Source organism: Rhineura floridana, chromosome 6, assembly GCF_030035675.1.
Source record: "Rhineura floridana isolate rRhiFlo1 chromosome 6, rRhiFlo1.hap2, whole genome shotgun sequence".
Taxonomy (NCBI): Eukaryota; Metazoa; Chordata; class Lepidosauria; order Squamata; family Rhineuridae; genus Rhineura; species Rhineura floridana.
The window spans coordinates 53,234,262-53,378,440 of NC_084485.1; the positions used below are offsets into that span (position 1 = coordinate 53,234,262).

General features: G+C 41.8%; 2 protein-coding genes across 7 annotated transcripts in view; both read right to left on the reverse strand.

Moving 5' to 3' along the window:
- Nucleotides 1–15,901: 15,901 nt before the first annotated feature.
- On the reverse strand, nucleotides 15,902–84,211 carry IGFN1 (immunoglobulin like and fibronectin type III domain containing 1). Of its 4 annotated transcripts, XM_061631888.1 has the most exons (24): nucleotides 84,089–84,211; nucleotides 67,946–68,012; nucleotides 63,236–63,358; nucleotides 62,217–62,356; nucleotides 61,421–61,520; nucleotides 53,970–54,017; nucleotides 53,793–53,838; nucleotides 52,788–52,965; nucleotides 51,568–51,684; nucleotides 50,462–50,633; nucleotides 48,527–48,799; nucleotides 43,679–47,596; nucleotides 43,430–43,554; nucleotides 39,821–39,962; nucleotides 38,442–38,738; nucleotides 37,124–37,423; nucleotides 35,401–35,574; nucleotides 31,222–31,350; nucleotides 29,943–30,245; nucleotides 26,998–27,086; nucleotides 25,184–25,379; nucleotides 21,593–21,892; nucleotides 18,660–18,986; nucleotides 15,902–17,518 (listed from the first exon to the last, which is right to left on the reverse strand). In XM_061631888.1, exons 2-24 carry the CDS (start codon nucleotides 67,962–67,964, stop codon nucleotides 17,505–17,507), a joined length of 7,530 nt encoding a protein of 2,509 aa, XP_061487872.1. In that variant the 5' UTR covers nucleotides 67,965–68,012; nucleotides 84,089–84,211; the 3' UTR covers nucleotides 15,902–17,504. The 4 variants fall into 4 exon arrangements, with proteins under 4 accessions (XP_061487872.1, XP_061487874.1, XP_061487873.1 ...); XM_061631890.1 differs by lacking the exon at nucleotides 48,527–48,799; XM_061631889.1 differs by lacking the exon at nucleotides 31,222–31,350.
- A 7,869-nt stretch (nucleotides 84,212–92,080) lies between these two features.
- Nucleotides 92,081–144,179, reverse strand: part of LOC133387331 (uncharacterized) — a 57,486-nt gene continuing 5,387 nt past the window's right edge. For 2 of the 3 annotated variants that reach the window (XM_061631892.1, XM_061631894.1), the window contains exons 2-6: nucleotides 106,459–106,576; nucleotides 101,796–101,855; nucleotides 99,757–99,918; nucleotides 96,916–97,000; nucleotides 92,081–95,865 (exon numbers count right to left, since the gene is read on the reverse strand). In XM_061631892.1, the coding sequence (XP_061487876.1) occupies nucleotides 95,609–95,865; nucleotides 96,916–97,000; nucleotides 99,757–99,918; nucleotides 101,796–101,855; nucleotides 106,459–106,576 (682 nt within the window). In that variant the 3' untranslated portion in view covers nucleotides 92,081–95,608. Of the gene's footprint in view, nucleotides 95,866–96,915; nucleotides 97,001–99,756; nucleotides 99,919–101,795; nucleotides 101,856–106,458; nucleotides 106,577–134,704; nucleotides 134,750–144,179 lie in introns of those variants that run through there. The other variant, XM_061631893.1, reaches the window with a different exon arrangement.

The window sequence follows — 144,179 nt, forward strand, 5'->3', positions numbered from 1 at the left end:
GACAAAAAGGAGGTTGACCTGTGGCTGCAGTTTATGTCACAGTCCAAACCTGTGGCCGGCGACAAGACAGACAGTGGCCACCTCTTAGCTCAGCAGGTAGCAGCAGCTCCTTCCCGCAGGTCAGTGGGGCAGGGGGTTCAACCCTGCCTTCTTTGCTGGGAGTTCAGCTCCCGGGGATCCTGTGGTCGGAGCCTCTGCAGATTCCGTCATGAGTGCGCGATATGCGGGGGGGGGGCATGCCTGCACAGGCTGCCCCAGGGGCCGGCCCTTCAGGGGTTGGAGCAAGGACACCACCGGCCCAAGAAAGCCAGGGGCTGTTGGTGCAGCTCAAGGTAAAGGGCCCCAGCCCAGTTAAGCTTGCAGAGCTCTAACACCTGCTCAGTCATTACCCACTAGTCCAAGATGCACAATTTTTGCGGGAAGGCTTCTCAATGGGTTTTAGGATACCCTACGAGGGTCCCAGGCGGGCCTTTATGTCCCGCAAACTTAAGTCATTGGGGGGTATGGAATTGGTTGTGCAGGAAAAAATAGACAAGGAAATTAAGTCAGGCAGAGTGTTGGGCCCCTTCCCGAGGCCACCCATCCCCTCCCTGAGAGTTTCTCCGCTGGGCCTCGTCCCCAAGAAGGTGCCAGGTGAATTCCGCCTCATACACCACCTGTCTCCCTCGTGGCGAGTCGGTCAATGACTTCATCCCACCAGACCTATGTTCTGTCTGCTACACATCATTTGACTCTGAGGTGCAGATGGTTAGGGACTGTGGGATAGGGCCCTCATGGGAAAGTGCAACATCAAGTCAGCCTTCTGTCTCCTCCCTGTTCACCCATGGTACTTTGAACTGTTGGGTTTTACTTTCGTGGGCTAATATTATGTGGATCAGGCATTGCCTATGGGCTGCTCAATTTCATGTTCGGTCTTTGAATGCTTCAGTTCTTTCCTGGAGTGGGCGGTCAGGGAACGGGCAAGCCTGCAATCAGTGGTGCACTATTTGGATGACTTCCTGTTTGCGGGCCCAGCAGGCACTGGTGCATGTAGGGCCTTTATGGCCCATTTTGCAGTGCTGGCGAATGAGCTCAGGGTCCCCCCTGCAGCCGAGAAAACCGAGGGCCCATCCACTGCTCTCACTTTTCTGGGCATCGAGATTGACACTGTCGCCCAGTGCTGTAGACTCTTGCAGGACAAACTGGTGGCCCTTAGGAAAAAAATCTCTGAAGTCATCGGGTCCAAGAAGGTGACGTTGTACACTCTTCAGGTGCTGACTGGCCATATGAACTTTATGTGTAGGGTAGTAGTGCCCAGGCGCGCATTTCTGTGATGCATATATGACACCATGTCAGGCTTATCCCGACCACAACACCACACGCAGGTCACAGCTGCTCTTAGAGCCAACCTGGCAGTGTGGTCTACCTTTTTGCGGGACTTTAATGGGGTATACCTATGGAGGAGGGACCGCCTGTTGGAGGCCGAGCTGCAGGTGCACTCTGATGCCTCAGGTGCCTGTGATTTTGGGGTTATCTTCCATGACACATGATGCCATGGCAGCTGGCCACAACACTGGGCACAGGCTGGTTTAACCCGGGACCTTACATTCCTAGAGTTCTTTCCCATTGTTGTAGCCATGCACCTCTGGCCTGACAGGCTGTGTAATTCCACAGTCCACTTTTGGTGCGACAACCTCCCTACAGTGCATGTCATCAACACCCTGTCTTCAAAAAACCCAACGTTATGTGCCTGGTACGAGCATTTGAGCTCCAGTGCCTGCGCTACAACATCCTGTTCCTGGCGCGCCATGTACCGGGTATTGATATCAGTATTGCGGATGCTTTGTCATGGAACCAGATGGAGAGGTTTAGCCAGCTGGCACCGTGGGCAAGGGATCAACTGGATGTGGTCCCCCCAGTGCTTTGGGAGATTGGAGGAGCGAAGCAGGAAGGACCACAAGCCTGTCCATGGCACCCAGCACCATGGCCAGCTACCAGGGAGCAGGTAGGGAGCTGTCATATTTCAGGGAGGCCAGAGGCTATGCACAGGAGTGGCCCATCCCAGTGGAGCATCTCATGGAGTTCAGCATGGAGGGAAAATGGAGGGGCCTCTCAGTTAGGACCATCAGAGGTAAGCTCTCCGGGCTTTCTTTCCTGGCAAAGGCCTGGGGCTATCAGGACCACACCGGCAACTTTAGGGTCCATCGCATGCTAGAGGGCTGGTCCCAAGATGGATGCCCGCCTCCCCCTTTCCCCAGAGCTACTGTTTGGCCTACAGGGGCAATGGAGGGATCTATGCTCTTCCCCTTTTGAGGCGCTGCTATTTCATGCAGCCGCCCTCACCCTATTTTTGGGGGCCTTTAGAATTGGAGAGGTGGTGGTGAGCTCTAAGACGGATGACTCCCGGCGGGCCTTCTTGGTTTCAGACCTCAGTTGGAAGGCGGAGGGTGCCCTCCTGCGCCTCAGATGGTCTAAGACTGACCAACGTGGTAAGGGATGCCTGATTGTGTTAGCCCCCTGTCGGCAGGAGGAGCTCTGCCCAGTAACGGCCCTGCGGCGCTTCGTGGAGGTTCATGGGCTGCAGTCTGGGTATCTATTCACACACGGGGATGCTCACCCTCTCACCAAGTATCAGTTCTGGACAGTGGCCAAGGCCGCACTGCACAACTTAGGTGTGGACGCTTGTAAGTTCGGGACACACTCCTTCAGGATAGGAGCAGCCTCCACCACTGCTCACCTGGGTTTCTCAAAAGAAAGGCTACAGGCAATGGGCAGGTGGCGTTCAGACGTATATGAGACCTATGTTAGGCCACTGGCAGAGTCACAGAAGGTGGCTGTTAATTGTCACCCTTCCTCCTAACATTGGTTGTTGTTATTTTGACAGGCCGCGGGAAGGGAATGGAGCAGGCGCGCATCCTACTCTGTGGCCACAGCATAGTTTTCTGGGTGGGCCGCAGGGTGGTGAGCTCTTGCTTTGGGATGCAGCTGGGGCTCAGTCAATGGGCCTCAGTACAGTGGCTCGGCTGCTGAGGGATGCATTGGGACGGGCTCCTTCCCACTTTGTTCCAGGCGGCTGTGGAGTGGGCGGTACCCCAGTTGCTGGGCATCCACCTGGGGAGTAACGACTTGGGCCTGTTGAGGGGCAAGACCTTGATTGAGCAGGCATGTGGTGACCTCCAGCCATTGCACATCGTTGGCTGGGGGTGCACGTGGTATGGTCTGACATCCTGCTGTGCAGAAGATGGAACTGCACTGGTGACCCATGGGGCATGCACAGGGCCCGCAAAAAGGTGAACAGGCAAATCCAGAGGGCCCTGATGGACTCTGGGGGTTCAGTCATTCACCACCCAGAGATTAGACATGGCAGGGTGGAGCTGTTTCGGCCAGATGGCGTGCATATGATGGACGCGGGCAACGATATCCTTCTGATTGACCTGCAGAGGGGCCTGCGCAAGCTTCTTATTGGGTGTGGGTTGAAGGGAGACTAAGCAGAGGCTTGTCCCCCTTCTGTGGCGAAGTAGTGCGGGAAAAGGTTAAAAGGGAAGGGCAGCTAAGTGACACCTTTAGGCACCTTTGGGGGTGATAGGCGGCCTGGAGGCCTGCAGCTCAGGGCTATACGGCCCAGAGGCAGAATACGGGCCGCCTTTGGGGACAACGTGCCTCATCCGCTCGGGGTTTCAGGGCCCCAAGGGGTGGTGATGTGGGTTGGACCCTCTACACATCTTCAGGGTGTGGCCTGAGCTGGGGCCTGGCACAGGGCAGCCCCTGGCTCAGGCAGGGTTTGGTCGCCCTATAGCTGCAAGCAGGCCTTACCTGGATCATCAGGATGCTCCTGCACTTAATTTCCCTCTGCAGTTTCATTATTCTAATTGGATTCTGTTAATTGCAGATCCTGGGGGGGGGGGGTTAAATGTTCAAGCTTTTAATTTTTAATCTCTAATTTTTAGGATTTTGATTATGTCTATATGGAATGTACTTGTGTTTGGTTGTAAGTCGTCCAGAGTGGCAGATTAACCTCTGCCAGATAGGCGTCTAACAAATCTCATAAATAAATAAATAAAGTGGCCCATGATTCAATCCAACGAATGGTGTTTGTGCTTTATTTTCGGCAGTAGGCCGCAATCTTGTTTTGATTCCACTGGTTTGTTTTGATTAGCAGTTCATACTAATCATAAAGGGAAGTTGATTTCCCAAATCTTTCCTCTTAAATGTTTCTAATAAAGTGTTTTAGCTGAGATTCTGGGAGGCTTATTTAACTGATAAAGTTCATAACAATCTTCTATAATTGATTTAAGGCTTCTGGAAGTGTTTGATCTATTTTGTGGGGTACCTGGAAGTTGTAGTATTGACATTCTACATATATATTATCCCCTTGATGCAGGTATGATACCTATTACTATGTGACTGTTTTCTCCTTTGGTTATAACTTAGTTGGTCTGCAAGTGTGTGCATGTCTGGTGGTGTCTTGCAAAGTTACATAATCTAACAACAGTATGGGCATCAGTAGTTGTCATACATCATGCTCCATACTGGAATTCTTGCAGCAGGCCCACTTGATACATTCCCCAGGGAATCCCAGGTCTTGCTCACTCACGTCCTTTGTTCCACTGGAACCATGGTGCTCAGGTCTGTTATGTGCTTGTTTTATGTCCATTTATAGGGAATATCCTCACTTCCTTGCCCACAGCATTTTGTTCTTGAATGAAAGGCAGCCTGTCCTCTGCTGCTGTGATTGAGCAACAGAGACCTGCTGGGAAATCTCTGTGGCTTTCAGATATTATTAGACAAGTCATGTGAAAGCAGCTCCTTAGGCATTGCCACATCTGTGCTGGCATGTTATATTCTGCCCAGTCCATGTTCTGAGCTCAACTGCCTGTAAATCAGGCCTCACTAATGGCTTTGTTCTCTTTGCCATGCAGTCAATGACAGCAAAAGCCACTCACTGCCACTCTAAGAAACATGAGAGAAGAACTTTAGTAAGGCCTAGGTGTGGCTGTGACATGTCATGCAGCTATCTTGTGTCCATTCATCCACCCAACTTATGATGAGTTTGGTAGTAGGAGCAGAGGGTAAGAAAATGGAGCAGCTGGGGAAGGGAAATATGGTGCTTTTGTTCAGGTTGGTTCCACACCTGTTCACAGCTTTGTTATTCACAGATTTCAGCCAAGACAAGGGATACCAAAAAGCAACTGAAATCATTTATCTTTCCCAACATACAATTGTGTCATTGTCACCTCTCCACTCACATCCTGCCAGATCAGAGCTGCAATAGAAGTAGCTATATCCAGTGCCTTTTTGTGTGGCAGTACTCAATGGTTGTGAGTACTGGCACGTCTTTCTTGCTGCCCATGGTAACCATTTTGTGTTGCTGGCATTCACAGCTCTTTTATCAAGGGATGAGTAGCGGCACCTCAGTTTTTACCAAAAAGAAAAGGAAAGGAAAAAAAGCACTGGCTGTATCAATATAACAGAAACAGGAGAAAGAATAAAACAATATAGGGAAGGAGGGAACTGTAAACATGGATCTGAAGAGAGTTGTGAAGTAAAAACAAGAAGAAGAACAAGGGGAGATGATCTATCTGGGATTTGCAATGTTTCTTTACTCTTGCCTTTGGCTTGGAGCTGACAATATTTTGGGGCTCAAACCATTTTGTCCAAACCGACTCAGTTGTAGGATTTCTTTAATTTCTAATGATGTGTAAATTAAGAAAAGGTATACCCCTTTCTCTTAGCTTGTGGAAGACAACAGACTTATATTCATGGCTACTTAGAGCAATATCAGTGTTCTAGTTGTTGTTTACATGGTAGATTTTGCTGTTTGGCACTATCACTCTGCCTACATTATATGCTCAATGCTTAAACTGGAACTGTGAAATGAGCAAGGTAGGTTTTTTTGTTTTTGTTTTTTAAATGCTTCATCTTAAAGCAGTGGGTCAATTCTGAGTAGGTCTTAGTTTATTACAACCCCATAGTCCTCGCCAGTGTCCCACATATCAGGCCTAACAAAGGACTAGTAGTTGGAGTGAATTTTGCTATTGATGTAGGTTACCATCACCATACTCTTGGTATTGATGTTGACATTCTTCTTTAATTGTGAGGGCATTGCACCAACCTCTTTCTTGGAACTCACATTCCTTTCTCAGGAACAAAGAACAAGAACAGCATGAGAAGAATGACTTTTAGGGAGCCTTGTGCCAACCTGTAATTAAGGATAGAACTCCTTTCTCTAGGACAAGGCAAAAGTGAAACCAGAGGTTCTGAAGAGTGTCTTCTGATACAAGCAAACAGTGACAGAGAAGAAATTGTACCAGACTAGACTCTTAGTGGAGAGCGGGCATGTGAAAATGTTCACAGTAGGAGGCAACAAAACAAGGCTTTGGCTGTCCACCTGTAGAAACTCCCAATGCAAAGCAGCAAGGAATGTATGAGATGCCCCCCCACCCTATCACCATAATTCATGTTCTTCAGGAAGAGTATCAGGCATGGAATGAATTACTACTTTTAACATTATATTGATAATAACAATATATCATATCATATATGATTACAGCAAATAATATCACTGAGAGTTGTAAATATTTTAACAATGAACAAGCAAACAGAATGGGCCTAAACTTTGATCCCAAAATGAAAACTTTGCAAAAGAAGTTAAGTTCACCATTTAATGCCCCAGGGAGGGATGGGGGAGAAATTCAATTCAGTTCACATATAAAGCCAAATCTGTCAAATTCACACTTTCTGAAACAATATGAGGACTGAAACTCGGCCATTCCTTGAAATTTGCACTTATCTGAATGTCATGGTGCAGTTCTTCAACCAACCAAAGTTTACAAAAATGCATATATGTAGGGAAAGTGTGCATAAAAATGAATATAGTAGTGAAAATGACATACAAAAATGTGTATATTAGCAAAAACGAAATACAAAAATGTGTTTATTGTTAAAACGGAAGCCTAGCACCATGGCAGTTCAGCATGTAAGCATAGGAGCACCTGGACAGCCAGACCATTGACTCCTGGCAGGAACATGCAAGGAAATTGCCCACTACTGTCACTATAAATCCCTATTTAATATTCAGGGTTCGTGCACCAATGTCTGGATTTTAGTGCTGAGAAATTGACAGAATGATATAGAGCACTCTAGGGAGCAAAATGAAAGTGCACGTTTGGAAGGACTTGGAATCCCTTTGTTCTATATGTTGTCAGACAAAGTGGGTCCATTTTCTAGCCTAATTCCCAGAAGTCCTTGGGGTTTGATTCAATACCAAAGCATTATTGGTCCTCAGTTCAAATATTCTTTATTGTGAACCCCAAAGATGAATCCTTAATGAGCTTTGACTTCCCAACAGTTCTACTCTGACTTTGCAATCAAACAAGCAAACTATGACCCAATGGTTTGTTAAATGTTTTCTTCTTCTTTTCTGTAAGGTTTTTTTTGTGTGTGTAATGCCTTGCCTTGGCAGTTTAGCACCAAGCAGCTGACTCTCTCTGTAGGTTTACACGGACACACTGTAGTTTAGGATAGATAGATCAGACTGTTTGTGTTCCAATGTCATTTTTGCATATCCTCAATCATAGGTCTATCCCATCTTGGTTTTTTTTAGATTTAAAAATAAACAAATGAAAATAATAAAAAAAAACACCAAGAAGTCATAAGCAAAAGGTGAGAACTGGTAGATAGAACCATGGAGGGTGTGACATTCCTGTCTGGGAGCATGAAGAATGTCTGGATGTGGCAGGTAGATTGCTAGGAAATGGAGAAGCTACACAGGGTTGCTTTTTTTAAGAGAGAGAGACAGGTGCTTTGTTCTCAGCCACTTCTCCATGATAGTCTCTCAAGTCAAGGTAGTAACAGACTGAAAGTTGTGGGGAGGGGCAGAGAAACAAGGCTGGGTTTGCAATAATGAGAGCCAACACCCAGCTTCTGAGCTGGAATGCTGGCATGCATGCCAACAGAGCAATATTTCCTCCTCTCCCACAGGAATACCACATGGGCCTTGCTTGGGGCTGTTCTGCTTTTAAAAAGGAACTGGGGAAACTCCCAGATAGTGCTCATCTTCTTTCTGGAACAGGCCTAGGAGACACAACAGCTATCAGACTTGGCTTTGGGTGGCAGCTAAGCGAGACAATTGCCCTGAGAACTGCGGTGAGGATTGCTTTTCCCTCCACCCAAGCCCAAGTCTCTTCAAGGGAGGGTTACACGTCTCCTGTCACTGTGATTGGCTTCCTGTTGCCTGGTGGAACGTGTCCTGAGTCAGGGTGAAGGAACTCACGTGGCTGCCAGGAGGGAGCTTTATGATGAAACCTCTTGCCGATTTTATAGGATTGGCATTAGAGGTTTAATTAGCTGTTTGCAAAGTTCTTGGGAATGGCCAGATGAAAAGGCAGTGCTCTATACCCATCAAGCAGAGCACTTTGGTTGATGAGATCAAAGATGGGAAGGAAAGTGGAGTCAGAGAAGGGAGTTGCTCCTGAAGTGGCTGTTGTCTAGCACAGTGGCAATGTTGCACACATGGAAGAAACAAAAGGACACATTAGAAGTATGTTGGGTGTAGGATTAATTAGGAAGAATGGGGAAATTAAGCAGCACAAAGTGGCTGCACTGGAGCCCTAGCCAGCAACTGCCTGGTTCTACCTCGAAATTTATTGAAAATCCTCTCCTTTCTCAATTAGCCCCAAGTCCAGCCTTCTACAAGCTGGTGCCTTCCAGACTACAGTTCGCACAGTCCAGGACAGCATATCCAAAAGTCAAGGATGGTAGGAGTTGTACTCCAAAACAGTTGGGAGGCACTAAGCTGAGGAAGGCTGCCCTAATCAAAACACCCATTTTGCACTCCAGTTCCAACTGCTGGCAGCCTGCACTTAGCCTTCACCATTGGAGAGATGAAAACTAAATGTGAATAAGAGATTTAAAATAGAACAGAAAGCAAACTGACTTTGTTATTCGCTTGCAGGAGATGTGGTGGTATATTCCTAATTAAGGCTTTTGGAAATATTGGATTGTATCCATCTAACTTTTATTCAGAGTAAACCCACTGAAATAAATAGGCCTAAATTAGTCATACCCATTAATTTCAATGGGTCTACTCTGAGTGGAACTAACATTGGATACATGAAGATGTAGGCGGCACCAGACTGAAGCAGTTGGTGTCATGGCCCCGTCAGAGGACTCCTCAGATGAGGACGACTCGGGAGTAACAGCAGCAGACCCAGGAGCAGCAGGAGACACGGAGGAGCCTCCTGAGAATCCAGCTCCTTCTGCCCCTCAGCTGCAGAGCACCCCAGGGACAGCAGAGGCCCTGCAGCCAGACACAGACAGTGAACAGGATACTCCCCCCTCACCTGCAGAACGTAGACAGCAGAAGGTCAGGCAGAAGAGAGGCAGGCCTGTCTCCTTAAGGCCCAAACGCTGAGGGCTCACACCTGCTGTCCATCCTGCTCTTTATAAGGCACACCTTGGCTGCAGCTTGTTGCTGACTGCAATGTCAGGCGTGGCTTTGTGTAGACCTAGTTTCCCTGCAGCATCTCTTTGACTGACCTTCTTGGCAATTGATCCCGGACCTCCACTGACCTTGCTTCTGGACTTCTGATTTGGCAAGTACACTTCGGATAGGCCTGGCAGATTTACAACTTGACTGCTGGCTAAGGACTTTCCTTCCCTGCCAAAGACCCAGGAATTTCCAGCCCCCCCTGACACTGCTGATGCAGTGTAGAGCTGACAGTTGGTACCTTACATGGGTAAAACCTTTAAGATGCTGAAATGGTCATATGGGTAGGTTCTGAATAATATTGGGTGTGTGTGTGTGTGTCTCCACTGTAAAGAGAAATGACCTAATGTAAATCTGGAGCAGGCACTTTCTCTCTTTAAACAATATGTTTACAGATTTGCAAATAGGACTATTGAGGTCACCTTATGGAAATCCTGGATAACAAAGCAAAGATCACATTTGTCTCAGCTCCTTGATTAGTGATGTGCATAAAATATGTTTGCAAAAATGCATTTGCTGCTGTTTTCATTGATTAGATTTTTACCATGTATATGTAAAATACTTTACAGCTACCACCTTAAAAATGTATTGTATGGAAGGCCAAGAATAAAGGTATGTATAAATGGAAGCAGAAATAAGCTAGGTCTTCTGTACATACACACACATCTCCAAAAGACAGAGAGGCTTTTATCTTCCAGGCTATTTTGTTTCATAATCATCCTTCTGAAGAGAACTGAATGCATCTGCTGAACTGAAATCCTGTTGCCTATAATCACTATGGAACACAATGATATAAAAAAAAGGCAAAGGTGTTCTATTACTTTTAAACACTACCTTAGCTCCTGGGGGCATCAGCAGCTCTTCACCTGCTGGGTAGTCTACTTAATTATGCCTTTTGCTATTTGTGTTACCAGTCCTTGAAGGGGTTGCGAGATAAACCCAGAGCAAGCTATCCTTTCAGTGAACTGCTCCAGCCCACAGAAGCAGCATAGCACACCCCTGTGGCGAAGATATATTGATTTCCAATTTAGTTGGTTATACAGCATATGGAATTTTAGCTTATTATAACAATTTTCATATTACAAACATTACTGCTTCTGTGCATTTCCAATGTCTGAATCATCTCAATGTGGGGGATGAAATAACAGAGAAGCAGGAGAAATAAGCTATCTCCATTTTGAGGCATGATGCTGATGGAAGAGGATGTTAGAGGAGGCTAGCTGAGGCAAGTGGAGGAGATAGAACTGGTACAAGAATGTAGCCATCGAAGGTAGTCTGTTTTTCCTTCACTGATCAACCAAATTCAGTGGTGTTACTGGAGGAAAATGTAGGGGAGCACAGCCCCAGAACTTTTTCAGAGCTGGAGCAATGGCATAATCCCTGCTCTTGCAAATGAATGAGGTGATAACAAGGATTCAAGTTTGCTTCTGACAGATTAGCATAAAGAAAGTCAGAGAATGAGGAAAATAATCAAGCAGAGGCTAGATACTACTTTCCATTTCTTCGACTGGGTTTCTACTTCATACCAGTAGTTTAAATGGCAACACTTTTTTACAAGGCTGCTTGCATTTCTAATTAAAAGCTAATTGTCCAACTGGCTGAAGATCTTTTGTTAAAATTCAATGTATTTTACAAGTTAAACCAATACAGTCAGAAGTAAGTAACACTGAGTTTAATGGAGCTTACTCTCAGGAAACATTGCTTAGGATTGCAGTTGTGCTGATCCTAATACATTGGATATTATGCTGTGTACTGCTGCTTGCGGGGGGGTATATATAGGCTCCACAAAGCTGCCTGCATTTTAGGCTCTTCTTGGGTGTGTGGCTGGGGGGGCTGTCATAACAAGTTTTTGCACTTCCAAATGTATCACTACACCACTGGCCAAACTGGATGAGTGATAACAAGGGGAGCCTTTCAATTCTTCCTTGAAAGATCAGAAGGACAAACCAAGGTCTGCCAGGTTAGGGTAAGTAATGAGCACAACTACATTTTTATCTCACAGTTGATTCTTGTTTGTTTTATTGCTCTGTTTCATTGCTAGTCAAGTTAAAACTGGTAAATTGTCATTTAATGAAATGCACTGACTTGCAAATAATAGGCAATGAGGTAGCGAATAAGCAATGGCTAAGGTATTTTAATTTTTTGCCTCTGGGAAAAACAGTAGTCCTAGTATGTAGCCACCTTACTGTCAGCAAAAATGGCTGCTTCCTGAGGAAGTGTGAGGATGTCAATGCCAGCAATTTGACCAATTTGCACATGCTTCTGCTACACCAAATCCCAGTTTTACACATGCACAGTAGATGCATACATGGTAAATGCAAGTATACCTGAAAAGAGATACTAATTTCTGAGCATGCATACCTGTACTATCCCATCAAAAGGCCCATTTGCAGCTCTTCCAGAAGCATGATTTTGGTATGTTTGTTGTCCAAAATGACCACTATACTGATGAACAGGCAACTTTGTGGATCCTACATATGTTATAGAAACACCAAACATGAAAAGCTACAGGCTTTTATGCAGTACATTTATGTGCAGATCTACCATGGGGGTCCATCCTTTTCTATTTCTCCACTGCCATTGATTCTTTCTCACCCACACCTCTTTTGTTAATAATTTAAAGATAATAAATGCTCAATATGGACATTAAAAGAGGGCATTTGTTTATTATTTCAACCACGGGTTTTTTTCCACGCTGAGTTTATTGAAGTCAGTTTTGGCATTCTAAATGTTGATCCCAGTCTTACAACAAACTTTATTAGGACCATCTAAAATTTATTAATAAATTATTTGATTTATATCCCGCCCTTCCTCCCAGCAGGAGCCCAGAGCGGCAAACAAAAGCACTAAAAACACTTTAAAATATCACAAAAACAGACTTTAAAATACATTGAAACATCTTTAAAAACATTATTTAAAAAGCTTTCAAGACATCTTTTTAAAAAGGTTAAAAACATTTTTTTTTAAATTAAAAACATATTAAAAAGCAATTCCAACACAGACGCAGACTGGGATAAGGTCTCAACTTAAAAGGCTTGTTGAAAGAGGAAGGTCTTCAATAGGTGCCGAAAAGATAACAGGGATGGCGCCTGTCTAATATTTAAGCGGAGGGAATTCCACAGGGGAGGTGCCGCCACACTAAAGGTCCGTTTCCTATATTGTGCAGAACGAACTTCCTGATAAGATGGTATCTGCAGGAGGCCCTCACCTGGCAGAGTGCAGTCATAGACTGGGTATATAAGGGATAAGACTGTCTTTCAGGTATCCTGGTCCCGAGCTGTATAAGGCTTTCTACACCAAGACTAGAACCTTGAATTTGGCCTGGTAGCAAATGGGCAGCCAGTGCAATTCTTTCAGCAGCAGGTTGACATGTTGGTGATACTCTGCCCCAGTGAGCAGTGTCGCCACCGCATTTTGCATCACCTGCAGCTTCCGGACCAACCTCAAGGACAGCCCCACATAGAGTGCATTACAATAATTGAGTCTAGAGGTTACCAGTGCATGGACAACAGTGGTCAGGCCATCCCGGTCCAGAAACAGCTGCAGCTGTCTTTCCAGCTGAAGCCGGTAAAAGGCACTCCTAGCCATGGAGGTCACCTGGGCCTCTAGCGACAAAGATGGATCCAGAAGCATCCCCAGACTATGGACTTGCTCTTTCAGAGGGAATACAACTCCATCCAAAGCAGGCAACTGACCAAGAAACACCAGCCCAAGGCGCCTCCATCTTGCTAGGATTCAGACTCAGTTTATTGGCCCTCATTCAGCCCACCACCAAGTCCAGGCAGTGGTCCAGGGCTTGCATGGCCTGTCCCGATTCAGATGTTACAGAGAGATAGAGCTGGGTATCATCAGCATACTGCTGGCACCTTGCCCCAAATCTCCTGGGGGTTGCTCTCCCCCTCTCCTTCTCCCGATAAAGATCATCCATCAGGGCAACCAAGACTCATTCAATCCCATAACCAGTCCTGAACCCAGGCTGGAATGGATCAAGACAATCTGTTTCATCCAAGAGTATTTGCAATTGCTGTGCCACAACCCTTTCAATCACCTTCCCTAAGAAGGGGGTATTTGCGACCGGTCAGTAATTGTCGCAGACCAATAGGTCCAGGGTGGGCTTTTTCAGGAGAGGTCGGATCACCGCCTCTTTCAAGGTGGCTGCAACCACTCCCTCCCGCAATGATGCATTGACCACACTCTGGATCCATTCGGTCCAACCCCCTCAGCAAGCTTTAATAAGCCGAGAAGGGCAAGGGTCAAGAGGACACATTGCTGGCCGCACCATCGCAAGCACTTTGTCTACGTCATCAGGCTTCATCAACTGAAACTGTTCCCAGTAAGTTGCAGCAGATGTTGAACTGGACACCTCACATTGGGGACTACAGTAGATGTGGATGGGGCATCAAGACTGCTACGGAGACTAACAACTTTACCCTCAAAGTGCCTTGCAAACAATTCACAGGGGCCTTTGAAGGGCATGAATGCCAACAGAGGAATAGACAGACCCTGGACAATACAGAAAAGCTCCACTGGACAGCTACCTGAGGATGTGATGGAGGTAAAGAAGTGGGCCTTCTTCACCACCCTCACTGCCACACAGTAGCACAGCTATGATGTTTTACTCGTGCCTGATCAGCCTCACAGCACATCTTTTGCCACTTGAGCTCTAGCCATAGTCCAGCCTGTTTCATTGCCCTTAACTCACTGGTGTACCAAGGTGCAAACCAGGCTCCACAATGCCGGAGAGGGAGCTCAGGGGCAACCGTGTCAAGAGCCCAATGCACCTCGTTGTTCTACAGCGTGACAAGGGCTTTGACAGGGTCACTCTATCTACTGGGAACTCCCCCAGGGCATTCAGGAATCCTGTGGATTCCATTAGTCTCTGGGGGTGGACCATCTTAATCTGTCCATCACCTATGCAGGGAAGGATCAGAGCCATAAGTCTAAACTTCACCAGGAAGTGATCTGACCATGACAATGGGGTGACATCCACCCCCCTATTTCCAGACCACCCCGTCCTCCATCTGGAGCAAAAACCAAGTCAAAGGTGTGCCCTGCCCTATGCGTGAGGCCGATGACAACTTGAGACAGCCCCATGGTTGTCATGGAGGCCATGAAGTCCTGAGCCAGAGCACTAGAGGCAGCCTCAGCGTGGACTTTGAAATCACGCAGGACTATCGTTCTGGGCTCCTTCAATACCACAGCTGAGATGGCCTCCGCCAGCTCAGTCAGAGAAGCTGCCGGGCATCAGAGTGGACAGTACACCAGCAGCAACCCTAGTTTATTGTCTCCTTGACCTGACACCAGGTGCAGGCCCTCACAGCCAGCTCCAAGACAGAGTGGTTTTCTGGTGACAATGGAAGTTCTGTAGACCACAGCCCCTCCCCCGTCCCTGCAGCTTGTGCTGGTGTTGTACTGGGAATCCAGGTGGGCAAAGTTGGGTCAAATCAACTCCTCCAAGCTCACCCACCCAGGTCTCGGAAATGCACACCAAATTGGCACCATCAACCACAATCACATCATGGATGAGAGTGTTCTTATTGTGTACCTATCTTTGTAAGATTAGTTACAGCACACTTCTAATTTTTATTTTTTTGTCCCTTTGCTGACATTTTTCATCAGAAGCTAACAATTTTTCCCTTATTCATTTTTCCCCATCAGAGAAACAACTAGTATGAGAACTCCAGCTTCTGACTGCTGCAGGCAGCCAGTATTACTGTGCTTAGAAAGAGCCCCCCCTCGTGGAGAAACTGGGTTTCTTTTTCTTCTTGGTTTCTTCTCAGCCAATGATGTGAGAGGTTGGATGTTTAAGTTTTTTGATATATGACTGTCTTTTAGTTGGTTTGAATTGCATTGTATGTATTTTGTATACTTCTGTTGCATTCATATGTCACCTTGACACGCTTGTGGTATAATAAAGCCACCCTGGGCTCCTACTAGAGGAAGGATGGGATATAAATCTAGATGATGATGATGATTGTATTACATCTTGAAAAGGGAGGGTTTATATTCAATTTTACATCTTCCAAATACGATTTTTTGCCGAATCTCCATGTTGTTCTGCCAGTGAACCTCAGGTGCTCAGATATAACAATGATGAGTTGATAAACTAATGTATTGATTACAACCTGAACAGTATGGTGGACAGAGAAGCAGCACTGACACGCACATGCCAGGCTTCTGTGCAATAACTATTATTCAAGAGAGACCAAGGGTCAGTGATGGAGCATATGTGTTGCATCTACAAGGTCCGAAGTTCAGTGCTTGGCATTTCCAGTTATAGGGTTTCAGGTAGATGTAGGTCCGTCTCTATGTGAGGGATACTGCCAGTCTGAATACTCAGTACAGGGCTAGAAAAAGTGTACCTCAGACTAATTCAGCTCCAGATGTTCATGACTGTGCTAGTAATTTATTTAGGTCTTGTTTATTCAGGTTTAATATTAAGTTTTCACTTGTCTAGCCCATAAAATGCAATACATTGTTAAGAAAAATGCTGAAACAACAACAAAAACTTTATTGGTAACATCAGCCTCTTGTTACCAGCAGTAGGTGAAGGCCACAATAGCCCCCATGCTCTCCTCTTTCCCCCGGACAATTTGATATTATTACTTAGTAACAAAATTAGCATTAAGGTTCTAATGTGATATTTGTGTGTATTCATCATCTCATATCTGCTTTTCAAACATCATTCATTCAGTGTACTTTCACTTTTTTGGATTCTTACATCTCAGATAAAATCCACTAAAATATGACAATTCTGTCTTAGAAGATGAATAGAAATTCAGGAGCAGATACCCTCCTGTTAATTCTGAGTGCAGTCAAAGATACGGATATTATTTACTAGAGATGTATCATGAAATGTCAGGTCTATCACTACAGCATTTTTGCAGTACAGGTTCTGGACTTGCATTTGATAGTCACAGTGCATATTTATATTACCTAATATGCATCTTTTGCTGTTCTAGATTAGGAAATTGTCAACTGACTAATTAATAAAAAACCTAGCAAGCTATTTTTCATGGCATAAGTGGAAAACACACAGGGCCTAATTTCATTTGGAAAAGAATCAGGCTTCAATTCATTGTTGAGCAAACACACAAAAACATAGTCTTGCTTTGATTCCTGTTGATGAGGAATGGCTATTGGCTCACCAAAAAAATACCCTTTTGAAAAATCATTTCTGTTTTAAGGTTAAACTAACCTTGCTTAGGCATCCATCTTCAGTCCCACAAATATTGGGTGTTATTCTCCCACTTCTATGCTTGTTAACCTTTCTCAAATTAAATATAGAGTTTAGTGAAATGAAAGTGATGCTTGAAACACGTGAGGCATCTGTTTCTTGTTTGCCACCTTGGGCTCCTTCTGGAAGGAAGGGCGGGATATAAATTCTTAGACTGAAGGATCCTGACTAGTTAGAATCTACTCCCAACACATCCATAATCCACATGTTATCCTAACAGAGCCACTGCAGCTAGGGCCAAATCATCTCAAATCCAGTTCCCACAGGATTGGTTCCAAGTATTTGCTCACATAATATATTTTTCCTGCAAACAAGCCATCTCATCTACAACCAAGTGGATATACATAAGTAATATAAGTACATAAGTAATCCATTATTCTTGCAGGCCTATCTCTCCTTGCCATGATTTCCAGAGGGGTAGCCAGCAGAAACAACAAAAAGTCCTGTGGCATCTTAAAGACTACTAAACTTGCTGTAACACACCAAAGTCGTCATCCTCCAGTTGTAGTTCTGTCTTTCCATTAAAGTTATATTTCCATAAAAGTCTCAGATAAGTATACAGGGATTCTGTTCTTTGAAAGACAATTAGGCAGAATTGCATGCATGTTTTCATAGGGATTTCCCGTCATGGAAAATTGTAAAGAAAAGAGAACTGCTGTTTTGATCACACTTGCCACACCAGCAAGAATCTCCAGTCTGTTGATGTAATAGTAAATATGCATCTTTCAGTAAGGGTGTCAATCCTATAGGAAAACACTGTCACACCGCAGGCTGTGCAAAGCTGATACCATGTAGCCCATTCTAAAAAGTAGGTTCTTCCACACATGCACACACAAAGGAGAGAGAAAGAGAAATATCACTTGAAAAATCCAGGTTTTATATAAATAAAAGGGAAAGGTGCACAGAGAAGGATTGCATATATCAGTTAAATTAGATTAGGTGATAGGTGATAGATAGGATTATGATGTAGTATGCCATTTGCCAAGTATAGTAGATACTCTGATCATTTTAAGGAATTAGACCACCTGGCAAATAAGTCTGGTGTGTATGGGGAGGGGGAGAGTAATAAAGGTAGGATGAAACATTCCATTACTTATTGCAGGTGTGTGTACTTTCCCCCTATCCATTGCAGCTATCAGCAAACAAAGGAACAGTCTACATTATTTAGGGAATCAAAAGGGACTATAAGGCCCAGAATGGAGAAAGAAACACTGGGTTGAATCCAACAAAATCACTTCCCCCTCTCTCCTCCTCCCAATGTTCCCCCACCTCAAATCTGCTCTGGAGGGTTGGGGTAAGCCCTAGAGCAGATTTGGGAGGAGTGTGGGGGTGCACAGAGGGAAGAGAGAGAGGGGGGACGTTCTCTTGCATAGGCAGAAGTCATTCTGCTCATGCAGTGACTTTGTTGATTACAAAACCCACTGTGACTCTCATGATTGAAAAATCCTGTAGTCTATCCCCCATTTCCCATTTATTCTCTAGTCTCAGAAGAAATTCTCAACTGCTCTCTATCTCAGAAGAAACTATCTCAACTGCTCTAATTTCTGCAGGACCATGGCATGATTCTCTGAAAGTATCATGATCAGGGAAAGTCATACAGGCACTCGTCCAAGGATCTTTTGTCTTACATAAAGTTTCACTGTGAGGTAATCAACCTAGTAGACAGTGATCAGCAACAGAACAAAAGTACTTGCTGAAGCTGGACAGATTCCTGCTGTTGGGCCAGGATTTTCTTTCCCATGATGCTTTTAAACACCCTGTCCATACCTTAAAAAGTATTGTCATCCTAGATTTACAGGTAAAATCAGGGAAGGGCTCTAGTTTGGAAGAAGAACATACAGTACCATTGTATCCAGTGGCAAAATACCCTTAAGGCCAGGTATCTGATACAAATTTGCTTCCTAGAAGCGTACAGGGGTTAAAAATGTCAGACCTCAGTCACTCTTTAGTCTTTACCTTTTATGGTGACTTCAGCTTTGCTGACTGCTTGGCCTAGTTCGTTGATGGCCACCACCTCATACTGGCCTCCATCTGTTGGTGTGACTCCTAGGATCACAAGAGAGCAGACCCCAAAGTCATTTTTGCAGAAGAAGGTAGGATCCTGAGAGAGATTCTTGCCATCTTTGTACCAGGTTACTTGAGGAACTGGATATCCAGTCACAGCACAACTCATGTGACAATCAAATCCTAAAGTCACCACATGAGGTTTCAGTGGGACAAGGAATCTTGGAGGCTGAGTTTCGTTGATCCCCTTGTATTTTGGAAGGCTGACTTCAAATTTACCTGTGAAATGCACAAAGGATTCAGTTAAGAGAATGTCCATCACACAGTGGACTTAACATTCATGTCAGGTACACAACTGGCAATATTGGCTAAATAGGATGAAGTTGCTGTTTCTTGACATTTCTGGTTCCATTTTTCTGAAGTTCCTTCCATTAGTAAGAAGTCAACAAGGTAGTTAATACTTTCTGCATGGTACACAGAATACAATGATCAGAGACTCCCTTGAATAACCTCATACACTTGGAGATGCCATTCTTTGGCCATGCTTACACTTCAAGTCTGAACATTCCTATTTGGCATGGGATTGGTTTAGTGCATGGGAACATAGGAAGCTGCCTAATACTGAGACTGACCATTGGTCCATCAAGCTCAGTATTGTCTCCACTGATTAGGGGTAGCTCACTAGGGCAGTGATAGCCAACATGGTGCCTTCCAGATGTTTGGACTACAGCTCTCATCATCCTTGACCTTTGGTACCAGCCTGGGGCTGATGGGAATTGGTGCCCAAAACATCTGGAGGGCACCACGCTGGCTACCCCATTCTATGGTTTCAGACAAGAGCTTTGCCGAGTCCTCCTTGGATAAATCAGGGATTAAACATGAGACCTTCTGCCTACAAAGCATGTGCTTTACTGTTGAGCAATGGCCTTTCCCCCTATTTGAACTGATGTTGAGACCTTCCTAGCCACTTCTGTCTTACCCATCTGCATGTGCTCTATTAGTGTTATTTAAAACCCAAACCTCTGGGAAGAATTGTGTGTTTGCACTTGCCTTCCAGCCTTCATGAATGATATTGTTGCCACATGGGAAAAGGAAAGAAACACTTCTGTGTCTCCTTTGATTTTTTTTAACATTATAGTTGCTTACAGTAGTAGCTAGTGTGGTGGGCCAGAGCTGCCAAGCCACCCTCCCAACACTGGTGTTACCACAACTTACCTGGATGTGATTAGGGTAGGATGGTGGCAAGGTTGGGGCTGTGCAGGTGCATTCGTGGAGCCACTCCAGAGCTCCCATCAGTGCATCCGCACAGTTCCAACTACACCACTGTCCCAGCCCAATCAGGTAAACGATAGCAATCACGGTGTCAAGAGGGCAATGCCACCCCACAGGCCACTACTGATTACTTAATTCAACTGGGTGGGGAGTCAAAGGATGAGGTTGGACTTGTATAACTAACTTCCATATTTTTGCAATCAGAGTAGACGTTTGTGCATGTGTGTTGCAGGGAGGGAGTTGTTCCTTTCCACCTCAGTGTATTATAAATAATCACAAGAGCAGTTGTCACAGCACCTAAACCATTCCCAATTGTTTTCAGTTTAGATTAAGCCAAGATGACACAGATTGTAGGGAGACCTAGAATCAGTATTACAATGGGAACCCGAGTTAATGCAGATATGCCTTTATAGCTTATGATGCTCTGGTTGGTATGGCGTCTAGCTAGTTGACAAAAGAGTTTCTTTCCCTCATTCCCACAATAGGCCATACAATGAAATTGATTAGCAGTAGATTCAAGACAGACAATAGGAAGTGCTTCTTCACCCTCAACAAATAATGTATGGAATTCATGGCAATAAGGCATGATTGTGAACCATTAGTTCAGGTGATTGGAAAAACTGATGGAGTAGGGGTTGATTAATGGCTATTAGACACAATCATCATCTGGAACCTCTATTTTCAGAGATAATATGTCACTGAATGCCAGCTGTTGGGGAAGCCATTGCCTTCATGCCCTGCTTATGACTGCTCCAGATGAGGCTGAACAAAAATGACCTCTCAAAATTCTCCACAATGGGCAGCATAATAGTGAGGAAGGGAGGTGTCACTTCTTATTCCTGAGTATGGAGGTGAAATTCTTCAACAGTTTGGGTGGGGGACAAAAAAGAAAACCCTTGGAAAACTCTCTCTCGAGAAATTTTGGAACACTAAATGTTGACTGAAACTCTACTCTCAGATCATTTAAGTGGAAGAAGGAAGCAATGGGCTAAGACTAGAAGCAGAAGTCAAGCCTCCTGCTTCTGTCAACAATAGTAAAAATAGATCCACAGTTTCATCCATTTCATAGACGGCAAAATTGAGAAAACTATTTTGACAAATATTCTAAAGGTAAAGACTGAAATTCAACCATTTAGGAGAAGCTCAAAAAGGGGGGGGGGAATCAAAATATCAGAAAACTCTTTTCTGAAAAATTTCAGCTCATTCCTTATTCCAGAAGTATCTGGTTGGCCATTGTGAGAGATAAGATGTTGGACTGATCTAGCCAGGCTCTTCTTATATTCCTACCTTTGATGGTTCTCACTGTTCAAGTTGTCTTTTTGACTTCTGTACAGCTTAATATTCCATTATGGTATGAGTGGTAATCAATTCTAATCTGATGCCTCCTGTGTCCTATGTGAAATAGCAAGGATGGAAAAACCTTCACTTCACTACCGCTACCATATTTTTTGTAGACATACTCACCCAACTACAAGCATCTCCCTTTGCTCAAAATAATTCCTTAAGGATACCTCAGTCTATATAATGCAGATTGCATAGGATTTTACTTATTATATAGTGAATGCACAGAGAGTCAATGAATGGCTACTGGTTTACCCTTAAAGCCTATTTACCCTTGTCCCTGTGAATGCTCCAGGGTTGCACTGTTTCAGAGGGTTCACTGATTCCCATACAATTTTTTGCCAGGACTCTGAAGAAATATTCCCGGCCTGGGACAAAATTTGAGACTGTGTACTTGTTGGTGTAAATCAGGTCAGCCACCAGTTCCCACAATCCTTTGTTGGAGTCACGTCTCATGACCATATAGTTCAGGTTGCCCTCTCTCTTCTCTGTTGGTGAAGGTTCCCACATCAGAGTCACTGTATCTGGGACTTTCTCAATCAGCTGTATAGGACCAGGAGATTCTGGGATGTCTGCAAAGTGAAAATAAATAAAACCAAAATATTAATATGGAACAATATAACAACGCCCGGACTTCCGGGAAGGGTGACTTCGCTTGTGCCTGCTTTTGAGACGGGCTCCCGCCGCAGAAGAAGCTTATTCAGATATAAATCAGTCAGAACATTTTTTTTTTGACTGATGAAATTTCTCCCGGGCAGGGAGAAACGTAGAGATCAACCTCAAAAGCCTGTTTTTGTTGGGAGGACTGGATTTCATTAATTTATGAGAAAAGGTCCAGCCAGCAATGCCGGATGGACTTCCAAACAAGCTCTATCTGATTAATGCGATACGTTTATCTTTTCTTCAAAGAGAAAACGGACTAACAGGCAAGCACCCTTCTTTCTATTATTTTTTTTACTTGGTTTAAATTGTTGCAGCAAAAAGAGATTTGTCAAATGAATCAGCTTTAAAGAATTTCTGGGTGAGCTATAACTCTTCTCTGTTATTCACGAAATTAACAGCTTATCTCTGTTTCTATTGCAAAAAGCTGTCCTGGAAGTGCATTCTAAAGATATAAACAGAAGAGGGATTTCTATTCCGAGGAACATTATATTGTCTGGGACTATTCTCTTTTTGGTCTATTTTATTTTGACAAATCTGCTTCTTCACGACGCCACTAACTGTTTTGATGCTGGGAACTAAATTTGTTTTGTATTCTTGAACATAGAGAGATAAGGCAGGCTGCTCTGTTTATACTGTGATGTCATCAAGCCTGGAATATTAACCCAATTGTTGCTGAAATAAGAAGTGGTTCTTCTTTATTTTTGTTTTGTTTTGTTTTCGTGGTTTTAAAAATGGCAATCAAGAAAGTGGCTGAGAATCTGGAAGTAATTATGTTTCAGAAAATAATGGATGAGATTGAGATAACGAAACAAACCCTGCGACAGGGCAGTAAGGAGCTGAAAATGGAACTGAGCAAAATGACGCAGGAGCTTAAAGAAATAGGGGATCCTGTGAGAGAGGAGAATGAGATCAGAGATGAGAAAAGAAAAAATAAAGGGAAGATACAAGCCCTGGAGATTGGAACAAATGTGGAATTGGAAAAAGATCTGGAGTTTATGGATATTAGAAATAAAATCTACTGTTTGGAATTTAACGTTATCTCTGAAGAAATTAATGAAGATATTAGAGATAAAGTTATCAATGGCTTGGATAATCTTCTGGACTGGAATGATGTGATGGAGCTTGATATAGAGAAAATCTATGGAATTAACTGCAGCCATGTGACAATGGAAAAACTCTCAAGAGATGAGCCAGTGCATTCTGTAAAAAAGAAGAACAGAGATATGACTTTACAACAATATTTCAGCAACTTATTCAGAATTGATGGCAAGAAAATATTTGGGATAGAGGAAATTCCCATCAGACTCTTATTATATGACTATGGCTATGACAGCAAGATTATTATGGAATACTGATAATGGAAGATTGGACACTGAAATTACTGGACTTAACAGGACTATTGAAGATGGAAGATGGAATTAATATGGATAATGGGATAATGGCTATTGAAATTATTGGACCTAACAGATTTTGATGAGATGGATTAATCGATATGTTTATTTGGACTATGGTTATGACAATAAGATTATTATTATTATTAACGAGATGGATTAATCGACATGTTTATTTGGAGAAAAATTGATAGATATATTTCTTAAAGAATTGAAACCTCTCTTTGACTTTTTGTGGAAAGAATAAAGTAATGTTTATGAGATTTGATGATTAATTAAGATAACTACTGGAGGAAAGTGATTTTATAATATAATTTAAGAGACAGGATTGTTATATATTGTAGACCTATAACTGATTTGATCTGTGACAAATGGGAAGTCAACATTTTATTTTTTTGTTTAATCATTTTTGTTTTGTTTTGTTTTTTGTCTTTGAATGTTTTATGATTTTGTTTTGTATGTTTTATGAAAATTTGAATAAAAATTATTGTAAAAAAAAAAAGGAACAATATAACAAGGCCCAAGTATATTAAAAAGTGGAAATCATGTCCATAGAATTCAGTAACTTATGTTGAAGGCCATCCCTGACACAGTTAACTGAAAAAATGTCTGTTGTGAACCTGATTTTAAGACTTGATACTTGCTGTAATTTAAAGAGTGTTTGATAGTGATAGAATTCTTGTTGTTATTTAGCATTACTACTAGTCTACTACTACTACTACTACTACAACTACCACCACCACCACTACCACTACCACTACTACCACCACCACCAGCACTACACTGCTGTGTTCCTACAGAAGGTGGGAAGAAAGTACATCAGGATCTATTGGTAGATCTCTGGGTGATTTAAAGTAGATTAGTAAGGATTTCTGATGCACAATGACAACAACAAAATGACTCTCCCTCCCCTCATATCATACTGCTGAAATTGAGAAAACAAGTTGGCGTACATGTAGCAGCAGTTCATTTTTGTGTGGAAGAACTGTGAACTCCATTTAGTTCTGGTGCTCAAAATAAATTTCTGGGCTTAAAATTATTGAGCTGACGTAGTGTATGACTTTTACATCAGGCTCCAGTTGGTGGAACCTGGGATTCTAGTAAAAAACCCAAAGTAGATCCCAAAAAAGTAGTCCCCCACAAAACAAAGTAGAAGCCTGAAATTTGCCCACTCCTGCCCTGGATTTTTCCAAACAAAACTTGAGTTTGCCAGCATAGTCTGGCTTCCAAACTACTTTCAGATGACCTACAATGGGTTGCTGTAATCTTTATTTTGGATAGTAAATTGTCTGCTTTGTTAAAAGTGAGGCAGATAATTTTCTCAAAGTCTTCACAATGCTATTGTTAGTTTTAAATTGCAACTCCACCTGAACTGCAGGGATGAGGACGGCTCTGCATTTCTTTTGAAAGGCATAAGAGCCAGGCAACACTAGCTTAGAGCTTGCATATGGAAGGAAGCCAGTTTTCACACTCTTTGTCTCCCAGAAAGAAATGCTTGTTGACGGTACAGTTTGCAAACTGTAAATGAAGGGGCTGACAGACTGTGATGCTTGCAACTGGTGTCTTATTCCATTGCTGTTAATTGCCCATAAAGAGCTCCCATGGCATGTGCTCCCTCTTTTTGGCAGTGCTAAATATGCTTACTTGTGTGACCTCTAAATGCCCCCAAAGGCTACATTCTGTCTATGGACAACAGACAACTGCCTAGCTAAGGGATTGCTCTTTAAATAGGAATGTGGTATGAAACTAATTTTCCAGAAGAGGGAATGAGATCGTAGATTGTGTGCAGACTCCTTGCATTGCCTTTACCTAGAACTTGGACTAGGATGCTGAATGTCTCTTTATTTCCTCCCTCAGTTTGGAGGATGATGGCATAATGCCCACTGTCAGAAAAGTTAGCTCCTGGGATGATGAGTTGACTCAGGCCTTCTCTGGTGGCAATTGTAGCCTTGGCGGGAAGAGAAAGCCCATCCTTCAGCCAAAGCACTTCAGGAGTTGGGAAAGCCTGTTGATTGGAAAAGAGATATTAAACTTAGGCTCTTTGCCATCAGAGTTGTGTCGAGGAATTCAGTTTTTGCCAATTCTCGTATGGACCGGCCAGGTTCATATCTCCTGGACTGATAAATGGATAAGAATTTAGTTAAATGTGCTGTGGGCAGCAAACAAGGAAGTGCTGGTATTCCATACTGGTGAGTACCCCCCCTCAAAAAACAACAACACTGTTCTTAAGACTTTGTGCTTTTCTTAATTTTGAAATGCAGGTTTTGGCACAGAAACCATATCAAAATGTATATTTTGAGATAAAATAATTTAGACATGTGTGCTTTGTGAGAAAGTATATTCAAATATACATATTTAAATATGTATTTAAAACATGAATTTCCATGTGGTTAATATGCAAAAGTGTCATGGACCAGAAACATATTGATCCAGCCAGCCCTATTTATTTTTAGTAACAGCATACTATTTCCATAGGCTAGGGATGGACAGCTGCTATATTTCCAGAGGCCACTCTATTTGCCATAGAATGATCTGAGGTCAGCAAGCATATTTTGATGCACAAAGCCATAATCTCATCAGTGGTCAGGCCTGATAATGAAAGTGCCATCTACCAGTAAGGGCTTCAAAGTGATGGGGCACATGCTCTCCATTAATGGGGGATAGGTGAAGAGTGACTGAGGGAGTAACAACAAAAACAACAGGGATACAGTCCATCAAGCTCCACCCTCTGGTGCAGATGGCAAATGGCAGAATAGCCATATATCTATGACGGGGGGGGAGTTGTGGAAGCAAATGTTTTATTGAATTTTAGGAGGAATTTGAAAACATTCCTGTTTACCCAGGCATTTGATGGCTGAAGGAGACTATTCCTGGCAATCTGGAGATTGTTGGATGAAATAATGTTTTTAACTGTTGTGAATAACAACAACAATAAAAACAGTAACAATAATAATAATAATAATAATAAATGTGCCAGTCACAGACACACAAAAATGAGATCTGAATGATCTGCTTGCAGTATAAAGCCCCCGTTTGGAAGCACCCTAAGAGGGAATAGCAATAGCTGATGGATAGACAAAGCGAACAAACTAGCTGAAATTAAGAATTTAATTTACTTAACATTCATCCATTCAAATCAATGGGAACTTAAAGCATGCTTAAATTTGGCTGGATGGTGCAGAAGGTTTTCTATTTACTTCTATCAGTAAAAGGATGTTTCAAATATATCCTGAATCCCCATGGATGTGTAAAGTTTTCCTTTCACAGAAAAGAACTGGATGGTACACACAAATTTTGAATGCTAGATTTAGGAATCACTGCAAGGTCATTGGCTGATCAGTCATAAGGTTTTTAGCTGGAAGTAAATTCAATTGTGATAAATGGAACTTACTTTCTAGTATATGGATCTGGTTGCATTTTCAGCATGAGAAGTGGTTCTAAACATTGTAGTTGCATGGGGATCATTCACATCATGATAAATATAAGGTGACACAAAAGGATTTTTTAAAACAGTCAATGTCTGTTCAGCAAAATCAGGTCCGCAACGTGTGCTGTTAGGTTTCTAACACAAGCATGGAAATGGATTTCATGCACAATGCACTTCCCATAAGGGCTATACTTACTTCAAAGGGAATGCGCAAACGAATGGTATTCCCTGCTTTCACAATCATGAAGCTTTTGATGATGTCCTTTACTAAGAGTTTGGGATGAACTAGAATGAAAAAATGCATAATCAAGTTACAGATGTCACTGTAGATTATATAATATGCTTGGCACCTTGCAAAAATATTGAATGCCAAAAAACACCAATACTTCCAAGACTCACTACCCATTCTGAGATTTTTATTTTTATTTGTACAACAGCAGGATCATTTTCTGCAAGTGATTTAACAATTGATTCTTGATTATTATTATTATTTTAAAAAGATAGGATTTATTACAGGGGAAACTACAACTAAATAGATGGTACTACCAATACTGCTAAATATTAGGGGGAAATGTGTCAGTTTGATGAAGTCATCTCCAGTGGCCTTAGGTATGAAGCTTGATCCACGTTGGCTCAAGTCCTCTTCTTCTGTGTAATGAGGGAAGGGTTATAGCCCTGTATAGGGATAGAGCATCTGCTTTGCATGGAGAAGATCCCAGGTTCAATCCCCAGCATCTAGAGCTGATAGGTAGGACTGGGAGAGACCTCTGCCTGAAACTCCAGAGAGATGCTTCCAGTCAGTGCAGGCAATACTGAGACAGATGTGCCAACGGTCTGAGTATAAGGCAGCTTCCTGTCTTCCTATGACCTATTATTCCCCAGTCCCCACCACATTGTGTTGGATGCAGTAACATTGTCTGGTGCTTAGTTTTCCTTATTCCTTCTCTTCTCCTAAAGGATTTCAGTGTTCACGTTGATAATGTCTCTGGTTCCTCAGCATGTTGCCTCCCCTCTCCCATCCCTGCCCCATGATGGCTTTCAGTCTTATAGTATGATGGCTTACAGTATTCCCTCTCAAGTTGCTGCTATGGCCATTTCCTCAACTTCATATTGTCTGCGAACATACAGAGATAAGGCAACCAGCAAGCATAGTAGCAGTAGTTGCGGCTGTACGTGTGTTTAGAAGTGCATGTCTATGCCCTTATTTGTGCATTTATTTATTTCTAAGATTTCTTATCTGCCCTTCACCATAAGGTCCCAGGGCAGGTTAGGGTTGCCAGGTTCTTGGCCTGAGAAAGTCAGCCAAGTGCAGGTGTTCTTGCAACCCTGTAATGAGAAAAACCACAAGGTGGAATTCTTTCTTCCCCCTACACAACTTTTAAAGATACAGAAGACCTCTTGGTTGTCTTGCCCAGCCTCCAAGAGGTCTTCTGTATCTTTACAAGTTGTGCAGGGGAAAGGGAGAATTCCACCTTGTGGTTTTTCTCATTACAGCATTGCAAGAACACCTGCACTTGGCTGACTTTCTCTTATCCTAAAGATACAGGATCAGTCTCAGGCCAAGAACCTGGCAACCCTAGGGCAGGTTAGAACAACAATTATAAAAACAAACAAACAGATAAAACCATTACAATTATACAACAAGTAAAATTGTTTTTTAAAAAATTTAACTGTCAAAGGCCAGGGACATAATAATAATAATAATAATAATTTAATTTTTAGGCTGCCTATCTGGCCGAAGCCACTCTTCATATCTTCAGCATATGGCAAAAGCTGTACAATGAAGATCCTAGATGCACCCAATAGCAGCCAGTGAGGCAGCACGGGTGTGACACCATTGCTTTCCTGGTTTCTGAACATGGTGGGCCGCTGCTCCTGACTGGGTGTGTGTGTGAATGAGGCACATGGAACTTGGTGCATGGTGGAGCCCAGCAGCAGGTTGGCTCTGCTGCCACATCACACTAAGCTCCTGCACCTCCTCCTCTTGGTCAGTGGCAGTGACCCGCCATATTTGTAACCCAGGAGAGCAACAGTGCCTTACTAGCCGCTTCTGGATGCACCTCTTGGGGAGGGACTACCACACAGAAAGCCCTCTCTTGGGCCTGTCATTCCTTGCACTTTTGTGCAGGGCAGAACAACCAAGAACACTCCCTCTGCAGATCTTAACGCCTGAGAAGGCTGGTAGGGACGGAGATGGCCCTTCAGATATTTGGGGCCTAAGTCACTTAGGGCTTATAAATATTAATGTAAGCACCCTGGAAGCAAACTGGCAACCAGTGCAGCTGTTTTAAAACAATGGTTATATGAGTTCCAAATGGAACCCCAGCCAGTAATCTGGCTGCTGCATTTTGGACCAGTGGTTTCTGAATAGTCTTCAAGGGCAACCCCTCATAGAGTGCATTGCAATAGTCCAATCTGGAGGTTACCAGAGCTTGGAGTACAGTGGCCAAGTCCTCTCTGACCTTGAGCCTTGCAGTAAAAGCCCATTATGCATAGCTCACTTCCCTAGATTCCTGAATGGTTGCAAGAGGCAATAATGCTGGCCTTACCACATTGATGGAGGCTACTGGTGTGGCGTAGTGGTTAGAGTGTTGGACTATGACCTGGGAGACCAGGGTTCGAATCCCCACACAGCCATGAAGCTCACTGGGTGACCTTGGGCCAGTCACTGCCTCTCAGTCTCAGAGGAAGGCAATGGTAAACTACCTCTGAATTCCACTTACAGTGAAAACCCTATCCATAGGGTTGCCGTATGTCGGGATCGACTTGAAGGCAGTCCATTCTCCCTCTCACTGATAATTACTTCTCCATTTTGTAATAGCTACTACATAGTAGGTTTTTAAACAGCTTCTTTGTAGCTACTAATGGTCATCTGTTTTCAGCCTAAGGTGTTTTTCTCATCCCCCACCCCCCTTTAATTGTTTCTGAATTTCCATCTCCAGTCATCACTTTTTATTGCTTTGCTGGTCATCTCCCAAGTAATCCACCATACAACCCTTCCTTGATCTGCCATCTGTTCACTATGGCTAGTCCTCTAGTGCTTTCCCCTGTTCCTTGTCTTTCACTCCCTGGAGAGGCCCTGCTATATTAGTCTCTGTATACCATCCGTTCCCAAAGCAGAAGCTGCACTTTTTGACTCACCAGTGGCAGGTACAGCTTGGACGCAAGTATCCAGTTCAACATGCTCACCAAAACCGCCGTTGTTGATTGCTCTCACCCTCAGGAAGTACATCTCCCTGGCTTTTAGCCCTCTAACAGTGTATGTAGTCTTTGGTATTGGGAGGGCATTATACTGGGTCCACTTCAGAGTGTCAGTGTGTCGCATCTCTATAACATAGCCCTTGGCATGACTTTCTTCCTCTGCTTCTGGTTTCATCCATGACAAGGAGATGCTGCAGTAGTCAGTACTGACCACTTTAAGATCTCTCACTGGACCTGGTGGTTCTGGAAAGGGGAAGATAAACTGGCATTTTGAAAATTTTTGTTGTTGTTGTTAAATTATGCCTCCCCTTGCTTATCTTTGCTCCATTACTCTTTGCAGTGTATTAGTTTAGATGCATACTATAATGAAAAATCCTGTCCCTCATTCTTCCTGTAACTCTGGCAATCATTCTCTCTCCCCCCACCCACCCACTCAACTGCAGTACATTTTCCTTATCACAATTCACTGGAAATTCTATACCATGCACTCTGTAACAGACAGGAGAATTTGTGTATGTTTCTTTTTGGCATCAGGAGCGGTTGGCCTTCCAGCAGCAGTGTTGCTGCTGCTTATTATGATAGTACATGGAAAGGGCAGGGTCATGGTGAAGTCAGGGTAGGTGCACTAGCAAAAGTGCCAGATTGGCTGCACTGAACTCACTGCCACCCTGCCCCGCCCTAACCTGGTGAGCAGCAGTGACATCACTGTCAGGAGGCTACCCAACCCATTAAGCTGAATGGTACCCATGATGTTTTTATAATGTAGAAATGTCGTTATGTGGCATGTTGTGATTCCCCTTCAATGTATCTTCTCATGACCATTTCTTAGTGTGTGTGGCTAGTGACTATTCCTCTCATTTGAGTTTTCCTCAATCAAAAGGGCATGTCTGACAGTACTGAGAGGGTGCCACTACCTGAAACTCATTTCCCAATTTAATCATGAATTATGGCAGCCATCAAGTGATCTGTTGATTTGATTGATTGATTGATTGATTACATTCATATACCGCTCCATAGTCGAAGCTCTCTGGGCGGTTTACAGCAATTAAAAACAATAAAAACAAATATACAAATTTTAAAACACATGTTAAAATGCCTGGGAGAACAGGAAAGAGGAAAGAGTTGATGAATGACTGAAATCATTGTGTGTGACCCATCTCTCTCTCTCTCTCATTTTCCTGTGCCATGCCCAGTAGGATAGATAGACTAAACCACTTACTCATGGGATCCCGAGCAAAAACAGCTTCTGAAGGTGCGCTGACCTCACCCACCCCTGTAGTATTAATGGCAGCCACACGGAATTCATACAGCAACCCCTCCTTCAGATCAGTCACTGTGTACTTCCTGTCTGTGGAATGAAATAACCTAATGTGAAATAGTTATTCTCTAAACAAGATGGGGCTTGGGGGGGGGGGAAGGTTGCAATTTACTATCTTAAATGTGTCCTGCTTTGAGGCCTATAGTCAACAGCTACAGGAGAATATCTGTGAAATAATAATACGAGTCCTACTCAAAGTAGATGGGTATGACTAACTGTGAGTAAAACTTAACTGGATGCAACCCAGTGTCTTCTTTTGTCATAAGGATGGGCACATGCCCTGCTTAAAAGAGGACAGTTCTGTTTTTAAAAGGCTGTCTGGTTTAAGTCCCATTTAAGATAACGAAGGGAGAACTGGAGAGGCCTTAAAGTCGCCCATCAACAGTTAGCACCAGGCAGTAGACTGAGGGGTTACACATGTCACCTGGTCACTGTCTTTCCCACCATGGTGAGAGGTAATGTGCTTCCATGTTTAAACTGTAGCAATTATTTCTAAATTTGCATCTATTCATATATAAATAAGCATATACAAATGCTATTCTGTGTCCTCATTTTTGGTGATGTTTAAGTGGCCATCCTATTTGCATTTAAACTGGCAAGTTTCCTGACAAGAGGATAACAATAATATTCTCTGCTCTTTGCACCAGATTCTTATGGGTCATTCTGACCACATTCTCATCAAGTTAAAAGTCTGGGAATGACAAAGAAGAGTTGCTGTATTGGTAACACTTTGAGAGTGGCATCAGAACTATTACAGAAGAGAAGGGACTGGGATTAAATGATGAAGAAGATCATTCAAATAGGATTTCCAAATTGAATGTGGAGGCTATACAAATAAGGGGCCTGCACTAGGGCTCAAGCATACAATTGTCTCTGTATCTATTTGTGCATTTGTGAGCAGGAGCAATAAGATGGAAAGGGGCAGAAGAGGTGAAAGGCTGGCTGGGGAGGGTGCCAACACTGAAAGAGAGGGGACAGAGAGTGGGAGTGGGGACTGAGCCTAATAACAGCCTATGATTAGTCCCTTGAATAAAGGAAGTCCTTAAGGAGCTTTTGCCCAAGGAAAGAAAAAGAAGTGCAACATAGTCTTTTAATGAGATTTGCTTTTTCAGTGGGAAATGTAGGCTTTTGCAGGGTGTAAAAAGCTCCTGGGCAAATCTCCAAACACTTTTGAGTGTGTGCATGTCTTTAAAGGACCTTGCTGGATCAGACCAAATGCCCATCTCATCCACCATTCTCATACCCACAGTGACCAGCTATTACCACATGTCTCTGGGAAGCCCACAAGCCCTCTCCTGCTATTGTTCTTCAGAGACTGATGTTCAGAAGCATGGTTCCTCAGATCCTGGATGTGAACTACAGCTCCCATTAGCCCCAGCCACTATGGCTGTGGTGGCTGAGGAGGATGAGAGTTGTAGGCCAAACATCTGGAGGGCACCAGGTTGGCAAAGGCTGGCATATATTGCTACCATGACAGGGAACCATATTATTGTTTCAGCATCACTTCCTTCTTTTTCACTACATGATCCCACAGCCAATCAAGAGATCATATACTGAACATGATGATGTCACAACACATGTGGCCAATCAGTCTTGGTTTTGTGACAACATTACTGAGAGCAAGGCTGAGAGTGGGGGTAAAAAGACCTAAACCCATCGTAGATTCTTCTAACTAGTTTTTCTAATTATGTCCCCTACCAGTAAGGAGTGAACATAAGAACATAAGAAGAGCCTGCTGGATCAGGCCAGTGGCCCATCTAATCCAGCATCCTGTTCTCACAGTGGCCAACCAGGTGCCTGGGGGAAGCCCGCAAGCAGGACCCGAGTGCAAGAACACTCTCCCCTCCTGAGGCTTCCGGCAACTGGTTTTCAGAAGCATACTGCCTCTGACTAGGGTGGCAGAGCACAGCCATCACAGCTAGTAGCCATTGATAGCCCTGTCCTCCATGAATTTGTCTAATCTTCTTTTAAAGCCATCCAAGCTGGTGGCCATTACTGCATCTTGTGGGAGCAAATTCCATAGTTTGACTATGCGCTGAGTAAAGAAGTACTTCCTTTTGTCTGTCCTGAATCTTCCAACATTCAGCTTCTTTGAATGTCCACGAGTTCTATTATTATGAGAGAGGGAGAAGAACTTTTCTCTATCCACTTTCTCAATGCCATGCATAATTTTATACACTTCTATCATGTCTCCTCTGACCCGCCTTTTCTCTAAACTAAAAACCCCCAAATGCTGCAACCTTTCCTCGTAAGGGAGTCGCTCCATCCCCTTGATCATTCTGGTTGCCCTCTTCTGAACCTTTTCCAACTCTATAATATCCTTTTTGAGATGAGGCGACCAGAACTGTACACAGTATTCCAAATGCGGCCGCACCATAGATTTATACAATGGCATTATGATATCGGCTGTTTTATTTTCAATACCTTTCCTAATTATCGCTAGCATGGAATTTGCCTTTTTCACAGCTGCCGCACACTGGGTCGACATTTTCATCGTGCTGTCCACTACAACCCCGAGGTCTCTCTCCTGGTCGGTCACCGCCAGTTCAGACCCCATGAGCGTATATGTGAAATTAAGATTCTTTGCTCCAATATGCATAATTTTACACTTGTTTATATTGAATTGCATTTGCCATTTTTCCGCCCATTCACTCAGTTTGGAGAGGTCTTTTTGGAGCTCTTCGCAATCCCTTTTTGTTTTAACAACCCTGAACAATTTAGTGTCGTCAGCAAACTTGGCCACTTCACTGCTCACTCCTAATTCTAGGTCATTAATGAACAAGTTGAAAAGTACAGGTCCCAATACCGATCCTTGAGGGACTCCACTTTCTACAGCCCTCCATTGGGAGAACTGTCCGTTTATTCCTACTCTCTGCTTTCTGCTTCTTAACCAATTCCTTATCCACAAGAGGATCTCTCCTCTTATTCCATGACTGCTAAGCTTCCTCAGAAAGTCTAAGTACACTATGTCCACTGGATCACCTCTATCTCAGAGCTTGGAAAAGTTACTTTTTTGAACTACAACTCCCATCAGCCCCAGCCAGCACGGCCACTGGATTGGGCTGATGGGAGTTGTAGTTCAAAAAAGTAACTTTTCCAAGCTCTGCTCTATCTATATGCTTGTTGACACTCTCAAAGAATTCTAATAGGTTACTGAGACAGGACTTTCCCTTGCAGAAGCCATGCTGGCTCTGCTTCAGCAAAGCTTGTTCTTCTATGTGCTTAGTTAATTTAGCTTTAATAATACTTTCTACCAGTTTTCCAGGGACAGAAGTTAAACTAACTGGCCTGTAATTTCAGGGATCACCTCTGGATCCCTTTTTGAATATTGGTGTTACATTTGCCACTTTCCAGTCCTCAGGCACGGAGGAGGACCCGAGGGACAAGTTACATATTTTAGTTAGCAGATCAGCAATTTCACATTTGAGTTCTTTGAGAACTCTCGGGTGGATGCCATCCGGGCCTGGTGATTTGTCAGTTTTTATATTGTCCATTAAGCCTAGAACTTCCTCTCTCGTTACCACTATTTGTCTCAGTTCCTCAGAATCCCTTCCCGCAAATGTTAGTTCAGGTTCAGGGATCTGCCCTATATCTTCCACTGTGAAGACAGAATGGTAAGAGCATTTGTGATTAAGTTCAGTAGGAAATTCTAAACAACTACACTATCAGATGAGCAAGTTTATTTTAATGTATTTAATTAAATTATTTAATTTAATTTAACATTTTAGGACAGTTTTAAGGTTAAAATCCTTCACAAGGTGGCTTACAATACATACAATACAATACAAAACAATTCACAAAAACAAATAGAATAAAACCGAGCAGCTATTTGAGACACCACATATTGACAGCAGATATAAGCTTATTATATAATCCAGCAAACAAAATTAAAAATAGTTTCCACAGCATTATCCTAGGATTATCTAGACCAGTACTTTGTTTTCCATATCATATATATTAGTCACTATTATAAATTATTGCTATAATCTCCCAGAGCTAAACTGGTAATCTAATGTGCCTGGATATTCCACTTCCAATTATTAATCCCTTTAGCCAACTTGCTCTGCTGTTACCATTTACCTGGAATGGGCAGGTCAGTGATAGGTGTCCAGGTGTTGCTGCCTTTTTTGCATTTTTCAACACTGTAGCCCAATATCTGGGAGTTGCCTATTTTATGTGGTGCTGTCCATGAGAGTGTGATGGCATCCTTGTTGGCACTGACAATTTTGGGAGGAGCAGGACGACCAGGAAATGCTAGAAAAAATGCAGCCATTCATTATTAAAATATTCATGCTGCCTCTTAAGACAAGAATAATTTGTAGGAAATTGCCTTTCTTGAAATGGATATTCGGATAGACTATATATTCAAATTAGAAAGGAATGTCATTATGAGAACTATACAAGACATTCTCAGATTAACCTGAGTTAGATTTTATTCTTTTCTAGGCCCTGTGTCAGGAAGATGTTAGAATATTGCTGAAAGGTTGGAACTGGAAAGTGGGGTGCTTATTCACCTGCTGTAGCACAAATGCATGAACATGTAGGCTCCTGGAGAAGAGCTCATAGCCACCTTGCTCTTCCCAGTTCTTTTTGCAGCTGCACCATGTTGAACTAAGCCAAGGTTGTGCTTAGGCCATTACGTTATGCTTCATTTATGCTACTCTGCAATACATTTTTTATATTCTGTAATGCTTATTTTAAAAATTATTTTCTTTAAAAATTGAGATGTGCAAGTTTTGCCCATCACTTGGGTTTTAAGGGCTTTTTCAGGGGGTGACCTACCCCAGGGGTTGGCTTTAATGAGATATGAGAATTGATCCCGGAGAACATTGGACACATAATGAGAAGACATGATTCATTAGAAAATATAATAATGCTGGGAAAAACAGAAGGGAGTAGAAAAAGAGGAAGGCTAAACAAGAGATGGATTGATTCCATAAAGGAAGCCACAGACCTGAACAGGGTGGTTCATGACAGATGCTCTTGGAGGTCAGTAATTCATAGGGTCGCCATAAGTCGTAGTCAACTTGGAGGCACATAACAACAACAACAACATTCAGTATAAACCTCTAAGACAGGGATGTGGAACCTGTGGCCCTCCAGATGTTGTTGAACTACAGCTTCCATCATCAGCTGTTGGGAGTTAGAATCCACCAACATCTGGAGGGCCATAAGTACCCCACTCCTGCTCTAAGAGCATGAGCCTAGAAGTCAGTGGTTCAAATCCCACCTTAACAACCCACTAGAGCAAATGGGCTACTGCTCAACCAATATCAATCTGACTTCAGCCAGCCCCCACCTGCCTGGTAATCAGTCCAGCAGGTTGCAATGGCTGTCACCTTCTTCCTTGTTAGTATCAGTCCTGTTGCTCTTGTACAATGTGCCAGGAAGGAGGATGGGGGCACAACTAGAATGAGTTGGCTTTGCCTGTCATTGGCTCTGGCTCTACCTACTGTTGGTCTACCTGCCTTCTGCCCCACCAATCCAACTGGGCACCAGCCACCACTGTTAGCTATGCACTCATTGCGTGACTAGGCAAAGTTTGCCTTCCCTGTCAAATATAAACATTTGCAATATATGGGTAAATACTATTGGCCCATCTTAAGAGTTTTTAATATCGCTATGTGAAATGCTTGCAATGCTCAAAGTGATGTATAAATGCTGATACTGAGATGGAATGGGAATGTTCAGATTCAATCGTGGTCTCCATTTCATATTAGTGACAAATCCTTGTAAATTTGATGTGATGTTAGATATTGTCATGACAAGCTGACAAACAAACACACAGAGGAGTCCCCGTTACCTTTGGTAGCAGCCATCACTTCATCAGACTCGAGGGCCTCACTGGTACCCTCAGTATTCACTGCTTTCACCTTGAAGTAATAACTTTTGTCAGCTTCCACTTTATTGGTGGTGAAAATAGTGCTGCTTCCACCGGTTCGTCCCAAGGTCACCCAGGTCGTTCTGCCAACCTGCTGCTTCTCAATAATGTAACTCTGGACTGGTTTACCACCATCATCTTTTGGGGGCTTCCACTGGATTGTTATGCCACTTCTAGAGCTGTCCATGACTTCTACGGGTCCCATTGGTGGCTGCGGCTTAGCTGAATGGAGGAACACAACAGAGCTTATGGAAAAGGTCTTTTGTCTCTGCTCGGCATTGGAATTTGTTGCCGTATCTCTTGAGCTGAGCGGGTCAGATCAATGCGAGGATTTGCACATTGTGAACAGGCATCTTTGGCTCATCTTTTTTAGGTAATCTAAAAGGAGAGCTCACAATGACTTCTAGTCATGATGGCTATATAGCACCTCCAGGCTCAGAGGCAACATGCCTCCGAATACCAGTAGCTGGGGAACAATAGCAGGAGAGGGTTATTGCCCTCATGTTGTTTCTTTTTAAAGACACTGTCTTTTCAAGATTTTTAAAAAGATGCTTGCAATGTTTGCTCCCCTGGGCTCCCTTTGGGAGGAAGGGTGGGATATAAATTTAAAAACAAACAAACAACCTGCTTGTGAGTGTCCCAGAGGCATCTGGTACTGGCTGGCTACTGTGGGAAGAATGATCTGTCAGCACTTCCTCTTATGTTGGTATGTGTTGCTAGCATGCTAAGGCTGATATGTCATTCTTGCCCCTGTCCACACACTCAGCTGTCTGGTTGTTCCTCCATTCACACTTCCTGCTCTACCTGGGAAACAAAGTGAATAGGAAGATGCTGGGGTGCTTCCACCTCAGGCACCCAGCGGTAGACACTATGTTTTCCCACAGGAGGCGGAGGCAACAGTAGCGATGAAACAGGTCAGCAAACAGGGAGGGGCAAAAATGTTCTTTTTGTTGGTATGCTAGAGACAGATATAAATATAAAAAAAGCACTGATAGCATATTCACCATGCTATGAACAACCATATTATATTATATTATGTTGTGTCTGTCTTCAATCACAGTCAGAAGTGTTGCATGCTGTACTTTGCAGCTGCCTACTAATAAGCAGCTTGCCACACAATGCCGATAAACATGCTCTTTATGCTTCTACCTCCAAATGGGCTACAGCACATATAGGTCTTAAAGCCCCCTATAAACTTGCTTAATCCTTAATCCTTGCTTGAATACTAGGGGTCTCTCACCTGTTACTACCAGCTTGAAAGTTGCTTCAGCGCTTCCACACTTGTTCTTCAGCTTTACTTTATATTCACCACAATCCATCCGGTGGGTGCTGGATATAGAGAGCCGGGTGAAGTTGTCTGAATAGTCAATGCTAATCCTGGCATCATCCAGAAGTTCATCTTCATCCTTTAGCCAAGTTGCTCTGATTGGCTTCCGGCCTTCAAATGGGATTTTGACTATGGCATTCTTTCCTGCCTTTACCACTATAGGTTCCTTCTGCAGTTTTTCCAGAAGAGCAGAGTCAACATTTGGAGGGTCTGAGCATAGAAAAACAGAACATAGTGAATTAGCCCATGACAGATATTCCTTGCTTATTATTCTTGACCATTTTATATAGTCCATGACCCCACAGGAGATGGTGGTTTTGGAAGTGGTTGCCAGAACCTCAGAATCCACATAATTCTTAAACTCTTTCACAATTAGTCCTCTGCCACTAATCCAAGTATTTGATGTTATTTTACTGTTGATCATGTGCTTGGAGTTTTATACGAGTGAAACAGTTCTCCCCCAGATGACAGATATACCATCTGCATTAGATGGAACAAGATCAGGATGGGGAAGAGGGTCAGAGGCTGACTAGTAAACAACAGGAAGATCTGCAGAGATAGGATGGGAGGAAATAAAATGACAGAGAAATAGCAAGAGATGAGCCTAGGTTAATTTTTTTAAGTGTTAAAAAAAGTGGATTCTCAGAAGGGCTCTGAGAGTCAACATCATGGAGCTGTTGCAAACACAGGCAACATTGTAGAACAAGGTACAGAGGTTGAAGAGGAATAGAGAAACAAAAAAAGGAGGGGAAAATAAACCTTTGTACCATAGATGGTGTGAGAATAGGTGCCACAGCAATGATAGAAAAGTCATGGGCAGAGGGAGCCAACTTTAAGGGTAACAACTTGAGTGTTTGACCTGAATGCAAACTGGATAGAGAGCCAATTTATAGCCCTCCCTTCCTCCTAGAAGGAGCACAGGGCAGCAAACAAAAGCACTAAAAACATCTTAAAAACAAAACATGGCTAAAACATCTTTGCATTGACCAAGGATCTCCAGACACCACTGTTTTGTTAGTCTCTGATCTAGAATTGTAGTTTTAGTCACATGCATATTATATGCATCAGTTTATAAAATGCTACATTAATTAATATCCACTAATGAATTGTCTCCTAGGTGATTCCTGCTATCTGCTTTTGGAATACCGAGATCTGGCTTATGTGGATTATTAATTCAATGTCTCATCATCCCTTCCTGCATTACAATCCCACAAAATCATACTGTACTAAGAGCATAATTCAACTAGTGGCATTTTAGCACCATTTTATTTACTTGGCTTGACTAGACTTGCCTTCAGCAAAAATAGACGCCTCTGTTCGGACTCCTTCAGCCTCAAATTGGTATTTTCCAGCATGACTGTCTTGTACTTCATCTATTATCAGTTTGTGGACTGGGCCATCTTTCTCAATGGAGACTCCATCCAGGCCTATTATCTTGCGGGAAAGTAGACAGAAGCAGAGAAATATTGTATCTCAGAAAGTACATGCAATGTTGCAGTTGCTAGAGATTACAGTGTATTCCACTGCAGAGACAGCCTTAAATTCAGCCATTTTTCCTGCAATGTTTTAGACACTAAAACTGCAATCCTAAACCTACTTACCTGGGAGTAAGCCCCACTGAATTCAATAGGACTTACTTTTGAATAGACATGGTTAGGATTGTGCTGTAACTCTCTGAAGGGTCTGCTCATCTTCCAGGGGTTCACATACAGCTTTGGGGTAGTAGGAATGGGTAAGAATTTCACCAAAAGTTAAGTTGGCACTGGACTCCTCGATAGCTCTCACGTTTGCTATATTTGAGGGCTGATCCTGAATGCTGTGAGCTTCCACAACTTTTCCCAAGACCAGATTTTTGCATCTTTGCTTTACTAACATGAAACTGATCAAAATGCTCTTTGCTTTGCTAACATAAAACTGTTTAGTCTGCTGTTTGCTTTGCTAATGTGAAACTGACCAGCCTGCTCTTTGCTTTGCTAAGGAGAAATGACCAGCCTGCATTTTTGCTTTGCTAATGTGAACCTGACCAGCCTGCTCTTTGCAAAACAATAAAAACAGAAGATAGCGTAAAACAAACATGGAACTTAACTACCTGTCAGTTTGACAGAATGCAATCAAATCAGCACCAGTAAGTGGACCCCATCCCTGGGGGGGGGGGAGTAAAAAGAATGAATAGTAGCCAAAAGAAATTAACTGGTGCGTGTAACCACTTCCTCCTGTGGAGACTCTCAGTGGAACATGTTTTTGGTACAGCTGTGTAAATTCATACTACAGGTGATTTACTTCAGCTTTAAAAATAAATTCCCAGTACTCAGGAGAGATTTCATGCAAGTTAGTATCTGCCCTGGAGGGACTGTGCTCTCGTTGGATGGATTTCACCTGGAGGCAAAGGATGGGTAGTGGAATGTCTCATGCCAGCAAATGATGAGAATCAGACTGTAAGAGTCTGTGAGTAAAGCATCTGCAATTATGCTAATACTAACACCTTATGACATGTGTTTTAGAACTATGAAGTAGCAAATAGCTGAGCAAGCTGCTGAAACATTTCCACTTGAAAAGTTTCAGGTACAACCTTAGATTGCTTATGGACTTTGTTGACTTCTCTTTGCAATCAGTTGGTCCAATAATATAAATTATTGGCCCTTTGAGTAAGGTGCTTTGCATTTCATAATGCTCTAGTATGTCCATGCCACTCTTCACTTTAAAAAATTGTTATGCTGCTATCTATCTCCTTTGTGGAAGTCCTTCAAGCTTCTTAAGACATTCTGTCAAAATATATATCTATAAGATATAACATATCTATCAATCTATATTTCTGGCACTGATTCAGCCATTAAAACCTAGACATCCAAATTCTTGTAGTAGTTAGTGAGACTTCTCCAGCTGTTTTACTGTTACACAAGAGCAAAAGGACTGCATCCATAACCAATGAGGTTCATTGGCCCTTTTTCTTTTCATTAGGGATTTTCACCAGACATTATCACCTGAAGAGGGAACATGGGCAAAGTGAGGCTGCAGGGATGCAAGTTACCATTTGTTTTAAATGTTTTATTATTTGTAACTTTAATTATTATGGTTTTAGATATATTTGTTTGTAATTGGTTGGCAGATTTTAGCTGTGTTTTATTTACAATTTTATTTGTACATCACTTCGAGACCTCTTTGATCAACCGGTTTGTAAATCTTGTAAATAAATTAATAATCACAGTAACAACAACAGCAGCAACAATAAATAAGTTTAGAGCCTGGCTGGGAGTCCAGAGTCTGTGAGTTCAAATCCCTGCTCGTATCTCCTGGGTGCAAAGGGCCAGCTAAAGATCACCCCCACAGAGAGTGGCTCAGGGGTTACGTGCCCTGCTACCTGTGCAGCTGTGGGCAAGCTGCATAGTCCCAAGGAGCCCAGTTGACCCTCAGCTGGCAGCTGTGGACAAGGAAGGGGCAGGCTTGTGCAGCTGTGGCAAGGTGAACAGGCCCTAGCCAGCTGGGGAGGACTAGCCCCAGAGGGAGACAATGGTAAACCCCCCTCTGAATACTGCTTTCCATGAAAACCCTATTCATAGGGTAGCCATAAGTCGGGATCAACTTGAAGGCAGTTCATTTCCATTTTTCTCCTCCATAACTACACAACTCCTGGCTTCTTCATGTGTGAACAGTGAACTTCTGCAGTGGAGAGTCTTGTGTATCCATGGAGGCTCCTCACATGACTGAGAACCCTGGAAAATTAGAGTTCCCATTTGTGTGGGGAGCCTCCACAGAAACACAAGAAAACACTAAAATTTTGGGGAAAATATGCAATACTCCCTTTTTAGCCCCTTTTACAGATTGAAAGTCACTTTTTTACTTTAGGGACATAAATTAAATTATGTATAATTTGGTTTACCATTAAATTATCATGTTTGGTATATTAAAAGTACAATTTATTTAGACAATAATTGCAATTTGAATTTTTTTAACAATTTTAATTTTTTGTTACAAATGGAGCTGTAAGCTGTTGAACTGTAAGGAACCTAGCATCTCTTTCAGTTTACCAACTTATAGGTATGAGGAAGTATAAAAAAAGGAGAAACCATCAACATTATACTAAAACAAGGAAATTATTATGCATTCTGAAAATTATTATGTCTCCTCCAATCCCCCACAGGGTTAATGAGGCATAAAGCACTTGTTTCCACAGAAAGAGCTGAGAAGAAGGGGGATGGGACAAGGCTCAATGAATACTACATGAATTTAATCAGTTCTATGTCCTGAGCTATCCCTATCAGCTTCTGATTCTTTATATTTGTCATTATATTTATCATTGATTTCAAAAAATGGTAGATTTGCCCAGACTGAAACAAGCTTCTATATCCTTTTTCATGTCATAAACTGGTTCCCCCCCCAACTTTTAAGAAAAGACAAAAAAAAAAAAAAGCTTTGGAAAAAATTGAGAAGTCCCCCCCCCCAAAAAAAGTTTCCATTTTTTCCAGGCCTTCGCATCTCTACTCCCTATATACACATTTTTGTATGCAATTTTGCCTTTCATTTTTTAAGGCAGTTTCCACAAATATAATGCATTTTATGCTATTTTCACTAATATAGATCTTTATATGCACATTTTACCCTATGATATGCATTTTTGTAGACATTGCTTGGCAGGAAAACTGCACTGGAAAATTTAGAGAAATGTTCATTTTGAAGGCTGGCTGTTTTGGCTTGCATGTTGTTTCAAAAAGTGGAAATTAGCTAGGTTTTGCTTCAGTTCATATTTGAAGGCAATTTTTCACGCCTAATATTGTCTCTTGTTATATCATGTTCTTCCTTTTGTTGCTTGTATTATATAAATTTTATTTCATGTGTAAAAGATGAGTGTAAGATTAAGAGGCATTTTTGTAATGATTACAGCCTTCAAGTTACTGAAGACATACCTTGAACCCATCTTTAAACCAGGTTCCCTCAAGCTTATCATTGTTGAGGCTGCATGTTAACGCAGCTGGTTTTCCTTTCAGAGCATGGAGGTCAAACAAACCTTGATTGAAACAGCAATGTGGTTCTGCATAGGCAAAAAGAGACAGAAGATCCCATTTTGAGAAAGCAATTTAAAAAACATAACAGATGTTACAAACATAAATCAAAAAAGTCGTGACACAGTAAATTATCCTTAAATATATAAATACCTCTCACATCCCCTTCAAGAAGACTTCCTCCTCTCCCTTTCCTATCCTTGGTCCTTGAAATATCAGATGAAGGATGTCCACTGGCATCTAAGTTGGATAGCTGTCTTCTTCTGTTACCAGCATGAGTTCCAGCATCAAAAAGGCCAGAAGACTGGCCGTAGCCTAGGAACTCTTCACCAGGAATATTTGACATTTTCTCATACTGTGATCCATCAACACCTCTATTTCCTGGACCAACCCCAACCCCACCTAGCCTAATATCCCTATCACAGAGATTGCCCAGCCATCCTTCACCACTAAGTCCACCGGCACCAGTTCCACAAAGCCTACAATCCTTACCACAGAGACTACCTGTTCCTCCTTCATCATAACCTGCACCTCGTACATCATCTTTGGTGCCATCTCCTCCAGTTCCATCCATCATGATCCCCTGACTGTGCAGCTCTTGGGTTTTCCCTACACCTCCTAATGGAGCACTAGCACTACCAGCACTACTTCCATGTAAAGTACAAGCCTGGTCATAAAGATCACCTGTGCCCCCTAGACCTGTTAAACCAGCACCTCCAGCTCCAGGAAACACACCTTCCTTACCATGGTGACCTCTCATGTTTTCTGCACTGGAAAGACCAGCACTACCAGCTCCACCTTGCATGTCAGATGCTGCCCCTGTTCCATCGAGGCCATATCCAGGAATGCTGTCTCCTTCGTACATAGGGGCTTTGCCAGAATTTTCCCCTGTACTCCCTCCATTTCCTAACCCAGCTCCACCAAGGATGCTGTCCTGGCCATGAAGACCACCTCTGCCTCCTGTGCTCCTTAACTCAGCACCAGCTCCAACAAGCAAGCTATTTTTGCCATGGGTTCCACACATGCCCCCAGCACCACCAACACCTGTACCACCTGGCATTCCATCCTTGCAACAGAATCCATCAATGCCTCCAGCACTACCAGTTCCACCAGCACCACCTAGAATACAATCTTTGCCACAGAGTGCCCCAGTGCCCCAAGTACCAGCAGTCCCTGTCCCTCCTGGCATTCCATCTTTGTCATAGAGTCCACCTATGCCCCCAGCACTACCAGATCCACCAGCTGCTAGCATAGCATCCTTACTGTAGAGACCACCTACTCCCCTAGCACCACCAGCACCAGGTCCACCTGGCATACCATCCCTGCCATAGAGACCACCAGTGTCTGTAGCACCACGAAGCCCTGCTCCACCTAGTGTGATATCCTGGCCATAGAGTCCAGCTACTCCAGCAGCATCACCAGGTCTGCCAGCACCAGCTCCACCTAGTACCCCATCCTTGCCATGGAGCCCACCAACTCTGTCAGCACTGCCAGGTCCACCATCTCCATCTCCATCTAATATACCATCCTTCCCATAATATCCACCAACTCTACCAGCGCCACCAACTTCAGCTCCATCTATCATATAAGCCTTACCATAGAGTCCACCTACTTCCCCAGCACCACCAGGTCCACCATTGCCTCTGCCAACTGGTAAACCATCCTTACCATAGAGTCCACCTACTTCCCCAGCACCACCAGGTCCACCATTGCCTTTGCCAACTGGTAAACCATCCTTACCATAGAGTCCACCAATATCTCCAGTGCTACTAGATCCATTAGTGCTTCCATTAACTGGCATTCCATCCTTACCATAGAGTCTACCAATGACTCCAGTACTGCCAGGTCCACCAGCTCCAGCTCCACCCACCATACCATACTTGCCATAGAGTCCCCATACTCCCCCAGCACCACTGAGTCCACCAGCTCCCGCTAGCATACCATCCTTATCATAAAGGCCACCTGTTCCCCCTGCACCACCTGGTCCACCAATGTCTCCACCAACTGACAAACCATCCTTACCATAGAGGCCACCTCCAGCAGCACCAGCTCCCGCTAGCATACCATCCTTGCCATAGAGTCCACCTACTCCCCTAGCATCACCAGGTCCATCATTGCCTCTGCTAACTGGTAAATCATCCTTACCATAGAGTCCACCAATATCTCCAGTGCTACCAGGTCCACCAGTGCCTCCACTAACTGGCATTCCATCCTTACCATAGAGTCCACCAATGCCTCCAGTGCCACCAAGTCCACCAGCTCCAGCTCCACTTAGCATACCATTCTTACCATAGAGTCCACCTACTCCCCCAGTATCACTAGGCTCACCAGTGCCTCCGCCAACTGGCAAACCTTCCTTACTGTAGAGTCCACTGATGCCCACAGCACCACCAGGTCCACTAGTGGTTCCACTAACTAGCATTCCATCCTTCCCATAGAGTCCACCAAAGCCTCCAGCACCACCAGGTCCACCAGGTCCAGCTCCACATAGCATAGCATTCTTACCACAGAGTCCACCATTGCCTCCAGCACCACCAGCTCTAGCACTACCTAGCATACCATCCTTGCCATAGAGTCCCCCTACTCCCATAGCACCACCAGTTCCAGCTTGCATGCCATCCTTGCCATAGAGTCCACCTGCTCCCCCAGCAGCACTGGGCCCATTTGCACCTCCACCAAATGGGATGCCGTCCTTACCATGGAGCCCACCAATGCCCCCAGCAGCACTAGGTCCTGCTCCACCTAGCATGCCATCCTGGTCATAGAATCCACCTATTCCCCCAGCACCACCAGGTCCACCAGCACTTGCTCCACCTCCATCTAACATATCTTTGTCATACAGTCCATCTGTTCCCCCAGCGCCACCAGGTGCACCAATGCCTGCTTCAGTCGTCATTCCATCTTTGCCATAGAGTCCCCCAGCACTGCCAGGTCCCATGCCATCCTTGCCATAGAATCCACCGCTAGCACCAGTACCAGATCTAGGCAGCACATCATCTTTGCCATAGAGCCCACCTACTCCCCCAGGACCACCAGAGCCTGCTCCACCTGGCATACCATCTTTGCCATAGTGTTCTCCTACGCCCACTGCACCTCCTGGTCCATCAGCACCTGCTCTACCATCCTTGCCATAAAGTCCAACTATGCCATCAAGCCCAGCTCCATGACTATTAGCACTACCATAGATTCTTCCTTCACCCCTTGCACCAGCTCCAATGATGCCAACTCCATCTAGCTTACCATCCTCACCAACTCCACCCCTTCCTCCTGCACTACTCATGCCAACTCTCTCTAGCATACCATCCTTGCTATAGAGCCCACCTGCAGGTCCACCACCAAACCCAGCTCCTGGCCCACCTGCACCATCTAGTCCATCATCCTTGCTTGAGAGACCTCCAGCACTATCAAGCCTGGCTCCAACACCACCAGCACTGCGTAGTCCACCCTTCTTGCCATAAAACCCTTCTGCCTTTCCTGGTACACCAAGTCCAGCTCCAGCACCATCAACACCTCCTACACCACATCTGTCACTGGCTACATCTGCACTGCCTAACATGGAATCTTGGGATCCCATGCTATGTGCTCTGCTAAATCTGTCACTAGGACCTGCCCCATTAAGTGTGGAACTATCTGAAGTTTGCAGTCCACCTGCACCTCCAGATCTAGTGCCAGCACCTGTGCCATCTGACATAGAATCTTTACCATACAGTGAGCCTATGCCAGCCAAGTTACCCATTCCTTCACTAACAGCATTTCCAGTGAGCATAGCAAGCCCCATGCTACTACCCGCAAATCCAGAAAACTGATTCCCCTCTGCCATGTCTATCCCCACTCCAGAAAACTGTCCCATCTTCCCATCTCTGTCAGCTCGTCCTCTTCCCAAAGATCCATCTTTTCCCAAGGAGCCATAAGATTCTCCATTGGCATCTTGACCATTCCTGTACTGGCCATCTTGATCGTCATGCCCTTTTCCTTGGTGAAGTTTCTTAGCATGGTCTTCATCTAACTGTTTGTTCTGCCATCCAGTTTTATCATCACTGTTTCCTTCAATCTGTTTTCTCTTTCCTTTAGCTGCATTATAAACATATTGGTAGTTAACAAAATGGCAAGGCCATTTGCAAGAGATAAATGGGAAAATGAGAAGGAAACTGGAATGTAGTGCAAACCAATTCTGTTGTAATCAGAACCACATTAGTGAAATAAACATGATGCCACCAATGAAGCCATTTTACATTATGATACTGGGTGGGGCATTTTATTCTGTATCATGACCAATATTATACAGGAATTGAGGGGGGAGTTGTGTGAAGGAAATTGCAACCTGTCTCTCATTCTCAAATAGTTAATGATATTAACAAAAATGAGCAAAATGCCATTGTAACACATAGACCCACAAATCAAAGTGATGCCCGCTAAATCGACCCATATCTTTAACAATGGTTAGACAAATGAAGGTGAGGGTTTGTCAATGGCCATTAGCTAAAATGCATCCTCCATATTCAAACATTGCTAAGATTTTTATTTATTTATTAAATTTATTAATCGCCCATCTGGCTGGCAATCCAGCCACTCTGGGCGACGTACAAAATTAAAACATATAGTTACATTAAAATATTAAGATCAAATAACTCTGTGTCTGCTAGTGTTGGAGATATTGTGGTGTACTAGATGAACTCCTGATGTTTTTACAATTTAATGAAGTGTTCCATAGAACTCCTTTTCTTTAAAACAAAGACATGTCTGTTATGTGTTAAGCATGCTAGGTAGGAAAGCAAAAGCAAAATTAATTGCAGTTTAAAGTTACTGGTGTGAGAAATAATGTCAAGAAGCCTTAAGGATTCTTCCAACATCTCTCCCATTTAAATCAGCTTGTACTCCACAGTTAAATGCTTAGCAATCAGTCCTTGGATGTAGTACCACTAAGTGCTGCTAGGAGGGAAAGGGGTACACCACTTCACAATGGATTATAGTGTGAGAAATCAAGATTAGACCACCACTCACATTCAACCTCAAGCCAGGCACTTGAAGAGCGGCTTCCAATATCAATGGTGTAAGTCCCTTTGTCAGAGGCCTGAGCGTTTTTGATGACCAGACGGTGAATTAGGCCATCATCTGAGACCAAGATATCATACTTGTCATTTGCCTCTAGATGATGGGTTTTGTGCAGCCACACAGAATCGAAGCAGGCTTCATAGAGGGTGCACTGAAAGGCAGCATTTCCTTGCTCGTGGCATCTCACCTCACCAAGTGGATAGCGAAAGCTTACTGGAATGGCTGCAATACCAAATTGATGTTAAATAGACATGCAACAGATTCTGGCTGCAGGGCAGCTTTGGAAGTTCAAAAGAGATGTAAGGAACTTAGACAAGTCCAGTTCCATTTAGTAGTAAGCGAGAGCTTAATAATTGCCTTCCAAAGATACCCAAACAAATGCTAAAACATGAACAAAACTTCTGATCTTGATTTGGCAGTTCAGCACTGATATGTGAAAACCTAGGAGAAATTAAGCTACCTTTATTTATGTCTCATTTTTAAGTCTTAGGAACATTTTTTTTATCTCACAGAGTTTACACTGAAGCTTGTGAGAGGATCTAGTGTCAGCTGAAGACCATGTGAGAAAGCTAGACTGTAGCTAGATGCTATCATGATTTCTGTAAAATGAATCCCCAAAGCTATGAGCTAATATGCTTGGTAAAATATCCACAATTACCCAATTAGAAAGTGTCTGAAACCAGCTCCTTTTGTCCTCTAATTAACTACCAACTTTACTCAGCATTGTTCTATTATGAACTCAGTTATGAGAATGAGGGCTGCTTCACACCTTATGAGGCATGTGTACAAATCCCTGGCATGTGTGCCCATGTACTACATTGAAAATATATGTTTGATGCATGTACATATTCTTTGTTTTGGATGTACATGTAAAACATTTTACAGGTATACCCTAAAAAATGTGAAGAAGCCCTAAGACCTCAGTTTGAACATTGGTTTTCATTGTTAATTTTTAACTCTGCAATCCTGGGAGTAAGCCCCAAGTAGGATTTACTTCTGAGGAACATGCATAGGGTTGAGCTGTAAGCTTAAGATTTGAATAAAGCTGAAACTAGGGGTGTGCAAGATTTCTTTTCTCATTTGTTTTTGTTATTAACACCTCACTCATTTAGTTATTCGTTCATTAAAAATCACACTCATTTTCATTATTATTTCGTTCATTATCATTATCCCAATTTTGTTTCCCTCTGCTTTCTGTGGGACACCCAGCAGCACTTCTTGTGCTTGTAACTGTGTTTACAACTGGCACAAAATCAGACAGATAGGAAAAAGGGTCCCTGTTTCATAGATAAAAAAAAAGACACAGAGAGACTAAAAGAGATCAGAAACTAAGTACCAACTAATATATCTCTAAACTACAAAATAAACATAATCAGTTAATGGAATGAGCAAGTCAGGAAACAGTGCACGGGTCAAGGAACTCTTAGAGGGAACTGTTTCTGTACAAAGACAAAGAACAGGCCAACAGAGAATGTGCAAATGTGAAGTCTTCAAGAAGAAACAGAAATAAGTCCTTCCCCTTTTCACTGGGAATTGGAGAATTATTTATGGCATATCAGAATATTGGGCACTTTTGATTAAAAAAACTTGAGTTGAAGATGGGTGGGCTTACACCATCAGTCTCTCTTTCCTCACTCTTTCTCCCCCCACCCCAACCTGCAAGCTACATCTGATCTATTCTTGCTGCTAGGAGAAAATGAATGGGTCCAAATAAGAACAAATACATGAGATTCAGAACACATCTATAACTCAACCATTCGTTTCTTTATTGATAACAAATGAAATGAATGCCCTCTCCCCATTCGTTTCAGTTTTCCATCTGTTATGAAACAAATGGACACCCCTATAGGTTCTGTACACAGCCCCGTGGGCATGAAGCCTTACATTCTGCTTCCAGCTCAGTTGAGAAAATGTCTACATCTTCTACTTTGATCTGGTACATGCCAGCATCTTCTGGCTGCAGATCGTTGATGATAAAATTGTACTTTTTGCCAATGTTCTGCAGGCAGTGCTTTACATTGTCACTGTCAAATCCAAAATTGATCACCTGGCCATCCTAAAGGGAGGGAGAAAGAAGAAATTCACAGGAAGAACAGTGTATCATTGTAAGAAACAATCTCAGTCAAACAGTATAAAAGTAAGGCCCAGATAATCCTTGCAAATGTGCACCATGCAACCAGCCAGGTAACTGTATATCACTTGCAACAGATCCACAGATAACCAAGATTAACCTTCTTTAATTAGGGATCATTGGTGACCCCACTGACAATTTTGACCAAAACAAAATAAGCTAATCAGGGGTTTAAAATGAACACTAACATGTAAATATAGGATTTTGAAGATTTGGCAGTCTGCATTAGGGATGAATGTTCACTTCTGATTCAGATTTTCATTTCTAAATATTGTTAATCCTGTTAAAGAGGAAGAGTTTAGATGCCCTGCTTTCATTTTAACGCCTCCCTTTGTGTTTGTGTTGCATACGCTATATAATAGGACTATATATACTATAGGATTGAAGGATCTGTCAGTTTTGGTTCTCTCCATTCCTCATTTTTCTAGTCTTAAATTTGGTTCTCCACATTTCTGCATCAAAATTTTTACATGTAGTTTTGACTAATGTACACATTTTTGCAAGCAGTTTTTCCTAATATGATGCGTTTTTCCTAATATGATGCATTTTTCACTAATATATTAATTTTTATGCACACTTTCCCCTGATATATGCATGTTTGGTTGGAGAACTGAATTGCAACATTTGGATAAGTGTGAATTTTGAAGGATGGTTGTGTTTCGGTTCTCATATTGTTTCAGAAAATGCAAATCTGATAGATCCAGCTTTATACGCAAAATGAATCTAATTTATCCCCCATCCCTAGCTGTTGTACATTTGTGTGTTTTTGTCTTCAGCTACTTAGCTCCAGTTCATCCCAGCTGTGTGATCTGCTAAGGCACTGTGATTTGACCTAGCCATCCACTTGATACGTCCTTACCTTGTACAGGTAAATTCTACTTTCGGGATGTTTCAGTTCCATCTCTAGGTCAAACGAAGCATTTCCTTGATCCTCATTGACTCTGACATGCCTCAGGTTTGTGAGAGTGAGTACATACTGTAAAGAGAAAAAAGAGATGAAAACGTGGATATAATAGGGGATTTCCAGGACTGTTACACTGCCTAAAATGGGGTATGGCCTGTTTTGAGGACAGCCAAGTAAATTATTGCAAAAACAATAAGCAAGATCACTACTTTTGATGTTTTTCAGACAAACTTGAATGTTCCTTTTAAGTAAAATGTACAGAAGAAAGCAAGCCCAAGTCTTTTGGCAGGTTCACTATAACAGAGTCTTGGCAATAAAGTTTCAAATTCCACTACTAGAGCTGTGACTGGATCATTTAATCAGCTGTGGGACTTTTAACAAAATGTTATTCCATCCCTGTTCACATTTGTGATTCAGATATGTTGTAGAGCATCTCCTTTGCATGCAAAATGTTATGTTATGTTACAGTTATGTTACAGTTTATTTCTATGCTGCCTTTTGGCCAAAAAGGCCCTCAAGGTGGCTAACAAAAAATAAACACAAACAAAACACACACATCAGAAAAGAACAATACAGTTTCCAAAAGTTAAATAAAAATATTAATATTGTTAAAAAAGCAAAAGCAACATCTTTCAATAACAATACAATAACAAATGTCATATTGTCTCAGACACAATGCTTCTTAATGGAGTTAGTTTGTATGTTCAGCTCCAAGTCATCCAGAGATGGACATGTATGTGTGAAACAGCCCCATGTGCCTTTGCTGGATCTCTTTGCAGGCGTGTAGCTCCTCTCCTTGAGTGGCAGTGCTTGCCCAAAGCAGCAATAACAGAGAAAGCAAGAGAAGTGGCAGGTTTCTCTGCCCGAGCTCAGCAGCACCGAGATACCAGCAGCACCCAGCTGTATCCGGAGGAGGAGGATGGAGCCTATCAGTCCCAGCCATAGTGGCGTAGAAGCAGCAATGAGTACTGGCGGCAGCCGCTGCCGCTTCTCTGTGCGCCTGTGAGGCAGCCACTGACTTCAATCCCTGCCTGAAATCCTGGACAGCTGCTGCCAGTCAGTGTAGACAATACTGATCCAGTGGCCTCACTATAATGCAGCTTCCTGTTTTCCTATGATATGCAACAAGATGAGGATTTGCCTGCTAGACTCTGGTGTTAAAGAGATGGTCTTACCTGTGCCTGCTCGTCCTCTCTCTCCTTCTTCATCTCCTGAAGCCTCCTCAGCATCCCACGGAAGTCAACAATGCCATACTTCAGGCAGATTTTTTCATAATCTTTCCTATCTGCATTCAGCAATAACTGCCAGACCTGTTCCATATCAATTTCCTTCTTTGGAGTAGTTGAAGGAGCACTGAGAGTTAAGCCCCGGAAGAGAAACCCAGATTGTATGAGAAAAGCAGGAGACATCTTTCCTTCTACGTATTTGTGGTGCGGTGGGGTTTTGGGTGTGTGTTTGTGCTTTTCATTCCAGCTCCTATTTGGAATCTCAGGCAATTCCAGCAACCTACTAGTAAGACTTTATTTATGTATTTATTTATTGAAATGACACCCTGTAATTCTTTAATTGCTCAAAGAACCCACTGTATTTCAGAAACATGACACACTTCAAATGGGGCTGTTACTTTTGCAGCTAAAGGCAGAATTGCCCTTAGTGCATGGGATATTTAAATACAAGACCGTATTTATACAAGCAAAAATAACTCAGTATCAGAACTTCTTACCTGGGGAGATGTTGGACTTTCTGTCATTTGAAATCATTAAACAATGATTACATATTTATCAAAGTTTTTTTAAGTCTATCTGTACATCTGGTTTTCTAGAAGTTATTTAAACAGACTGTAAAACTCAGACGGCCACATTGTTTTTTTGGTGCATATTATTTCCTTAAGCAAAAGAGCTTAAACCTTCAGGAAAAAGGGGTACTACAAAAACTGCAAAGCAAAAGCCCATTGTGTAAGGAATCATACTATTGATGGCAACCTCCATTGGCAACTGATCCCCATTACTATCTTACCTGCTTATTATATATTTAGGTCCATTTACATTTTCTGCAGAGCTTCTGTTTATATAAAACCCCTGGAAGTGGAAGTCGGAACATTTGTCTGCCATGTCCTATTGTCAGCACACAGGGATTCGCCCCCCCCCCCATTTAAACAGTCTATTCTTGGAAACACTCACCGTTTCTTTAATGTTTTTCTGAAATCCTGTATCTCCTTCTTCAGGTCTATAAGACATTTTAAAAAATTTGTACACAATGAAAATGGGGCTTTCATAACAGAGCTTAAAAAGAGTTTTAATGTGGTCAGTGACAGTGCACTACCTTGGCTCGTGGACCTCCAGACCAATGTAGCTTACCTGCCTGTGGTACAGAAGGGATCTCCTTTGGTTTCTTCTTGAAGCCAACTGATCGTTTATGACAAGAGAAGAAAGGAAAGGAGGGAGAGAAAGTGAGAGGGGAGAATTCCTTAATTAGCAATGTAGTTGTAGGAATGCCTTCTCTAAGCATTGACAGTTGTTACAATTTAGAAGTTAAGCACACTCAAGCCCCACAGAAATCTAAGGGCTTAAGTGTACAGTTCATGCTTATGCCGACTTCAGTGAGACAAGCATATTTCATTTTGTGTTAGATAACATTTGTGTGAGTTCCGGTTCCGGCGAAGGGTGAGTTGCCTTTTCTCATCTGTGTTCCCTCTTCTACCAGCAAAACTAACAAAACTAAGCTATAATAATATAAACTTCAAAGACCAAACTCCCTCAAAGCTAGCTGTACAGAAGGAATGCTATCAGTAAAGGGAGGTTAACAGCTAAACAGCTAAACGGCAGATAACAGCAAGCAGGAAAACTGATTAAGCCCCTGGCTGCCGATATTTCGTTTGAAAGCAGTAGAAACAAACGAAGTAGAGCCCAGGAAATTCCTTTATCAGAGCAAAGGGAACACCTCATACTCCTGAAGAGTTACTTATTTATCTACCTAATAAACCTGAAATGGTATTTACAAGGAGGGCACGAAAAGTGCTTGAAGCAAGCTCACCATTTAAAGCAGCACAAACATCTCAAAATGGTCAGGGAACAGAACAGCCACAGCCCTCTACAATAACTCTTGTTGTTAAGGATAATAAAGAGGATGGGAGTCAGCAAAAAATAACCCAATTCTTCCAGCCAACTCTAAACATCCAAAAGGAACACTCAGAGAGGTGGAGCCCCCTATGCCCAAATGAATGGTCAATAGATACTAAAAATCTAATTGAATGGGAAGATGCCTCTCCAACAACCCCTAACCTGGCGTTAGAGCTGGAGATGGCCGAACAAAAGGATCGGGACAATACCAAATTATCTGCTCAAGGTAATAAATTCCTCGAGGGGGACACTCCCACTGAAAAGACTGCTAATGCATTACCCTCAGTCGAAGACTATGGCAACATGACCTTCATAGAACACACAGCACAAAGACTCGATCAACAGTACTTACACCCCTCAAGCCTGTCTAAGTTAAATGTCGAGTTAGGACAGATAAGAGTATTCCTTACTGAATGTAATCGCCTATTAACAGATCTAGTGGAATTTCATTTAAAACTTCTGGCTCCTCATCAGCAAAAACCAGTAATTAGCTCAAAGAACGTTCATCTTCCCGAAGACAAAGTACTAGTTCCCAAAAAACAACTGAAAGGAAAAAAGATGAAAACAAAAATCCCACCAAAAAGAAAAAAAACAAAGAACATAAAAAACATAAAATCAGTGAAAGGGAACAAAATAAATTTTCACATGTTATTCAAGAGACTGGATCAGAATACATCACATACGAAAGGAAAAACAGGCAAGAGAAAGAAAGCCACTCTAACAAAGGGCAACATGGACATTCAGGAGACGAATACATCACATACGAAAGGAAAAACAGGCAAGAGAAAGAAAGCCACTCTAACAAAGGGCAACATGGACATTCAGGAGACGAATACATCACATACGAAAGGAAAAACAGGCAAGAGAAAGAAAGCCACTCTAACAAAGGGCAACATGGACATTCAGGAGACGAATACATCACATACGAAAGGAAAAACAGGCAAGAGAAAGAAAGCCACTCTAACAAAGGGCAACATGGACATTCAGGAGACGAATACATCACATACGAAAGGAAAAACAGGCAAGAGAAAGAAAGCCACTCTAACAAAGGGCAACATGGACATTCAGGAGACGAATAATCTAAGAGCAAGCCCGCAGACCTCAAATGACCACCCAATTGATGACCATGACCATGCATACCAACAAGAATCATGGAACCTGAGATGGATTCAACATAAAATAGTCCTTGTCAACTATCCCAAACCAACTGGTTTGCAATTTCAAATGGCAAGGAAACAACACCTCCTAATGTTTTTACAACAATGTTCCCAATTTGATTTCCACATGAAAGATATAAAAAGGGTCGAATACCTATATTACAATGGAATTAATGCCAGGGCAGTGATTTCGTTTGCTACACTGTGGAAGGCAAAAAATTTCTGGCAAGAAAGATTCTCACTTGCTCGACAGGGGGTTTATGCTCAACGTTACTTTGAAAATAAGGCAACTCCTCAACCTCTGTTTGTCAAAAAGACTTTTAATTCTTTACCATCCCCGACATACAACATGAGATCCAAAACACCAGAGAATTCAACTTTCTTGGACCATGCAGAGCAATCCACGGTTCCAAAAACAATTACATCAGATTCGGATACCTCGAGGACTTCACCCGCACAAGAGTTGAACCAAACTCTATACTGGTCACAGGAACCTCTCGATGAGGATGAAATATCACTCCTGGAAGCTTTTGCTGCACTTCCGTTCAATGAAAGAATTGCAATTCTCGCCAGACTGGACCTCATGAAATTTCGCCTGGTGAATGCACATATCCAGCTCCCAATGCCAAATGTTCCCTCTCCGTTATCCAGTACCACTGGAGCCAGAAATGAGTGGAACTTAGTCCAATCAGAGAGGATATCTCCACCGACATCCAACTATGTGCATAAAGAGATAACAAATTTGCCGAAACAGAAAGAGTGTTCAAATATTAGTTTTGATAGTACCTCTGGAACAAATAGCAATTGACCCTTTCAGATTCTTTCATGGAATATCATGGGATGGAACAACAAATCCCATGACGCTGAATGGTCATTATACCTACAAAAATTTAAGATCATATGTTTACAAGAAACATGGCTTCCTGCAGAAGATGCACCATTTCTCCGAGGCTACCGAGTTTTTAATATACCGGCAACAAAAATCAAAAACAAAGGGAGAGCAAGCGGGGGCCTTACTACATTAATCTCGGTGGATTTACTGCTGGAGTCTGAGATACTACCCTGCGGTGATTCACAATATGCCTTACCTGTAAGACTATTTGATGAGAAGTTTGGTTCACTTATATGCATAAACATCTACTTCCCACCTAAAATAGCTCGAATGGAAGCAGCGTGGGAACACCTTTCAGACATAATGAGCGAAATAAGGAAACAACATCCACAATCCCATTTCATTCTTTGTGGGGACTTTAACGCCAGACTAGGCCAAATAAGTACATGGATGGAAGTCACTTCGAACTTTGATCCTTTCCCATCCCCAGTCATAGAAAACAGGTCATCGCAAGACATATTCACCAACAAGCAAGGACGTTGGCTAGCAGAGTTCTTGAAACTGTCATCCCTCCATAGTCCACATGGCTCTGAAAAGGACTCTTCTAATGGAACACACACATATATGACCAGTAGAGGGGCAAGCATAATCGATTACATGTTTATTTCGATGCCCCTTTACTCAGAGGTCACTGGGTTCAAAGTAGACAACAGGCCAGAGAGTGATCACTTTCCCCTATTGCTGTCTTTAAAAACGCCCCCTCCCAGCCTTCCTCCTAAAAAGCTCGTGAGGGATGGGTGCTTACTAACAGAACGGAGAAAGCCCTGGTCTCAAGAGGTACATACGGCCATATTGACCATCTCCTGACAAGTTCCCAACTTCAAGTCCTCAAACAAAATCTTATAAATGATTTTGGTGAAGCCTTGGCCCACTATCAAAACATAACTCAAGCCCTAAGACCAAAATTAAGATACACTTACAGAAGCCACATAGATATTGGGCCAAGTCATGGTTTGACAGAGATTGCAAAAAGGCCAGGAAACAGTTAATGAAATATGCAAGGAGGTTTTTACGAGATCCGACAAACTTTACTCAAATAACTTTAGTGTCACTCAGATCAAGTTATAAGCAGTTGTTAACACAGAAAAAGAACTCATTTGCCAGAACCGGCTGGCTCTCTCTTGCACAAGCGGTGAAGGACAGAAACGAGAGTAAGTTCTGGGATTTGATATCTAGAGGGACAAACCGACCCCGAGAGCCTTGTCAGATTACAGCAATACAATGGCTCGATTACTATGTCAGTCATAATAATCAACAAATTACACCACACCCCCTGCCCCTCCCACTGCAGGAGACATTAATGCCTCACTGGCCAACAGTCTCACCACTTTTAATTAAGGACTTAATCTCTTCTCTCAAACAAGGGAAGGCCCCTGGTGAGGACATGATACCCCCAGAAACTTATAAAAACTTCCCAGACTGGTGGGCTCCTGTCTTGCCCAAGCTTTTCACACAAATAAACATCTCAGGCATTCTTCCAGTTGGTTGGAATACAAGTATAATCATCCCAATATACAAAAAAGGTGATCGCTCAGACCCGAATAACTATCGACCCATAAGCCTGATAGATATTGGAGCTAAACTGTACGCAAAATTTCTTATGATGAAACTAGAGGAGTGGGAGGAGGAAAATCAGATAATCTGCCCCGAACAAGCAGGATTTAGGAAAGGCTGTAGCACTATAGATCACTGTGCTACTCTTTCCTTCCTAGCAAAAAAATCAATACAAGGCCCGACAAAACGTTTATACGTAGCCTTTGTAGATCTAGCGGCTGCGTTTGATTCAATAGATAGACCAAGACTATGGGAGAAACTTAAAAATTCCAAAATAGATAGTCGTCTTCTATTCTTAATAAAATCATTATACTCTAACACCAGCTCCAGAGTCAGAGTGGGCCCAACAGGCTCCCTGACAGACCCTTTTTTAATAACTAAAGGAGTTAAACAGGGATGTCCCTTGGCCCCATTCTTATTTAACTTCTATTTAAACGATATTGTATCGGCAGTCTCGGGAATGGACCTTTCCCCCCCTTCTTTGGGTCAAAGGAAAGTTTTCCTCATGTTATACGCAGACGATATGGTTTTACTGTCAATAACCCGCAACGGACTCAGAAGGGCTCTAGTAAAGCTATCATCATATTGTGTTACCGAAAAACTACAGATTAACAGCTCCAAAACAAAAATCATGGTATTTGGCAAAAGGTCACCAATGCACAAATGGTCAATCAACGGCCACCCAATCGAGCAATGTCGAACTTTTAAATATCTTGGTGTCCATTTCTCCAATTCCCTTTCTTGGAGAAAGCATATAGAGTGCACTAAACTGGCCGCACTTAGAGCTAGTGGAACTATCCTGAATTTCTATCGCTCAGTAGGTGGCAACCTAGTCTCCCCAGCTCTAAAAATATTTCAAGCCAAAGTTGTTCCTATGATGCAATATGGAGCACCTATTTGGGGATGGGAAAACCCTCTACTTGACCAATTAGAGATAGTTCAAAACAAATTTCTAAAAAAACTTCTGCTTCTACCATCAGCGACCCCAGCGGCGCTAATTCGGGCCGAGACAGGGATTTCATCAGTTAGGGCAAAAATTCATTCAACCCTGGTAAATTACTGGAAGGCGAATAAGCAATCTTCCCCAAGGCAAATTTTGAAAATCAGCTCAATAAGTGCATGGTTGGACAAATTTTGGTCTGCCCAACTAACAAAAATTTGCCAACTTTACCTCATAGACCCTAAAGCCCTACAAGACCCTTCTAACAAAACCAGCTTCACGGAGGTTCTTCTCCGGCATACTGCTTGGATGGATAGGCTAACTATAATAAATTCTAATTTCACATGATGGTATAGTCTTTTCAAATCAGATCAAACCAAAGCGAACTATTTAGATTTTCTTACAGCAGTAAATCTTCGTCACGCCTTCACAGCTTTGAGATTCCAATCAATGCCTTCGGCATACTTGACTGGCAGATATAACGGGACCCCCCGTGCCCAAAGACTGTGCATCTGTGACACTCCCGAGGTGGAAGATCTTCCACACTACTTGCTAGAATGCTCCCTATACAAACACCCCCGGTCAAAATTCCTGGACGAGGCGCTGACACATGCGCCCGTAGACCTACTCTCGCGTATTTCCTTCCTTCTCTCAGACAGGGACCCAGGCATTACATACAGGGTAGCTTTATTTGCCCTAGCAGCGCAGAAATTACGGAAGAAACGTATAGAGGAACTAGGACTTACTGTCTAGATAATATATGTTGCTATACTGATAGTTATAACAACAATGATTTTAATTGTATTTTAAAAATGTTTACCTGATAGAAAATGTACCATCTATTTTATAGTAATTGATTCACCTCACTAAGTGTATGACCTGTTTGAGGCCTATGGCCAGACAGTAATAAATGATGATTTTGTGTTAGTCCAATTGGAAATGCATAATCTATGTATTTCATTGAAAGATTATTTTAAAATATGGCATTCAAAAATGTATAATGGGAAATTACTGGGTTGTATTCAACATAGCGCTAAGCAGATCATTTGATCAGCACATGGATTTTCCTTGCACAATGGAACAATCTCTCCCACTCCTCCCCTCATGTGCCCCTTAAATGTGTTCTAAAGTTTCCCCCAATCCTTCAGAGCAGATTTGGGGATGGTACAAGGGGAGTGGGGGGGAATTCAGTGGTGCAAGCGCTTGTGCTAGTACAACTTTTTAGTTGACATATGGATTTTAACGGGTAGTTTTTGTGGATAAGGATATAGGAAGCTGCCTTATACATACCAGATTGGGTCATCAGTTTAATTTAATTTAATTTATTGGATTTCTTAGTCACCCATCTGGCTGGCCATCCAGCCACTCTGGGCGACGTACAAAATGAACAAAATGACACAAAATGACACAAAATGACACAAAATGACACACCAATACAATAACATTAAAATCTAAAAGTGATAATGGTAAAATCTAGCCCACCCCAAAGGCCTACCTGAAGAGCCAGGTCTTCACAGCCCGGTGGAAACTCAATGTAGAGGGGGCCTGGCAGAGATCATTTGGAAGGGAGTTCCATAGGGTGGGGGCCACAATTGAAAAAGCCCTCTCTCTGGTCCTCACCAGTCTAGCTGTTTTGACTAGTGGGATAGAGAGAAGGTCTTTTGAGGCCTATCTTGTTAGGCGGCATAGCTGATGATGCTGGAGGCGCTCCTTCAGATAGACTGGGCCAAAACCGTGTAGGGATTCAAAGGTCAAAACCAACACCTTGAATTGGGCCCGGCAAGCAATCAGTTCTCCAGCATCTCAAGCAAAAGTCAGCCACATCACCTGCTACCTGATCCTTGAACTGCAAATGCCAGAGGCTGCAACTCAGAACTTCTACATGCAAAGTATGTGCTCTGTGACTAAGCTATAATCCCTCCTGTAGTTACTATTTGCATTACCAAAACACAACAACAGTATACGATGTAAAGGAAAAATATTTTCAGATGTATGTAAGTGATTAATGACTCAAATCCTATGCATGGTTACTCAGAAAAGTATCTTTGTGTTCATTGAGGCTTACTCCTTAGCAAATGTGTTTAGGATTGCAACCAAAAGCATTAATGATCTAGCTCATAAAAGGATGCTAGATTGGCTAACCTACCCTGTATAATCTTGAGACCAGCCGTGCATGTGGCTTCGCCATACTCGTTCACAGCAGTACAACGGTACAAGTCAGCATCCTCAGAGGTGATTTTGTTTACCTTTAGAAAGAAAATGAAAATAAAGTTCAGGGCAGTGAGTTGATTGGGGATCATATTGTTGCTTGGATAGGCATAACACACCTCTCATTCTCCTGCCTGTGTAAAAGGGTTAGGACATTAACAACACAGAAATTTCGTTTGAATCATGTGTGTGTGTAAAAGGATGAACCCATGCTCTTTATACGTACTTCCAGCCTTAAAACCCTGAAGCTGCTGGGCACCTTTGATACAATTCACACTGCAAGGTCAGAAATCCTATATCTAGATCCAAGACAGTTCAGTCCTGATCACCTGTACTAAGTCCTGGACTCCTTATGTATTACAACCCTGACTTTCAGCAGCAACCTGGACATGAACACAGAGGTCAAAGGGGCAGCAGTTCAGACTGAGGAGATACTGGGCCCAAGCCACTGAACCTGAACATGAGCCCATGCATAGCAGGGAGAAGACAAACAGCCCAGAAAAGCACTTCCACAGGAAGCCAATAACTGTGGCTTATCATGATGCGTGATGTTAACAAGCCAGTGTGCAACATCTCTTCCAAACTAAAACAGCAAATGTAATGCTTCTTGTAACAAGATCAAACAAGCCCTTACAAGATCTTCTGTTTTTGAGGTACAAGAGGACCTTGACATTTCACTGTGCTGAAGATTAAACAGTGAATATATTCACATATAGATCATAGTTAATCCTCACCTGCAGGATAAACTCATTTGCGCCAGGACTGAATGATATTTGGTATTTCTGAGGATCATCCATTTCCTTACTGTTGCGTTTCCACAATACCTCTGGCTGTGGTTCGCCCTTAACCACAGCTCTGAAAATGGCATTTTTACCTTAGGGGGGAAAAACAACCAATAAATGTTTCAGTAGGAAGCAGAAAACGAGGGGAAAACAAAGGGGACCAAGTAATAGAATTTCTTCTTGAAATACCCAGTTCCCTCCCAATAAGAAAAAAACCCAATTCAAACAGATGCCTTAAAAATGCCTAAAATATTTGGTTATTTGGTTCAGTTGTATTTTACTTTCATTTGCATTTGGCTACATAAAAATCAATAAAAATGATACTGGGGGGGGAAATCATAGCACAAAGGACAAGAAAAAAAGAGCAAAGCATTGACTCTTGAGGGGACTCCCACAGTTCCCCATATCGGCTGCCAGAGGAGTCACACAGGAAGGGAAAAAGCATATTGGGGCAACTGCAATTTTACAGATGCAGGTTTATGTGCATGCTATTTCCCAAAGGTTGGTGGAGAATATTTGGGTTGTATTGAATACTAATCCTACTCAGAGTAGACCCATTGAAGTTAATGGATATGTCTAACATAGGTTTATTAATTTCAGTGGGCCTACTCTGAGTAGGATTAGTATTCAAGTCAGCCCTTCATTTATTTAATTTTATTTTACAAATTTATAAACTGCTTAAGAGCCTGAGGTCATCAAAACAGTGTACTAGTTAAAACCCAAAAAATACAATTTCTAAAAATGAAAAAACAACAACATTCCTACAGATGTACAATTAAAATTTCATACATGACTGAGTCATACCTCAGGGAAAGCCTTTTTGAACAAGAAAAAGAAATGCTTGCCAGTAGAACAAGCCATTAAAAAAATGACTTTCTAAAATAAATTGGTTAAAAGAGGTGCTATTCCCTCAACTATTCAATGATCACAAACAAAGGATGGAGGTCATGAATACTTAGGGGAAGTTTCACCTTCCTGTAATGTTACGGTAATTGGTTTCCGCTCAAAGTCAGGAGTGCTGCACCCTTCAGGAATATTCTCCACACACTGTGTGATGGTAACCCCAGGGATGGCAGATCTCTTCAGAGTTTTAACTGCAAGGTAATAATATAGTGTGTGAGAGACAGAAGAAAATTCATTAACTGAAACTTAATAGCTCAAATCCTATTATGTTCATTTCCACAAGGCAAAAAGTTTCAAAGATAATTAGACTGCAACTTCCGCCCCCACCCCAGTATTTGTTTATTTTGGTTCTGAACCCTTTTTGAGAAAATGTGTTTGGGAATTGTTAGCACAGACAAATAAAAATCTAATCAACCTAAGGTGCTTCCAGACTAGCATTGGGGGAGAAATTTGATTCGCTTTGCATTTAAAGCTGAATTTATCAAATTTGGACTTTCTGAAAAATTATGAGAACTGAATTTTGCAATGCAGTCCCAAAACAATGTTAACAAAAATGCTTGTGTTAAAGGAAAATGTGGATAGATTGAAAATATTAGTGAAAATAACATACAAAAATGCATTATTTATTTATTTATTTTATTTTATTTATATACCGCCCTAAGCCCAAGGGCTCTCTGGGCGGTGTACATAATAATAAAACAATCAGAGAATATATAAATACAATAATACAATGGAATCAAACAAAAATAATCAAAATAGCAGCAAAATACAACAATAAATATTAATAGTACACATTAAAATGCCTTTGAATATAAAAAGGTTTTCACCTGGCGCTGAAAAGATTGCAGCGTCGGCGCCAGGCACACCTCATCGGGAAAACCATTCCACAGTTTGGGGGCCACAACCGAAAAGGCCCTATTTCTAGTCACCACCTTCCGAGCTTCTCGATGGGATGGTACTCGGAGGAGGGCCTTAGATGTTGAGCGCAGTGTACGGGTAGTTTCATATTGGGAGAGGCGCTCCACCAGGTATTGCGGTCCCATGCCGTGTAAGGCTTTATAGGTCAAAACCAGCACTCTGAATTTAGCCCAGAAACAAATAGGAAGCCAGTGCAGACGGGCCAGAACAGGTGTTATATGAGCGGACCTTCTGGTCCGTGTCAACAATCTGGCCGCTGCATTCTGGACTAACTGTAGTTTCCGAACTGTCTTCAAGGGCAGCCCAACGTAGAGCGCATTGCAGTAGTCCAATCTAGAAGTTACCAGAGCATGAACGACTGAGGCGAGGTCGTCACTGTCCAGATAGGGACGTAGCTGGGCTACCAATCGAAGATGGTAAAAAGCATTCCGTGCCACTGAGGCTACCTGACCCTCAAGAGACAGGGAAGAGTCAAAAAGAACTCCCAAGCTACGAACCTGTTCTTTCAAGGGGAGTGTAACCCCATCCAGAACAGGATGAACATCCACCATCTGGGCAGAGAAGGCACTCACTAACAGCGTCTCGGTCTTGTCTGGATTAAGCTTCAGTCTGTTAGCTCCCATCCAATCCATTATCGCGGCCAGGCAACGGTTTAGTACGTTAACAGCCTCACCTGAGGAAGATGAAAAGGAGAAATAAAGTTGCGTGTCATCAGCGTACTGGTGACAACGCACTCCAAAACTCCTGATGACCGCACCCAGCGGCTTCATATAGATGTTAAAAAGCATGGGGGACAGTACCGATCCCTGTGGGACTCCACAATGGAGAGTCCAGGGTGTCGAGCAGTGTTCCCCAAGCACTATCTTCTGTTGACGACCCACCAAGTAGGAGCGGAGCCAGTGCCAAGCACTACCCTCAACTCCCAACTCCGTGAGCCTTCCCAGAAGGATACCATGGTCGATGGTATCAAAAGCAGCTGAGAGATCAAGGAGAATCAACAGGGTCACACTCCCCCTGTCCCTCTCCCTACAAAGGTCATCATACAGGGCGACCAAGGCTGTTTCGGTACCAAACCCAGGCCTAAAACCGGATTGAAACGGATCGAGATAATCAGTGTCATCCAAGAGCCCCTGGAGCTGGCCGGCCACCACCCGTTCCAGAACCTTGCCCAGGAATGGAACATTCGCCACAGGTCTATAGTTGTTCAAGTTATCTGGGTCCAAGGAGGGTTTCTTCAGGAGCGGTCTCACTACCGCTGCTTTTAGGCAGTCAGGGACCACTCCCTCTCGCAAAGAGGCATTGATTACCTCCTTGGCCCAGCCGGCGGTTCCGGTCCTGCCAGCTTTCACCAGCCAGGAGGGGCAAGGATCCAGCACAGACGTGGTCGCCCGCACCAGTCCAAGGATCTTGTCAACATCCTCAAGCTGTACCAACTGAAACTCATCCAATAAATGAGGACAAGACCATGATCTGGATGCTTCATTGAATCCAACTGCTATAATATTGGAGTCTAAGTTCCGACGAATGCAAGCGATCTTATCTTGGAAGCGTCCAGCGAACTCTTCACAGCGGGCTACAGATGAATCTATAGTATTCCGAGGGCCAAGATGTAAAAGCCCTCATACAGTTTTAAAAAGCTCCGCTGGGCGGGAGAGTGATGCCTTAATACTGGCAGCAAAATATCTCTTTTTTGCTGCCCTCACCGCTGCTATATATCGCTTAGAGCAGGCACTTACCAAGGCATAATTGCATTCGTCAGGAGTCCGCCTCCATCTGCACTCAAGCCTCCTCCTCTCTTGCTTCATCGCTCTCAGCTCCGGGGTATACCATGGAGCTGTACAAGCTCTACATAGGAGGAGGCGCATGGGAGCGATCGTGTCAACCGCCTGGGTCATCTCCGTATTCCACAGTTCAACCAGGGCTTCAACAGGAGCGCCAGTCTTCTCAGTCGGAAAATCCCCCAGAGCCTTTTGGAAACCCTCAGGATCCATTAATCTCCGAGGGCGGACCAATTTAATAGGTCCCCCACCCTTGCAGAGGGAAAGGGTCGCTGTAAGCCTAAACCTCAGCAAGCGGTGATCTGTCCATGACAATGGGGTAGATGAAAAACCCCCAACCTCCAGATCACCATCTCCCTGTCCAGTGGCGAAGATCAAATCAAGGGTATGTCCCGACACATGCGTTGGGCCAGTAACAAACTGACACAGCCCCATGGTTGTCATGGACGCCATGAAGTCCTGAGCCGCCCCAGATAAAGCAGTCTCGGCATGGACGTTGAAGTCCCCCAGTACCAACAGTCTAGGGGACTGCAACAGTACCTCTGAGACTACCTCTGTCAGCTCAGTTAGGGAATTTGTTGAGCAGCAGGGCGGGCGGTACACCAACAAAATTCCCAGCCTGTCTCTCTGGCCCAGCACAAGGTGGAGACACTCCAAACCAGTCGTCACCTGTACAGGGTGCTCGGTGAGTGAGAAAGAACTCCTATTACATATTGGGATAAATTGCAGAAGTGTGTACATTAGTCAATACTGCATACAAAAATGTGTTTACTAGAAGAAACATGCACTAAAGTGCTGGGGAATTTTCAAGATTTTTTTTAAAAAATCATAAATTGGCACAGAAATGTGGAGAACTGAATTGGAAAAGTGAGAAACTGAGAGAACCAAAATTGACAGATCCATCCCTATTCCAGCTGTTTATTATGGGATTGGTGCTCCTCGTGCATGCAAGGGGTTTTTGTTTGTTTTCTGCAGCATTTGCACAATGTTGTTGCCATCAACACACCAGGCCATAGTTTCCCCTTCTTTAATCCAGATTTACTCTTTCTGGAGAAAATCTGTTAAGTATAACCCCTGAAAAAAAAAACGAGTTGCCAATGACCCATTTTCAGACTATGGCTGCTTTCACACTTGGGGCTTATTGCATCAGTTTTGCAGATTAAAATGGTAGTGCTTCTGTCCCAATTTCTAAAATTTCTTTCACACTGCAGTACCTGTTGCATTAAGGAACTGCGGCTTTTTCAGTCAATATACTGACATTTCACATAAATAAATGTCTTTCACACTTCTGCAACGACCAATGCCTTGTTTTCATCTCTCACCCATTTTACATGTTCACACTGTAGTTCCCCATAATTCACTGCAAAAATTAGCACAGGCTTCCCCCCTCCTATACACCTTTCTGCTGGTGTATGACAATATACTGGTAGTTCCTCAGCTCCAGAGTGTGGTTGACTGCTCCTTAACTTAAGCTGATTTTTTTTTCACCCCATATGTGTAGGAGATCTAAAGTCTTATCCCATCACCATGCAACACCTCTCCCTCTAGCATCTGACATTATTTTTGTGGGGTGTATGGACAGGGGAAACTGCTACCCATGCCTATGATGGAATACCAGTACAATTTTTGTTAGGAAAAAAATTTGATACATGCCTAAAGGGCAGGAACCCATTTCATGCCAGAATGCCTGTCATGTGAGGGTCTGCAGCTAGCGCAAAACACCTCTGATTTTCTGGGTTCCCAAGTTTGCAGTTGGATTATTTCTGGAATCATTTATTACAGAAATGAGCACTAAGCTTCCACTAGATTTCCGGAACCATCTTTTATGTCATGTGAAAGATCAAATAAAATGTGGAAATTATCAGGTAGGAAATCATTGGAATAACAGAATAAAGAGCAGTTTGAAAGCAGCCTAAGCCCCAGTCTGGAAACACCTTTGTATCTTCCATTCAACAGCTGGGAACAGATCCCTGAAAAGTAGTCTTGGGTACTGTAAGGTAGAACATTACTCCCTTTCCAGAAGGACTGAATACTTGAGTTCCCAACTGAGGCTCCAGCTTGCCACATCTTTGCATCTCTCACCTCCCCTCCGGCCTGCCATTGCTCTTCCAGCAGCAACTGGAGTTCAGCTGCACAATCTGATTAAATTCTGCAAATAAATGGCAATCACATATTAGTGTCAATGGCAATCACATATTAGTGTCAATTGTTATGTTAGTAGCTCCTGCCAAATTATTTGAGCTGGTCACTTGATTTTAGACAAAATGATAATGGAAACATTGCTATATTAGTTTTGAGGGTTCACCCTGCCTTGTATGTATTATCCTACAAGGCAAATCAATTTTAGGGCTCAGCATGGTAAATAAACATGCAAGGGTGGGGGGCTGCAGGAGCAAACATGCTAGCTATGCCGCTAGTTACTGTCCTAGTCCTCAGGGTTCTAAAATGCATAAGGAGCCTCCACTGGTTGGAAGGCGACTGGAATGATAACAAGGGATGGACTCCCTCACATGTTTACTTAATACACTTTTGAACAGCTACAAAAAAGCTATTTTTATACCCATATTCTATATGCAAGTAGGGTTGGCCTGGGGCACCTCCTCCCCAAGCCAAGGTAAGTACATGAGGCTCATCACATTCATTTTACACCTCAGGCACAAAATACCAGAAGCACCTCTCTTCCCCTGTTGCAGTAAAAATACAGCAAAATATCCTGTTTTTAAATTCTTATGTATAACACAGCCTACCCAACCATGTAACTGTGACATGTAATGCATTTTATTCTCTCTCTATTAAACTGGCCATTATTTATATTTTGAAAAATGTAGGTAAACTTCTTCCACATTTGATTTTATTTTTAAATGAACATTTTGTGTTGTTTTATGTAAACCCCTTAGATGTTTTTGATGATTAAGCACTATATAAATCCTATCAAATAAATACCTATGTATTTATTTATTTATTTATTGCATTTGTATACCGCCCCATAGCCGAAGCTCTCTGGATGGTTTACAACAATTAAAAACATTAAAAACAAATATACAAATTTAAAGACACATTTTTAAAAAGCCATTTAAAAACACATGCTAAAATGCCTGGGAGAAGAGGAAAGTCTTGACCTGGCACCAAAAAGATAACAGCATTGGCACCAGGGGCATCTCATCAGGGAGATCATTCCATAATTTGGGGACCACCACTGAGAAGGCCCTCTCCCTTGTTGCCAGCACCCAGAGGAGGGCCTTGGATGTTGAGCGTAGTGTATGGGTGGGTTTGTATCGGGAGAGGCATTCCATCAGGTATTGTGGTCCCAAGCCATGTAAGGCTTTATAGGTTAAAACCAGCTTGGAAACATACAGGCAGCCAATGCAAATGGGCCAGAATTGGTTTTATATGTTTGAACCATCTGGTCCGTGTTACCAATCTGGCCGCTGCATTTTGCACGAGCTGCAGTTTCCAAACCATCTTCAAAAGCAGCCCCACGTAGACCACATTGCAGTAATCATGAATGAGGGAGATCTTATTATGCACCGATCTGGCATTTAGGAGCAGCATCCGGAGGTCTGAGAGCTGGCTGATAAGGCAACCAACAAACCTGTGGGTGTGGGAGGACCGGAACAAGGCACAGTCATTAACTGCCTGGGCCATGTTCCCCTTACCTGGCAAGTCCTCCTCACAATGCCATATCTCCCTCTACCCGTCATTACACTAATTGGGGGTCCCTCAAGTCTCCCCACTGGGCTCTGAGTCCTCTCTCCCAGGCACATGACTCAAGACCCGCAAAAAAGCCAGGCAATCTACAAAGCAGGAGCCACCTCAGCCAGCCAGCTTATGTATCCCCTCCAGGGAAGGGACAGGTGGATGATATCAGCAACAGCTGGCTGAGTACCTGGGGGCCTGGTCCTGCAAGGTGTGACACCTGCAGAGCAGAAATCCAACAGGGAGAGGGCAGTGGTGGTAGCTGAGCAGCAGCAGCAAGCAAGCAGGCAGGCAGACATACAGCAGCAGCAAATGGCTCTCCTTTTTCCCTGGGTGGTGGGGGTCCCCTTCCTCCTGCAGGCACTGGCTCTCCCAAGCCACCTCAGCCAGCCAGCTAACAATATTATTGATGATTATTTCATATTGTTTTAAATATACTGTTTAGAGGGGTTTTTATTAAGTGTTTTATAAATTTTCTCAAATAAATAAGCAACTCATTTGCTGCACTTTCATGACATTCAAAATGAGTGAACTGAGGTGGTCAACCCCCCCCAGCCCGCCTAATGGTGGGCCCTTAGGCCAAGGGTGGCTAACCTTCAGATCAGGAGACATGATCCGTTCCACCCACCTTCCAGCAAGGTACCAGCAAAAAGAGGAAAAAATTAGACACAGTGCTGGGGATGCAAATCACCCCTCCCCCAGATCTTCAGACTGAGCACTTGAGGAGTAAAGAGGGGGTAACAGCCCCCCTCCTCAGTTGATCTGCATGGATTGGATGAGGCAGGGCAATATATGCCTGAATATATGTTTGGCTGTATGTGGAACCATGCGCAAAAGACTATGCTCTGGCTACCCCCTTGCTGGCATGTGGCCCCCAGAGAGTTAGTTAAGAGTAACTGTGCCCCTCGGACAATCATGGTGCATAAGATGGGGCATCTTATCACCCTACTGCTTCATCACCCTACTGGGTGCAGCAGTTTTGCTGCTCATTGGGAGTGGGATGTGACAGGAGAAGCACTAGGTTGATGGTAGGTGCAAGTGGGTATGCCTCTGCACCCACCACTGCCAACCCAGTGCTTCCCATCCAAGTGGGCAGCAGCTGGGATGGCAATGCATACCAGCTCCCTCATCCTCACACGCTATGACTTACTAAGAGGGGCTTGCCTAAGTTAGCTCATGGAAGTGACAAAAGTCAAACTAGGTGTCCTGATTGCTCATAGCAATAAGTAAGCGTCCCATCAGCGCAAGGACTTCCCCCTCTCCTACCCCTGCATACTCCCTAAATCTGTTCTAGGGTTTTTTCCCAAAACCTCCAGAATAGTTCTGGGGCGGGTGTGGGAGGAGGAGATGGGTGGAAAGTCACATTGCACTAGCAGTCATCCTTGCACTGATGGGAGGTGTTAGTTGAATACCACCCACTGTCTCTTCTTAGCCACTGTGGAACAGCAGCTCTCCAGAATAATTCAGTCCTGATCTGAAAAAGCCCCCATGGGAGAAGTTACCTCATGGTGTCTTCCTCTGGGCTTTTGACTGAAATTTGTGCACCAAAGAAAGCTGTAGAGTACAGACCACTAGTGAGATAATGCATAGAATGAAAGGACACTCATGACATGTACAGCACCTGGCCATCTTGGTAAACCTTGGTAAGTGCATAAAAAACCCTGGACCCCACCCATGAGAATTTTACTTTAATGTTCACTCCCTTTTGAAAAAATTCAGATGCATTTTGTATCTTATTCTTTGATGGAGAATAGTAAGGACCACAGTAGAAATTATCGGCACTGCACTAATTGAGACTAGTGGGTTGGTCCCTTAGAAACTCCTACTGCATATAGATCATGAATGGAGAAACGAGGCTCATATTACTTCTTGGTTCCATAACAAAGGCTCTTACCATATAGTGAGCGAGAAATACCAGATGTCCAAGCTGGATTTAGAAAGGGAAGAGGCACCAGAGATCATATTGCAAAAGGTCATTAGATAATGGAACGGACCAGGGAATTTCAGAAGAAAATCACCCTCTGTTGTATAGATTACAGCAAAGCCTTTGATTGCATAGATCATGAAAAACTATGGAATGCTTTAAAAGAAATGGGGCCACAGCAACCTATACTCTAGACAAGAAGCTACTGTAAGGACAGAATATGGAGAAATTGACTGGTTCCCAATCAGAAAGGGTATGAGTCAGGGATGCATTATATCACCCTATTTGTTTAATCTATATGCAGAACATATCATACGGAAAGCAGGAATGGACCAAGATGAAGGAGGTGTGAAAATTGGAGGGAGAAATATTAATCATTTAAGATACATTGATGATACCATACTACTAATACCAGTACTACCAGTAATGATCTGAAACGAATGCTGATGAAATTTAAAGAGGAAAACATAAAAGCAGGACTATAGCTGAACGTCAAGAAGACTAAAGTAATGTTTTATGTAACTCTAAAGTTGATGAGGACATGGAACTTGTTAAGGATTATCAATACCTTGGCACAGTCATTAACCAAAATGGAAACAATAGTTAAGAAATCAGAAGAAGGCTAGGACTAGGGAGGGCCGCTATAAGAGAACTAGAGAAGATCCTCAAGTGCAAAGATATATCACTGAACACTAAAGTCAGGATCATTCAGACTATGGTATTCCTGATCTCTATGTATGGATATCAGGACAGTAAAAAAAAGTGGAGAAAAGAAAAATCAGCTCATTTGAAATGTGGTGTTGGAGGAGTTTTGCAGATACCATGGACTGTGAAAAAGACAAATAATTGGGTGTTGTCGTTGTTGTCATGTGCTTCCAAGTGGACTACGACTTATGGCAACCCTATGAATCAGCGACCTCCAAGAGCATCTGTCATGAACCACCCTGTTCAGATCTTGTAAGTTCAGGTCTGTGGCTTCCTTTATGAAATCAATCCATCTCTTGTTTGGCCTTCCTCTTTTTCTACTCCTTTCTGTTTTTCCCAGCATTATTATCTTTTCTAATGAATCATGTCTTCTCATTATGTGTCCGAAGTATGATAACCTCAGTTTCATCATTTTAGCCTCTAGTGATAGTTCTGGTTTAATTTGTTCTAACACCCAATTATTGGTCTTTTTCGCAGTCCATCGTATCCACAAAGCTCTCCTCCAACACCACATTTCAAATGAGTGGATTTTTCTCTTATACGCTTTTTTCACTGTCCAACTTTCACATCCATACATAGAGATCAGAAATACCGTGGTCTGAATGATCCTGACTTCAGTGTTCAGTTATACATCTTTGCATTTGAGGACCTTTTCTAGTTCTCTCACAGCTGCCCTCCCCAGTCCTAGCCTTCTTCTGATTTCTTGACCATTGTCTCCATTTTGGTTAATGACTGTGCCAAGGTATTGATAATCCTTGACAAGTTCAATGTCCTCATTGTCAACTTTAAAGTTACATAAATCTTCTGTTGTCATTACTTTACTCTTTTTGACGTTGAGCTGCAGTCCTGCTTTTGTGCTTTCCTCTTTTATTTTCATCAGCATTCTTTTCAAATCATTACTGGTTTCTGCTAGTAGTGTGGTATCATCTGCATATCTTAAATTATTGATATTTCTCCCTCAAGTTTTCACACCTCCTTCATCTTGGTCCAATCCTGCTTTCCGTATATGTTCTGCATATAGATTAAATAAATAGGGTGATAAAATACACCCCGTCTCACACCCTTTCCGATGGGGAACCAATCAGTTTCTCCATATTCTGTCCTGACAGTAGCCTCTTGTGCAGAGTATAGGTTGCGCATCCGGACAATCAGATGCTGTGGCACCCTTATTTCTTTCAAAGCATTCCATAGTTTTTCACGATCTACACAGTCAAAGGCTCTGCTGTAATCTATAAAGCACAGGCTGATTTTCTTCTGAAATTCCTTGGTCCGTTCCATTATCCAATATATGTTTGCGATACGATCTCTGGTGCCTCTTCCCTTTCTAAATCCAGCTTGGACGTCTGGCATTTCTCGCTCCATATATGGTAAGAGCCTTTGTTGTAGAATCTTGAGCATTACTTTACTTGCATGGGATATTAAGGCAATAGTTCGATAATTACTGCATTCTCTGGGATCCCCTTTCTTTGGAATTGGGATGTATATGGAACGCTTCCAGTCTGTGGGGAATTGTTTAGTTTTCCATATTTCTTGACAGATTTTTGTCAAAATTTGGACAGATTCAGTTTCAGTAGCTTTTACCAACTCTATTGGTATGCCATCTATTCCTGGTAATTTGTTTCTTCCAAGTATTTTAAGAGCAGCTTTCACCTCGTATTCTAAAATTGCTGGTTCTTCATCATACGGTTCTTCTGTGAATGAATCTGTCATCCTGGCATCTCTTTTATAGAGTTCTTCGGTGTATTGCTTCCATCTTCCTTTTATTTCATCTCGGTCAGTCAGTGTGTTTTCCTGTTGATTATTCAACATCCCTACTCTTCGTTTAAATTTCCCTTTCATTTCTCTAATCTTTTGGAATAGGGCTCTTGTTCTACCCTTTTTGTTGTCCTCTTCTATTTCTATACAGTTATTGTAATAGTTCTCTTTGTCCCTACGTACTAGTAGCTGTATTGTTGCATTTAGTGTTGACTGTGTTTCTATCTCCTTTTACTTTTGCTTTCCTTCTCTCTTTAACCATGTTAAGGGTTTCTTCAGTCATCCATTGAGGTCTTTCTCTCTTTTTAACTAGAGGTATTGTCTGTTTCCATTCTTCCCTGATAACGTCTCTGACTTCATTCCATAGTTCTTCTGGTTCTCTGTCAAATACGTTTAAAGCCTCAAACCTGTTCCTTATTTCATCTTTATGTGCTTCTGGGATGTTATTTAAATTGTATTTTGGCATTATGATTGCTTTGTTGGTCTTCTTTAGCTTTACTCTGATTTTCAATATGACCAGTTCATGATCTGTACTGCAGTCTGCTCCTGGTCTTGTTTTTGCAGTAAGTATGCAACTTCTCCATCTTCTGTTACCAATTATATAATCAATTTGATTCCTGTATTGCCAATTGGTGATGTCCACGTGTATAGTCATCTTTTCGGTTGCTCAAAAAATGTGTTCTCAAGAAACAAATTATTGGTTTCACAGAATTCAGTAAGTCTTTCTCCTGCTTCATTTCTGTCTCCTAGGCCCCATTTCCCCACAATCCCTAGTTCTTCTCTGTTCCCTACTTTTGCATTCCAGTCCCCCATGATTATCAGCACTTCTTGTTTTGGTGTATGATCAATTTCTTCCTGTACTTCTGCTTAAAATCTCTCCAATTCCTCTTCTTCTGCATTTGCCGTTGGAGCATAGACTTGGATGATGGTTATGTTGATAGGTTTCCCGTTTAATCTCATTGATATAACTCGCTCAGACCTTGCATTGTAGCTCCTGATTGCTCTTGCTACATCACTTCTCACTATTAAAGCAATCCCATTTCTTCTGAATTTCTCATTTCCTGCATAAAATATTTTGTAGTTGCCTGATTGAAAATGTCCCATTCCCGTCCATTTTAGTTCACTCACACCAAGTATTGTAATGTTGATGCGTTCCATTTCTTGCTTGACAATTTCTAACTTTCCCCTGGTTCATACTTCTCACATTCCATGTTCCTATTGTGTGCGTCATACAACTCTGGACTCTCCTTTTGCATCTGTACGCATCAGCCTCTGGGTTTCCTTTCGCCTTTGACCCAGCTGCATCATTAGTCACAGCACTACTTGCACTTGTCCATTGTTCTTCCCCAGTAGCTCGGTGAGTGCTTTCTGACCTGGGGGTCTTATCTTTCAGCACTATCTCGTGTTGCATTTTGGATACTTTGTTCATAGGGTTTTTGTGGTAAGAGGTATTCAGAGGTGGTTTACCATTGCCTTCCTCTGAGTTTGGATGCATCCTAGTCTGGTGTCTCAGCTTTGACCATTCCGCCTTGGGTGCCCCTGCTAGGAGTCTAGCCTCTTGGTCTAGACTCCTGATGGCATTGTTCTCAGCTTCTTCGACACTCTCAAACCCCCTCGCCACATTAACGTAGAACAAATTAAACCAGAACTATCACCAGAAGCTAAAATGATGAAACTGAGGTTATACTTTGGACACATCATGAGAAGACATGATTCACTAGAAAAGACAATAATGCTGGGGAAAACAGAAAGGAGTAGAAAACGAGGAATGCCAAACAAGAGATGGATTGATTCCATAATGGAAGCCACAGACCTAAACCTATAAGATCTGAACAGGGTAGTTTACAACACATGCTATAGGAGGTTGCTGATTCATAGGGTTGCCATACTTGAAGGTGCATAACGCACATTACTCCTTGGGTTGAAACATAATAAAATAAGCCAGAAAGGAATAGAATTGGTGAATATATTGCTCTGCCTGCGTTGGGATCTTGGCTACTTTGTTGATCTAGCTAGGTTTTTAATAGAAGAAATGGCTGTTGCCTTTAGGGAATAAAAGCACTAGGTGGTGCTAACGAGATGGTTCAGAATCAGAAAATGACACAAAGGGCTTTGTTGTAGCGAGATAACCTCAAAATACGTAACTAGTCAGGGTGTATGGCCAATGTCTGTGTAACCTTTCAAAGCTTGGAAAAGTTACTTTTTTGAACTACAACTCCCATCAGCCCAGTCCAGTGGCCATGCTGGCTGGGGCTGATGGGAGTTGTAGTTCAAAAAAGTAACTTTTCCAAGCTCTGCTTCTGATGTTGTTCATATAGATTTTCCTACAAATTAAGAATCAAGGAAATGGATTTACAAACTCTATGTGAGGGAAAAGACACATGCTGACATTTCAGAGGAAATCACTGAAATGGAAGTGAGAAGACATACTTAAGACTAGATACATTTGGAGACTAAAATGATATCTGGTGTAAAAAAGAATTTAAGAGTGTGGCTAGCTATTTGGGACTGAGATGAACTGCTAAAACCTAAAGCTGTCACCTGATTAAAGGAATCTTAGCAAATAAATTTTATGAGGCTGCAATCACATGCACACTTACATAGGTGAACCCGGTGATTCTATTGTACTTCTGACCAGATATGTATATGATTGCTCTGCTAGTCAATTAATTGGGTTAGTAATTGATCAACTTTGCATATGAATAAAGTAGTATTACTGGAGGGAATTGGCACACTTTACCTGTTCTTAGGTGATGCATTCATGTGACATAGGCATATCCTTTCATGGGTGGACAATGTCTATTCTAAGGCAGGTCCTACCATCTCTTGGGTTCTCCAATGGCTAGTAGGCCAGTGAGAGATTTAGTAAATTAACAGAGTTTAGCTTAGTGTAACTTTCTCAACTCTCTGTGCTGCATGGGTATAAATCACACAGACTACTTTATTAATAGAAATACATACTGGATAGGAATGGTGCAACTTCTGTCTTGCTAACTAAGTTGGATGTTGCAATGACCATGCCTAGACATTGCCCCTCATGCTATAGGAGAGGAGACAAAGAGAACATGGCTCCTTCTCCTTCAGTGGTCAGCAGAGAAGAAACAGGAAGGTAAGTCAGAGGTGTGAATAGCTCCCTGAGGCATACCAATTTACACAGAAGGAAGACAGAAAAAATGAGCACAGGTCAGTGGCAGCCTAGCCAGCTATGAGGACTGTCTCTCTCCCCATGCAAAGAGGACAAAATGGGAGTGGCTCTTGTCACACTATTAACACTATCTACAGTTGTTGTGAGTTCTTGTACTAAAAATAAGTAACATTTCTTAAATAAAACCTGTTGCCCAATTAATGGAAGCATTATAACTCCCATTGTCTCTATCAGCTGTTGACTGCGACTGATGAGAGCTGGAATCCAACAACCCCTGGAGGGCACATTGGCTACCCCTGCACAAACCAGTTAATCCTATTTTAAACATCATTGTGGCCCTTGCATGCCACATACTTTGGGCCATTTGCACATTGAGCTGGCCTCATGGATAGATGAATGTGCCATGTGCCCAGTTTCCATTGTTTATATCCCACCAATCTACTGGGACATTCTTAAGTCATCATGTCTAGAGGGAACCCAGTTTTCAAGGAGTTTTTAGAAAGTAATGTGAGCAACCAGCGTTTGGGGAGCTTCTAGGCAAGAGGTTGATCCCCTAAAGCTGAGAACTTTTTGCTGGCTCTCTATGCAAAAGAGTACCCAACATTTCATTATTCTAAGCACCCACAGTGGGGCCATTCATGAAGAAGTATGCCTTAATTGCTAGGATCACTAAGAACCAGGAGCAGGAATGGCCTCTACCCCAATAGTGTATCTGATTGCATTCCCCTTGATGTTGGGTGGCCTAGCCTTACTGGATAAGACCTCTGCACATCAAAATACACCATACCCCCACAGAGTCCTTTACAAGCATCCCTTTCACATACACAACACCTGTCATTGGATGGACATCTTACTAGTTTAAAATAACTACCTCAGTCATGTCATATACCTCTATGTGAGAGGATCTTAGAGTACAGATCTCTGATTTTCTAATTTTAAAATTAGAAAAGCTTGAATTTCATGCTAGTTGCAAACCAGTCTTAATTTCCATTGGATTCAGTGATAATGGAGTTAAGGGAGAAGAAATCAAATGCAAATAATTAACAGAACAAGAGTGGTTTGTCCTTTTTCTCATCCCCCTGCTTATTAGAAAAGCATATTGCATTAAACACTTCATTTTCTGTGGCTGAAGATCTTACCAGTGTCATAAATTCAGTAATTTTAAATGGAACCCAACTCTATGTTTAGTCAGAACAAATTCAGGGATGGAGAACCTGTGCACCTCCTCCTCCTAAGATGTTGCAGGACTACAATTCCCATCATGCCTGCCCATTGGCCAGGTTTTCTATTGGAGTCCAATAATATTTGGAGGGCCACAGGCTCCCCATCCCTGAACAAAGTTCTATGATGTCCAATGAGGCTTACACACAGATACAGTATGTGTGCCCAGGGCTACATATGCATCTTAGGTACACAAGGCTATGACTAATGAATAATATAATAAAGAAAGATAGGTGCCTGTGTACTTGTATAGCCTCATCTAAACTGGATAGTGCTAACACCTGGCAAGATCATGTGGGTCCACTGTCCAGACAAAGCAACATGTTTTAGATAGTAAAATGATTTACTAGAAGATAGAATCTTGGATTTGGTCATGAATATTTAAACAAGTCTATCACTGGGTATTGGCAATAGACTCTCCAGGTTTAGAGGCTGGGGGGCTAACAGCAAGGCAGTGTGGCTGCCTTCAAGGCCAGCTGATAGGCTTTATCTGAAACAGCCAGGAAAATGGACTAAATGGCCTTTGGGGTTGATTCAGCAAGGCTCTAGCTCCATTAGTCTTGGCAACAATATGGGCAAGCAACCAAACACTTTAATGCTCCAAGTTATTGCTAAAATGCTCAAGGTTTTGCAAGTGAAATTACAAAGTTAAATCATTTTGTATGAGGGTGCCAAGGGGAAATAATCTGTGAGTTTCAAAGGAAATGGGGATGATATATTATATTAGTATAGATGATGAAGCACAACCATAATAGAAAACTTTACCACTTGGTAAAGTTGGACATCTGTATTGGACTGTTGTGTTAATTAAAAACCTTGTTGAGAAATCCATTCTTGCTACGAAATATGGTTGCTATGAAACTTGAACTCTGTATGCTACAGTCTAACTGTACTTATGTAAAGTGGATGGAGTGGCCAACCTTTTTTCCTTGAACAGAAAAAGAGAAGGGGTAGCAGGAGAAGATTTGAAAGGAAATGTAAGCCTTTAACTTGCTTCTTTTAAAAAAGATTGTATCTGCTTCAGGGACATGAATCCTCTGCCTTCAACTAGTGAAACAACTTTCTCAAGATCCTTTTTCCAGACACGAATTGCTCCCTGGCAACTCTCTGCTTTTCCATGATTTGCTCCCATGAACTTGAACTCCACATACAGATTTGTGCTAATCCTCTCACAGTTTCTTTGCTTTAGTAGTATTAGAAAATATTCAAGGTTGTATTCAACTAAATCCTTTTCAGAGTAGACTCACTGCAATTAATGAACTTTAGTTAGTTATGTCTATTAACTCAGTGAGTCTACTCTGAGTAGGACTAACATTCAATAAAACTCTAAGTGCCCTCCACTTTAAGAACTATAAGTGATCAGCATTAATAACCTGTGTTCACATACAACACTGATCGGAATTCTCCTCACTATCAGATTGATCCTAACTCAAGATTTCTTGCTCTTGTTGGTTTATTGATTGTCCATGGTGGCCTGAATTCATGGAAGCAATGCAGAAATGTTGAGGGAATTTTAAAAGATCAAATTAAAGTGCAGGTTAAAAGGGAGAGAAAGAAGACAAAACAAATGCTATTGCCCCCAGGGGGAAGAACTGATGTCTGGTTTCATTGGGCTGCTTAAGAAAAACCACTGCTTCTGCTAAAAGACCAAGGATTGAACAAAACCATCATATGTTGTCTCTGCCTCCTAGGCACGAATCCAGTTAGATGAGGTCTATGAAAGAGCAGCAAGGTAAATTGATAGAATTACCTTGACTCTAATGAGGGGTGGGGGAGAATTTGGTTTGCTTCACATTTTAAAGTGCACCTACCTAAATTGCACTTCCTAAAACAATACACAAACCAAAACACAGCCACCTTTGGAAATTCACGCTGCTCCAGATTTTGTGATGCAGCTTTCCAGCCAAACAATGTGCAAAATGTGTATATTAGAGGGAAGTATGCATAAAAATGGATATATTACAGAAAACACCATACAAAAATTCATTAATAGACTTTGCAAAAATGTGTCTATGAGGCAACATTACATACAAAAATGTGTATATTAAGAGAAATGTCCACTAAAATGCTGACAATTTTTTGTGAGGGGTTTTGGGTTTTTTTGAAAAATCATAAACTGATGCAGAAATGTGGAGAACTGAAATAAAGACTAGAAAAATGAGAAAGTGAAATTGACAAATTCAATCACCCCTAGGGTGATTGCTAGGGACTGACTCAAAAGGCCTAGAAAGCAGAGGTGTCATGTTCCCGTGTGCATTAGGACTGCCAGAAGCTGTTCATCTGGCCACTGGCCAGGGCATCCTTGTTCCCTGACAATTCTTTTATCTGTAAGTGCCATTAACTCTTGGTTCCCACTGAAAAGCACTGAAATATCAAGATGTCATAGTCAGTGAAAGAGGATCAAAGAAAACAGCTACTGCAGCATGAAGTCAGTGGAAATTAACAGTTGCCATACTGTGGACTTTTTTGAGAATCAGCCCCAAGGAACTGAGAAAAAATGCTTTGGTCTAGTGGAGCTCTTTGGCTGTAGAGTATGATGGCCATTTCTCAAGTACATTAAAAGACAGAAGTGTCTTCCCATGAGTTGCTCTTTTATGTTAAGATGCATGTCTATCTGCTGTCAGAAAGGCACTACATATATTTCAGATAGAGCAAGAGTAGGGAACCTGTGGCCCTCCTGATGTTGTTGGACTCCCAACTCCCATCAACTCCAGCTAGCATGGTAAGTGGTCAGAGTTGAAGCCAAGCAATATCTGGAGGACTATGTGCCCCACACCTGAGACGTACAATACATGAAACAGTATTTCTGGAGTTTGCAGATCTTAATCTGAAGTAGATTAATGTGATACATGAGCTTGAACTGTTGGCAGTTACTTAAGAGGTGTAACTGAAAAGCGTACATTTGTCTTTTAAAAGTAGTGGAAGAAGTATTATCCAAGATGGATAGTTAGTTACTGTCCATTGAATCATACTATGGCCATCATGTGATTAAAGACATCTTGCCACACAATTCTATGCATGATTACTTGAAAGTGAGCCTCATTTTATTTAGCATAGCTGACTCCCAGCTAAGCCTGCAGAGTCAATTAACTGATTAACCAATTATTTGATTATATCTACATAGGAATATAAATGATCAAAATATTTTAACAGATTAAGGTAATCAAACAACACAAATTTGCAGACATTGCTCATACATTGAGTCCATAGCTCAGTGGCAGAGCATCTGCTTTGCATGCAGAAGGTCCCAGGTTCAATTATTGGCATCTCCAGGGAGGGCTGGGAGAGACTCCTGCCTGAAATCCTAGGCAGCTGCTGCCAGTCAGTGAAGACAATACTGAGCTAGATAGGCCAATGGTCAGTCTCAGTAGAAGGCAGCTTCTTATGTTCTCACATTCCCTTTTAATTTCACATGGGGAGCTGTTTACATGACAGCTAGCATTTTTTCTGACATGGCACATTTTCAGTCTTCTCATGGGAGTTGTTCCATTAAGACAGTGATATGTATTGAATGGAGCAGTCACCGTATATAGGATCTACTACAGTATTTCTGAAATGTACATGCTAATCAATCCTGAATTGCCAACTCATAGAAAAGTGTGTGGTAATTGAAAGGCCTGACCCCATTTGTGAACACTCTGTAACTGAAGTGAGAATAGCTGGTAGTGTCCCCCACCCACCAATTCCAGTTCACTGGTAAAGGAAGCAATCAGTTTTTATATATCTCATGAGCATGAGCTTTTGAGATGAAACATCCCCATAGGTCTGGACTTCAACTTAAGCTCAATGGCCAAAATGGGTTGGGGATAATGAAGTAACATTCATTCTGTACATCATTTGCAGAGCTTGGAAAAGTTACTTTTTTGAACTACAGTTCCCATCAGCCCCAGCCAGCATGGCCACTGGATTGGGCTGATGGGAGTTGTAGTTCAAAAAAGTTTCCAAGCTCTGATCATTTGTACTTGAAGAGATTGAGTTTGCAGATGGAAGACTCCAGGCTAGAACTGATGAATGCATTTGCTTTAAATCAGGCCTTCAAATTTAGAAAGTTCTCATTCGGCCTTGTAAATAACAGTTTGAATGCTTTTGACACTGACTGTAATAGGCATTTAGAAGCACTTCTAAAAACAGGTGGCCAACTTACAATTTATATGTCAGACACGAGTTGCATATTTGAAGAGTTCTAAAATTTTAGCATGCCTTTTACACTGTGAGTCCTTTCTTCCACCAAGCAGTAACTGACATTCTGATATCTTTGCATACTTCAGTAGTATAGGAGTGTGTCTATTGCCAGTCATCAGGAGGTAGGGATTAAATTCTAACCTCACAAATGCAGAATACAGCAACATGCAGTTTCCAAACTATAAATTAGCCCCTTCCTTCCCCATGACATACAGAATCTTTGCTATTCCCTCATTTAAAACTGATTTAAATGACTGTCCAGTGCTGTTTGTCAAGTTGATGTGTGATTTAAATGAGCATGGCTTACTTTTAAATCTGACACTCACACTTCTTCCCTGAATATCCTGCTCTATGACTTCCACTCTCCCTGTCTTCCTGTGCGAGCAATCTTTGCTGTCAGGCACTGAATCCTACTATGCCATTCCTGTTCTGGAGAAAACGAGACAGAAGTGTTGCTTGGCCCAGCCATCTAGGCAGGATGTTAGAAGGCCTAGTAGATGCATCCTCCTTTTTCCTTTGCTAAAATGTGTTAAAACACTTGAGAATAGTGTTTAAGATACCCTGAATATAAATGGGCACAGAACATATGCTCTGTGATGCTGCTTCGTACAGCCTTATATGGTCAGCACAACATATCAGATAGCTTCTCACTCCAGCTAAAATTAACAGCAGGTGTTCCAAAAGTTTAGTGTGTGGTGCCATTTGGTATGTATGGGGTTAATAAAATCACGTTTTAAAAAATGTAAATATAGCAGAAATGATTTTGTTTGAGGATGTTCATATTCTCTGAAATCAGAGGTAGGGGGAAGAATGGTCTTAATATTCAGTGTTTTAACATGGGTTAGTTCAGTGGAACTCAAATGCACTTAATTGCATGCAAAATTATTGCCATAGATTTTATGAAACTCTGCATATGCAAGATAACCCATTTTTCCCTTTTGCAAGGGGGAGGAATTTCCAATTTACAGCTTCTCATCCTTATCTTGTTAGTTATCTACACCTGAAATAATGTGTAGAAATAATGTTCTGTATTCCATACAAATAGGGAATAGCCCTTAAAAGTTATCTTGCATTTTTGGTTAGTGTTGGGTTCAAGATGTGGTAGCTGACCAATTTTTTATTTTAAGTAACTGTGTTGGCCAATTTTATATCCTCACCTATACAATATTTCATAAGGGCAATTGCCTATCAGAGGAATCCAGATGATTGGAAACCAAATTCTGCTATTTTAATGATTTGTACTTTCCCAATGAAACTCTCCTTTCATCAACAGTCCAAGAAAAAAAGGGGGGGGACCCATGAGATCTCCTGGAGCTGTCCCTAATGCTTCTAATACACTAGAAAAAATACCAAGTAATCAGTCAGAAAGAACCTTCCTCACACCTCTATTACCCCATGACACTTCAGAACCCTGTGGTTTCAGAACCATAAAATAGGTTCTTTTGGAATCAATGCATTTTCCCCTTCTAGTCCTTTGAGAAGTATCACTGCTGCTTGATTACCCAGCTGTCAAATGCAAAGTATCAACTAAATGATGCCTCTGTCATGCAAGAACAATCTATAAGATGCTCCCGAGCTTCAGGAATTTGTGACTCACCTGTTTGTGAGAATACTCTTGTCTTCCCCGTTCTTGTAACGTCTCCCTCTTTGCTGCTTCCCACAAGGGTCTATATTATAGTCAATAATCTACAACTGAAGAGCTAACTTAGAATTAAGTCACTGAGAGCCCTCTGCTCCTCTCCCAGTCTGTCTCACTTTCTCTCGCTCGATCTCTTAATCGCTCTCTTGCCCTCTCCCTTTCGTAGGTGAAAGCTTGTCAGAGAGCTGTTAGCCTGCAATAAATCCAAATGATTTTTTTTATTGGAAACTTATGGCATCTGCCTTCAAGCCATTATTATTCCAGTACATGCCAGAGACGGTGCTGCACAAATCCAAGATTAACTTAAATTCTTTGACATTTCATAAACCAATTTTGAAGCATTAATTTTCTGCAGATCTGATTTCCTCTCCAAACTTCATTCTTCAAATCTTCCCTCTTGTAAAACCTTTAAATATTTCCATGAGAGGCACAACATTTTTGGGGTATAAAGGAATAACTTCCACAGTTTCAGAAGTGCTGAGCACCCATAATTTTATCTGAATAGCTAAGCACTTTCTGATTTATTTTATCAAAAAATCAGTCTGAACACCTTCATTGTGGTTGTTATGAATCTTCTTAAACTAGTGGTTAGGACAATTAATGTTCTCATTACACATTTTCTAAAAACCTTTGCAAAGCCTATGGGTGAGATCCAGTGTTGCTGCCCTGGGCTCTTTCTGGAAGGAAGGGCAAGATATAATTTATTTATTTAATTAATTAATTTGTATGCTGCTTCATACTTTAAAAGAAGCCTCTAAGCGGTTTACAGTGTTTTAAAAAATCAAACAAAATCACACATTTAAAACAACACAAAACATTTGAAAAAATCATTTTAAACATTAATATCTTACATTAATCATAAAAACCAAATTATGCATTTAAGAAAATACAAAGCATGTAAAAAATATTTTAAACTTCAATATAACCTAAAATAAATCACAATAACTACTAACAGATTAAAACACAAATATACCATAAAGACAAACATTTAATAAAGAGATTTTTAAAAGGTGACGAAGAAGATGTCATAATCAGAGATTGACTCAAATCAATGGACAAGTAATTTAAGTTAATTGATTTCAGTGAGTATTCTGAGCATGACTTGATTGGGTATCACCCCATATTTTGAAGAACAATTTATTTTATGGTAGAGATTATAAAGCAATTGGGTTAGGGAGTGGCGACATGGGTGGATTATATGTTTACATGTGCAACCATCATGAGTTAGGGAAATGGGTTCCCTTGCTTTGGGGTAGGCAGAGTTCTCAGAATGAGAAGACTAGGAATCAACAGGATGGGCGCATTGGTAGGATTTGCAGTTAGGATTTTAATTTTGTTGTAATTTCTAATTTTATTCTCAATATTTTCTGTTGCCTTGATCTTACTATGCCACTGCCTATAACACAGACCTCTCCTGTGGCTTTCCCACTCACTTTAATAGAAGGACCAAATTTGCATACACAGAAGGCTACAGATGTAAGTCTCTCCACTGAAATTAATGGAGCAGACTGCATATATAGTATATCTGTGTGTGCACCTTAACACATTATGCATCTCTAAACTCAGACACCAAAGTTCATTTTTAGTTCTTTCCGATATCATTGCAATCTGCCTTGGATCTTTAGGATAAGAGTGTGATGCAAGTTGAAAATAAAATATGTTTACTTCAAGGTGTTGTTTTCTACACAGTATAGTGAGTGTAAAAAATTTGGTAACTGCTGACAATCCCAAAAAAGTTTTGTGAGTGTCTTAAACTAGATTTTCCAAAACCTATACAAGTAAAGGCAGGCAATCATATATAGGTGACTGTCAGCTTTAACCAGTATATTTCTGAGTTTACAGACATCACAAAATTGGTTTGATATTGTGATGTGCAGGGGTGTGGTTGTCCAGAGTCTCAGAGAGTTTTAGACCCCTTTCTTTTTAGGGATCCAGGTCCAAGCAGGATCCCTATATCTCCAGTGTCCTATGAGCCAATCAGCATAAAAGGGGTGTGTGTTAGCCACTGAGAAAGGTCTTCTAAGTTGCTCCCTTTGCTGCTGATTGGAGCCAATCAGAGTGAAAGGAGTTCCTATTAGTTCCCACTTCAAAAAGGCAAGTTATGGACAGTAAGAATTCTGTAATTGCAGAAGAAGAGACAGTGAATCCTGATGATAGCATCCAATCTACATCATCAAGTAGTTTGGTAGCAGCAGGAGATAAATGTGTTGACACTGAATTCAGTAATTCAAGCAGTATCTCTGAGAGTGAAAAAAAGACAGTCAAATGGTGACAACAACAGGGAAGCAAAAGCAGTATTTAAATCTGGCTAGATCATTCTATAATTTTAGAAGGTTGTATAATCTTAGAAGAGGGTGTGGCTGTGAGAGGGCATAGCTGTGACTATTATGAAGGGATCCTGCACTTCTGAATTTGCTACTATGCTAGTGGTTGTATGTGAATGCTGTGACCAAATTCAAGCATTTCCTGCAAGAGATATAAACAAATCATTAGGGAAAGGATAATACATAATAAACTATGTATGCATTTACTCCATACTGGTTCATAGCAGCCAGGCTGTTACAGAATTAGGGTTGCCAGGTCAGAAGCATCCCAAGCCCTGAGATTTCAGGGGTGGGCCCTAGTGATGTCACGGGGGCAGGTCATAGTGATGTGACAGGCTCGGGCTGTAGTGATGTCATAGGGATGGGCTCAAGTGATGTCACAGGGGTGGGCCCTAGTCATTAAGCATGATGCATTCAGCATCAACCACAGTTGCTTGGAGCATACAATTAAAAAAAGACATTTCTCTGGTTGGAAATTAAGATAGAAATCTTAGCTAAAAGATGGAACCTGGGAAGGGGACATTTAATCTAGCCTACTTGCTTCTCGCAAGAAGGGTTTAAGTGCCTTCAAGCCAGGCCAGTCACCAGAAGGCCATTGTAGGAAGAAGGTGCCTAGTGTTGTGGAGATGTTAGATAGGAGCACTCAGGAGTAAAGATGGATGTCCCTGAACACTGAAATTCTAAACACACTTACCAAGCCCCATAGAACTCAATAGGACTTACTTCTGAGTTAATATGGTTTTGATGGTGCTGTAGGTAAAGCTTGACTAAGGATCCTCTGCAGAGATATCCATATCCAAGCAGGGTTGGTAACCCCTGCCTGGAATGCCCTGCCCCTATCTTTTAACATGGCTGCTCCAAACCTCTTTACAGATTTGACCCTTCACTTCAGAAAGAGGTTTGAGAAATGAGTAAGAGTAAGAAGATTCTCTACCCTTTCCTGTCTCCCCTGTGGGCTGCTATAAACCCACTTTGACAGCCAACACAATTCCAGTGAGTAATAACTGAGAGAAAACACACATGGTTTGATCTACCTTCACAGACAGAGCTTGGTAATAACAACAACTGCAGCCACACTTCCCAGTATGTGAATTCTCTTTTTCCACTATTGGGCAAGAAACAAACTGTCATGCAACTAACAAGATGCATCATCAGTGGGTTTAAGGGGGTTGAGCTGAACACATGGAACCACTGTTGTTGCTTCTATGGATGTAAGGGAGTGAGGTTAAAGGTAAATGAAATGAAAACAGAAAAAGAACAACAAAAAATAATGATGCTTTCCTAAATGCAATACCATACCAACCACAACAAGATTCACAGCTTATTTTCTGAGGCCTGTAGTTCCTTTAGCTGATCTTTCCTGAGTATATCAGCTTCCTTGTGTCCTATTGGTGGCAGGGGCTGCAGTACAAGTAGCTATATGTTGAAATGATTTTTTTCCTAAGGTACAGAGCAGAATAGATCCCCCCTTCCAAACTTTAGCACTGCCTCAAAGTTTCAGGAAGAATATACACCCACTCCTTCCTTTGCTGTTACAAGTCACACCTTTCAAACTGAAAATATTCTAAGCTTCACTTCCAAACTTATTTTATTTGTCTATTAAAATATTGCACCTTTTTGCATGCACAAGGGATTCTATTGACTGGAGCCCAGTTTTCATCCTTAAAAGAGGGGGGCTAATTGCTTTAGTTTAACGGATTAAAAAGGTAGCGCTTCTGTCCCGATTTCTAAAATCCCTTTCACATTGCAGTACCTGTTGCATTAAGGAACAGCAGCTTTTTCAGCCGATATACCAGCATTCGTGCAACTGTCTTTCACACGGCTTGTTTTCGTCCCTCACCCATGTGCACTGTTCCCCACTGTGTAGGAGGTCTAAGATCTCATCCCATCGCCATGCAAGCCCTCTCCCTTTAGGATCGGACTTTTAAAATTGTTTTAGTTGTATCAAGACAGAGGTGTGTGTGGGAAATGCTGCTGCTATCTGTGCCAATGCTGGAATACTGGTACATTTGTCAGGCAAAAAAGAAAAACCCTGTGCGATGAAAGGACGGGAATACAGTGCTTGCTGGGATGCCTGTCACATGAGCAGCTGCAGCTAGCGAAAAACTCCTGCAATCTTCTAGGTTTCCAGTCTTGCTAACAGATTATTTCTGGTATCATTTATCACAGAAATTTGCACTAAACTTCCACTACATTCCACTAGAATTGGAGCTAGCTTGTGTATCGTGTGAAAGATCAAATATAATGTGCAAATTACCAGGTAAGAAATTGTCAGACTAACGGAATAAGTGCAGTGTGAAAGCAGCCTTTAAATAAACCAGACACCTAAGTATGTAACATATTAGCAACCTTGTACCCAGCATTGCTGGGAAAATCTAAGAAACAAAAAAAGTGCAGTTTTGAAAGGTTCAGTCAACCATCTTGATTCAAAATGGTGTTCAATTGTATCCAAATGTAGATGAAAACCTGGTCCTTGATCTGAGGAATCTGAAGAGGTGTCCAAATTCATGGTAAAAGACAAACAGCTTTCCTAAATATATATAATAGATAACTAAAACAGGGCCTATAGTACAGCACAGAAACTGCCTGGCATACAAAACTCTACTCACAGTTTGACACTGACTCTGCAGTATAACAGGGGACACTGCAAGTGAAGAGAATGAACAGGCCAGCACACACAACTCATAGAAGCAAGAGGACCCCAGGGGGTAGCAATGAGATGGATTGCACATGGAAATTAGAGGCTAGATTAAGAGTGGTTGTTGATAACCATATCAGCACAGATGTCCATAAACTGCAGTGCTTCTTCAAAGTCTGAAGGAAAATAATATGCACCAACCTATGCACCTTTAGCTTATCATGACTATGTGGGAAGCTGCAGCTTGCCTCAGCATCCAGCCATGTTATTTATAAACTGTTTTACCATAAATGACCAATGTTTTGGGAAACAGAAGCATAGCAAGAAATTTCTCACCATGTGCCTGGATGTGACAGATGATTAGCTTTCTCACCTGGTTACAGGTCCAGTACATAGCAAGCTGCTTTTCATGAGTCAGACCCACTGGTCCATCTAGCTCAGTATTGTCTACACTGACTGGCAACAGCTCTCCAGGGTTTCAGACAAGGAGTCTCTCCCAGCCCTACCTGGAAAAGCTGGGGATTGAACTTGAGATCTTCTGCATGCAAGGAAGATGCTGCTACAATGAGTTATAGCCTTCCCAGTACTAAATGGAGAGGCAGTATGATGTAGTGGCAAGAGTGTTGGGCTTGAACCAGAGAAACTTGTGTTCGAATCCTTGTTTGGGGCCACATTCACATAATACATTTATTCCACTATTATTCCACTTTAAACAGTCATGGCTTCCCCCACAGAATCCTGGGAAGGGTAGTCTGTGAAGGATGCTGAGAGTTGTTAGGGAACCCCTATTCCCCTCACAGGGGTACAATTCCCTGAGTGGTTTAACAGTCAGTCCTTCTTCCTAGAGAACTCTGGGAATTGGTTCATATGAGGTGAATTGCTGTGCATGCCATCCTGCATCCTTGGAGGAACGGTGGAATATAAATGTGACAAATAATAATTTTTGTGACTAATCACCATTTTCAAAGTTTATCTTAATTTAAATTTGCTTCTTATTCCTATTTTGGCTATTTGGAACTGTTATTATACTGCCAGTTTAAATTGTATGATAGTATGCTTTTATAGATTTATTGGCTTATTGTTTTAGAGTTGTGGTGAATGACTTTATGGGCTTCTTGAGGCCTGGCAGAGTGGAGTATCATGCTAGGCAGAAGGAGGTAATGTGAGGGAAGGATAGCATGTATGAAGAATCACAGCTGCTGCAGTGATTTTGAATTAGTCTGAGATGGAGAGTGGGAAGCAAAATTTATTTGGATATGGAACAACAAGGCAACAAGGGATTTACATCTCTAAGTTGACTGAAGCTAGTGTTGCCACACAGTTGCAAACCATTTTGAGGACTCAGGCCACTGACACCGAAAAAGGCATGTATCATACTTTGGACACATAATGAGAAGACATGATTCACTACAAAAGACAATAATGCTGGGAAAAACAGAAGGGAGTAGAAAAAGAAGAAGGCCAAAGAAGAGATGGATTGATTCCATAAAGGAAGCCACAGACCTGAACTTAGAAGATCTGAACAGGGTGGTTCACGACAGATGCTCTTGGAGGTCGCTGATTCATAGAGTCACCATAAGTCGTAATCGACTTGAAGGCACATAACAACAACAACAAAGCTTTCAATATTTTGCTACAATATTTTCTGGACAGATACCTTACAATAGGGGTGGGCAACTTCTTTTCAGTTTAGGGCCACTTTTCCTCAGTGCTAATCTATTGGGGCTGTATACCAGCAGTGGGAGCCAAATGTGTCCAGGGACACCCCTTTTTATTTATTTATTATTTATTATTTAATTTATATCCCACCCTTCCAGCAGGAGCCCAGAACGGCAAACAAAGCACTAAAAACACTTTAAAACATCATAAAAACAGATCTTAAAATACATTAAAATAAAACAGTGTTAAAAACATTTTTAAAAAAAAACTTTAAAAAAGGGTTAAAAACATTATTAAAAAAAATATTAAGCAATTCTAACACAGACACAGACTGGGATAGGTCTCAACCTAAAAGGCTTGTTGAAAGAGGAAAGCCTTCAAAAGGTGCCAAAAAGATAGCAGAGCCTGCCTAATATTCAAAGGGAGGGAATTCCACAGGGTAGGTGCCGCCACACTAAAGGTCCATTTCCTATATTGTGCAGAACGAACCTCCTGATAAGATGGTATCTGCAGGAGGCCCTCACCTGCAGAACGCAGTGATCGACTGGGTATATAAGGGATAAGACGGTCTTTCTTAAGGACTGCCAAAAAGGGTTGTCAGGAATGAACCTGAAAAATGCCACTTCTTTTAAGTATATAGTACCTATGGCATCTGGGCTAGCCTTTGCTCAAGAACTGAAGCTGAAAAGGGTGACCCTATTTCCCAGGAGCTCCCTGTGTGCTATGTATCTTAATATATGTCTTTTAAAAAAGATGACAATAGTATTGGATTGTCTATAATCTCTCAGGTCTGACAAGACATTACCAGTGAAGCATAAGTTTAATGGAAAGCTTCTGGTATTTACTATGACAGTCAAGTATAAATTAAAGAATAGAGTTTGAAGTCCAAATGGTACCATGTGATGCCCCTGTTATATTTGTACAGTATTTATGGTAAGTGTGGGTTTTGTAGTGTAAATATGGTAAGTAGAAAGAGTTGGGAGGGGGGAGTACATGTGATGGAATGTTGCGGAATGCTGTGTTGTGATTGGCTGAGCGTCTGGGTGGTTGAAGGTATATATGTGAGAATGACAGTTGGTGTGAGGAGAGTATGGTTCTGTGGTTCTGAGTTGAAGAGGGTGAGGGGCGGATGTGTATTAGGTTGGTAGCAAGGCAGGTTTTTAGGATGAAGATATTTATATAAGAGAAACTATAACATGTTGGAAACCATTTAAATGTAACCACACGCATATCTACATTCCTTTGGTTTAACAACACGCCTGATCCTTGGCTGGATACATACAGAAGGAAAGGGAAGGTAGAGCAGAAACCAAAGCTGGAAACAGTATCTATGGTGGTAGTGTTAGTTAGTTTATTTATTTGCGGTCATAGACCCATATTTAAAAAGAGAGAAAATGTGGATTACAGTCAACAACTTATGACAGAGTACAGATGCAATAACACAGCTCTATTTGACTGAGCTTATATATTAACTACAATAAATGGAAAGCACGTTTCTGCTGGGCCACATATACAAACTTGGCGACTTGAATAGTAATTTCTTTATCTAAACCAGCAAAAAGGTAAGCAATCATAGCATCAGAGGATTTATGATGTACATTCGCCATTATAGGATTTAGAAACTTATTACGAATCTGGGAGTATAAGGAACAGGAAAGGAAACAATGGTGAAGGGTTTCAATGGAACCAACCCCGCAAGGACAAATTCGTTGTTCATATGGAATCCCTCTAAACCTTCCTTCAAGAACCGCAGAGTCTGAGGAGTTGAACCTAGCTTTAGAGAATGCTACACGTAGCTTAGGAATTATTAACATATCTAAGTAAGAAGCGATCTTACCAGGTGCAAAATTTAAATTCAAATACAGAGGGGAACATATTTTCAAGGCCATGCTGGTTGAAGTCTGGAAATCGATATCCTTAAGAACATAAGAACATAAGAAGAGCCTGCTGGATCAGGCCAGTGGCCCATCTAGTCCAGCATCCTGTTCTCACAGTGGCCAACCAGGTGCCTGGGGGAAGCCCGCAAGCAGGACCCGAGTGCAAGAACACTCTCCCCTCCTGAGGATTCCGGCAACTGGTTTTCAGAAGCATGCTGCCTCTGACTAGGGTGGCACAGCACAGCCATCACAGCTAGTAGCCATTGATAGCCCTGTCCTCCATGAATTTGTCTAATCTTCTTTTAAAGCCGTCCAAGCTGGTGGCCATTACTGCATCTTGTGGGAGCAAATTCCATAGTTTAACTATGCGCTGAGTAAAGAAGTACTTCCTTTTGTCTGTCCTGAATCTTCCAACATTCAGCTTCTTTGAATGTCCACGAGTTCTAGTATTATGAGAGAGGGAGAAGAACTTTTCTCTATCCACTTTCTCAATGCCATGCATAATTTTATACACTTCTATCATGTCTCCTCTGACCCGCTTTTTCTCTAAACTAAAAAGCCCCAAATGCTGCAACCTTTCCTCGTAAGGGAGTCGCTCCATCCCCTTGACCATTCTGGTTGCCCTCTTCTGAACCTTTTCCAACTCTATAATATCCTTTTTGAGATGAGGCGACCAGAACTGTACACAGTATTCCAAATGCGGCCGCACCATAGATTTATACAACGGCATTATGATATCGGCTGTTTTATTTTCAATATCTTTCCTAATTATCGCTAGCATGGAATTTGCCTTTTTCACAGCTGCCGCACACTGGGTTGACATTTTCATCGCGCTGTCCACTACAACCCCGAGGTCTCTCTCCTGGTCGGTCACCGCCAGTTCAGACCCCATGAGCGTATATGTGAAATTAAGATTTTTTGCTCCAATATGCATAATTTTACACTTGTTTATATTGAATTGCATTTGCCTTGAAACGGGTACGAATTATATTTAGCGCATCACTTGGCGATTGAGTAGATAAATAATCTTTAGAAAGACCCATTCTCAACAATTTTGTTTCCAGTTTTTTATTCCAAGTAGAAGGCCAATTATCATCCCAATATAGGGATAAAAGACCCGGGAAAGTATTGGAGGATATTTTAACCCAATAGTTGACAGTCGTCAACCAAGCCTGGCATTCCAATGATATTAACCCACATTCTAGCCTGAGCGCCGCCGATGGTACACACCTCGGGACACCGAGAAGGCGACGTAACAGGATAGAGAGCCCGGCTTCAACTGAAGGATCCAAGGAGTGGATCCAGATTGGTACTCCATATAAGAGTTGGGGAATAATCTTATTTTTGAATATCTGGATAATCGCTGGCACAAATTGCCCTCCTTTATAATAAAAATATCGAAGCAAGCTCTTTATAGAATTCCTTGCTCTCATTACCGCTGATTTAATATGAGTAGACCAGTTCAAAGAAGAGTGGAAAATAATACCAAGGTATTTATATTGGGCTACCTGAGCAATTTGGTGATCGTTAATTTTCCAAATTGGAGAAATTCTACGTTTAGAGAACACAAGGATTTTGGTTTTATCATAATTTATTGTTAATTGATTCTCTATACAATAGGCCATAAACGCCCTTATCGTACGTTTAAGACCAATCTTTGAGAGTGAAATAAGCGCAGCATCGTCGGCGTATAGCAACAACGGGCAGCACACAGACGCTATCTTAGGATTGTGGAAGTTGGGAGAAAGACAATGTGCGTTCAAATCATTTAAATATAAATTAAAAAGAAGGGGGGGCAAAATACATCCCTGTCTCACCCCTGTAAACGTGGGGATGGAATTTGATAAACCGCCATCCTTCCCACAACATACTCGCAAAGATGTATGTTGATGAAGATGGTATATCAAAAAAAGAAGTCTTTTATTAATAGTGAAATTTAAGAGTTTCGACCAAAGTTTGTCACATGGGATAGAGTCGAATGCAGCTCTTAAATCAATAAAGGCGACGTACAAGCCATTGCCCTTATGTTTATTATACTTGTCCGCAAGATGATGTAAAATAAGGCAGTGATCTAAAGCGGAAAAGCCTTTTCTAAATCCTGCTTGTTCCATGCCAAGTATATTTTGTTCGTCCATCCAGTACTGAAGTTTTACTTTCAGGTAGGAGGCATACAATTTGCCAATAACTGATAAAAGGCTAATAGGACGGTAATTGGAGGGGTCCTCTCTATCCCTTTTTTTAAAGATGGGAATAACTATTGCTTCTTGCCAGGATGGCGGGAAATGCCCCGATTCATTAAACCTAGTAAACAACTTAGCAAGTAAAGGGGTCCACCAATCCTGGAAGTTTTGTAGAAGCTCAGGGGGGATATTATCAAGGCCCGGCGCTTTACCTTTTTTTAAGCCCACTATCATTTCCCTTATTTCAGATTGGGTGACAGGCGTCCATGGCGGGAGGGAAAAGGAATCGGGGAAAGAAAAAGGGGTAAAGTCATTAGAGCATTCATTCTGGTACAGGGACGTGAAATAACATTCCCATAATTGGGGGGAAATGGAACACATAACCGAAGGCAATGGTCTAAAGACAGACGAAATAATAGACCAGAAATTTTTTGAATTTTTAGACCTGGACGCACAGATGAGTTTATTCCACTCCTCTTTGAGTGCTATGGTGGCAGTGGTGAACGGATAGTGTAGCAGCAGCAGGTATCCAAAGGTGACCTAGGGCTGTAGTCTTTAACGTCAGAAAGATACAGGGGGGTTGTGGCTTAAATCAACTTAGACACTTAATAGCAAGCTGTTAAAGAAGTAGACTAAGGCTAAGTCTCAGGGTAGCATTGCTTTACAGTGTGTCAGGCAGTGACGCCTAGTAGTGGGATTGAGAGAGATCCGTGACGGGACCAGACCGGGAAAGGAGGTCTGACATACCACCTCAATGAAATCCTTCTTCCACCTACTTTAAGGCCCTTGCAGAAATGTCTTCACACTTCCATGAAAGAAAACTTGGTGCCTTCACCTTCCTTCAACTCCCCGGTCAAACAAGCCCTTTCAGCTGCTTCACTGCCCAGTTTGCAGATCAGAACTGGAATGGCTCCATGACTCTGGAAAACTATATTTACAGCAGTTTGCAACTTCAAGGACACACCTCCAGTACTATCATGTGGCAGTGCAGATGTGATCACAGGTGGCTTCATATTTCCATCAGGGCCAATGACAATGGAATCCACAAGCCTAGCCCCTGTTGCAGAATAAACACATTGTTTAGAATTGGTACCAAAAGGAAACACATCTCAAAATGCAATATGCAAAGGTCAGTCCTAAAGAATAAGGACATTGCAACATGGAAACAACTGGTTTAATCTAGTTGCACCCTTCCAAGTGTTTGCCATTTTGCTGTGACAAAGGAGGATGCCTGGATGGGCTCCTACTGGGTGGAAGGATGGGATATAAATGGAACGAATGAATGAATGAATGAAATAATGATAAAGATAAATCACCCAGGAATTTGGAGATGCAAATATTTCTTCCAGCTCTCCTTCATGACTTCGCACATCACTCAGGGTACCGTCTCTTGTTACTCTTTATTGTTAGGCCACAACCAACTCATGTTTGGAGCACTCCTGCAGGTCCCAATCCACTTACACAGTACTCTACCAAGTCACACGTGTCTAAAAACATGTGCAAATGTGGTGTGGGGGTGGGGTAACACTAATTGCTGAGAGACAATAGATGTGTCCAGTCATACATCTGAACATGTAATGCTAAAATGTGGGAAAGAGGAGGGAAGAGGCATGCACACAAGCTTCTCCCCAAACAGCCCCATGCATGTTGGCTCTAACTTGTCCATGTTGAGTGGGAAAGGTCTCCAGAGGCCAATCACGGCACTTTCACGACAAAAAACTGGGAGAATTTTAGGCTCATTCCTACCAATTCCCAGATCTTAGAAACCTATCAGCACCTCCTATTTTACAAGCCATGGGGGGTGCTGTTTGCTGAATTTTGCTTTAGTATTCCCTCTACCCTTTTACAACACCACAGAAAAGCACAATTCTTTTTAATGTCTAAGCTCAGAAACAACATGTCAGACCCACTTAAACATATACCTAAACCATAAACATTTCAAGACAGGGCTGAATGGATAATTATTGTTATCCTTATTACAAACTACATAGTTTGTATGATCACTAGGCTTCATGCTAGTCTGAATACTGGATAGCCTTACCCCTCATGTGACATATTACACCTGTGCAAAATAAATTGTGCTATTATGTACACGTTTATTTTATACCTGGAGTGTCAGGTGGACAGCTGTAAATTCCACTGACATCTGTGAGAAACACAACACGTCTAGGAGAGAAATTCTTAGCAAGAACCTGCAGGAGGAAAAATTGAACATGACCATGTAAATCTGCCTTATACTAATTCAGACCATTGTTCCATCTAGCTCAGTTACATTCAATTCTGACTGACAGCACCCCTCCAGGAAATCTTTATTAGCTCTGAGATGTCAGAGAGGAAACCTAGGACCTTCTACATTCAAAGCTACCACTGCAATAGTTCCTCTCTAATTGTACAACTTAAAATTAGCGGGCCACATCTTGCATTAATCTCATATCTGAGAATGCAGGAAAAAATATTATGAAAACAACTACATATTTGTCTTCTTCATAGATAGAAAATCACAGCAGAGAAACCTCTCTGCAGCTTAGGCAATGACTTCTTGAAGGTATTGGAGCACGCTGGCATTCGTATGAAAGATATACACATTTTGTTACAGGAGTGACATACAAAAAGGCATACATCTTTAAAATTAGGGGGGAAGTAAAATAATCACTTGAGAAATGCTTGTTTAATGAAAACAAAGAGTCTTATGGCACCTTAAAGATTAGCATATTTATTACGGCATAAGATTTTGTAGACTAAAGTCTGCCTCACAGATGCAGCTAATGAAGCAGTCTGTAGTTCATGAAAGCTTATGCCATAATAAATGTGGGACAGAGCAATCCAACTCAGGGGAAGCCAGCAAAAGTGGAGCTGGCACAAGAGGAGCCAGCGGGAAGGTCCAAGGCATCCAATTGCTATTCAGGAGCTGGTGGGCCAGCTGAATGCTGTGTGCAGGGACCGGAAAGTGAAAGCCAATTCTCACAAATACCCCTACAGCGGAGTAAGCGCTCTCCAATTACTTCCATTGCAATTATTTTCTTAGACCAACCTTTTTCCTGGTGTAACTGTGGCTTGGATTGGGACCTGAAGGAGTGCTCCAAACATGAGTTGGATGTGGCCTAATTCCCCCCCGGCCCCTCCTCTGATACGCCCCCAGAACGCCTTCCAATGGTTTCTACCAGCTCCCATTCTGCAAGTCTGGCTTCCCCAGCTGACCCCCAGCTGAATTGGTTGGGTCCTGGCTCCGCCACAGCTGAACAGGGATAAGGAACTTCTACTGGCATAGCCTGGCATAGTTGGGACCCAGCCAGCTCAGCCAGAGGTCCACCATATCCAACTCCCCTCAGCCCGGTGGAAGTAGTAGTTGAATTGCACCCTTAGTCTTTATGGTGCCACAAGACTCTTGGATGCTTTTGCTGCAAGAGACAATCACAGATACCTCTCTGGAACTTCTTAACTGATTATTGTTTTTCTTATGAGCCATACAGCCATACAACTTGAAATCATCTCTTTATCTCCTTGGCTGCTTCCCATGTTGATGCACATTTGGTCCACTTAAGAGTCAAGGATACACATTATAACTGGATTGTCAAGGTATCCTCAACCTCAGTTTAGTAACCTTTAATAAAAATGCTCATTCTGAACTACCCATAAGGCACATTTGCAGCTTATACATTCAAAAGCTATTAAAGGTCAATCTTAGAAATACATATTTATTGGAAGAACTGGCGTGAAAGGAAATCAAGACATTCTTCATTAGATCCATAAAAATGCATCTGCAAGATGCTTGGAACACAGTAGAATTGAGCTCACATCAAGTGGAGAGTAGAAGAAGGCTGCCAGCATGGATGGGCAAATATGTCAATGTCAGTTTCTTTCATTTTCTCATTTTCCCAATCTTGTTCCATTTTCCACATTTTCACATTTCCATTTTTTTTAAAAAAGTCCTCATAAAAATCCATCAGCATTTTAATGCAAATTTCTCCTAATATGCATGTTAATATGCAATTTTGCCTATTATACACATTTTTGCAAAGCAATTTCCCCAAATATAATGCAATTTTTGTATGTTATTTTTGCAAATGTATTTTTTTGCACGTTACCCTAGTTTATACATATCTGTACACATTGCTTGGCCAGAGAACTGCATTGCAAAATTTGGAGAAGTGTGAATTTTGAAGGATGGCCATGTTTCGGTTTGCACATTGTTTCTGAAAATGTAGATTAGATAAGTTTGCCTTTAAATACAAAACGAATTGAATTTCTCCCCCATCCCTAGCTGTCAGTGAAACTACCTGTCAACAGATAGGAATGACCTTGAGGAAAGATTTCTGACCTCTGACCCTTTTGAGACCCTCATTAAAGGGATTGCTGCTTGTCTTTGCATATTAGCCATCTAAGCCACTGCAGGCCTTAGATATAAAATATTTGTTTATAAAATACAATGTATTCGAAGCAATATTTTGAAGAACTATGATCTGCCTAAGAGTAAAAGTACATATGAAGTAGGAAAGGTTGTGGTTAGGTGAGAGCAGCAGAATGTTACAAAGGAATGTTATGAAGCCAGAAACAATTCTTGAGCTGTTTGTAAACTGTTTGTGAATCTTGAATGTAGTTGTGAACATCATAGGTACTTTCCTCTTTTTGACACATGGATAGGCAAGGCCGAAACGTGCTAAGTGACCACCCTAGGTGGAAGTGCATGGTTATTTGGATTGGTAAAGGTGTCTTTTGATTATTAATGTATGCATGATGTATAATCACTTTATAAATCTATTAACTGCCTGGTTTCCTTTAGAGTTACTTCTACGGAACTTCTCTCCCAACAGCGCTGTTGGTATATCTATTTCTCAATAAACTCTGGAGCACAATAAAACTGACTGGGAAATTTTTCCTTCCACAACCTATTAAGGCTTTTACACACAGTGCTATTTATTGGTATGCATGAATATGAACTCATCTCTACCTCAATGATTTTATCTCCAGATAAGATACAACAATGCTGTTCCAAGTCCAGAGCACAATCACCATGTAAAACTGGAACATAACCTGAGTCTAAAACATCCTTTACTATATCAGTACCAGCCTGGATGACATTCTTGCTTGCTGTTTTCCAAGTTCCAAAAGGCTATATGAGAAAGATAACAAAGAGAAGAAATCCTGTTTGTATTGGTCATTCAAGTTGGTAATTTTTAAAACATCAATTAGGATGTGCCCATCAAATCCAAGTTGGACATGGAGCTCAGTCCTCTGTGCTCGATTGTCTAAAAGATTGTTCCTAGCTATCAGCACTTGAGTTGCCAATCAAAATGTGATATAATGAGTACATTAATTACACTGAACAATAAGAAGCCTGTCATCAAACTGTTATAAATGTAATTTAAAAAGTCATTCACAAGGGCAAAACTGAACTAGTTACTATTTATGAATTAAGGAGTATGAAAACTTGCAAATTAAGGCTACAAGTAAGCTACTTCAGGTGATATCCAATGATATCCATACGTTTGTGCAATCTGCTTATGCAACATGATTTCCACTTCTCCCAAGCCCCCCCAAATTTGCTCCAGAGATCCCTAGCTGCAGACAGAAGGAAAGGGTAGAGAAACCCCACGGGATCTCACACTTAGCTTTTGGGGCTGTTTAGATTCTGATGTGTTACCATAATGGTAAATGAAAATATTACAAAAGCAGTTGCCTAGGCATGGGTATCTCAAAAGGCAACTTATACAGAGATGTTAGTAATATGAAAATATCTTTAAAATTAGTAAGTTAAAAGAAAGATGATTAAATTAATTCAAGTTCCTTAACAGGTTGAAAATCCAGTAACAGGACTTTTCAATAGTTGATTCCACTAGATCTGAGACCTGTATCTGACCATGAAAACTCCTCAGTTCCTAAGTTCTAGGACAACTCCCCAATTCCTCCCCTCCACTCAAATATCCTTGCCATAGGTTATCTCCAACTAAGACCTACTCAGAGTAGAGCCACTGGTATTCATGAAATGAAGTTAGTCATGTTCATTAATTTCAATGGGTCTACAGATTAGCACTGGATACAACCTAATTTTTATTTTATTTATTTATTATTTGATTTATATCCCACCCTTCCTCCCAGCGGGAGCCCAGGGCAGCAAAAATAAATGCTAAAAACACTTTAAAATATCATAAAAAGACATTAAAATACATTAAAACAGAATGTCAAAAACATTTTTTAAAAAGCTTTAAAAACATCTTTTAAAAAAGGGTTACAAACATATTATTAAAGAAAACATATTAAAAGCAATTCTAACATAGACGCAGACTGGGATAGGTCTCAACTTAAAAGACTTTTTGAAAAAAAATTCTTCTTAAAACACAGGGGGACAACCTGAAGCCCCCAACCTCATTTTATGTGACCTCTGGATCCTGCTTAATCAGAGTTCCTTCCTTCCTGATCATTTCCTCTTTATTTTTCCTGGCTTTTAGAAGTGTTTTCTCCCAATCTTTATATAACAATTGGAAGGGCAGTATTTTATTTGATAAAAATAAATTGATGTTTGTTTGTTACTTTGGGGGGGGTGTATGGCCTGCAGGAGGGAGAGCATTGTCCAGCCATTTGAGATCAAATTGGTATGCTTTTGCTGTGGGTGGCAAACTGAAGTCAGAAAGGAATTACTTTTGCTTGCTTTTCAGAATAGTAGCTGTTTGGGTCTGTTGTACTAAAAAAATATTCTCTGTACAGTATCCTTATTCAAGAGTAACCTCAATCAAATCCCGCAGAGTAGGTCTGCATAGGAGTGGGAATTCTAATGAGAAATAGCTATAGTGAAAACTAAAGCAGGCAGTCTTTTTTCCAGATTAATTAAGCAATGCAAAACACTTCTGTCTCTGGCTCCAACTGGCATGCACCTCTCTGAGAGGTTACCCTCAGATAATGCAACCCCCGACAGAAGAATGTTGCCCACCTTTGCCCTAGAAAGACATCATAACCTAACAAGAAGAGAAAGGAAAAACCCGGTGCCCTTACCGAAATGCCCACTGCTGGAATTCCACAGGTTACCAATTGATTCGTCACCAGATGGTTCAGCTGTGAGAAGCAAAAGAGTGACTTTGAAACCCCAAAAGCTTCCCCATCTCAGTTTCTTGTATTCAATTTACAGTACAGGTTCAGTAACAGTATTCTTGGATGACAAAGGCTGGGAATGGGAGGTGGTGGTGGGAAGTGAAAAAGCAAGAAGATCAATAATGTGTATTTCTTAGAACTGTTTCAGATATTTCATGGAACGTGGGGAAGCACCAGATTGCCTTACTTCGTATGCAGCATTGTTCTTAAACTGTTCTCACACCTGGACACTCAAGAGACCATACTAATACCCAAGAGTAGAGCCTATGAATATCATGATGTTTGAAGCTGAACTGGCCTTAATTTAGCCTAAGGGCATTTTGGGGCTCAAAGGGCAGGACATACTTTTTCCAATTGTAACACGAGGCAAAAACGGTTGCTCTCCTGCACTTTAAAGTAAATAGGCACACACTCACAATGCATTGGGGTGGTTTTCGATCTAGTCTTCTGAGCTAGAGAGAGAAGCAACAGCATCACTCTGGTTCTATGCCAAGTCCATGGGCCATCGTGCTCCTGTCCAAAGTGGCACCAACCACCACTGTCAGGGTCAAAAGCAGGACCCGTGCTTCAGCTTGGCCACCCATGTGAAAGGATCTATGGTCTCTCAGATTGGCAGGAAGACATGGGAATTGCAAAAAAACCCAACCCATGACAGATGTTTGAATGACGATTGGCCAAAAGTTTCAAATTATTAAAGTTTTACAAAGTGCACGTGCAACCTTTAGACGCGAGTCTGTACAAACACCACCATTCCGAGGGTTCTCATATAGCACATTTCATTTGAGTGTTTCAGTTTCACAAATATTCTTGGGTCATGGTGTGATAAACAATTGAGTAATCAGGAGGCAGCAGTACAAGCTCAGGATTGATCACAAGCTGAAGAAGAGCCAGCAGCATGATGCAGTTACAAAAGAGGCTTATTTCTTAATTTTAAAAAATTATATCCTGCTTTTCATCATATAGATCTCAAAGCACCTTGCAATAGTAAAAACATGCAATGTACAAACATTAAAACATAAGTCAAACCACAACAAAACTCAGATTTTTAAAAAATGAACATAAATATAATTGAAAAATTAATACATGCACACAGCAGAGAAAATCCATGGTGCTAAGGCCTCCTGAAATAAATGGTTTTCACCAGGTGCCTGAAGGGAGCCAGTGTGGCGTAGTGGTTAGAGTGTTGGACTATGACCTGGGAGACCTGGGTTCGGATCCCCACATAGCCATGAAGCTCACTGGGTGACCTTGGGCGAGTCACTACCTCTCAGTCTCAGAGGAAGGCAATGGTAAACCACCTCTGAATACGCTTACTATGAAAACCCTATTCAGAGGGTCGCCACATGTCAGAATTGACTTGAAGGCAGTCCATTTCCATTTCCATGTGCCTGAAACTCAGCAGGGACAGTACCTGTCTGGCTTCTAGTGGGAGGCAGTTCCACAGACCTGGGCCCACAACACTGAAAGCACGACTTGTTGTTGACATATGTCATGCTTCTGGTCTATGGAGAACCATTAATAGTGATCAACTAGGGACATCTGGGGTAAGGTGGTCAATGAGGAATCCTGGGCTAAAGTTAATGAGATTTTAAACTCATTAACAGAAGCACTGTTTCCAAGTCAAGGGGAGCAGTAGTTCTCCTTAATTCTGCACTATTCAGATCTCATGTGGAGTACTCTGTCCAAGCTCTGGGTGCTGCACTTTAAGAAGGATAGAGACAATGAGGAAAAGTTGAAGGAACTGGGTATGTTTAACCTGGAGAAAAGAAGACTGAGGTGGGTGGGTGGTAGCAGTTTCCAATGTCAGAAGAGCTGTCACATAAAAGAAGGCAAAACATTGGGGTTTTTTTGTCTCAGAAGGCAGGCCTAGAACTAATGGTCTCAGGGAGGAGGTAGATTTAATGAAACATTAAGAAAAAATTCCTGATGATAACAATGGGGCCAATTTGTCAATGGAACCAATTACTGGGGGGAGGGTGTCTCTCTCTAGTTGGATGTCTTCAAAGCAAAGGCTCGACAGCCATCCGTCTGGATGCTCTAGCTCTGAGTCTTCTGCATCAGCCAGGGGATTATTATTAATTAATTAATTAATTAATTTGTATCCTGCCCTTCCTCCCAGCAGGAGCCCAGGGCGGCAAACAAGGCACTAAAAACACTTTAAAACATCATAAAAACAATCTTAAAATACATTAAGACAAAACAGCGTTAAAAACATTTTAAAAACATTATTAAAAAACATATTGATGACCTACAATGCCCCCTCCAAGTCTATGATTCTATGTGGTCAGGTGGGCTCTGAAATCTGCACACACCCCACTTCCCTACATAGGAAAACAATGGCATGGTCCTTTTTTCTGAATCTCAGTTCCATCACAATGAGAAGCCCTTCATTACATCATCTGTCAAAGAAATCCTTTGTAAAAAAACCCCACAAAACCCCACACCCCACATGTCACTCACAGGTGTCAAGAATAAAAGCTTGTTCTGTAGCCCTTCTTTGAAATTAAATAGACCTCAAGGTGGCTTAATGATCTCTGATATCCTGCACAGATGCTAAGCCAATTTGAGGCTCGGATGGATGAGGCTTCAACCCTGCTCTTTAATGCCAGCTTGAATGTAATGTAACCGTTTATGATATGGGAGGAGCCATGCCAGGTACAGGCATTAGATCTCCCTGGAGGCACCATGTGTTTGTTTGAGGCTGGACAGTGAGCTATTGCTCCAGGCTGCAGATGCCTTGGACTCCAGTAAAGATAGCATCATTGCTATGGGATGATGCAATCGTTCCCAAGGAAATTATCAGTCAGCACAATTCTTCTTGCTCATTGGACTTCTGCAATTCAAAAACAACAACATCAAAGCTCTGCATGGAAGCAGGATTTCTGGAATCTGACAAATTGTAATGTCCCTTCTCCATTATCTCTGAGGAAAGGGGACAAATGATTTCGAAGCAGGGATGGGGAAATCTATCAATTTCAGTTTTGTTCAGTTTCTCATTTTTCCAGTCTTAAGTTCATTTCTCCACATTGTGATTTATTTGTTTTTTTAAATAAGTCCTCCTGAACATTCATTTGCTTTTTAGTGCAAATTTCTTATATATATATTTTTGTATATAATTTTGCCTAATATACACATTTTTGCAAAGCAATTTCCCTAATATAATACACTTTTCATATGCATTTATATGCACATTTTATCCTAAACTACACATTTTAAAGCATTTTTATGGTTGGAGAATTACTTTGCAAAATTTGTAGAAGTGCAGATTTTGAAGGATGGCCTTGTTGTGGTTCATGTCTTGTTTTGGAAAGTGCAAATTAGGTAGGTTTGACTTTAAATATGAGCTGAATCAAATTTCTTCTCTGCTCCCCCATATTTGCATGTATCTTTGATCTTTGTAACTCCTGGAGAGTAAGCTGCACAATGCTACCATTTGTTAGAAATCAAACCATAAATAATAAATCATGGCACCTTACTGAGCACTAATCCTGATTTGCTTGTACAAAGCTTAAATGGAGATTAGATTGTATCTGGTTTTTAGTGAGCGTTATTTCGGATTTGTTTGCAGGGTGAAGTGGGGTGTTATACGACAATGAGCATTCATCTTGATTTGTTCATGGGGTGTTTATACATCTTCCTGTTAGCCATTTGTTTGTTGCACTCTTTTCACTGTATTTCCCCATTACTTTCCAAAACACAAAAAGTCCAATTCAGGTGTATATCACAACTTTGAAAAAGGATGTATTGCCCTTCAGTGAGAGAACCCTTTAATCCACTTTTAACTCTGCAAACCTAACGTTCTGCTATGCCCTTGAATCCTGCAAAATAGAGACAGTTCAGAAGACAGAAACACTGGAAGTAATGGCCCTACACAACAAAAGTATAACAGAGTAGGGATTGGCTTTGAATAGGAGGCTTGCTTGAACTTGCAATGCACAGGGTGTAAAAGCTGATCTCAATTTATCCCAGGAGGGAAACCAGTAAATCAACTTTGCAGTAAAGGCAACTTTTTGGTTTTCTATCTCTCAGCTAAGTACACTTTGATCCAGAGAGCACTGTCATTAATGCAACAGTGACAGAACAGGTAGATTTCTTCCTCTCTCTCTTTTTTTTTTAAAAAAAATTATTATTATTATTATTATTATTATTATTATTATTATTATTTATTACATTTATATACCACCCCATAGCCAAAGTTCTCTGGGCGGTTTTGTTCCTTGTAAGTGGGATTGATAGAAAGGCTGGGGAGAAAGGCAGCAAGAGCTATTTATCTCTGCAAACAATCTTGAATGAGAGAATCTGTTGTGCTTTAAAATAACTAGCAATCAGCCATGTGCTCAGAATGTTGAGACATACTCCTAGTAGCACATTTGACAGCAACTGATTTCATTCTGTTTGCGAAATCATATCTCATTTAACAACTTGCCTACCACATGATCTTGTCTCATCTATTTGCCTCACATCTGGGCCCAAGCAGGAGCTGAGGCACAGCATAGGGTTGGACAGGCGATTTGAGAAAATTTACAAGGCTACTGAATGAAGTTGTTGGATATTGGCTTCAGAGTACCTTGGTAACAGAAACCCTGGTCAAACACAGTCCACGTCTCAAATTGTCATTTGCAACTGATCTTGCTGATGTACCTGAGGCAACATCATGTTCCTTTGCTTGGAAATGACCAAAGGAGCTGAAATGAAGAAAAAAATGAAAAAAATTGGTTATACTGCAGAAAGATGCTGTCTCTCTTCACCTATGAGGCTACTGAAGATAAACTTGTAAGCTGTTCCTCTGAGACATTCAGAGTGTGTAAAGGTCTTGCCCCACAAGGGAAGAAATTGAAATTAATGAAGGGCATGCTCACACTTGTTTATGACAACTCTCTGTTGATCTGAGGCATCTGGAATGTCTTCCTGCTTTGTCAGAACTGTAATGTGTAGCTGAACTGTGGGCCATTCCTCATAGCCACTGCCACACTAGCCATCCATGTGCAGGAATGGGATTAAGTTTCTTGAATACTACAGCAAACCCTCAAAAGACACCTAGAGGGTGGTCCAAAAGCGTAATCATGTACCATGCAGCCTCTGTGCAAGCAACCAGCTACAGGCAAGGAGAAGACATGCAAAACATTTGAAGTCTTGTGTCCAAAGGATGTATGGATTGGCTCTTAATCTTATGCACTGGGCATGATGATGCTTTATCACAGTTCTACAAGCAGACATCAAAGTACAACAATGTAGACAAATTTCAATGATAGAAAAAGAAAGGCACAACAAAGAGACCCCCCTTTTGTGTCTTTTTTACTTTCCTTCTCCACTTCTAGGGTCCACAACACCAGCTCTGTAGACAACCTACTGAGTACCAACTGACTGAGTCACTGTCTGTAATGCAGCCGAAGCTCTGCTCACAGCCGGAGTTCGATTTCAACGGAAGGAGGAAGTCAAATCTCTGGTAAAAGGGGTCAAGGTCCACTCAGCCTTCCATCCATCCGTGGTCGGTAAAATGAGTACCCGGCATATGCTGAGGGGTAAAGAAAGGCCAGGGAAGGAACTGGCAATCCCACCCCATATATAAGGTCTGCCTAGCAAACCGCAAGATGTCACCCTAAGAGTCGGAAACGACTCGCACTATAAGTGCGGGGACACCTTTACCTTTAATTAGGGATGGGGTTTGCTGCCTAGTTCCGATCCGCTTGCATTCCAATAGTCCATCGTTCGATCCTGATCCACCCTTTTTTTGTTCCCACTTGCTTTGGCACTTGCCAATACGATCCTCTGTGGGGTTTGGGGTTTTCTTTCATTGTAATGTAAATGCCTATGTAAATTATCATGGTGTTCCATCTGGTTTATTTCTTCCTATTTATCACACCTACACACTGTTACAAATGCATCAACTGTTGGAAGTGGGGCAAGAGCAACTCGTTTTGTTCTTTTTGTTTGTGCTCCAGAAGGGAGATGGAGCTAGGGTCCTCCAGATGGATAGGCTTGTTTACCTTTACCTGTGATGCTCTGACTGACTTCCTTCTGTCACTAGACTGTTACGTCTTTAGGGAAGCTTACCTGCCCCTCCTCCTTCCGCCCTTTCCTCCTCTTCCTTCTCTGACTGTCCAGGAGAGAGGAGACATTCCTTTGACTCTGCCCTCTCCTAGCATGGTGCTAACTCCTGCACCTGGGTGTTATGCCTCCAACTTAGTTAGTTAGTTAGACCTAGGTTTGCCTTTCTATCTACTATGTATTTCTATAAATAAAGTAGCTTTTCTTATTTTACTAAGTCTCCAGTCTCAGCGATGCTGATGCAGAGTAAAAGCCTGCTTTCTTAGGTAATCGCACGCACACGGTGGCACACTCGCATTTCAACATCTGCTGTTTCTCTGCTGCTGTGGTGTTGCTTTAAACAAAATTAAGCACACAAATTACACACAGCCAACATCAACTTAGAGGAAATTACGATGATAATTACATAAAATCAGGAAAAAAATTCGGGGGGAAATCTGTGCTGATTACAGCTGCAGCCTGCCACAAAAAATCTGTGCTAATTATAGCCGCAGCCTGCCACAAGAAATCAGTGCCGGTTCATAAATATAGTGGACCGTCGAATTCAGTCGGAATCTGGCATTAAGTCCGATTTAGCAGATATTCTCCCCCATCTCTACTGATAATAGCGCTCTGTATTTCCTACACTGTTTTCACATTCACAGTTAAAACTCAGGGCTAAATTAGACATGATGCCCAATACCTGTGGAGTTTCTCTGACTAGGCTTTTGTTTTTGCATTTACTGCAGCCTTGGCAGAGGGCAGGAGGGTGGCCCTTCAACTGACGGCAGCAGTGATGGAGGAGGTGGTGATGTGTGTGTGTGGACATGCTTAACCCTTTCCCTTTTAGCTGTTTTTTTCCTTATTAATATCCACCAGCAGCTGCTGCTAATTTGCCCACTAAGGTAAGGATATACTGGGTACAGGTATCTTTTTCCTTGTGGGAGTTTCTGTGGGATGATTTTTAGCTCACAAGGCTCTAAGTGAATTTGGAGTTTCTGCTGCCCCCCCCCAAAATGGCTGCAGTAGGTCTGTCATGTCACATAGGGCAGTTTAGCCCTCAGAATGAATGAATATCTAAACACTTGACCTATATATAATCTACATTACATGGAATGTGTAGTTAGAGGGTATAGAAACTAATACACAAAATTAGGGAGAGATGTGGGCTTGCAAGCAGACAGAACAGACACAAACCTTGCCACTATACATTGACAACCTCTCTTCATTTCACCAGAGTTTGTGTGAGGCTCCCATATATCCTGCTGTATTGAAATCAGGTAGCACAACAAGAATTATCAGAGAATTAATCTTTGTACTTCCAGTATCTCAAAGATAAATCCGAAAGGACAAGGCTTGGGACTTCTCCAAATGACTTGTTTATTCAACATTCATCCTGATATGGTTGAACAAAGCTTAAACAGAGGCTAGAGTATATCTGGTCTTTATTGGGCATTTGTTCTGATTTGTTTGCAGGGTGATTATATGATAACAAGTATTTATCCTGCATTCAACCTAACTTGCTTGTGGGGTACTTGCATTAGCCATTCATGCATTGCACAGTTTTTATTGCATTTTCCCATCACCACAAAACCCACAAAAAGTCACTCTTTTCTAAAGTGGATTTCTTGTGTTAGGGCAACAGAGACCTTCAAGCCACTTTCATTGCACAAACTTAATATTCTGGTATGTTCTTTAATCCCTCCTGCAAAATAGTTACAGAAGGCACCCTCTGTGGCATACTACCGTTATCACATTGCTCCTCTGCCTGGTATATAGGTAAACATTTTTTTCTGAACTGGAAGGTAACCATGTCTAATGTCTGATCTACATATCCAGCATAATGAGGTAGTAGAATGCTGAGGTGGAAGAATGGAATGTACCATTTCAGACTGCAGGCGAATTCAGATCGCCCCACCGTTAATGAACTAGCACAGCAACAAGGAAAATGGGCTAGTATATCTCTCCCTGCTGTGCTAGTATTTTATTTACATGGATTTTTTAAAAATAAAATGTGGGGAGGTATTAAAAAAAACCCCTCCTCTTGCATCCTAAAGTAGTCCAGTCTACACCTCAGCATAGTGGTAAATTGAATGTTCCGTCAGTGCAAGGATTTTTGCACAATGGAATGTTCTCCCCCTCTTATTTTTCTCCGTAGGTATCAGCTGAGGTTCTTGGAAAAGTCACATTCAGGCAACACAATATAACATTGCCTTTCATTTCATATTCCTTGTCTGCTTTTGTTTTCCAAAGAAAAGAAAAATAAACAAGTGAAGTCTTATCTCCTGCAATTGTCAAATAAAATAAAATATAGATGCAGCATTCCTTAAGCAAATGTTTCTGGCATTTTATGGGTGGAAGACAGAAAAAAATGCAACAGTAACAGAAAATTATCGCAACATTGGGAGTTGGGACTCTTCCTTCAGGAAATATTTTATTGTAATCTAGCCTAATCCTGACTGGAGGAGGGTCAGAATCTGTTCCCATGTGTGAATAGAAAGAAACACTTTCCTTACTACTGTGGTCTGAGAACCTTAGACTTCAGGTTGCCAGGAAACAGCAACTGGCAAATAAATAGTGCAAATGGATCTCACAGCCATATAGATGTTATGTAGCGTAGAAATTATGAAGGGACAGGTACTCAAAACACAAATGATTGGTATGGCAGGGTGGAAAATACAGATGGCTTCAGATCCTCCGTGGCACAGAATGGTAAGCGGCAGTAACGCAGCCGAAGCTCTGCTCATGGCCAGAGGTCGATTCCAACGGAAGGAGGAAGTCGAATCTCTGGTAAAAGGGGTCAAGGTCCACTCAGCCTTCCATCCATCCGTGGTCGGTAAAATGAGTACCTGGCATATGCTGGGGGGTAAAGAAAGGCCGGGGAAGGAACTGGCAATCCCACCCCATATATACAGTCTGCCTTGTAAACATCACAAGACGTCACCCTAAGTGTCGGAAACAACTCGTATAAGTGCGGGGACACCTTTACCTTTTCAGTAAATGTACTGAGGCTGAGGTGGATTCTTAGATGGCATAGGCAAGGAGGTGTAAATAGGCCAAGAGGTATAAACCAACCTATTAGAAAGACAGAAGAGGAGAACAATGTTGGTCTCCTTTTGTTGTCCACTGTCAACTGGTGCAAATCCAAGCCTTTCAAGTGAAGATAATGGCAGGCAAACAGTTTTCCATCTAGGGCATTAATGAAGCCCAGCAGGCTCCTGTCAATCTCTTTTATTGGTAGATCAGGTATCTCCAGATTGTTCAAAGGGCTGCCTGTGTAATGTTTATCTTCATGACAGTGAATGGACAATCTCTCGTTGCCTTAGGCCAGCCATGTGCTTTTTAGATTCATTCAGCATATTTTTTTCTAGACATATCTCACTTTACATTCTGCATCTTTGAACCTCTCTCTTGTCATCTAGCAACCTGCATCTAGATCCAACCTGCACATAGTTCCTTACCCACAACAGGGCTTTGGGCTTATGTTTCATGAACAGCAGTCCTCACACTATGCCATGTGTCAAACTGCTTTTGAAACTGAGGAGACTGCCAAAGCTATGGGCATACCTAGCCTAGAAGTCAAACCCCAGCCAAATCATTACCGTTACCCCGGTGAAATTCTACTATATTAATGGAGCTTTCTCATCTTGCTGACCTATCTCTGGTGGGAATGTGCTAAGGTTAAGCCCTTTGGGGAGAGTGATATAATCAATGACACTGTTTGGCAGTCATTGCACCCTGATCCAGCCTTGGCATTATTAACTGTTTTTAGGGAGGGGATAACAAAAAAAACCTTATTCATAAAGTCCTGGTTGAACAGTTATTTGCCGTGGCTCATACAGAGATTGTCTACTTCTGGAAATCTGAGGAGGACTTCTCTATGAAAGGATGGCATGATAGGGTGTGGTGGGTGGTGCTGGCAGATAAACTAACTTGTTGGCTAGAGGATACAAGAGGAGACATTTTCTGAATATGGTTTCCTTTTCCTGCATATGTTAATGGCAATGGCAATGTGCCATAGCCCATGGCACTTCAGATGTCTTTTTGCTTGCAGTTGTTCATAAGGTAAATTACTGTTAGTGTTGTGCTGGTATTGGCTGTGTTGCTTCTTACCTGCTTCTTCTTCATGCAAAAATATACCGTTTGTTTATTGCTTTTGTTTATTATCAGAATTCCTTTTTTAAAAAACACAACCGCCTAGGAGTAGAACCTAGGTTTTCTGGGTCTAGTACCCTGCAGGTAAATTAGGCCCTCAGCCCCAATGGCAAAGGATGACACAAATTTGCATAACATTTGCATGTGCTTTGTATCTATGCAAATCTGTATCCTGTTTTATGCATAAGGTGGAGCAACCAAAAATAAATCAATGGCCAAGCATAATTAATAATATGTCTGATAGACAGAATGTTAATAGGCAAAGCTTTTCCATAATTGAATTTTCATGCCGGAAAAGGTTCAGGAAGCTGGGCTCAGGTGCCCATACTGAGAAACACTGTTAAAAAGCAAACATGATATTCTAAGAGAGTTTAATGTGGTTATTTATTATATCTCATAATAACTACAGCAAAGTTATTTGCTGTTACCAGCACAATTCTAACAGCCACCTTTTCCTCTCTTTTTTGAGTAAAAAGTCAACCCTTTCAAAGAATAGACCTATTTGTTTATACCAGCAGCAATAACCCACCCCTAAGAACACCCCAATTTTTTCCCAGAGTGGGAAAGCAATTAATGCCACTTCACACCATGTTGCTGCTCCAACTAACTTAACAGTCACCACAACTGTGTTTCCTTAAAAAGAAAAACCCAGGACCCTGGATAACAATACTAGACTACTCTACAAGGTTGTCGTACCTTACTCTCTCAGTCCCCGCTCCCCAATAGTTGTACAGCAATACTGGAGTACGTTGCAGGGCTGATGTAACATCACTTTCTCAACCACCATATCCCTACCCCCGCAATATAAATATACTAATGATGGGTTTTATTTGCATTAACAGTTTTTTTGTTTTTGTTTTAATGTTTACACACTCAGAAATATATATTTTACATGAAATTAAAAGGTAGTTAGAAAGAGTATGAACTTTGCTGCTATCTTTTCCATTTGGGTGCAGATGCCACTGCCTAGTCACAGCTACATCAAAATCCTGGATTTCTCAATTATTTTCTCTGGACAACAATCACTTGTCTACCAAGAAATGGAAAAAAAAAACAGCTTCAAAATAAACCAGGGCTGCATTCACACTGTATATTTATTGCACTATTATTCCACTTCAAACAATCATGGCTTTCCCCAAAGAATCCTGGGAAGTGTAGTTTCTGAAGGGTGCTGAGAGTTGTTAGGAGACCCCAATTCCCCTCACAGACCTGCAGTTCCCAGAATTCTCTGGGAAGAGGAATTGATCATTAAACCAATCAACGAACTGTAGCTCTCTGAGGGGAATAGAGGCCTCTCAGTACCCTTCACAAACTACACTTCCCAGGATTTTGGGGGGGAAGCCATGACTTTTTAAAGTGGAATAATAGTGGAATAAATGTATGGTGTGAATATGACACAGACAGTCCTTCCCCATCATCTGAATCTAGAGCGCACCCAAGAACATGAAGACAGTTGCTTTATGCAACAGAGCTTATTGGAGATACAGTATACAAGAATATGAAAGAGAGTGGTGTTTATCTTAAACAAAATAAACACATTTTATTAAGAAAGGCCATGTGGATAGGAAAGCCTAATCATTTACACTTGTTGTTGTTGTTATGTGCCTTCAAGTCAACTATGACTTATGGCGACCCTATGAATCAGCGACCTCCAAGAGCATCTGTCATGAACCACCCTGTTCAGATCTTGTAAGTTCAATCACTTACACTAGCAGAATTCAAAAGGAAGGGAGAGAATTGTGGGAAGGAGGAAGAGGAACTGGAAGTGATGACAGCCCTGAGAATATCAGTCTAACCAATCACAGGTATGCTTAAACTTCAGGAAAGTAACAAGTAGAGAATTCAAGCAGGGCCCTTTCAACTAACTAACTATATCTATTGCCCCTAATGGTCAATAGATTCAGAGCACGCAACAAGACAATGTATTGACTGAAGTGAAACTTCCAAAAGAACAGCTTCAAAATAAACCAGAAAATCTGTCCTCCTTGGGTTTGAATGACTAAATTTCTCTCTAGCTCTCAACAATCACAGCTCTGACTTCACAAATGCTGAAAGGTTTGGTTCACAATTTTTGTCCTAAAGGGGCTAGAGACTGAGTATGGGCCTCCTGATGGCTCGGTGGCCCTCTCAGTGGCCCTGACGTGATGAAACAGAAGGCAGAAGGGACCATAGCTCAGTGATGAGCACATGCTTTGCATGGAGAGGGCCCCAAGCTCATTCACTTGGTGTCTCCAGTTAGAAAAAGGAACAAGTAGCAGGCAATGTGAAAGACTGCCTGGAACCCTGCAAAATCGCTACCACTCAAAGTACACAACACTGAGCTAGATGGACAAACAGTGTGACCTGGTATAAGGCAGATCCCTGTTTCTCTACACATGGCTGCAATTTTTGGTGAGAGCAACCATGTATTTTTGGGGAATATCTACTGTAGTCCATGCGCTGGTAACCTCAAGGCTGGATTACTGCAATGTGCTCTATGTGGGGCTGCCCTTGGGTCTGGTCTGGAAAGGGGCACATGACTGACAACATGTGACACTACTGTTAAAACATCTGCACTGGCTGCCCCTTTAATACCGACCCAGGTTCAAGGTCCAGCTATTAATTTACAAAGTCCTGAACAACAGGTCCAGGATACTTTATAGACTGCCTTGAACCATTATATCCCAGCTCAGTCACTGAGAGAATCTGTAGGAGCATCACTGGTTGTCCCTTGAATTGGTGAGGCCCATTTGACATCACCACAAAATTGAGGCTTTTAGTGTCATCAGCCCAGTCTTGTGGAATGCTGTTCCAATCAATTCAGCAGGCGTCTTCTGTATTAACCTTTAAACTTTTGCTGAAAGAATTTCTATACCATCAGGCTTTTGCAGCCAATTAAGAAAAGCATTTTCTGTAAATTAGATGGCGATCTGTGATTTTAAATCTTTTTTACTGTGTATATATAATTGTTATAAACTGCTTTGATGCTTTTTATGAAAATGCAGTATACAAGTATTTTTATTAAGAAATAAATCTAAGTTAGGCTAGTGAGTCTGACATAAGGTCAACAGAGCTCTCAAGCCTTCATACAAACCCATACTTTTTTTGTGCAAGGAGATTAGACAGACAGACATTCCAAACCTCCCCAGTGCACAAAGAGGACAGAAGAATCCCAGCCTATTAAAGAAAGTCTATAAACCAGATTCTGAATATTTTGGACCTTGTCCCAGACTTGATGATCACATGGAGCCACATAAACTTAACAGATATGAGAATTGCCATATTGCAAACGCAGCAAAGAGAAAAATGGGCATACAAAAGGAGAGGCACGGAAGCAATTCGCCAGCAAACTGCTCCATTCCTAACTCCTGCTGATATAGATAATCCAAACAGTCCTTGGTGTTCTTGAGGGGAGCAATCCCACAGAAGCTGCCCTTTCACATCACCAGCAGTAGTATTTGTTAACTGTCAACACCCTTACCCTTTTGTGATGCCAGCTCTAGTAAAAATTCTTTCACTACAGGCCTTGGGCGTATGAGTGGATTTTATTGGGAAATCTATCATGAACTGTGAGATCTGGACCATGACACACACACACCCCTCACATAAACAGAAGCTAATGCTGCATGTGTTTGACACCACCAACATAAGAGGTGCTAGTTTCTGTGCATTGGCACTTTTAAAGGGTGAATTGGGTGAACAATGTAAATTACCCCAACGAATGTTTATCACCTCTTTTTATAGTTATTTATAAAAGGGTCTACAGCCCTTGTAGCTTCTAATTAATCACCACTTGGCATACAGTTATTCTTGCCTTCCTAGAAAAGTGTCAATAATGTCAGGAATAAGGACTTCTCTTAAATTAGTAGTTCAGACTCAAGTCATGTTCTCTCATTCTACAGACAGAAGGCAACAAAAAGAAGGGTTACTTGCAGTCACTGACAGCCCTCCAAATAACAACAATAATTCCTTTACATGCTGGAATGTCTGCTCTCTCATGGGATCATTGGCAAGGACAAATGTGTCCAATCTAAGATAAGGACTGCAGAGTCCCAACTCTTATAGCATCTTGTTATGCCCCATTATTTTACTCTAATGGGAAAAAAATCCTGCATATTCCATTGACTCCAACAAACCAACATTCAGCTTAATAATTTCTTTCTAAGTAAACAGTCACAGTTGAGATTATTGCTTGATCCTGGAAGGACATCTCCATTTTAGTTGCTAATCTACAGACCCCTCTATCCAACCGACTGCAGCAAACTCAAGAGTGCATCTGTGCCAGCCCTTTCCTTTGAGGAGCCTTCCACAACGAGGCCTTCAGATTGTTGCAGACAATCCATTCACATGTTGCCACCTATTTTTTTTAAGTATTAAAAAATAGCAGCATAATCAATTTATCTATTTAAACACAGGTGTTTTTTTCCTTCCAGGGACCACACAGATTGTGTCCTCTAAAGGTTCATTTGTGGCAGTGATTTATGTCCAAGACAGTGAGTGTCCATCATAAAAAAGATCCCACACTGATGTTCCTGGGGGAAGCTAAGATTTCAACTGCTCCCACATTGGCAGCTCTTATCAGTCTCAATCCCTAAGGGAGGATTCCATTTCCATTGTGGCCTTAAAGTTTCCTCTAAATCACAGGAATGAAAAAAGAGATAGCACAAACAATGAGCCTTCATTATCATTACTTCATTATCATTACTTCCAGCAAAGTTCCTGTGTCATAATGAAGTAATGGGGAGGGAACCACAGCTCAGTGGTTGGACTAATGCTTTCCATGCAGAAAGTCTCAGGTTAATCTCTTGTATCTCCATTTAAAAAGATCTCAGGCAGCACATGATGTGAATCAGACCCAGGAGAGTTTATAGCAATCACAGCAGAGTCAATACTGGCTAGATGAACAAATAATCTGACTAGGAATACGACAATGCCCTATATTCCTGATGATGGATGTCTATAATATATCACAATTATTACTATGGCTTGAATCAAGGTCTGATTTGATTTAAATCAAACTTCTCTGAAGGACTCAATTTTAGTTATTTAAACCATAGTTTAAATCACTAGTGAGGACGATTCTATTTAATCATCATTTTTACTAGAAGTACATTGTCGTTTAATATAACCTTAATACGCATTCAGAGATGTAGGTTTCATTAGAAGGTGGGTACCCACTATGCAATTTTTCTGAATTGTTTTCAGATTAATTTTCATTAAAAATGGGATGATAATATGGTCATTTTAGTACTAAAGCAGAATGAACTTGTGAAGTCATTCAGGAGATGAATCAGCTCCAACTGTCCAATTAATCATGATGTTTTTGTCATGATGTGCCAGAATCACCACCACCAAATAGGCTTTTAAACTGTACTAATAAGATCGTTTATTCTTCTGGCTAGTTTTCTTCTTCAACGACCAACGACATTAACAAAACATGCATGCAGATTTTTGAATGGTGAACTATTTCAGTTTTTAGATAAACAAAGTTTTTTAACAAATAAAATTTAGGCAATTTCAACCAAGTCAACATGAGAAACTTAAAATATTGGGTGGTATGGTTAACTCAATCTTCTTCTTCACCTTTGTCTTCCTTGTTCATTGTCTGGAAAAGAAATGCAAGCTTTCCTGCTTTTTCAGTTCCCAACTTATTTCTCAATTTAGAATGAATTAGTCCAAAGAAGAAAAAGTTCTCTCTATACCTGCAGAAGAGGTTACTGCTGTTAAGAACTGGATTACCACTTCAGTGGTCTCCTCGTTCAGATCTACTTCCCCTTCCCAAATTCTTTATTCATTAACCTTCTCTATCTTTGTACTTGAGAGAGGTAAGGCCTTGAGAGACATGTATTCCAGCTGGAGAATAGGACTGATATAGGTTATCTCCTATCTCCATAAAGTGCTGTTAACGTATTCATAGAATATAATTAGAAGTTGGATAATTAGTATTCATGATGGTATCTTTGACCTAGGCTCTTTTTTTAACTGTTTTAGAAAAAAATTGAAATCTGATTTAAATTTTTAAAAATCCAATTTAAATTTTAAAAATCCAATCATTGTTTTTTTATCAACCCTGCTTGTATCCAAAGTAGCGCTAAGTCACTTGTTTCATTAGGACAAGGATTTATGCTTGTGCAATGGAACCCCCCCGTCTCTCCCCTCCATGCACCCGCTAAATCTGTTATGGGATTTGGGGAAGACATGGGATGTGGGGAGGGTTCCATTGCACAAGTGTAAATCCTTACCCTAATGGAACAAGTGCATTGGATACTGCCCTACATATTCAGCTACAAATTCATCTTTAATGTTTGTCAGTTGCTTTCCTCACTTCAGTTACACAGTTATCTTCAAACCAGTCCAAGCAAGTACACATGAGCGTCAACATGGCTTTTTAAGTTTCTTGTGTGGGACTCCACGGAATTCTGAGAGTCGTGATTCAGAAACGTTCTTTGCAGTGTACTCTAGTGGTTAGGCCTGTATGGTACCACTTTGCCTTTCTATGTTTTCAAGATCTTCTGATGTTCATTTCATAATAAGCCCCAGAGAAAAGCCCTAAGACTCTGAGAAATCACTAGCACCAATCCAATTCAAGTGATCAAAATAGGCTTTTCCTGTGGGCCCCTCAGCAATGGGGAGTAGTAGTACTCCTCCTTTTCCCATATATTCTTCTTCACATGGTCCGTTCATCATCTGAGGCCCTGCTCCAAATTTCTTGCCTGTCTGAAGCCTGCTAGGCATCAATGCATAGGGCCTCTTTGGTGGAGGCTCTGATGGGTAGGCTGAAGTTGGTTTGATAGAGGGGTCTGGAGATTAGCAACTAAAATGGAGATGTCCTCCTTTAAGGGTTGCCAGATGTCCCATTTTTGGCTGGAGAGTCTGGATTTTTGGGATCTCCGGGTGAGTCAGCTTAATCTCCGGACTCTCAGCTTTCATTTTTTTAAAAAAATAAGTTTCTAGGTGGGGCAGTTCATGAGATATACACCAAAACATCCACCATCCACACTCCACAACTTCAGTGAAATGATCTCTTAGCTGGCTGCTCTAACTCCCCTCTTTCAGGTTTGTAGCCAATCAGTGAGGTCAGGGTTGTGATTGACAAGGGATTTCTGGGCCTCCAGGCAGTACCTAGACTGCATTGCAAATGTAGAAAACTGTTTCCCCCCCGTTTATCTGAAAATATCATGAAATGAGTAAGTATATACCTTTCAGCAGTACCAAAAGTATTTTTTTTTCTGTTGCGTGTAGGAGTCCAACAAGTTTAAATTTTCCTGGGCTGTTGAAGATGACACTGTTTTGAAAACCTTCCCAATATGAAGCTTTAATCCTACACTTGCTTTTCTGAGAGTAAAGCTGCAGCTCTAATCCACATACCCAGAGTAAACCCCAATGAATTCAATAGGACTTACTTTTGAGTAAACATGGTTAATGGGACTTTTGAGTGAACATAGCAAAGGATTGTGCTTGTGGTGGAAATCTTTCTCTCCTCCTCCAATCCTATTTTTAAAGCAATTAGGAAGGGTTCACATAGGTATCATTGCTTTTATTATGTAGGAAACTAATATTGATATTATTTTTTTGAAAAAATGTTCTGCAATGACCAACTGGTTTTGACAATAAACTATTATAAGGGGTCTATGTATTTTTACATCTCCAATGTGTCTCTCTCTGTGTGTACGGAGTCTTCCTAACAACGCTGTGAGGTAGGATTGCTGACTGGAAACCAAGGCAGCTCACAACAAGAAATAAAGCCATTTAAAAACCAATAACCACAAAAACTATAAATGGTTGCAAAACAGCTTAAAGTAGCATGATTCTGAATTTTGGGTTGGGTAAGTGTTCCTTATCACTTGAGGGTACAGTTCTGTGCAAGCTTCCCTGTTTGAGTAAGTCCCATTGAATACATTGGGACTTGCTTCTGAGTAAACAATCATAGGATTGCACTACAAATATCTTTACAGGTTGTGTACATAATAAACATCTTTGACAGTCATGCTTATATAAATATTTCTTCATACTATGTCCCGATAAGTATTTGATTTCACACTATGATTGTAAATTATTACTTCCTCTACATTTTAAGTGTGATCTTCTTCCTTGGGATGGTCATGGTTCCCCTCTGCTGTATTCGTGGCTCCTTATGAGCTGCAGAGAGAAATTGGGCAAGGGGTTTAAAGCGGTGGTAAACGCATCCTTGAAAGAGGGTGTGATGCCATCAGCCTTCAAGGAGGCAATTGTAAAGCCCATCTTAAAGAAGCCCTCCTTGGATCCCCAAGTCTTTAATAACTTTCGCCCAATTTCGAATCTACCATTCCTGGGCAAGGTCATTGAGCGAGTGGTGGCCAACCAGTTGTCAGCACACTTGGATGAAACAGATTACTTGGATCCATACCAATCAGGTTTCAGGACTGGTCACGGAACTGAAACAGCCTTGGTCGCTCTGGTAGATGATATGAGGAGGGCATTAGATAGGGGAGAATTCACCTTTCTTGTCCTCCTTGATCTCTCGGCGGCTTTTGATACTGTCGACCACAGTACCCTTTTACATCGCCTGGAGGGATTGGGAATTGGAGGCACTGTATTACGGTGGTTCCATTCCTTTCTCTCCGATAGGTACCAACAGGTAGCATTGGGGGAGGAGGTTTCAGACCCTTGGCCACTCAATTGTGGTGTGCCACAGGGTTCTATCCTCTCTCCCATGCTATTTAATATTTATATGAAGCCGCTGGGGACAATCATTAGGAGATTTGGGCTGCAGTGTCACCAATATGCGGATGACACTCAGCTCTATCTCTCGTTTAAATCTTCACCAGAGTTGACTGTGGAGACCTTGTCCAAGTGCCTGGAATCTGTGAGTGGATGGATGGGAAGGAACAAGCTGAAGTTGAACCCCGATAAAACCGAGGTACTACTCGTGGGGGATAAGAGAAGGTTGGGAGATGTTGACCTGAAGTTCAATGGGGTGAGTCTACCCCTGAAGGACCAGGTCCGCAGCCTCGGGGTTGTACTTGATTCCAGGCTGTCCATGGAGGCTCAGATTTCGGCAGTGAGCCAGGCAGCCTGGTATCAACTACACCTCATACGAAGGCTGCAACCCTACCTTCCTGTTCATCAGCTCCCACTGGTAGTACACGCCCTGGTCACCTCTCGATTAGGTTACTGTAATGCGCTCTACGTGGGGTTACCCTTGAAAACGGTCCGGAAACTACAACTTATACAAAACGCGGCGGCTCAACTACTTACGAATAGTCGCCGCCGGGATCACATCACACCAGTGTTATTCGATCTACACTGGCTTCCAGTTGTTTTCCGGGCCCAATTCAAGGTGTTGGTATTAACCTTTAAATCCCTATACGGTCTCGGCCCAGTTTATCTAATGGAGCGCCTTCAACGCCACCAATTATGCCGCCCGACAAGATCAGCCACACAGGGCCTTCTCTCAATCCCGCCGACAAAAACAGCTAGATTGGCGGGAACTAGAGAGAGGGCTTTCTCAGTGGCGGCCCCACCCTTTGGAACTCCCTTCCACAAGATCTACGGCACGCCTCTTCCCTAAATGTATTCCATAAAGCCTTAAAGACCTGGCTCTTTCAAGAGGCCTTTGGGATTTCCGGGGAGGGTTAACTTTTATAACTGATATGCCTCCTACCCTGCACTAGTATTGTTATCGCTCCTGTATCGCTGTATTGTTTATATATTGTATTATTGCATTTTACTGTATGGTGTTTTAACCTTTGCATGTACGTCGCCTAGAGTGGCCATCGGCCAGATAGGCGACACATAAATTAAATTTTATTATTATTATTATTATTCATCCTGAGGGGCAGATTAGTCTGAGAGACGAGTAGCCCATGGTCACTCAGTAAACTTTATAGCTCATTTACATTTTTTAAAAATAATTAAAACAATTTACATGCAGGCAAAGTTTATCAAGTAGACCCATATTATATTGCATTTAAAGTGCATGACTTTCCCTAAAGAATCCTAGGAAGTATAGTTTCCCCCTCAGTTATTGTTCCCACTATCCTTAACAAACTACAGTTCCCATGATTCTGTAGTGGGATTCATGTGCTTCAAATGTGTGTTTAATGTGTTTTATATGAATTATGTGGATCTGCTCTAGGTATGCTGTGCATTCATTAGTGAAATGAAAAGAACAATTTTAAAAGATATTTTTTAAACAGGGAAAAGGCTGTAGCTCAGTGGCAGGTCATATGCTTTGCATGCAGGTCCAAAATTCAATCTCTGGAAAAGAGTATTGCCTGGAATCCTGGACAGCCAATGCTAGTCTATGTCATCTGTACTGAGCTAGATGGTATCAAATGGCCTGAGTCAGTAAGGTACATTCCTTTGTTCCTAAAAGGGGGGAAAGTCCCAAGGGCCACAGTGACTCTAAAATTTATTTATGTCTTTTATTTACAAGATTTATATACCACTTTATTGTAAAAAATCTTAAAGCGGTTTACAGAAGGAATTAAAACAATAAAATTATTGGCAAAAACAGTTAAAAACAGGTATTTAAAAACATTCAAAATAATAAAACCAACAATGCTTTAAAAACAGATAAAAAACACAATAGCTTCTACCTGCCTGGGTAAGCTTGTCTGAACAAAAATGTTTTTAGCAGGTGCTGAAGAGAACAATGAAAGTATCTGCCTAATGCCAATAGGCAGGGAGTTCCAAAGTATAGCTGCCACATTAAAAGACTGATTTCTTCCAAGAGCAGAACTGTACTATGTGGCACACATAACATGGAAGGCACACCTTGAACTTGGCCTGGTAGCAAATCAGCAATCAGTGCAGAGGTATTATGTGCTGATAGGGTGTTACTCTTGTCAGCAATTGTGCCACAGCATTCTGCACTAACTGCAGCACCCATGTCAGGTTGTGCTGCATGGGGATGTTTGTGACCTTGGCTAACTGGCTGCCAGGATTTTTTAGTTTTGGTTTTTGGTTAGGAATCCTGACTTAATGTGGGATGCTGAGTTTTCTGCCTTACTCATAGGAATTTTTTTGTGGTTGGTATGGTATTGCATTTAGGAAATCATCATTGTCTTTTCTTTTTCTTTTTGCATTTCATTTACCTTTAACCTCACTCCCTTACATCCATAGAAGTAACAACAATGGTTCCATGTGCTCAGCTCAATCCCCTTAAAACTACCGATGATGCATCTTGTTAGTTGCATGACGGTTTGTTTCTTGCCCAATAGTGGTAAAAGAGAATTCACAGACTGGGAAGTGTGGCTGCAATTGTTGTTGTTCCCAAGCTCTGTCTGTGAAGGTAGATCAAACCATGTGTGTTTTCTCTGTCAATTATTACTCACTGGAGTTGTGTTGGCTGTCAAAGTGAGTTTATAGCAGCCCACAAGGTAGACAGAAAAGGGTAGAGAATCCTCTTACTCTTACTGATCTTTCAGACCTCTTTCCAAAGTGAAGGGTCAAATCTGTAAAGAGGTTTGGAGCAGCCATGTTAAAAGATAGGGGCAGGGCATTCCAGGCAGGGGGTTGCCAACCCTGCTTAGATATGAACATCTCTGCAGAGGATCCCTAGTCAAGCTTTACCTACAGCACCATCAAAACCATATTAACTCAGAAGTAAGTCCTATTGAGTTCTATGGGGCTTGGTAAGTGTGTTTAGAATTTCAGCCTTCAGGGGTATCCATCTTTACTCCTGAGTGCTCCTATCTAACATCTCCACAAGACAAGGATCCTTTCTTCCTACAATGGCCTTCTAGTAAATGGGCTGGCCTGAAGGCACTTAAACCCTTCTTGCGAGAAGCAAGCAGGCTAGATTAAATGTTCCCTACCCAGGCTCTATCTTTAAACTAAGATTTCTATCTTAATTTCCAATCAGAGAAATGTTTTTGTTTGAATTATATGCTCCAAGCAACTGTGGTTGATGCTTAAGGTATCATGCTTAATGACATCACTAGGGCTCGCCCCTGTGACCTCACTAAGACCCACCCCTGTGACATCACTTGGGCCCACCCCATGACATCACTACAGCCCATCCCCATGACATCAGTACAGCTTGCCCCCATGATATCACTAGGGCCCGCCCCTGAAATCTCAGGGTTTGGGATGCTTCTGACCTGGCAAGCCTGATTTGAGATTTGCCAAGCCATTATGTTTTGGTTTCAGGCCTAGTTGTTAAGAAGGCCTTCAGCTAAAGAACTTTTATCTTCTCGCTATGATTGTGTTAATACTCTTTTCCTCTCTGTGTGTCTCAACTTTGGTTTTGTGAACTGCTGTTTTTATTGGTTTTGGATTTTTTTTGTTTATATGACATTGGGTTGGCTTTCTTGATGGTTGCTTAAATGCATTTTGTGGATTTGAGTTGTGTTTTTGTCTTTGACAATGTATATTTTATTGCTGCAAGCAGCTTTGTTTCTTTTTGAGAAGGAAAAAGCAGGATATGACTTTTTAAAAATAAAGTAAAATACTAAAAAGCCTGCACTGAATGGAACTGACCCTGTTGTTTGCCTTCTGCCTCTGCCCACTATTTCTGCATTTCCATGTCTTTTTCACATGCTTTCCTGCTAATCTCAGCAATGATTTGTGAATGTTTCAGCAAGCAAGAGTCACACAACTCAGCCTAGCCAGTGGCAAGAAGAGGAAAGGAGGGGATCACTGAAGATGTTGGCTGGTTGAAGGAGGGGCTAAAAAAAGCACCTGTTACAAGCAAGTGGCTTATGTGAGAGTGCAGCAAACATTCGCCCTTCATGAGGGGCCCCCTTTTCAAGAATGTTTTATAACAGCCTGCACCCATTAAGTGCTACTTGATCCTCTGCTTATGCAGCAATTACAAAAGGCCCGCAGGGGCTTGCTTGACTGCTTGTCAATGGGATAAACACCTTTGTTAGAGGAGGAGGTTGCTGAAAAGGTGCACGTTCCCCATTATCCCCACCCTTGTTGGCCTTCCTAAGCAATCAAGCAATCTGAATTTTAACCTTAGCGCTAGCCACAACAGTCCAATGCCAAAAGCAGGATTCTCCATCTCCAGTTCTAGGGAGTGGGGATCAGGAGGCAAGGACAGCCACACTATTATTCTTTTTATATATAAAAAAGTTCCCTAAGGATTTTTTGGGGGGAGGCAGGGGAATCAAATAAAAAAATCAAGTAAAAGGTTTTTTTTGTTTTAAAAACAAGTTCCTAGAATTACAGAGCACTACTGGAAGCAGAAGCCTTGCTGCTTTTCTAATTATTATTAATAATAATCATAATACTTAGCACTTTTCTCGCACTTTGGAAAGTTCAAGCACTTCATGGAATTATCTCACAATCCTGGTACGGAGTGGATGCTGATGTCAAGAGTCCTAAGGCGTGCTACCTATAAGAGTTCCAGGAAAAGGACTGTTAGCAATGTGCTCAAGACCCTAGGAGTGTGCTGGAGACCGGTTGTTTGTGCAAGCTAGTGCTCCTATTTGTGCAAATGCCCTTTCTTGCTGTTTCTCCTCACCATAGTTTGCTCTTGTGAACTCTAAGTGTGACCACTGGTAGATCTGAGAGATCACCATTCATTCATCATTGGCGATCACTCATGGCCGAGTAAGATTGTCTTCCAAGATAAGGTCTTTAACAGTGGGTCCGTAAGTGACTGTGGAGGCCAATTCTGGATCCACACAGCCTCCCACAGTGAGGACATAGGTTTCCAGATGGAAGATGGTCACAATGAGGATTTGTTTCACGTGCCTTCTGCTTAGCTCATTTGTCCTGTTCGCACGACTTTCCAGTTGTCGATGTTCATGTTACATTTTTTTAGATTCACTTTAAGAACACCTTTAAACCTCTTTTGCTGTCCACCGATGTTCCGTTTTCCATCCTTAAGTTGGGAGTAAAGAAGCTGCTTTGGAAGATGGTGATTAGGCATTCGAACAACATGGCCGGTCCAGCAAAGTTGATGTTGAAGGATCATTGTTTCAACACTGGTAGTCTTTGCTTCTTCCAAAACACTAACATTAGTCCGTCTGACTTCCCAAGTAATTTGCAGAATTTTCCAGAGGCAGCGTTGGTGGAATCTTTCAAGAAGTTGGAAGTGGAGTTTATAAATGGTCCATGTTTCACAGGCATACAGTAAGGTCGGTAGTACAATGGCTTTGTAAATAAGCACTTTGGTCTCCCTGCGAATATCCCGATCCTCGAACACTCTACGCTTCATTCAGGAGAATGCAGCACTTGCAGAACTCAGAAATGTTGAATTTCAGCATCGATGTCAGCTTTTACAGAGAGATGGCTGCCGAGATAGGGGAAGTGATCAATGTGATAGCAACATCACAATCAACGTTCTCCAATGTCACACCATTAAGCTGGATTGATGGTGCTACAGAGGAACTAGTTCGCACCTGCTGATGAAGCACTTTGGTTTTTTTAATATTAAGTGAGAGCCCAAGCCTTCCATATGCTTCTGCGAAGACACTTAGGATAGTTTGAAGATCTTTCTCTGAATGTGCAGAGACTACATTATCTGAGAGATATAGCTCTATCATCTGGGTTGCAGTCCTCCTGTGTGGAAGTTTATATATACTGGTGGTGGTTTGCTGTGATTGGGTGTTGAGTTATACCTTATCCTATGCTCTGTTGTGGCAATGTGGGCAGGGTGGTGGCCAATGTATGGGTGGCTTCTACTGAAGTCAAGGGAGAGAAATTCTTTGTGCCAAGTCCAGGGCTGATGCAAAAGTGCTGGGAGGCAGTGATGGGCTGGATGTGGGCCAATAAATTGAAGCTAAATCCTGAAAACATAGAGGTGTTATGTGTCGAGTTCTCATGTCCAAGAGGTGGGGAGATAGCCTGTTCTGGATGGGATTGCTCTCCCTTGGAAGGAGCAGATTCGCAGCTTGGGGGTACTCCTGGATCCAACCTTGCCACTAGAGGCTCAGGTGCCCTCAGTGGCTACGAGTGCCTTTTTCCAGCTCCAGCCCCTCTTGGGCAGAGATGACTTTGCCACAGCACTCCATACTATGGTAACTTCCAGATTGGATTACTGCAATGTGCTCTGCATAGGGCTGCCCTTGAAGACAACTCGGAAACTTTAACTGGTCCAAAATGCAACAGCCATATAACTGCCTGACGTTCCCTTTAGATCTAATATATCCCATTTTAAAACAGCTGCACTGATTGCCAGTTCATTTCTGGGCCTAATTCAAAGGTGCTCATGCTAGCGTTTAAAGCCCTAAATGACTTAGGTCCCAAATATCTGAAAGACTACCTCCTTCCTTACAGACCCTCTCAGGTGTTGAGATCAGCAGTGGGGCCCTTTTGGTAGTTCTGCCACCTTCAGAAGCTTGGGCTGGTGGTGGCCCAGGAGAGGGCATTCTCTGTGGTGGCCCCTAAGTTGTAGAACTCATAAAATCCTACAATAGTAGAGTTGGGACGGACCAATAAGGCCATCAAGTCCAACCCCCTGCTCAATGCAGGAATCCAAATTAAAGCATACACTCCCTCCTCATCAAGGTGTGTCTGGCAACTTCAGTGTACAGTTTTAGGTGAATGCTGAAGACACACCTCTTTACCCTGGCCATTGATGCCTGAGACGTATATTTTTAGGACCCATCCTATTTTCATGATTCTAACTTGTTTTTACTGTTTTAATGCTGTATTTTAAATTTGTTGTAACCCACTCTGGGACCTTTGGGTGAAGGGCTGATAATAAATGCTAGTAATTATTATTATAGTAAAGTTTCCCAATTGACAGAGGCATAACTTAGAGAGCATCCTTTTGCATGCAGAAGGTCCCAGGTTCAATCCCCAGCATCTCTAGGTAGGGCTGGGAGAGATCCATGCCAGAAACTCTGGGAGCCCTGTGAGTCTGTGCAAAAATGCTGAGCTAGATGGACCAATGGTCTGACTCAGTGTGTTTCTCTGTATGGTCTTGAGAAGTTTAGGATATGATAGACATGTGCTCTGTCCCCAAATCATCCGTGATTCCATCCTGTGTTGACAGTTCCATCAATACATCTTTTGTACCAGCAACTTATCTTGGGTTCTGTCAGGTAGCAGGGCTTCTGCCAAATCCTATAGTTCCTCAGCCAGTATAACTTGAATAAAGGATTGTTCTGTTAGCTAGTTAAGTTCAGTTGATGGGGATTCCATACTTCCTATTCCATAACTGCCAACAAGGTCAGGATGCTAAAAAGAACACCTGCCTATGCATTAAGATCATTATTCAAGGCCCTCCTCTTGGGTGCTTCCAATATCATAAATAGGTTGTCTGGGGTTAGGGAATCTGAGGGCCCTCTCAGTGGTGCCACCCTGTTTATGGAATTATATCCCTAAGGAGGCTCATCTGGCCCCCACTTTGCCATATTTCAATGCTAAGCAGGTGCTATTTATTCTGAATCCCTGTTGAGTTTGCACCACTGATATCAGTGCAAGTGGAATTTAAATCAATAAAAGTCCTTCCAGCATAATCAGATGTGATATAACCATGCAAAATGCTCAGAAGCCAATTGCACAATATCCAGATTAATGGGCACCCAGGGTGGAGGGAAAAGCCTTATCCCCTCCTCCTTTAAATGTGGTACACACCAGCACAAGAGAGAGAAAAAGAGTGAGTTCACAATTTTCATATAATTATTTTAAAAAAGAAAAAGCGAAAGGCTTACAAAACTGAAGAGCCATGTGCTAGATATTTTTTTAAAAGCAATGCATCTGGATAAGATGCTGGGCAGGCATTTGCCTGGCAGGGGGGAATACACTACTCCTTGTTAAGGTTACCGAAAATATCCAGCTGCTGTAGAGTTGACACTGTGCAACTATATGCCACCAGCCACATTCCTTTAGATCTCCAGGTACAGTAGGAAATGAGTCAGGAGAAGGCTTCCTCCTGCTGTCTAGTCTACTGGTCTAAAGAGTCTGTTTTTCTCATAGTTTAATTCTATTTTTAATTGTATACATTTCTATGTTTTAATGGTATGTTATCTTTTAGCTGTAAGCTGCTCTGAGTCCTATTGGAAAAAGGGCGGGGTAGAAATAAAGTGTATTATTATTGTTGTTGTTGTTACTGTGCAGGATTCCAGGCATGCTGTGGGGCAGATGGGGGAGAAGCGCTGATGACAGAACCAGGGAAGAAAGAGATGGGAGGAGCCAGGACTGTCTTCATTCTGTCTGCATCAGGAGATTTAACATTTTGGAACATGTCTGGATTGTTGTGAGCTGACAATCCTGAAGAGATACCTAAAACTCTTGTGCAACCCAAAGGCAATCACAAAAGCCAGGGATAATCTACTGGGTGAATGACATTTCCCCAAGGTACAAAGTATCACTGTTTGGGTGACAATAATTAAAACCAAAACCTAAAGATCCTAATGAAGGAAGATCCTAATGAGCAATTCATAAAAGCCTAGTATTATTATGAGAGAGAACAGGTTGTCAATTGCCAATACAACAACGGTGGATTCCTTAATATTCTCCATTCATGCCTCTAATATCTCAGCCCCTCATCTAAGGGTCAAAGCATATTTCAAGCTGTCAAATCAGACATCCAATTTAGGTGTCTTCAGGCACAAACTGAAAATCATTCCGAGAACAGCAGAATGAATGCATGCTTCAAAACACATCCCCAAGTCAGGAAAAGCTGGCATTCAGCATAAAACAGAGCAGGTGGTTAACCACAAATGCACAATTTTCAAAGTTGCACAAAAATGACTGACAGAGGTCCTTGTAAAATGAGACCAAACACAAGGTAGCTGCTAATGGAGAAAAGAGAGAAGAATGTAAAAGCAATGAGGAAAAGGCTGGGCTGGAGGGATAAAGCTGTGATTTCACACCCATGGCTTGGGGATCATTTTGAAAAGGGTGAAGATGTTTGTTTGAAAACTATTTTTAAAGCAACATAGACAAGGGATGAGATCGCCACATGCCCCCAAAAGGACTGGCAGGGCAGCTGTTGCCTCCTCTCTTGAAAGGTTAGGAAAGTCACAAAGAGATGAAACCAAGAGGAGGGGATATTTGTAGCTGGGTCAATAGGCTACTGCAACCATATACAGTCATGTCCAGATGACAGCATTGCAGTCCTGCCACAGAGTCTGCAGAGCTTCCACATTTATAACTAGCATCCTATATATCATCTCTCATTTCATCTAGCCATTCCAAAGCACACTAACCCTTCATTAGGTCTAACTGTGATGGTTTTACTCAGCTAGTCAGCAGTACAACTTATCTGGGATTAAGTTCATATCCACCAGTTAGGTTTGGGTCAATGGATCGGTCCAATTGATGGAGTCAGCAACATCAGTCAAGTGGTTAATCTATTTTTTATTGCACCAAGGATTCAATGACTGCACAAAGGATTCAATGGCAGGGCTGAAGGTCCCTTGCTCCCCAGCCATGCCGGAGTGAGAACTGTGTATATCACACTAGTTTAGACTCTGGCATACCCTGCTCTGTAATGCTGTCCAGGGAGCTTCTGCCCTCTTCCCTCTCAATAGTCCACATGACCCAGCATCTCTTTCTGGCCATAGGGTCAAGCCAACCCTGAGTTTGGTATAGGGGTGACTCCTGATTAGGATTTTAAAAAGCAAAACTCTTATTTATTCCTGAAAATCCAGTCTCTCTCCTGAAGCTCCTCTATGTCACTATGTACTACTATCACCGGGTGGAAAACACTTCAGAGGGGTGGGGAGAATCAGAGCTCAGGGAATAATCCAGATGGCATCTGCACCAGCAACCAGATACATTAGCAACCATAGCAGAGGGGAGCACACGTGAGACGACAGCAGAGACTGATGTGTGTTTCCAGACTGACAAACCCTCTCTGGCATCCCCAGCAGGCATGCAAGTGCAGGGGCTTGTCATAGAAAGATGCTTCTCAGTTGGGGCACCATACTGTAAAGCCTTACAGAAAAGCAGCTCTATAGAGATGGAAGCCAATAGACAGACTCTGAAGGATTTAGTAAATAACAGGCTCGTATTTCTTACAGATCAGGAAGATGAATGGAAACCAGCATCTGCCTCCATATGAAAAGAGTCTCCGTGACTATTATTCCCAAATGATAACATGGTACCCCAGCTTGCGGAGATGCTACCAGCTGGCACAGGGGATGGTATGGCACAGAATGAGAAAATGAGTGTTTGTGCCAGTGGATTCTGGCCAATAAGATTCTAATACTGATACCAAATAAAAATGAAGTGGATAAAATTCGATAATTTGACTAAATATCTCAGGGTTTTTTTTTTAATTAGATTTTTAAAAAATACACTGGATTTTTGAAATGCCTCAGCTGGTGCAAAAATAACATGTAGTTTATATCACACTCGAATATAAAGTTGTTCATCTCTGAAGTCATGTCTCTTCATCAAATGTGTTAGCCACCATTCAGATGCCTCATTCCTGATCCTCCAAACCATGGATCTGGAGGCTTAGGAACAAGCAACAGGCTCCACTCCAGCTCATAGGTAGGGGCGATCTTCTGAGGGCCACATGCCACTGGTGAGTGGAACAACAAATGCAAATATTGTAGCAGACTAATTTCTCTGTCCTCCATCCAGGCAAGCAAAAAGCATTATCAGAATCCAAGGACACATTTCAGGAAGGCAAAAACACTGAAGGATGGCATGGAGCAGACCTGGTGAGAACTGTGGTCTGGGGAGAGCGGATGTGACTGGTGAGGAATTGTGGCCTGGTGAGAGTCCCAAAGCCAAGCTGGAGAGGCTTGGAGGGTTGCGTTTGGCCCCCAGGCCTGAGGATCCCTACCTCTGATCTTTATAATTAAGCCCCACACAGAATAAGGGTTCTAACCTTTCCAAAATGAGGAATATGAGAGCCCAAGGGTACCCTTGTTTATATAGGAAAGAGGGGAAAACCAGGGTGGTATTCAATTAACTTTTTTTGCTAGAGTTCCCCCCCTTATCCTCCACAGACCCAGTGTCATCCCCATATCTGCTATGGAAGGTTGGGAGACCCCCAGGACAGATTTAGGAAGGTGCAGGGGGAGGAAAGGGGGAGACTGTTCCATTGCACAAGGAGAAATCCTTGCACTGACAGAACAATTGCCTTATCGTTTTGTTTAATACAACTCCATGTCTCTATGAATATATCTTGCTTTGTGATACCTCAAACCAGATTGCTATACTGAGACCGCACTGAAAACTTGTTGCCAGAACAACGCGACAGATGATCTATCGATTGAATGATGCAACTGGTAAAGGGTTATTATATGGTGCTATAAAAAAAAACAGAGCCTGAGAATCTGTAGTTTTCTCCAATCCTCTGGGTCACCAGCCTGCTCTTGACTCCCCCAACTGTTGGGGTTAGATGTCCCATACTGGGAAACACTACTTTCATTCTGAATATTGTATCACAAGGATATTGCAAAGAAGGTATTTTAATATTCATCTTTAAAGATCCCTATTAGTTTTATCTCACATACACTATGAACCTTGCTAAATAACTATCAGGCAAGAAGAATTAACATTCTCCAAGTATCCCTAGACTGCTCTTATATCTCCTTGTCTTATCATTTAAGCAAGCAACCTTTCATTGTGGGTAAAGCCCTCTCTGGATACAGTCAACTAAGGAAATTCACAACAGATACCGGACTCTCATTCTAAGAGGAAAAATTAACTGGTCAGCTTATCAGAAACTCATTTTTTGTTACTAAATTCTGATACAAATTTGGTAATTTGCAAAGTGGAAGCTTTCATATATGCACTCTATACATTTTTTTAAAGGATAACATATTTTGGATTACCAAGCCAAAGTACATTTGCCACAGTAATGTTTTTTATTAAAGGAGATTAATTTTAACCTTTACTAACATGTATTAATGTTGACCTTTTAACTTTAAATGGTGTACTTTGTTTAAATTACCGTATATTCCGGCGTATAAGACGACTGGGCGTATAAGACGACCCCCAACTTTTCCAGTTAAAATATAGAGTTTGGGATATACTCGCTGTATAAGACTACCCCTGCTTATGACATGCAGGTACTTAGCAGGAAAACTGTCACTTATAAACTTATAAATATTAATATTTGGATTGTCCAGTTGTTTTTTGTCCCTAGGAATTACCACCAAAAACTGGGGAAAGATGTGAGAAATCTTTTTTTTAAAAGCAACATTAAATGCCTAGACTCTAGTTTCCAACACTATGGAGTATTTATTGATTGATTAAGAGAATTTATATCCTGCCCTTTTGCTGTTAAAAACAGAGCTCAGCACAGCTTACAAATATAGTAAAAACAATAAAAATACACAATCAGAGAAAAACAGGCCAAAATGTTAGGAAAAGGAGTCTTTCACACCACATGCTCAGTTCTAAATACTGTTGCAGCAAGTTTTACAAGTTCCTCCAGTATTCCACTGGTGCAGGCACTCAGACATTCAAAGTACTGTATGTTTCTTAGGTTTTATAAAAGCAGAGCTTTGCTTAACTCAAAATTTCTTCTCCCTTTGATAACCACATCTACACAGGTTCCACCTCCATACTCAAAATGAAACTGAGCCTGGAAGTGTACAACAACCCCACACATACCTTGCTAATTCGATTATCAATGCCAGGATGTCTGTCTTATCGACTACTCTCCTGCTCCCCCCACACACACACACACACCGGGCATCATGAAAGACCCAGTCCTGGGCTCAGAAAGAAAATAAATATCTGGTCCTCTTCAAAGTATTGATAAGCCTCTTGTTTTAATTGAAATAATAATTATAAATTCTTGTTCTTATCACTAATGGGAGTTAATTATCTTGCATATGCTGCTGTTGCTTCTATGGCTGTAACGGAGTGAGGTTAAAGATAAGTGAAATGCAAATAGGAAAAAAAAATACAGAAGGCAGTAACACTTTCCTAAGTGTAATACCATACCAACCACAACAAGATTCCTATAAGGCAAAAAACTAAGCATCTCACAACCAGTCAGGATTCCTAACCAAAAACCAAAAATATGATAAATGAAGAAATATTTATATAAGCATAACTATCAAATATATTTATTATTTACACAAACTGTAAAGATATTTATAGTGCAATCCTAAATTTATTTATTCAGAAGCAAGTCCCAGCGTATTCAATGGGGCTTACTCAAACAGGGACAGAAATGCAACCTCAAGTGATAAGCAACTTCATTCACACAACCCAAAATTCCGAATCATGCCACTTTACACTGTTTTGCAACTGTTTATACTTGTTTTTATGGTTATTGGATTTTAAATGGCTTTATTTCTTGTTGTGAGCTGCTTTGGTTTCCAACCCTACCTCACAGGGGTGTTGGAAAGTCTCCATACACACACGCACACACTGCAGATGTATAAATACATACAGCCCATATAATAGTTTATTGTCAAACCAATTGGTCATTGCAGAAAAATCAGTATTAGTTTTTTAAAAATCAGTATTAGTTTCCTACAGAATAAAAACTGCAATACCTAAGTAAGCCCTGCCTACTTGCTTTAAAATAGGACGGGGGGGGGGGCAGAAAGAGAACACAAACACAATTCTTTTTTACATTCACTCCAAAGTCCCATTGATTTTCAGCATATTCATAATCATGTCTACTCAAAAGTAATTCCTACTGAATTCAATAGGATTTACTCTGGACATATGGGATTAGCACTGTTTTTACCCCCAAAAGCAACTATTGGAAAGGTTTTCAAAACACTGCCCAGGATCTGACTCCTACACACAACAGGGGGAAAAACTGAAATGTATATACCTACCCAATTGATGAGATTTTCAGATAAACAGGAGGGGAAACCACCATTTTCTGGCCTCGCAAGGAAGTTTTGCAGACACTGCCACCACACAAACACTTCACTGATTGGCTGACATCCTGAACGGGCGGGGTTAAAGCTACGAAGTGCTATACAGTAGTTTAAAAAAAGATTTAACCGGGGGGGGGTGCCTGACGTTTTTATATATATCTCGAGAACCGCACCACCTAGAAACTTAATTTTTTTTTAAAATGAAAGCTGAGAATCCGGGCCACCTAAGGGGCTAGCCGGGCGCCGGGTGGCATGCTTAGAATCCGGGTAAAACCCGGCTATCCGGGCAATATGGCAACCCTAATAAGATGACACCCGGCGTATAAGACAACCCCCGACTTTGGAGAAGATTTTCCAGGGTTAAAAAGTCGTCTTATACGCCGGAATATACGGTACTGTAATTAATATTATTTGATTTATTTTGCCAGATCTATGTGATTTGCTTAATATAGCTGTTTTAATTTTATGTTATTACATATGCTCACAAAATAAAATTATACTACAATTAAACCTAATGGAAAATAAGAGTCAGTTTATAGTGTAGTTAAGTGCAAATGTCTCATGCTTCTGATTCCCTGAAATAAGTTAGCATTTGGAATGGACTTATGTATTCTACTGGCAGCAAGGTCATAGGTCTTACTCTCCATGAGATTTATAAGACCCACTTCAAATGTTATGTTAATTGCAAGGAGTCAGAAGCATGAGGTAAGCTTACCTCTTTAAGTTTCATAAATAAAGTAACTTGTGCATCTTCTCTGAAGCTCTCCTTCAACATTCTGTGGGTCTACAATTCTAAAAGGATACTAGGGAGCTCACACTGAAGCTCTGAAGGTAACATATAGCACAATCCTATGCAGGCTTACTCAGAAGTAAGTCTTACTGTATTCAGTGGTGCTTTCTTCCAGATAAGTGCATGCAGGATTAAAACCTCAACTTTATAACTCCTGTCTAGAAGCTGCTACACAATTCTTTCCTCAGCTACCTTCATCATTTCTGGTCTTCAAAATTCAGACAAATGTAGGAATATCTGATGCCACAATCTTAATATCCAAGTACAAGAGACTTATCCATGTCAATTTATAGCATATGGTATATCTGATACAACATATCGATGTTTTGCAAGTTGAGTCACCAACCCAATCTGCAATTCAGTTAAGAACCAGTGTATGAAGGACAACTTGTTAGGTGGCGCAGCCACTTTCTAGACTGGAAAGCCACATTTCTAGGTGGGACATTTGGGGGAGGGGGAGAGGTGCACAGTGCCAGCCAATTCTCCTCCAGCACATGTGAGCATGCACGCACGCACGCACGCACGCGCACACACACACACACACACACACACACACAGGTGGAGAGGACATGAGGGCCGGGCCAGGGGAAGGGAAAGCCAGTGACTCCTATATCCAGAGAGTATGTTAACTTCCATGAATAAAGTTTAATCTGTTGAATTGTCTCACCCTTTTTTGAGAAATCCCCAGGAACACCACTCAAAAACTTGCCTTTGCCTATAACTACAGTCCTCTTTCACCTGTAGTCTGTCCCTGTGTTCTGATTCTTCATGAACTGAACTACTTTGACAATGACAGTGAGCTCCTGAACTTGGCTTTGATGCTGCCTTAGGTATCTCAGTTTTAGATTCCACCTGAAAAACAAACTACAAGCATAGGGAAAGGCAGAGAGAAAACAAATACTTTAGAGTGTGTTTGTTAACTCTTCATTGAGTGTCCCGCCTTCTTAGGGTTGCCAGGCTCAGAGCCTGATCCTGTATCTTTAGGAGAAGAGAAAGTCAGCCAAGTGCAAGTGTTCTTGCAACACTGTAATGGGAAAAACCACAAGGTGGAATTCTCCCTTCCCCCTGCACAACTTTTAAAGATACAGAAGACCTCTTGGAGGCTGGGCCTGGCAACCAAGAGGTCTTCCGTATCTTTAAAAGTTTTGCAGGGAGAAGGGGGAATTCCACCTTGTGGTTTTTCCCATTACAGTGTTGCAAGAACACCTGCGCTTGGCTGACTTTCTCTTCTCCTAAAGATACAGGATCAGGATCAGGCCATGAACCTGGCAACCCTACTCCTTCTAGTCTTGTTCCTGACCTTTAGATTTTCCTTCCTGTTGGAGAATCAAGGGAAAGGTTTTTAACTTGCTGCTATATAAAGGACGAACTAAGCAATTGGAAACTAATTGTGGAAAACAATTGGATTCTTTTTTTAATGGCAGCTGGGTTGATTTTTCTGTCCACAAACCCTGAAAAGGCTTCATCCTGAGCTGCACATATTGGAAAATCAGAAATTAGGCCTGAGTTACAGCCTAGGTCGCCAGCTAGCTAGCTAGCTAACTGTAGTGTACAAAGCAATATTTATATTCATCTAGGGCTATTTTCATCCTTTGCCATCAAGTACTCAAAAGAAGAAAAAATAGCCACTAGTGAGTGCTTTAAAAGGGTAAGGGGTAGCCATTTTTTCAGATCTCTTTAAGTTATCTCTTAATTTCACCATTTATCAATAAGCACCCAATCCTGCTCTATTCATTATAATAACGAGAGATGTAAAATTTCTGGAAATTTTGAAGCCACGGGAAAAAAACCATTTTTCTGTGTTTTTTTCCAGAAAAAAATAATATTTTCAGAAAAATTGAAAAATGCAATTATTAGCACTTTTTACAGATTGAAAGTCACTTTGTTACTTCAGGAACATAAAATGTAATTATGTACAAGTTGGCTTGGCATAAAATTATTACATTTGGTATATTAAAATACATTTTATTCAAACAATTATTACAAATTGAATTTACTTTTTTAAATGTTTACTTTTTTTGTAACAAATGGATCTACAAGATCCTAAACTGTAAGGAACACGTGAACTGCAAGGAACCTCTTTCATTTTGCTAGTTTATGAGAAGAAGGCAAAAAGAAATTAAAAAAAGAAACTATCAACATTAATAACAAAGAAAATTATGTCTCCATTAGTCCTCCACAGTGTCAAGCAGCCATAAAGCATCCATTCCCATAAAAAGAAATGAGAAAGGGGGGACCAAGATTCAATGAAACGTTTTATTAATCATGTTAAAATAAAGCATTCCATAATCCATTTTTCCAGTTTTTCAGAAAAAAAACAAAAACGGCTTCAGAAAAAAAAAGGGGGGGTTTCTGATTTTCCCCCCCGGACCTTCACATCTCTACTAATAACTGCAGAATAAACAAACTCTTATTTCTTAGAGCAGGCAAACAAGCATGCTTCTTCATTGCTGGCTGGGTAGAGAACACAACTGAAATTGAAAAGCAGAGCAAAGGAAAGTCCAAGGGGTAGAGTCTAACTGTAGCCCATAATACAAAGTTTCAGGGGTCATACAGGCTGTTTTTTTTCAGGACCATGTAAGTAATTAAAGGGTGATTGCGATCATGAAACATCCACCCTCATTTAAGGGAAAACCTTGAGTGAGCAGACTTTGTGGGCTCTTCCAGATGAGGATTTTGTTGTGCACTTGCCCTGCCTTATTCATTGGATTTTTCAGAGGATCCTATTCTTAAATTTCTCCTGTTCTTAAAACAAGCTGTCATTCTTTAAATGGAGGTTGTCATTGCTTGTCATGTCACAAATTAAAAAGAAAACAATTTCCCCCCAAAAAATCCTAGAGGGGACAAAGCATAGCTCTGGGGCAGAGGGTGGTGCCCCCATTCCCCCCCCTCCCCGGCTACAGGCCTGCCCTGCACATTCTGATTTTAGCTCTTACAAAATTGGTGTTGGAGTTGAATATGTTCTCAAGGGGGTTGACTATAGGAGATGTGTGCCTGTAGTTCTGGCTGCTCCCCAGTAGTCATTCCTCTCCATTTGCATTCAGCACTGTCTAAATCATATAACAGGGCAATCTATCTATGATTCTTTTTCTTTCTCTTCCCCATAAGTAACTCATTTCAAACAATTTGGCAACTGGTAACCTCTCCCTTAGGAAACTATTTTTACTTAAATAGGAAATTTATTCCCAGTCTCACATCATTCCTAATCCTGGGAGTTCACAATGGTTAAAGGGATCACACCTTCCTATCCTCCATCCAGGCAAACAAGAATCACTGAGATGACATCATGGTCAGCTGTTCCTTTCCTTCTGTAAGTGGCAGCCACTAACTGGAGTGAAGGCAAGGAATGACACTGCATACGTGTTTCTTTTCTTATATGTAACTAGGGAGGTGCAGGTTGGCGGTAGGCATGTGTCCCCTCTAATGGCTATTTAGACCCAGAGGTGGTAAAGTGGACACAAGGGAAGGATCAATCCCTGAAAGGAGCCACACATGCATAGAGCCAAGAAGATCTTCACCTGGTTTCTCATTCTTCTCCCGAGACCTGAGAAGATGATTCATTTGTCTCATCTTTGCATCTCCCCTCCCCTCCAAGAGGAGGCTTTAAAGAATTGGCAAGCACCACAGCTGCAATTCTTGAGAGTCAAAGCTGAGTTCCAGTGTTTAGATTTATTTGGTTAATGCAATTAAGTTAATGGCTGTTCACAGCCTAGTGCTGTTCCTATTGAAGTTGTCTCCTGACATCGCCCGTCTGTCTGCATGTAACTCAAGGCCAGTCATTGATACCATATCTGCCCTCTGTGTTGCATACTGGGAAATCCATTCCTCCCACCCCCCTTCATGAGAAAACCACCTGCTCCTGGCCTTTATCAATGGCAATTATGCGGTAAGAGATTCTGGACAGCGTCTGATGGAATAATAGGCTATGAATATCTCCAGGGCCTTATAGAGAAACACAAAATGCCTTAACAAATAGTGATTAGGTAAGTCTCCTGGTGGTCCTGAAAATAATGTTCAGATGGGGATGATTCTATGGAATAATTCCAGTGGTTTGGCCATGGCTCCATAGTGGGACCTTTGGTAAGATAGTGGCTCCCAAATGTTTGGAACCAATGGACTTTCACCTTTGCTCAGGACTTAGCTCAGGGTTGGGGAACTTTTGGCTCTCCAGATGTTGCTGAACTACAACTCCCATCAACCCCAGCAAGCATGGCCAATGGGCAGGGATGATAGGATTTATAGTTCAGCAACATCTGAAGAGCCAAAGTTTCCCAACCCTGACTTAGTTATTGATCTCATCCACCAATTTCAGAAGTAACATGAAGTCACTTTGGACCAACATTATTGCAAGCACCCAGAGTTGGGCTGATGATGCACTCAATGAGATATCAACAAACCGCTGGTGGCCCCTGACACACTATTTGAAAAATACCCATGTAATGACTAAGTAACAGAGTGAAAGGATCCTTTAATAACTCACATGCTATACTAGGATGGAAACAACATGCAACCCTGAGGAAGCCATTTAAGGGAAATGTTCGAAGGCAAGACATGATGCTTCCTTAATATCATATGGGGAGAAACAGCTGGAGGAAATGAAGTTCGGACAAACTGCAGCAGAATCCCACAGATCCTCAAGTGTTGGAGCAATGCACAATCCCTATGGCTTCATCAAAACCTGGAGAGGTGTGTGTCTTAGCAATTGTCAGACCTACTATCTTTCTAGTCCCACAATCATCATATTCTTTCAAGAAACAATGGCATTTTAATTTTGCATATGAATGCAAAGCCATACACTGACAGCACTGACATTGGTTCAAATCTTCAGCCACTCAGATTGTGCAGGTATGCCACTGATCGCTTTCACTAGCCTTATTGTGCATTGTTATGTTGAGAAGTAACCTTGGTGCATTTCTAATATTGGAAGATAGGAGGAAAACACTTTTCCTAGCTTTATAATAAGGTAAGCTTACTGTTTATCCCAGCCTTCACCAACCTGGTACCCAACAGATGTTTTGAACTACAACTCTCATCTTCGTGAACCATTGGCCATGCTGGTTGGGTTGATGGAAGTTGGGAGTCTAAAATACTTGGAGGGCACCCGGCTAGTGAAGGCTGATCTAGCCTATGTAGTTTCTTACCAATGGATCACATTATGCTGCTGGCAGAGATGGCCAAAATGGGCATCAAGTCTCATTTGCAGCAGCTGCACACTATGCCCACTTGAGTCTCAGATAAAAAGCATTCTTTGGCTCTAAAAACCTTCAAAATGTTTTGCAGGGTGGGTGGTAATTGAAAGATCTTCACACCTGTTCATGAGACATGTTCAGAGAGTTGGGCTAAATCCTTGTGCATCAAAGCACATTTTTCTCAAGCACTACATGTTATAGATCCTCTAGCTGGCTCCAGTACATGCCACAGATGCTTCTATTCCTATGCAGATCCACCCTCTGCATACTAACCCTGAGAGTAATCCAATCGCAACAGACCATGCCCTGCTGGTCCCCATACCAATAGCATGCCAATTATGGTAGGCCTTGGAGTATGGCTGGGCTCTCTCCAGAACTAACCCATGCTTATCAGCAGCAAATGAGAAATGGCAGGCTGATGATGAAAAGCTGGAGAGAGGATGTAAAAATAAGATTGGCATGGGAGAGAGAGGAAGAATGCTCACTGGAAAAGAGTTTAGTCAGTTTCCTTCTTACTCAGTAATGACTGTGTTACCAGACATCATCTCACATTTTGAGACAGCCCAAGATGCTTTGGTGCCTGAGGAAGAAAATCCAAATAGCACCAATTGTGAAGAGTACATTCATGTATAAATTGCCCTTTTTCCCTTCAAAGTGCTGGCCACTTGGGGCCTGACCCTTTTCAAATCACTGCTCATACACATTTGAAGCAAAAAGCCCTGTGTATAAAATTTGCATGCATACATATATACACTTAGGTACTGGAACATGTCCAAAACTCTTATCATTATCAACAACATTCAGACCTCAACTTTTCCTCCAAGGAACTCAGGATGGCATCAATGAGGTGATCCTATTTATCCTCACAACAACCCTGTAAGAAAGATTAGTCTGAGGCAGGGTGATTTTGCCAAAGCTCAGCTTCATGGCTGAAGTATTCCTGCTATCAGTTGAACACTTCCTCCACTAAACCACAATGGTCCAGTTTGTACATTACAGTAAACCTGGCATGTACAACAAATCATGATTCTGACTTTGCATTAAGTTCAAACCAGCAATCATGGTTTGCTGGAATTGTATATCGTGGGTTGTTTGGAACCCTGTAAACCATGATTCCTGGTTCATATGTAACAGTAAGGCAGGGATCATAGCTTATTGCTCTCATTCATGCAAAGTTTATGCATACTGCTGATGGTAGGGAAGGAGCAAAGTTGGAGCTATCTGCACATTCATAATAAACCACTAAACCATGGTTTATTGTGATACGCAAACACTGCCACTGGATCTCATTGGCTTTTAGAAAATACTGAACTGAACTGAACAAACAGTATCAATATATTTTGCAGAAGTTGTGAACTACCGCCACCTGCTGGAAATGAAAAATTCACACTTCTCATAGATATTTTGCATAAGTAGGCAGAGAGCAAGATCAAAGTCTTTAAACCAGGGATTTTCACTTAGTCCTTGCAATCTTCCCCAAGTCAGGAAAAGATTTTAAGAGCTCTCCACAAAGACATGACAAAATACAAAGGCCCAGTTCAGTGGGCAAAACTTTCCTGCATTCCAAGCCAGACAGAAAGGACAGATTAAAAGAAAAGAGATGGAACATGTCAGGACCATGTACACATGAAATATATGTTTTCAGATCCATGAATTGGGCTCCAAAAAGCAAAAACCTCAAAGAGAGGAATGGAGATTGTACAAGGCTTGTTCTAGGGGTTCCTGCTCACACCTCCCAACTCACACTTAGAGCATGACCGATTTAAACAATTATTTAGCCCTGGCTCAATACCACTGTTATAACCCCATTGGACTAGAAATTACAAGTGGTGCCGACACCGTAACCAGAGTTGTTATTTTTCATGTTTCATGCATTACAGGGAATAGCGAGTGATTGCCTCTATAAAGATCTCATAGAACCGTTTTTCTTTTATTTCAGGATCCCTGCTGGCCTTCTGTCCTACACAACAATGTATGGAGTACCAAATAATCAGTCCGATTCTCCTCACTTCATCCTACATTCTGTACTACATACTGGAAGAAATTGCCAATGGGAGGAAACTCAAGAAACAGTAAATTTATCATGTGCTTAAATGTCTCTTGGAATGACTGGAATGTCCATGATTATCCATGATTTCATCCTAGCAGCCATAAACACAACAAGCAGGGCTGGCCTTGCAATTAGGCAGGGTAAGATGACAGGTGTTGTGATTCCATTGTAAGGGCTGTAAATGTTCAGTGTATTCATTTTCATAATTTTTACCATTATGGAAGAGAGGGAGGCACCATTCAGATTTTGTTTCTCAGGTTCCTTTCTTTTTCTTGGGCCGGCTCCAATTGCAAACCATTCAGCTAAAGCAAAATTCCATTGTTCTGAGCAAGCAGCAAAGCTGTCAAAAGACACTCACAAATGACCTGTTTACTGAGCATTCATCCTGATTTGTTTGCAGGGAGATAAGACGATGTTGGCTATTTAGTGAGCATTCATTCCCATTTGTTTGTGGGTAGATTAGTCAATGTTGTGACAGGCAAATGGGATTCCACACTTTCCAGTGCATTTTCCCATCACTTTGCCCTTTATTGCAAAAAGAATGGATCTGGGAGGGAAATGGGTTAATTTTACAAGAGTACTAAATCAACTTTAGTTGTGCAACCTAGTATGCAATTGAATTCCCGCCTCCCCCAACAGCAACAGTTTGGAGCACACACATACATTTCAGTGCACTTTACTGTCACTTTACTGCAAAAAGCTGAGGGTGTTTCTGTTTGTTTTTTGGATGTAGGTTTGTTATGCAACCCACTGAAATTACACAACCTGAACCACAAATTATGCACCACAAATAATTGTGTTTCCAGCATTTGGAGAAATTGCAGGGGTCAGTACAGCCAGAGTGCAATGGATGAGCCTAACCCTGGGAAAACCTCCTTCGTGATCAAGGATGTGATTGAATCCCACCCCAAAATAGCAACAGAGTTCTTTTCATAACACTAATGTCAAACTTGCATGTGTGTGTGTGCATGTGTGTGTTTAACGTCACACAATAATCCGTCCTTTGCTCCGTGCTCCTGGCGTCAAAAAACCTGGATGGGGTGCTATGCTTGCCTCAGTTCCTATTCCACCCGGCTGAAGATGTCTTGCCCGGGGAAACCCATACCCATCTCAGTCCCAAAGCAGGGCAGCGGTGGATGTATGTAATGTATTCTGAGTTTCTTTCCTGGACATTTTTGTTCTTTTTCTTAATAATGTTATTTGTTATTTAGTTTAATTTTTGTAAATTGTATTGCTTTCATTGATGTATTTTTATACTTGTGTTTATTTTTCTTTGTAAGCTGCTTTGAGGGCCTTTGGCCGAAAGGCGGGGTATAAATAAATTTATAATAATAATAATAAACTTTTTGTACCCAATTAGGAAAGGAAACAAAAACAAGGAGCACATCTTTGACTAGAACT

Coding starts and splice junctions, on each gene's coding strand:
- IGFN1 (XM_061631888.1), bottom strand. Junction 61,521..62,216: donor CAAATGAGTTTATCCTGCAG/GTGAGGATTAAC, acceptor TTCTTTCTAAAG/GTAAACAAAATCACCTCTGA. Junction 21,893..25,183: donor CATCCTAGTCCAAGTTCTAG/GTAAAGGCAATG, acceptor TTCACTTTGCAG/ACATCCCAGAATCTCCTGGT.